The following is a 144,179-nucleotide window of genomic DNA, read 5'->3' as shown; positions in this document are numbered from 1 at the left end:
TAGTTTGGACATGCCTGATATAGATGTACATGCAGATAATCTGATTCTGATAATAAAAGTTTTATTTTGGCTTTAACCAACCCTTAGCTGAGTTCTGCACGTCTGATCATGTGGAAGGTATTTCTTATGGCGCTTTTCCACTACACCGTTCCAGCACGACTCGCCCCGACTCGCCTCGACTCGCCTCGGTTCTTTTTGCGTTTCCACGAGGGAAAGTACCTGGTACCTGATACTTTTTTAGTACCTGCTCTGGTGAGGTTCCAAGAGTCATGAGCTGTCCCACAGAAGAATCAAACCCGGCATTTTTAAATACCGGCAGCAGCGTTACAACCATAGTTACAGCCATACGGCTCAATTTTCTTGCTTTGTGTATGACAAAAAGCCAAACACAGCAGCAAGTACACCACTGCCTCAATGTCCTCCATTGTTTATGTGTTTTGTGTCGCGTATAAAACGAAGTCACAGCAGTTTCGCGGAGCCGTGCTATGACGACCCCGCCCCCGTTGAGTAGGTACTTTTTTGTAATGGAAAAGGAACCGTGCCGAGTCGAGGCGAGCCGAGGCGAGGCGAGGCGAGTCGTGCTGAAACTGTGTAGTGGAAAAGCGCCATTAGATATTGTCTGTTTATTTATTTATTCTCTCTCTTTTATATTCTTCTTTTTGTATTTTATTGAGATATAGACCCTCCCTAATTAACTGTGTCCTTAATAAAGTTTTGAATTTAATTGAATTAAATTAAGTTTATTGAGTTGTGACCTTTTTAATTCATTCATTTTGTATTGAGTTTAAAAGCAGCTGACCTGCTCCATTTAAACCCAACACTCACTGTTTATGTTATTTTCTGAAATTGAAACCGAATGTTGTTCATCAGAATTTTTTTTGTCTGGTTTGTAATCTGATTGTGTTTGGCACCATTGGGCCACCGTACATACTTTCCTGTCGTCAAATAGTACATTCTTTACATGTTCCTGCTGTAGTCTGAGTCTGAGTCACACAAGCTTAGCATTTCATTTAGTAGATTGAACCCTTTCTGTATTTTACCAACATTTAGAGCCAAACTACATTCATCACATTATTAAGAAATGATTATGGAGCCGAAGTGTTATCTGCAAATGTAATTGACAAATGGCTCGATAATGATTGATTGAAGCACTTAAGAAGTTGCAGTGGCCTCATAATAATAATGAAGTGAAAAGTGTATTCCCACAGAGTGACTGCAACATGTTGACACTGAATGTGTCACGTCCGCTGTTTGTTATAACAGGTGGAATTAGTCACCAAAGGAAGAGGAGGCACTGAAAAAACTTCCATCTCTTATCAGTGCTGGGTTGATGACTTTCTAGTGGTGGGATTTCCTCCAGTCTGAGTCAACAGCTTGTTAATGTGACTAATTACACTGATGCACGGTGAGGTCAATTTTCATTTTTATATGACCAACCCTGCAGCTCAATTTTACATCCAATCATACTTAACTTAGCATCACTGGAAATGCGTCACTTCCCCTGTTATTTCAATGTAACTACAAGTTTACAGGTCCTGCTGGTTTCCAATAAGGAATTTGGCTTATGTACAGGTTTTTATTTCTTATTAAATAATTACTGCACAGATCAACATGACCAGATGTTAGGAGGTCACAAATAAGGGAACTGAAACTTACAATAGGCACACATCAGCAAGGGCGTAATGTATGATGTATGATTAAATATGATGAAGGTTTAATAAGAAATTCATGTGAATCAGGAAGGCTAAATAAACAATAAAGGCTATGTGCTATTTTGTTTTAGTTGTACTGTTAATCAGAATCAGACGGTAAAAATAACTAATGTGTAATTACATAAGGTCATGTTTCTGCTTCATGGACCGGCCTCGGTTTACTGCTTAATCTATTGTTTCCATTGAACTTTGCCTGACTCAGTGTCTATTTTTGACCTTGTGAAGTTCTTTTTTTTTATCATTTGAAGAAATATATTGTCTTGAATTGTATATATATTGTGGAAGCCCCAAAGTTTCAAACTGGCTTAGCTGAAGGTTTTCTCCATAACAGTCCTTTTTTGGCAATTGAATTTACAACCATAATAGTGTAGAAATGACACGTAAAAAATGCTTTGTCATAACAAGCAAAATGACTGCGAAATTAGCGTATTATTCATACGTCATTTTGTGATAGCAGGCTGGAATAAGGGTGGGAATCTGGAGCCATGCCAGCAAGTCTATGAGGCTTTACAGCAGCGCTTTGAGCTCCATACTAATATATCAGCATGGTAATTAACATTAAACCCAATTTACAGCTGAGGCTGGTGGGAATGTTATTAGTTTTTGGTTTAAAAAAACAGAGTATTGTTGAGCAGATGGTGGCGCTAGAGGAAAAGAGGAATGACATTTAATCCTGAGACAAACTTTTTTGATAATTGATTTTTTTAAAGAAAACAATGTCCAAATTTCAGCTTCTAAAATGTGATTATTTTCAGTTTTTTTTTAAAAAAAGGTCTTCTCTGACAGTAAACTGAATATCAGATCTTTTGGACCCAGTAGGACAAGAGTTGCAGGAAGACAACAGGAGGGTTAATAGACTAAATAATCATTTAATCGATGATGAAAATAATAATTAGTTGCAGCCATACATTAGTTGTTGAGATACTATACTCAAAACCACAAATATCAGCCTCATGGTGGTGCTACAGGAAAACCCAGAGGAACACCAGGATTCATCTTCTGGGGAACATCTGGGAATGTCTGAACCAAGCTTTGTGCCAAGCCTCCCAAACATTGTTACGTTATTTCAGTTTGAACAACAGAAACCTGTTAATGGGCACTGCTGATACAACTTCCTGCATAGGAGTCCTGCTGTGCATGATCCTGGCTTCACTAAAGTCAAAACAGAACAATACAAGATCAGATAGGTCCCACACAAACCTGAGATCACAAACACATCTGACAAATGTGCCAATTATTGGTACCGGACAAACGCACAACACAACAAAAACCCCAAGGCCTCGCGCCTCCACAAGTGCCAAACAGCCACAGCAGGTGACATTTCAATGTGGATAATAAAAAGAGTCGATGTGGAAAAAGAGGAGGAGAATATTCCCGGTGGCCTGGAGAACAATGGAGTCGAAGGGAAGTGATAAGAGACAGGACATCCTAACACTGCTGCATCTCAGCCCTCCCACCGCCTGCCAACACGTCACCTTCTGTCAGTCAGCTTCACACACACACACACACACACACACAAACACACACACACACACACACACACACACACACACACACACACACAATAACACAATCAAACAGAAAGTCAGCGGACAAAAAGAAGGGACAATTAAATCACTGAGTGCAAAATCTCTGCACGAACTGATCCACTTTCACTTATTTCAAGGACACTCATACTGAATCATTTCCTGCAAAGACTCATTACGTAGTGAGTATTACTAGTACGCTGTATGGGACTGAAGTCTGCAGGACCTTTAGTCAAGGCAAGGTTCTGCTGCTAAACTATAACATGTTTTTGTAATGAAACAGCGATTTCGTACACAAAGAGGGAATTTGATGCTAAAAAGACTGTAAATGTGTCAGATATCACTTGATATGACTAACTCAGACTGCTGAAGCTTAAAAGAAGCTGATCATCTACTTTTAAATGACTGTGTGGAAACACTGGATTTTTTGTCCTCCATCACTTTACATAGGAAGTGCACTTGAAGAAGATCTTTTAACTGCTGCTGAACTGTTGTGTGTTTAATACGTTTTATTAGCTAATTGTGTGTCTGAAATATTTGTTTGGTTATGATCATTTTTAGTATCTATTTATTACTGTTTTTTAATGCAGAGCCAGGAGCTGGTGAGAAACAGTATTTCATTTAATTCTCTGTATGCAAATACTCAGTGAAATGGCAATAAAATGAATCTTGAAATCTTGAACAGTATGAACGTCTATGAACCTGACTGTTGTTTTAAGACACACTTGAAAAATTGTGAACTTGTCCTTTAAGCATCAGAGAAAATTGAAAGCAAAGGCTGTTTTGTTTTAATCATGATTGTGTTGAATTTCAACATAAAATGTCGTTTAAGGAGAGAAACATGATTGTACAGAACACGTGTTCAACATCAAACTCACCTTTTAGCTGAATCACTGTCTGCCCCTCGAGTTTTTCTTAATTATTACTAAGTTAAGTTGGAGTTTATGTTAAAATGAGGGTATGAAGATGAAATGAATTGAGTGAAATTAAAAGGGACATTTTCTGCTTTATGTTTATTTACATCCTGGTATGATGTCGGAGTCAAAGTTCCAAAATCTGGAACAACCAACAAACTGCCGTCCATTCCGGAATCATGGTTGCTAAGGTGGTTGCTAAGGTGTTTCCATCTAGGCTTCAACCTGCTCTGAACGCTTCGTTAGCAAGGACCATCCATTCCGGAATCTTGGTTGCTAAGGCGGTTGCTAAGGTGTTTCCACTCTCATATCTCAGATGTGATTCAGCTCCAACATGTACGGATGGATTTGAGAAGTTGAACATTTGGAATAAAGAAGGAGAAAAAGAAGTGAAATCCTGCTACTATAGTTAGTTTATGTAGAAGCTTCCTGAAGCCGACCAATCAGAGCAGAGTGGGCTCATCAGGAGGAGGAGGGGGGGGCCTTAAAGAGACAGGAGCTAAAACGGCCTGTTTCAGACAGAGGCTGAACTGAGCGGCTGCATAAAGGACCAATAGAAAAAAAAAGAAGTAGTTTTTAACTGGAAATCATGCAAAGATATTTCAGTAGAGCCCCAGAATATAAATATAGAGTTGGAGATGTGCTGAATATGTGTAATTTAAGAGCTACACTGAGTCAGGCTTCAGTGGCTTCATGAACTAATTCTTTTTCAGTTTATTTTATGATATTTTACTTAATTTCACACACAATTTCTTGACTCTACAGACAGTAAATCTCAGTGTTTCTGCACCAGGCCTGCAGGAGCTGGAAGTATGTTGGTGTAACTATAAACACTTGGCCATAGAGACCGAAGAGGAAGCATCTGGCCTTCTGAGGACATGCATGGAGCCATGAACACACGGCACACACACACATAATGTTTCTGGACTGTAATTAAGCGCGGTGCTCTTGTGTTATTGAGGCTGCAGGAACACAATTTTCATGACCTACTCACCTACTACGTGACATCATGTTTAATTCTCCTAACGAGGTTTCCAGAAGGAGTCCTGATTGTGTTTCGCTGCAGGAATGTTGTTTGTCAGCATGTTGACGTCCACATTGGACCAACACCTGCTACCTCTGTCCTCAATCCGAAAACGCTGTCACGTATTTTGGCACCGAAATATTTATCAACATTGCATTATATATATTTCTGCACAAGGGGATTATTTTCAGTGCTACACATCCGCACAAATATTTATAGTTCAGCTCAAATTTGTGGTTATTTAAGTCTTTATCTTGGCAGCGCAGCTCTTCCTCCACCCTGTTTGTGTTTATCTGCAGTGGCATCCACCCTCCCATCCTACCCTCCGACCCCCCCAACCCAGATACCAGTGCACTGATTCAGCCCCTGGCAAACTAACATATGAGACATGCACCAACTTCATGACTAAAACTGAAAGATTGAGATTAAGCATCCTCAATGTTAGCAGAGTAATTAGAGTAGGTGTGGTCCGGCTTTTATCGACACGCATCACTTTCTCTGTGGTAAACATGCATGCACACACACACACACACACACACAGACAAACACACAAACACACACACACGCAAACACACTAACCTTTGTCCCAGATCTTATTTTCAGACGACTTTACAGCAACAACCTGATAAAACAGTTTAGATATGATCTGATTTAAATTTCAAACAGGGAGGATGCTTCTTTTTAAAAGAGAGAAACTTGAGGAAAAATTGCATCCTTACGACATATTTGAAGATTTTAAAGTAACTCTGAGGGTTTTTATTTAGCATAAAGGTATACATTATCACCCAATTCTGTGTTAGACTTTTTTAGCCAACATTCCAACTTATTACCACAGGTTTTATACATATTTATGGAAATTATGGTCAACAGGCCTCATTTAAATGAAACTATACCTCATTTTTGAGTTAACACCTGTTGTCCTCCTGGGTTGAAATTGACCTGAGGACAACAGGAGGATTAAAACAGCCAACATAAACTCTTAATTTAGCGTCACTTTATGCATATCAGATGAACTGCAGCTGTGGTTTATGTAATTAGGCTACTTTACATTGAAAAATTACACTAATGCAAAAAATAAGCAGTTTAGTTTGGTACTTTTTCTCCTCAGGATTGTTTCATTGGTCTCTTATGAGTCCCACAGTGGCATATTAGTAATCAATGAAGTGCACTTTTATGAAACTGTGTAAAATTTAAGTTTTTTTCTTCTTTCAGGTTTTGATGTGACCTCGTTTTAAAGTCTGAGCAGGAAGCAGTCGACGGCCCAGCATGCTCTGCTCCGGCTCTCTCATCAGACTGCTGACTGTGCATTAGCTCGTATAGGATGTGTACGTCAGGTTGAGTCGGGCTAAATGTCTGACTGAGGGTCCACTTAAAGAACACACACAAAACGCAGAGCTGAAGGCACTTTTCATCGACGCAGTTTGAGCACAATGCAGCCGCTCAACATAGTCGCTTGTCCTGTGTGTGGAGTGCATCCTGTGTGTCTCTGAGTGTGTTTTTAAGCCCAAAAGAAAAATATGTCAGAATGTCAGTCAGAGAGAAAAACCACTCTGGAGGGGCGGAGAGTCTAAAAATGTGCCCTAGTTTCATGAGTAGCGTCTGAAGTCTAAATATAAACACTGAAATTTGCAACAATGGAATGAATATTCTGGTTATTTCCAAAAAAAACTCAGATTTATAATGAACGACTGCACTTATATGTCTCAGAATGATGTCTCTATGTTTACTGTAATTACTACAAATGTTTAATTCTTTCCAAAAAGCCTTCTGGAGAATGATTGAGACATTATAGAACCACTAAAGTAAAGCTGTTCTGTAGAATTACACAGCAGATCTGGTTTAATATCTGGAATATATATGAATCCTGATATTTGTGTGGATTTGAACCCTGGGTGTGACTTTAACATGTATTATTCTCTCCTGACTGTTGGTCAAACAGGATGCGCCAAAATCACAACATCTGTTTCTTTGTCTCCTAACATCTTTTAGATTTTTGCATTGGGTGGATTAGGGTAATGTGGGACAACTTTTTCTATTCAGTTATTCTAAAGCTATAACTATGCAAACTGTGTAAGTTATATTGTTTAACATTACACATGTGAACATACAGGCTGAGGCAACTAGTTGAAAGCAAAACAACATGTAGGCAGACGAAATGAAATGACCAAATATGGGTACGCACATTTCAGAATGTTTTATCAGATAAGGCTGCTTTGTGTAAATCAAAGTATTTCTAAGCCTGAAAAAATAGTGTCGCAGTTTATAAAATCTACTAATTCTAAAATGAATTGACACGAGGAATATTAATATATGTGCCATTTTCCTTTTGAGTACAATGGACTATCTAAAAATTGTCTTCTGATTTAACAAGGAAACATTTAAGGGATTTCATAATGATATTAAGTGTTGATATAATGTTTTGGATTCATATGTAGATATGGTGAACAAGTCAGAATTGCAAAAAGTGTCCCACATTACCCTAATCTACCCTATTCTACTTTAATTTGGGGTCAACTATAAACTGGAGACTCTTGTTCGTGTCTCTAATAGAGCCTGAGAGTGATTTTCTCTTCACCCTGAATCACAGGAAGACCCCACACATCTGGTGCGCTCGAGCTCCAACTGGTAAACACTCCAGTGCGCACACGTGCACGCGCGAGATGCTGCTGCTGCTGCTGTGCCTCTTGCAGACCTCTGATTGGCTGAGACAAGGATGCATTTTGGTGCTGATTGGCTGAAATTTTGCCCGTTTTGTTTTGATGGAGGTGCAACAGCAGCGTTGGTCCCATAAATGAGCAGTCTGAGAGTCTCACAGAGCTCAGAGCTTCAAGAGAAGACAGCTGAGGGAAGAAAACCACCCAGAAGACCCTTTATTTGTGAGATCAGGAGTACCAGTCTGACCATGCTTGCTGCGTGTCTGGAGTTCCTCGGCTTGGCGCTGTGCGTCACCGGCTCGCTGCTGGTGATGGTGGCCTGCGGGCTTCCCATGTGGAAGGTGACCGCCTTCATCGACTCCAACATCGTGGTGGCTCAGACCATCTGGGACGGTCTGTGGATGTCCTGCGTGGTTCAGAGCACGGGCCAGATGCAGTGCAAGATCCACGACTCGGTGCTGGCCCTTACGCAGGACCTGCAGACGGCTCGCGCCCTCACCATCGTCTCCGCCGTGCTCGGGGTCGTCGCGCTCACTGTGACCGTCGCCGGGGCGCAGTGCACCAACTGCATCAAGGAGGAGTCGGTGAAGGCTAAGGTGGTGAACGCAGGAGGGGTGCTGTACATCGTGAGCGGGCTGTTCGTGCTGGTCCCGCTCTGCTGGATGGCCAACAACATCATCGTGGACTTCCACAACCCGAACCTGCCTCCGTCCAAGAAGAGAGAGATCGGTGCAGCAATCTACATCGGCTGGGCGGCCACTGCGCTGCTGCTGCTCGGCGGGACCCTGCTGTGCTGCTCCTTCTCTCCGGGGGTGAGAGGCACCTATCCCATCAAATACGCCCCAACCAAGACGATCACATCCAACGGAGAGTTTGACAAGAAGCATTATGTATAAAGTGACTGTTGTTATAATTGTGGACTTTTTGTTTGAGGCATCAACAGCTTCAGTTTGAGATGATGTGAAGATGCTCTGAACATCAGTGACTCTTTGGCTCACTGTGGTGCTGCTCTGGAGACATTGTAAGCACACTGAGGCTCTAACTGTTGTACATGAAACTGTAAAATATGAGCTTCTTCTTCAGGGGGGAGTCTGCAGGGTCAACACACTGGACTTAATGTAATTTAGTTGATTTCAAATGTGTGTGCAGAAACAAAGTTTATTTAAGCTCCTGGTGGGTTTAAATCTGCTTTAAATGCTTCAAGTGAAGTTTGAGGCGTCTGAGTATCTGCACATTCAGAGATTCATACATAAAAACCTTTAAGAGATTCATTAGAAGTAGAAATCTGAAGAGTTTGTTCATATTGTAATCATGACTCTGTACGTGTGTGTGTGTATATGTGTGTGTGAGAAACGTTGCAGAGCTTCATTGTAAATAGATTTTGTTCTTTTCTTTTTCTTCTTTCTCTCCATAAGTGGACTAATTTTGCTTTATGAGATTTTGGTTCCCACAGTGAACGTGCAGCAGACAGTGAAGCCCATTCAGACCGATGTGCACTCATGTTGTGATCAAAGGAGGGAATTTGCATTTGAATTCATTGTACAGTGTTTTTGTACTTCATGTAATTATTTTTCTAGTCTTATAATATAAAATACTTTTCTAATAAAGTGAAAAAAACAACCGTTGAACTGCCTGTCCTTGTTATTTATGAATATAAAGACGACACTTATATACACACACATGCATAATCAGTATAAACATGTATGTTGAGCATCAATGTGATCGTCACGTTAATGAGAGCAAAGGTCAGCGAGCGGCTGACAAGCCTGCAACAAAGTGGCTGCAACAAAAAAGGGAACAAACCATGTCAGAGTTTATTGAAACATTTATAAATCAAATTAAATCAACTAATTATTTACAACATGGGGGGGGGGGGTGGATGTCAGAATAGTCGGTAGTGCCTTATGCATGATAGGTGGATGTGTGTTGGGGTGTTTTGGTGAATAAAAGCAAAGACGAAGAACAAAAGCAACATAACGACATTAAAAAAGGTGTCTGAGGAGGTATGATTAGTGCAAAAATTAACCTGTCTTGACCTAAAAAGTCTGTCTCAACTCATTGCTTTGAAAAATAACATGCTTTCCTGTCGATATCTTAAAGAAATTCAGTACACCTTGTCTAATTTTTAGCTTCTTCAGGTCTGGGGACCCTTTGAGGATCATATTAGGAAGGAAGTGTGTCACTCTGACCTAATTAGATTAGACTATACTGTATTGTGTTGCATTGTAGTGTGCTGTGATCTCCCAGCTTCATTTTCTTCCTCAACCGACTCAATTCCTGACACTCAATCCATTCCTGGACATTTCAGTCAGTGCAGGGGTTGACATGAATGTGCATCTTTTGTTAAATAAAAGTTATAAATCATTTTTAAAGAAAGGCGTCTGAGGGAAGGAGGGGAGAACTGGAGCAGCCACAGATTGAAGCTGATCTGCAGACCAGAGTTAAATAACCTGGAAACAGCTTTAGGTGTGCTAACGATCACCTGCGAATCAAATCAGACCACCAGCAAACACATAACAGTTGACACGGCAGAGGACATCAGAGCAGAAAACACAATATAATATGTTCTTACACGAGTGCTTGTTTGCAGGTCAACTGAAAGGAAACAGGCAAGAGCCAGAAAGTGACGTCAAAATAATCAAGACTGTGGTTCACACACCCTGATGGAGCGCTAAACGACTGGTGTGGACCCTGCGGTAAATGGCCAAGAGGCAGGAGCGGTGCAAGGCCGGTTTTAACAATGCAGCCGGCAGACTATCGTCATGATCAGCACAATCAGCAGGGTGCAAACTCCAGCGTCAGGAAGCTTGGCCTAGATCTGCACCAGCGGAGCAATCAGTGCCCCACTCGCTCACGTGGATCAACAACAAGAAGACGAGCGTGCACGAGGCAGAAAAACATCAGCCACAACAAAGAAGCTGGTGATTCACTGATTTCAAGGACTAACATCCTCAACAACAGGCTCATGTTTGAGGACTTGTTGTAGAAAATCTGGTTTAAATGACTCATAAATTATATATTTTCCTTCCTGTCAATAAATCTCATGTTTGGATCCAAAGCAACAATCTACTAACGAGTATTGTGTGTGTGTGTCAACGTGTGATATCTTATTCCTCCGTTGTTGTGCAAAAATGATTAGAAACCTGTCAGTGAGTCACACCGCTGCACTGGGTGACATGTTGCTCTTTTGGTGTTGGCCTGTAGGGGGCGGTGTTGGGCTCTTTATCTCCCTCTACCTCTACCTGTCTCCTCTTTTTGTGAGGAAGAAGCACCTGAGAGGAATGGTAATCATCTGAGAGAGGATTTAAGGAGTAGTGAGAGGAATCCTCATTCTCTCTGTAGCCCGACTGCCTGAAACACTTGTTTTTCCCCCAACATGTTTTCGAGTGTTGAGGTTTTGTTTTGTTAGTTTGTTATTTTAGTTTGGGATGGAGATTACATTTTGCTATCTTAAAAACGAAAAAATACCTTTAGACTCTTTTTAAAATGTAGTTAGTGTAGTGTGAAGTGTGTCAAACAGCAATATCAAGCTACATTGGCTCAATTGTTAAGTGTCTTTGGGATAAAATGGTGTAATCATGACACTAACAGGCATCCAGGAATTGAGAGATACTAAGCAGGTAAACTAAGGAGGTCTACCTGTAGTCTACCATACCGTCCACCTTAAAAACCTCAGGATGCATCTGATCCAGTACAGCAGACAGCAGACTCTTCATTTATAATGGTCTTGCTATCAAAGCTCCATCCATCCATTTTCTGATGCTTACCCAGAGTCGGGTCGTGGTGGCGTTAGGCCGAGCAAAGAAACCCAGACATCCTTCTCTCCAGCAACAATCATCAGCTCCTACTAGAGGATCCCAAAGTGTTTCTAGACCAGGAGAGATATTTAATCCCTCCAGTGTGTTTGGGGTCTCCTCCCAGTCAAACGTACCTGTAAAACCTCTAAAGGGAGGCGTCCAGGAGGGCTAGGGTTCCTCACCATAACCCCAAACCACCACAGATCAAAAGGAGCCAGCTGAACTACTCTGAACTACAGAACCGATCTTTAAGGCTGAGCTCAGAACTATCGAAGCTGCTCAGAGCCGATAACGACGATGCCTCATCACAGAGCAGGTCGGCTTTAAAAGCTCCTCATAAAAAACTCTGAACTGGGATTTGACTGGTTTCCAGTATAATGCATCTCACTACTGCATCACAGCTTTAAGTTAGACACTGGTTCCTCTGCTGTTCTTCATACTGACTGTTTCATGAATTTACCATCTTATGATCTTGTATATTTAACCCTTGAATACTGTTCAGGTTCAAATTTTACCTATTCTTACATTCAAAAGCAGTAAAAACACTTTTTTTTCTTTTAGCCTGAAATTTGATGTCTTCTGCCTTACCCAGAATGTACAAAAAAGTAAATATATATTTGATGCATATTCATCAAAAATATCAAGAATGTTCATTTTTCCCATTTAAATATAATTTATTGAAATAGTTCTCATGTTTTATGTAATATTGGACCATAATATAGTGTTTTATCATACAAACTAAAGAATAAATTCTCTGCTGTCTGAAAGCTTCATTAAGCATAAATCATGTTTATCTGTGACTGATGAGGTCTTTATGAATGATTTGTGGTTAGTTTGGTATAGAGAATAATTATGTGATGAAATACTGGCAGTTTAATGTTGTAGTTTGTTAAGTTGGAGCTAATTTAAACACTTTCATACTATATAATGCTGATAATTCATCTTATTGTCTAAGATAATCAAATGTTTTTGTATGTAAACTCTAAATATAAATAGTATAAAACTGAAGTATTGTGCTCATGTGCATTACTTGACTAAATGTACTTTGTTACTTTCAACCACAGCGGATGAAATAAAAAGCCATAATTTCTTATCATCAATAGGAATTGTGTTTTTATTATTATCATCTGCACACGATAAATTACAATAAAATATGTACATTGGAGGCACAAGAGGTCTGTGAAGAAAACACAACAGTGAAGCAGAAACGTTTCATTACAGCCTCTTACAGTCTTTGATAAATTCACAGATTAAACCTCAACCTGCTTTGACTTTCTCTAAAACATACAAGCTAATGTTCATGATTCAAGTATTAAACTCTGACATTCAGAAAACTAAATTAGTCAAACTGAAGTAGGCAACTCTGTCCACTCTGAAAGAAAAAAAAAGAAGAGATTTTTAATGCAGCATTTCTGGTGACTGAAGCAGAAATGGGTCAAGAAACATGAAGGCACCACGTTGCCCCCTGGTGGTGAAAACCGGCACAATCATTTTAATATTTCTTTAACACACAAACAACTGGCTTTCTTAAAGGGCCAGTTCACCCAAAATCACTGGAGATTTCTTTTTGATCAGGTTTGACAAAATAATCCATTTACAAGCTTTATTTATTTATTTTTTTTTAAAGGAGCTTTGAAGCTTGAATGTTGGCGCTGGACGTAAATTAGGAGGTGCAGAATTATACAATATGGACAAATAAACAGTAAGAGGACCTTGAGTTGGGATTATTTTGTCAAACGAAAGAATATTATTATTTATAGGAACGATTTGTTTTGTAGAAAGTTGTAACAAAACATATATTTTTGTGGACTATTCAACGTAAAGTTGGATATTTCTGAAAAGTTGCTTTTTTAATTTTTTGAGCACAAGGAAATAAATAAGAGTCTCATCTTTTGTACTGGAGCTGCTGCAGAGGATTCACTGGTCTAAAAAAACAAGAGGAAGTCACTTAATTACCTATTATCATCATTAGTGGAGCTGCAGCAGTAACATGAAAGCTATTTAAATACCTTAAAAACGCAAAGAGGCTTTGATTTGTACTCCTTTTTTTTTTTAATTCACTGTCTGAGGATTTAATTATTCCCAATGTCTTTCACATATAAACTTCCATAAATCCACTTAGAAACTACAGAAATAAGATACTTACCTGAGAATCATCACATTGCTTACCTCGTGTCTACACAGCGAGCGTGTTAGACGTGTTTTTAAAGTATACGTCAAACGCAACAGATATGCTTCTCATTTTAATCTACGCAGTGTAACGGTGAACTATAACTTCACACTTCAAGTCTTTTTCCCTTTTCTTTTAAACTCGTCACCTTCAGTCGTGTTAATTGGGCTCCGAGTGCTTCCAACACTCTGGTGACCTACGCTCAACACTGCACCTGAACGCCTCGCGGTGTAGACGCAGAAGGAGCAGTCGCTGCTGCTGCTGCTCACGCTACGTTCGCTGTACAGACACGAGGTTACGTTTTCTTCAGTATCACAATAATCCAGCGATAGTCGAGCTGATTCGGCAGATTTTAAATGAGACGGACGATGTCTGACTTTAAAAACTCCTGTTCTACTGATTTAATGGAGTTTATACATTCTCTAATTGTGTGTTTAATATTTTTGTTTGTTTTATTTGTACAATTTGGGGTATTTTCAGTAATTACTTTAGTTTTTTTCTCTACTTGATAGTTACAGATGTGTTTTTGGCCGTCTTAACTGTAGCTGTAGCAACTGTAACCAGGCAATTTCCTCTGAAGGATCAATAAAAATATCAATCTTTTACATTTTCTCTTGTTTTATCTTAAACGTATGTCTAAAATGTAGTATTTTATAACCATCATTATTAGGGCCCGAGCACTGACAAGTCAGTGAGGGACCTATTGCTTTTGCCGGAATTTTTATTATTATTCCTATTATTATTATTTTTCACGTTCTTATGCCGCCACTTTGAGCGCATTTTTGGCGGCTTGAACATGCATGAAAACTCATGAAATTCTGCACACACGTCACAGCTGGTGAAAATGTATTTAATTTAACGTGATTGGACGCAAGCGTGGTAAGGGGACTCGCTAGCGCCCCCTAACGTCGGGTCATGTGACCACAAATCCTCTCGGATCGGCATGAAATTTAAATATGTTACAGCTCACATCGGATCATTGGGAAATTAATTTTGTGGAATTTTTTTACCAAACAGGAAGTCGTCTACGCGGCGTGGCGTGCACCGATTTTCATTTTTTCGAACACCGCTTTGAGGACTTTATGATGTTCACAGAATCATGAAACCTGCCACGTAGGTTTCAAATCATGAGCTCTTTCATCTGATACCACATTTGCCCAATATTTTGCCCCAACAGCTCAGTAGCGCCCCCTAATGCCTTTTCCCACTTAGGATGTACTGACAAGCTCTAAAACACACCAAATTGGACACACTCGTCAAGACTCACTAATATTATTTTTTGGTATAACCGCAACCTTTTAAGTGCCAAAATGACTCTACAGCGCCCCCTAGAAAATTAAAAGTTGAAGCCCCGCCTTCTACATGCACATACATGAACGAAATTTAGGATTCATATATATCATGACCAGACGCACAAAAAAGCCTCTTGGACCCATACCCTAAATCCAACAGGAAGTCGGCCATCTTGGATCACAGGTGCATTTTTTCCGCCATTTTCCCCATTTCCAGGTCTCGCACTTTAACGAACTCCTCCTGCAGTTTTAACTCCACAGACTTCATATTGGAACTATATCATCCTCAGATCTTGATGATGTAAACTTGACAACAGATTTTACCTACGTTATACCAGGTGGGCGTGGCAGTCGTTTGTTTGTATAAACAAACAACTCCTTGTAACTCCTCAATACATTGTCGGATGTTTATACATGTATCACGTGAAATGTCACACTTGGTGACGCCGTTTCAATTTCAACATCATTGGGGGTGGGTGTGGCAAGGGGTCTCCATAGCGCCCCCTAACAGCAGGTCATGTGACCAAAGACTTTGTCTGATCTTACTGAAATTTACAGGACTCATAGCACTCATGGGTAAACGCCCAAATTATTTTTTTCAAAATTGTCGCTCTAACAGGAAGTGAGTTATTGTGCATTTCCTGCGTCACTTTTCCGTTTTTCCCTCTGCGTTTAGAGGACTTTCCCGTCTTCACAGAATCACCAGATTTGCCACATAGGCTCACACTCAGGAGCACTTTAATTTGAGACCATAACTGCCCTTGGGCGTGGCACAACAGCTCAATAGCGCCCCCTAATGCCTTTATCCATTTTGTACATTTTCACAAACTCCTACACTCACCAAATTGAACACATACGTCAACATTCACAAAGATTGACTACTGACAAAGTTTGGGATTTTTAAGTGAGAAGATGACTCCACAGCGCCCCCTGGAAGATTTCAAAGTTTAAGCCCCGCCTTCCACATTGACATAGAGAAATGAAATCGACAAGGCCTATGTATTATGTCCAGACGCACAAAAAAGCCTCTTGGACCCATACCCTAAATCCAACAGGAAGTCGGCCATCCAGGCAAAAATTTTCAATCTGGATGATTTTTATTATTATTATAGTTGTACGCCTTTTTGACAGCCTAAACATGCCCCAAAACTCACCAAAACTTGCAATAATGTCCGATCCGGAGAAAACTTTGATATTTTAAGTAGCGCGGAAATGGCCGACACAAAAATTGATTAATAGCGCCCCCTAGAAAATTTAAAAAATCAAGCCCCTCGACTCAGATTGACGTAAACAAACCAAATTCGGTAAACACATGTATCATGTCCAGACACACTAAAAAGCCTCTTGGACCCATACCCTATCTCCAACAGGAAGTCGGCCATCCAGGCAAAAATGCTCAATCTTGACGCTTTTTTGGCCCTTCACCCACATTCCTTTGTGCTGAGAAGTCACCCAGACTCATTTGTGGTCTTAGTTTGCCATCTAGTGGAGACATTAACCGCTGCACACAATGTTCAGTTAAAGGCAAAGGAGCAAAGACATCTACATGCCAGTTTTGACAGCCCTGCGACTGCCGCACGCACCGACGTGCACGTACGGCGTTACAGTTGGGGGGAAATCGGGGGGGTGCGAGGGCCCTTCGACACTGCTTGCAGTTTTAATTATAATTGTTGTTATAACTAGAGGTGAAAGTTATTTTTACTTCCTTTTGGGTGACCTGACCCTTTAAACTGTGAACATTACTGACTCTGTTAAGGCAGTTTTGGAGGCAGGTGTGAAACTGATAATTATTCCTGAATGCCCTTCTTCAGACAGCGGAGGTAATTAAACGTTTAAATTCGGCTGAATATTCTTTGAACTTCTCGTAGTGTGATTGCTGTCGTCTTTATCTTTATGGATGAGGTGATGTCATGTATTTTGGGATTATGTCCGTGTTGGCACTGATAGAAGCGTGTCTACTGCTGGTATTCCTTCAGTAGGTTTCCGGCGATAACCAGCCTCTGGATCTCACTGGTGCCTTCGTAGATCTCAGTGATGCGTGCATCGCGGTAATGCCTCTCAGCAGGCATGTCCGCCACGTAACCCATCCCACCCAGAACCTGGATCGCCTGATTTAAAACACAAGAAAATAAAAGTAAGAAAAAGCAATCAGGAGGTTTTAATCAGGATTTTTTTAAACTCTTATAGCCTGATTTACTAAAGGTCTGCGTGTGTAAAAACCAGGCGGGGAGTTCCGGTCCTCTGAAATGAGGCCAACGCGGAAGTAACTTAAAACTGCATTCTATCAAAAGGCCACCAGGGGGCGACCGTTTTGGTGGCAAAAGGACTTCCGTCTCTATACAAGTCAATGGAGAATTCACCAACTTCTCACTTGATTTCTAACCTCAGTAAACGTTTTCAAAATGTGTTTATGGTCTCAATCGCTACTTTAAAGCCTTCTTCAATGCAGTATGATCTTCATTTGTGAAATTTTGGCCTCCCTGAATTTATATTTGACCATAAAGCAGGGTATGCATTAGGGCGTGGCTACGTCGTGATTGACAGGTTGATTGGTTCACAGGTTCAGGAGGGCGCCTCATGACCCTCCTGATGCCCATATAAGTAGAATCCGTGTTTTTATTTTTCCCGGCATGCACCTGAAATTTTCAAGATGGCGCTGCTCAGATCCGAAACTATTGGCTTCCGAGCAGCAGTCCACAAACCAATGGGTGACGTCACGGATGTTACGTCCATTTTCTTATATACAGTCTGTGGTAAAAACGTGTGCAAACTTGACATCACCAGCTTTTAATGTGCAAGCTGATCTACTAATGCAGCGCACTGAGGTTTGCGTCTTTCAAATGTGCAAGATAATACGCGCTGTCCATTTAGTACGTTTGCCATAATGAACGTAATATGAGGTGTTTTAACCCCAGTGTGCAAAATACAGGGAGGAGAAAATGCAAATATGTTTTATTTAGCACACGCATTGTGATTTACCAAACCTGAAGGAATTTTTTCTGACGGTAACTGTGTCTATAAATAATACCTTTGAAGGGCAGGCATTAACCGGCTGTTACTGTGGGGACGAGGAGACGGAGGCACAATGACAGAATACACACAGGACAGAGTTTTTCCACCTGTTTTAATATCTTTGGAGTGGAATATTTTTGGTTTTACTAACAGCATCGACTTTGTCACTAATACTCTCCCATATGTGGGTTTTTCTGGTAATATTAGTTTTTGTTATAACTCAATATATTTGTTAACCTCTTCCACTAGAACCTGATCACATTTCATTTTGCGCTTACTGCTTTCTGCTCGTCCAAACTCTCCATAAAAGACACGCAAAACCCTCATTTAAATACTGCTGTCTCCACCTGTTGCACCTGTTTTCATTAATGCAGTTATTCTTAGTAGATCACCTGCAAAACGCACGCAAACAAAACACGCAATCTATTGCACTGTGCACGCAATTTAGTACCCACTATTTGGGATCTTAGTAAATCAGGCCCATATTGTTGTTGTTTTCTGACCTGATGTGAGCAGAAGGTGGCGGCTTCAGATGCTGATAGTTTGGCCATGGCTGCTTCCTGTGAGGAGGGAGGAGAGAGTTTAACATCACACAGCTTTAAATGATGTGAGACTTACTGCTTCAGAGGTTAACGTTACCTTAGAGAACGGCTTCTTGGCGTCTTTGAGAAGTGCAGCTTTCCAGGTGAGCAGACGAGCGCTCTCGAGTGCCACGGCCATGTCAGCAAGTTTGAACTAGAAGATGGAAGAAAACAATGTGTTGATTGGTTGATGGAAAGGAAATTAAATCAACTTTGATAATTAATCTTTCTTTAAAATCTGCTTTAACTGTATCCAGCAGTTACTGATCAACATTATTATTCATTAAGAGTCGTGTTTCTGTCCACCTGCTGAATGTAAAGTCCAATATTCTCTCTCTGTTAGCTCTGTTTTTACTCTCTACCAACTCCTGAGGGAAATATCATATTGCTCCACTATGTTCACCAGCTAGTCTACAGATAACTGTGTCTGTTAGCAGGTAGAGTACAGTGGGAACAATGCTATGAGAGTGCTGAGAGTGAACCAAAACAGTTGCAGCCGGACAGCTAAACAATCAGCTGAAACGCATTATAAAGCTTTATGATGAGTTTCAGCTCACTGACAGAGAAGACATGTTATAGAAATATATGTTATAGATACTTTAACACATCACACACTAAAGACTGCAGGATTCAGGAGTGAAGGAAACAGTTTAACCATCAGAACACTTTTGGAAACTTCAACAAAAACACTTTTCAGACATTCGAATTGGAAACTTTCAGAAATCAATATTATTGTGATCACTTAATGCAGCGGCTGGTCAGATTTGGTGCTGAGCAGGTAGTGTACAGTGGCTTTTTACAGCTTTTACTAAGAAAACGACGCTATGAGAGCACTGAGAATGAACCAAAACAGTAAAGTTGCAGCTAAACAATGAGCTGAAACTAGATAGATAGATAGATAGATAGATAGATAGATAGATAGATAGATAGATAGATAGATAGATAGATAGATAGATAGATAGATAGATAGATAGATAGATAGATAGATAGATTGATAGATTTTACTTTATTAATCCCCGAGGGGAAATGTAAAATGTCAAAGCAGCAATACATGGTACAAACATGGCACAAAGACAACAAACATAGAAATCACACAAAAATACCTAAGAATATAAAAACACACCCTCCCACCCTCAGCATTGCTAGAACCCAGTATAAAAGCGCAATGAGTATATAGATAAAAGTGCATGTAAAGGCACAATAAATACATATGTAAAAATGCATGTAAAGTAGTTAGAGTCAGGGTGCATTTATGTAAATGAGGCATTGTACAGTTGTATTGCAGCGGGTAGGAAGGATCTTTTGTAACGTTCTCTTGAGCAGCGGGGGAGTCTGAATCTGTTGCTGAATGAGCTCCTGAGATTTTCTAATGTGTTATGGAGGGGATGGGTGGTATTGTCCTGGATCTTGAGGAATTTTTGTTTTAATTCTGTCCTCAGTCACCTCCTCAAGAGTGCTTAAGTTCAGACCAACCACAGACTGGGCCCTTTTTATCAGTTTGTTCAGCCTATTGGCATGTTTTTTCTTAATACCCGCCCCCCCAGCACACCAAAGCAAAGAAGAGAGTGCTAGCCACAACAGTCTGATAAAACATGTTGAGCATCTTGCTGCAAACATTGAAGGACCTAAGCCTCCTCAGGAAATACAGCCGACTTAGGCCCTTCTTGTATACAGCCTCTGTGTTTGATGACCACTCCAGATTTTTGTTCAGTAGGACGCCCAGGTACTTGTACTGTTCCACAATTTCTACTCAACTATAAAGCTATATAAAGCAGAGTAGAGCTGCAGAGTCTCTGATAATTCTCTGTAGGTTCATCAAACACATCACACACCAACAGATCAGACTGTGATATTATGAAAAATATAGCTGCTTTAAGTAGAAGATCTGAACATTTTCTGCTTCCACTTTCTCAAACGTGAGGATTTGCTGCTTTCATCATTGTCACCTTTGACTCTGTGAGGAAGGTTTTCACTGTTTTCTGACATCTGATAAGCTTAATGAGACACTGCAGCAGTTTAATGAAAGTCAGGGTCAGGCTAATTAGTGGTGGTGTTACCTGAATGGCTTGCAGTTTGCCGATCGGGGCTCCGAATGCGGTGCGTTTGTGTGCGTAGTCTGCAGCACAGTCCAGAGCAGCCTGAGCGATACCGAGAGCCTGACCTGCGATACCGATCCGTCCGCTGTCCAGAGTTTGCTGCAAGAGACAAACAAACAAAACAACATGATTACTTATTTATAGATTTATACAGCTGTAATGAAGCTGGATGAGGCTGTGAACTTTCTAACGTGTGTGTGTGATTAAAAGCTTGTATTTAACCCTCCTGTTGTCCTTGTGTCAAGGAAGGAAAGGAGGGAGGAAAGAAGGAAGGAAAGGAGGGAGGGAGGATGGAAGAAGGAAGGAAAGGAGGGAGGAAGGAAGGGAGGGAGGAAGGAAGGATGGAAGGGAGGAGGGAAAGGAGGGAGGAAGGAAGGATGGAAGGGAGGAAGGAAGGATGGAAGGGAGGAAGGAAAAAGGAAGGAAAGGAGTGAGGAAGGAAGGATGGAAGGGAGGAATGAAGAAGGAAGGAAAGGAGGGAGGAAGGAAGGATGGAAGGGAGGAAGGAAGGATGGAAGGAGGGAAGGAAGGTAGGAAAGGAGGAAAGGAAAGAAGGAAGGGAGAGAGGGAGGGAGGAAGGAAGAAGGAAGGAAAGGAGTGAGGAAGGAAGGATGGAAGGGAGGAAGGAAGAAGGAAGGAAAGGAGGAAGGAAGAAAGGAGGGAAGGAAGAAGGAAGGAAGGAAGGTAGGAGGAAGGGAGGAAAGAAGGAAAAGAGGAAAGAAGGAAGGGAGGAAAGAAAAAGAGAAGGAGGGAGGACAGACGGAAGGAAGGAAAGAAGGACACAAAGGTTAATTGAGGATATTCTGAAAACGAGTTTGTAAATTACAGGAAAATCTGTGTTTATTTCTCTTCGTGTCTGCGGTTTATTTTTGTCAGATTCGATAACAATCAACTTCTCCTCCCAAAGAAAAATGACTCAGCTTTTCAGAATAAGTCGTTACTAAGCTGCTCCGACCGACTGCCGTTCAGGAAGCCTCAACTTCTCTTGAAATACTGAGTCAGTCAATTCAGGCCCTCTAATAAGTTTAATGTTACTGAATCCAAAAGAATCCAATGTAACAGAGTCAATCATGTTATTTTGTGTCCATGTGGTTTAGTTTAAATTTAAAGGGTTAAAATGTGAAAATAAACGTATGAATAACTTGCACACATTCTTTTTTTTTTTTTGTACTCTTTAAGTTGTTCAACAGGAAACAAACGTCTGAATCTCACTGAAACCTTTCAGAGTCACCTGGAAGAAGAATCTGAGATATTCAGGAAATCATTTACAGCGTTTCACCAGCTGAACAGCTTGTGAAGGTGAAACATGTGAAATATAAGCCTGAGTATGACATCAGGATCAACATAAAGCAGCTGCAGTGTTTTAAAAATGTTACCATGGCGATTTTGAATCCGGCTCCTCGGGGCCCCAGCATGTTTCCCAGCGGGACTCTGCAGTCCTCCATGATGATGTTAGCAGTGGACGAAGCTCTGATGCCCAACTTATCCTCCTTCTTCCCCAGAGAGAGTCCTGGGTGAGGCATCGGGATCAGGAAGGCGCTGATGCCCTGCAGACACGAGGGGGACAATAACTCTCTTTATCTGTGTGTGTGTGTGTGTGTGTGTGTGTGTGTGTGTGTGTGTGTGTGTGTGTGTGAGTGTGTATGTGAGAGTGTGTGTGTGTGTGTGACAGTGTGAGTGTGTGTGTGTGTGTGTGTCCTATGTCTGTCCTGTGTGTGTGTTCTGTGTGTGTGTGTGTGTGTGTGTGTGTGTGTGTGTCCTATGTGTGTGAGTGTGTCCTGTGTGTGACAGTGTGTGTGTGTGTGTGTGTGTGTGTGTGTGTGTGTGTGTGTGTGTGTGAGACAGTGTGTGTGTGTGTGTGTGTGTGAGACAGTGTGTGTGTGTGTGTGTGTGTGTGTCCTATGTATGCGTCCTATGTGTGTGTCCTGTTTTATGTCCTATGTGTGTGTCCTGTGTGTGTGTCCTATGTGTCCTATGTGGGGGTGTGTGTGTGTGTGTGTGTGTGTGTGTCCTATGTGTGTGTGTGTGTGTGTGTGTGTGTGTGTCCTATGTGTGTGTCCTGTGTGTGTCCTATGTGTGTGTGTGTGTGTGTGTGTGTGTGTGTGTGTGTGTGTGTGTGTGTGTGTGTGTGTGTACTATGTGTGTGTGATGGTGTGTCTCCTGTGTGTGTGTGTGTCTTATGTGTGTGTGTCCTATGTGTGTGTGTCTCCTGTGTCCTGTGTGTGTGTGTCCTGTGTGTTTGTGTGTGTGTCTCCTGTGTGTGTGTGTGTGTGTGTGTGTGTGTGTCCTGTGTGTGTGTGTGTGTGTGTGTGTGTGTGTGTGTGTGTGTGTCCTGTGTGTGTGTGTTTGTCGTACCTTGTGTTTGAGCTTCTTGTCCGTAGTAGCGAACACGATGGTTGCTGAAGCGTCCCAGCTGTTAGTGATCCAGGCTTTGGTCCCGTTCAGGACCCATTCGTCTCCCTCCTGACGGGCCGTCGTTGAGGCGGCGCCCGCATCGCTGCCGTTACCTGAACATCCACATTTACATCGTTATTACGTTATTACAGCAAGAAGAGTTAAATCTGATTCAGTTCGTTAGATTTGGGGGAAAAAGTGTCTGAATCAACATATTTTATTACTTAATGAGCCAAAACTGGATTTTCTGGAAATGTCTGCCTTGTTTTCTGTAACATGTTGAAGCAGAAATATGATGTACCTGTAACAATGAAGCCTTTTTTGTTTCTCGAAGTAAAAAAACAAGATAAACTTCCTCTTCAATTTGACTTCTTTTACCTGCACGATCATAGACGAGGTGATCTATTATATCTATATCTATCTATTTAACTCATGTTTTTTATTATTTACTCTCCTTTAATTTATCTGTTTATTGTGTTTTTGTCTTGCTTTAATCTATTTATTATCTATGAATCTATTATCTGGTGTTTTTATTCCTTAAATGTATCTATTTAAATATTTAGCTTTTCACACTGATGCATTACTGAACTTATTTTGAAATGTTGTATTTTAATTTAATTTATATATTATATATTTTATCTACTTTTACCAATACTATTTTACCATTATAATTATTTTATTTTCTATCTTATGTTAATGTTTTGGGGTTTATTTTAACGTTGTTGTATTTCACTTGATTTTATATACCTATATTGTATTTATTCTATTTGTTTGCCTACTTTTACTTTGTGTTATTTTTAGTATTTTACTATTATTACAATTTTGTATTTTCCATCTCATGTTTCATTCATGTTTTATTTTCCTTTCTTTGTTTTTTGTTTTTTTTAAACATTGTTTTATGCTCCTTTTAATTTCTTTAATGTATCTATTTAACTTGTTTTTTCCATCCGTCAGTGGCAGGTACATGCACGTGCACAGGATGAGTGTGCACGTGTGTGTGAGGCGTCACATTTTGTACCTGGCTCACTGAGAGCGAAGCAGCCGACTTTCTCTCCGGTGGTGAACGGTGTGACCCACTGCTGCTTCTGCGCCTCTGAGCCGAACTTCAGGATGGGTCCGATGTACAGAGACTAATGAACAGAACCAACAGAGAGGAGATTAACACAAACTAATCACAGCGTTTGATTGGTTATTATAACGAAGCGACCTCCTCCATGTTGCACTCACATTGTTAACAGAGACCACGACTCCGGTGCTCGCACATCCTCTGCTGATCTCCTCCATCGCCAGACTGTACGCCAGATAATCCATCCCAGCTCCTCCCAGCTCCTCAGGCACCTCCATGGCCATCACCCCCATCGCCCCCAGCTCCTGAATCTGAACACAGGAACAAGAAACAGGATTTAATGCTTTTATTTCCCCACATACACTTAATCACACAATTAATCGAAAAATTATAGAAAACCGACATTTAGAAACTCTAATCGACTTAGGCCAACTTTACACAACAACGCTCCCGGGTGAAACCGACAAAATATTTTATCAGATGTGCCTTTCGTTTAAACGGCGACTGCGTTTTGGGGGCTTAAAAACGCAAAAAAATGAACCCTCCCTCCAGAGTGGAAATCTTAAAAACGCTCCACCGTTGCGTTCCCGTCTGAAGGGTTGAAAACGCAAAAGTGTGCTCTGAGATGCTCACGCTGGCTTAAATGCATCAGAGTTCTTGCTGCGGTCGGAAGCTGTAACCTAGGTGACAGACGCTCTTCCATGTGACGTCATGTACCTTTTCTTCTGCTGATACCTGTCTGCTGCAGCAGGGCCGACAATGACAGAGGAGGGGGGAGAGAAGTGGAGTCCGAGACAACATGGTCAGTTTTTGTTCGCTTCTTAGCCATGTTTTGGTTTTGGTTTTCCATTTGGAGCTACTAGGGAGAGAAGTAGAGGGAAGGTTCTACACAATTGCGCGGACTTTGTGGTGTTGTGTGCATATAACATTGAATTGAATTCCACAAACTTTTGCGTCACCGTATGCACACAGATTTCCCCCAAAAACGCTCGTCTAAACGCGGAATAAAAAGTGAGAACGCAACGCCACTTTTGCGTTTTCTGTTCAGATCGTTTCCGTGTAAACGGTTGTCATGACAGCAAAGGTTGCATATCTTTAAGGAATTTGAAAACTTGTCTCCAGTGATCATTTTAACCCAAACCATGATCTTTTCATAGTTCTAATCAAGTGAACTAGACATTAACCACAGCGTCACACCTTAACCTTCGTGTCGTCCTCCCGGGTCAAATTGACCCTGACTGTTCCTTCTTTTCTCCCTTTCTTCCTTCCTTCTGTCCATCCTTCCTTCTTTCCTCCGTTCCTTCCTTCCTCCCTCCCTCCCTCCTTCTATCTTTCCTTCCTTCCATCCATCCTTCCTTCCTTTATTCATTCCTTCTTTCCTCCCTCCCTCCTTTCCTCCCTCCCTTCCTTCTTCCTCCCTTCCATCCTTCCTTTCCTTCCTCCCTTCCTTCTTTCCTCCCTTCCTTCCTCCCTCCTTTCCTCCTTTCCTTCCTTCTTCCGTCCCTCCTCCCTCTTTTCCTTCCTTCTTCCTCCCTTCCTTCCTTCCTTCCTTCCTTGACTCGAGGACAACAGGAGGGTTAAAACATCATTATTTTCACTCCCTAAAGATACTCATGTGTGAGGGCAGCAGTGTAAAATACAAAACTAAAGAAAATGTGAAAATACATAATTGTTCATCAAGGGTGGAGATAATTGTTAATTAATCTTAATCGAGGTTAAAAGTTAATTGTGATTTTGATTTTTGCCATAATCGCCCAGCCCTAACTCACATAAACCATCTCCCAGGCTGCAGAGTTAAAACGGGGTAAAATGAACGTCCTGACTGTGTGTTTACGCGCCTGTTTGGCAGGGAACGTGTGCTCTTTGTCGAGTTTGGCAGCGATGGGGGTGAGCTCTCTGTCGGCGAAGTCTCTGCAGGTCTGTCTCAGGATCTGATGAGTCTCTGGAAGCTCGGCGAGCTGCGTCAGACTCCGGCAGCCGGTCAGACACAAGCTGAGAGCTGAGAGAGGAAAAGGAGAGAAAGGTTCAGGTTATTAAAACGGGCAGTAAAATGGTGAAAAATGTTTCCAAAAAGCCAAAAGGTGATGTTTTACAATGTCCACAACACAAAGATTTCCAAATATAGGATTAAAAACATCAGAAAATACTGGGTTCAGTTTTGAGAGGAATAAACCTAGCTTCATTTTTCTTCTCTATTATTAGGTTATTATTATTCAGAGTGAGTAGTTTTTGAGTTTCTTTTAACATAAACAAAAGGTGGCAGATATGAGACATATTTCCTGTTGTTACAGGATACAGAGCAAACAGAGTAAACAGTGTGAGAATTGTTATTACAGGTTATTCGATCCTTTCATCGACCGGTTTGAGTCACGGATGAACAATGAGACTCAGCTGCAGCTGCTCAGACGCCCACAGAAATCACACATGACGTTATTATTAAGTGTTATTATTCATTAAGATTTGATCTGCTGTGATGTGAAACACTGACAGAGAGGAAACTGATGAGATTTTACTGATCAGATGTTACATGAAATATTTCTCATTCATTCCTGTTTTCTTCAGTGGTGGAAAGTAACTACGTATATTTACCTACGTATAAGTACTAAGCTTAAGTACAATTTTGAGGTACTTGTACTTTACTGTAGTATTTCCATCTGATGCTACTTTCTACATATCAGAGGGAAATATTGTACTTTCTACTCCACTACATTTATTTGACAGCTTTAGTTACTTTTCAGATGCAGATTTGACACAATGGATAATATAACAAGCTTTTAAAATACAACACATTGTTAAAGATGAAACCAAAAAGCAGTGTGTAGTCGGCTCACATTTCAGATGTCTATAAGTTGTTAACAGCTCCACCAAATAGTGATTTTTCCCTCTAAACTTCTCACATGTTTCATTTCAATAAATGTTCAAATGATCCAATATTTCAGCAAAAATCAAAGATTAGAGAAAAAGTCCAAAAACTGAAAACACATTTGTGTATCAGAACTTAGTTTTTTCTTCTTTTCTCTCCCATTAATCATCTCACCACCCCTCACATTTATCTGCTGACCCTTTGGAGGGGCCCCACCCCTAGGTTGGGAACCACTGGACTAAACTAGCTAACTGTATATAAAGTAGTGTAAACTAGCTACAACAGTAACATGCTGCTCTAACACTGATGCTTCACTATTAATATTCTAATGATGTCATATATAATAATATATCAGTGGGACCAAACCACTACTTTTACTGTAATACTGCATACTACATCACTCATAATACTGCAGTATTTTACTGTAATACTGCATACTACATCACTCATAAATCTGCAGTACTTTTACTGTAATACTGCATACTACATCTCTCATAATACTGCAGTACTTTTACTGTAATACTGCATACTACATCGCTCATAATACTGCAGTACTTTTACTGTAATACTGCATACTACATCACTCATAATACTGCAGTACCTTTACTGTAATACTGCATACTATATCACTGATTATACCGTAATATTGTTTTTAAAGCAGCTCAATGTTTAACTTTAACTTTCTGTTATTTAGGTGAAAGGTCATCTTCACCATCAGTCACCTTTAGCTCACACAGAGTATTACAAACGTATCAAAGACACAAGAATAGCTGTTAAACTATTTACCAACAAGCTGATATAAGTTTCCTCCCCTATAATCATCTTTAATCACCTGTTTTAATGTTTTAATCTTTATTTTATAACCTTATATAGCCGAGAAGCTAACAGCACTCATAGGTTTGCGTTACGTAGCATGCTAAGCTAACCAGGTATTTCCAGCTCTTATAGCAAATATAAAGATAACAGCTGGTTCAGACCTGTTTCTTAATATATACTGGACTTTCTCAGACTGTTTCCCTCCATAAACTCACCTCTCCTTGCTTTAAAAAGTGCAGCCATGGTTGATTAATGGTTGTTTTCTCTCAGCTTGATGTCCAATCCGACGAACAGCTCGGTGTTATGAAGCACACTGCTGCCTTTAGGTGCTGTAGGAATTATTAGTTGCAAAAATGTAAGCAATATGTGTTAATGTTTTACCTTCAAAAATTCAACATGTAGAGGTAGACGATATTTAAATCAGATATGAGCCACAAGGTAAGAGTGTATTTTTTTAAATCATGTAATTTTGTTATAGATTCAATATTGTCGTGCAAGCAACGAGCAAGGAAAGATTGTATAATTTCCGAGCATCGATAAAGTGATTTGTAAGGACCCCTGAAGGCAGCACGCAGTCCCAGTTTAACATGACGTGACGTAAACTCATTAAATGAATTTAGTTTTAATTTCTAACGTTATAAACACACATTTAAACGTTATGTCACATGTTATATTGTATTTTAAATGCTAAGACCCTTCAGACTGAGTTTACTGTAAATGTTATAAAATATTGTTATGGGAATACTTTTTATTGACAAATGTCTTTCTCTTCATGATTTGAGGAACTTTTATAAACTTATAAAATATCTTCAAAACCAAAAGATTATGTGCGCAATTAATTATTATACTATAATAATTATATACATGTCCTTTCTGCTATTTTATTTATTGTCTTTTATCTTTGTTTATTTCTTGATTGTGGTAAAATTGTTTTGAAGGTAACTGAATTGTGTATTTGTTTTGAATATTATCATTATTATTAATAATAATCATATTATTATTATTATTATTATTATTATTATTATTATTATATTTGAACATATTTAATTATGATTTTATTTTGTTTCTTTATTTGTTGTATTTTTTTTCTCTTGTCTTTGTCCTTTATATTTTATATTTTATTTCTGAAGACTTAACTGTTGTAATTGATTGCTTGTAATAATTTAGATTACAATTAACAATTGGATTAATAAAGTCTTATTTAAAAATGCACTCTGTCATTCAATTACATTTTCCAGGCAGCCAAAATATTATGCAACACATTTTTAACAAAACCCCAAATAGTTCAGACTCCAAAATGCAAAGGCAGCATAATACCATCCTTAGTCTACAGTACATATAGATATATATTAGTAAAGATTGTCAATTTATAAGTCACATAACAACCAACAATTGTATTATTAAAAACTGTGCTGTCAGCACCTTTGAGAGAAAAGGCTCCACAACTAATATTCAGCTATATTTCAAATATTCAACTGCAAAATAAGAAAATGTAAAAAGACCCAAATTATTTATTATTTAAACCTTTTCACTGAAATTATTTGAATGTTTTTTTTTCAACCTGCATATATTATTTATGTTGATTGTAACCAGCTCCCTACATTATAATTCAGTTACTTTGTTCTTGTACATTTACTTTAATTATATAAAATGCCACCATATATAATATCTGTCAGCACCCTTGAGAGAACATTTTACATAACTAATATTTAGCTATATTTCAACTATTAAATTGTAAAATAAGAAAACAGAAAAGCGTCAAATAATTTCTAAAACCTACTGACTGAACTTATTTGAGTGTTTTATACATATTATTTAATTGATGCTGATTGTAAACAGCACCCTACATTATCTTTATACCTAATATTTAGTTATTTAATGTATTAATTCAGTTAATTTGTTATTATACATAAACTACATTTATAATGATTGTTTAATTTAAAATGTACTGTATGATATCTGGAAACTAAGTGAGTTTGACCATATCATAAATGATGATTATTACCATGTATTTTTGCATATTTTAGGTTACTGTGTAGTTATTTTAGGCCAAATATATTGTATATATATTGTTATGGATATTTAAAAGTTGCATGTATTGAATGTACAACAGGCCCTTTGATTATTGTGCTAGTTGTTCAATAGGAGATAAAACACCATAAAAAACACCCAACACACCATCAATTTATACAGCGACATCATACAAACATTAGTGTTTTTTCTGCAGAATGAATAAAGGTGATCCAGCCAGGAAAGTTTTCAGGTTTTTCACAACATATTTATTCTTTTAGCACCATAAAAAGTCAGTTAAGGTTGTCCAGTAACGCTCTCATGCTGTCTTTCCTTTTTGGGATGGAGCGATGATATGATGGTGAAAGTTTAGGAAAGGATTTGGAGAGAAAAAAAAAAGGGGGGGGGGGGGCGTTTTGGAGAAATAAAAAGCTGTGAAGGGCTGCATGGCTATGACAGCGCCCGACGGCCAGCAGGGGGCATTCACTTGCTAGCAGCGGTGAAGGTGAAGCATCCTCTCTGGTGGAACTGCATGTCCCTGATACGACGCATGGACTGGATCTGGGGCTGGAAGGCGCAGAAGTCGTTGTAGTGTCTGTAGTCACCGCACTCAAACAGGTACTGGTAGCCTCTGTATCCGGGGTACTGGTAACCCACCCAACTGAGACACACATGGAGAGGAGGAGGAGGAGGAGAGTTAGTGGACTGGAGGATTAGTGGTTTAGACTGTACAAGGACTAAAAAAACACCTTTATTTTCTTTAAAGAGTTTCTAGTAGGAGACTCGTGGTCATGGTGGAGGTTCTAGAGGTCCTTAAGGTTGGTTTAAGTGGTCACTGAGGATGTTCTAGGGGTCCTTTAGATGTTACAGTTGCCCTCTAGGAGGTTCTGTAAATACTTTTGGATCTTTAGAGGCTCTAGCTGTCATTGAATAGTTTCTAGTGGCTCTTGAGGAGATGCTAAAGGTCCTTTAGGAGGTTCTAGTGGTCATTGTGGAAGCTAGGAGTCCTCAAAAAGGTTTCTAGTAGTCAGTGAGGTGGTTCTGTCTGTCCTTTAGAAGCTCTAGCTGTCATTAAAGAGGTTCTAGTGGCCCTTGATGAGGTTCTAGAAAACCTTCAGGAGGTACAAGTGGTCCTTTAGATGTTACAGTTGCCATTTAGGAGGTTCTGTAAGTGCTAAAGTCCTTTAGTGGTCACTGAGGAAGATCTAGGAGGTCCTTAAAGGGTTCTAGTAGTCAGTCAAAGAGCCTCTAAAGGACAGACACAACCACCTCGGTTGTGTCTGTCCTTTAAAGGCTCTTTCTGTCATTAAAGAGGTTTTAGTGGCCATTGGTGAGGTTCTAGAGGTCCTTAAGGAGGTATAAGTGTTCACTGAGGAAGCTAGAAGTCCTCAAAAAGTTTCTAGTGGTCAATGAGGAAGTTCTAGGGAGTCTAGAAGTCTTTGAGGTGGTTCGGTCTGTCCTTTAGAGGCTCTTGCTGTCATTAAAGAGGTTCTAGTGGCCCTTGAGGAGATGCTTGAGGTCTTTTAGGAGGTTCTCTAAGTGGTTTAAGACATTTAGTGGTATGTGAGGGGGTTCCTAGAGGTTCCTACTGTAATCAAGTAGGTCTTATTGGTCCTTGAAGGGGGTCTAGTGTTCCTAAAGGAGATTTAAGGTTTCTTTAGGTAGTTTTAACACCTGTACCATCATCAAACCATCAAATGAGGGAAGTCATGGCTGTGATCATTTTATAGAGAGGCTTGAAAATCCCGACTAAAAATACTTTGAGCCTTGTGAGAACTTGTCATCCTTCTTTATGAACGACTGCACTGTGGTGTGACTCCAGCGGCCGGCGGCTTCCTCTAAAGCTGCGTCTAAAACAATATTAGTAGTACAAAGCCTCCACTTCACTTCTATATGAATAATGTCCGGACAGATGTGCTCCGGGGCTCGTGTATTGATCCTCGGCCGAATCCTTTCATTTTTAAGTGTGTGTGTGTGTGTGTTTGTGTGTGTGTGTACTCACGATCCTCCTGGCACTCTCACGCTGCCCACTCTGTCGCAGAAGCCATGCGCCCAGAGGGTGGGCACATCATCCTCCTGGATCTCCATCTTGTTGCCCTTGAAGTCAGAGAGCTCATACAGGCAGATCTTGTGCTCCAGGCTGTCCTGCAGGGCCAGAAGATGAGGGAAGAGGAAAGTGTTAAAATTATGAGTTCATCTCTATGTTACTTCATACTTCTAGAGTGAAATATGTTGAATTTAGTCTCTTATTTGCTGGTTTTCTTTGGCTTATGTGATAATAAACTGAATATCTTTGGGCTTTGGACAAGACAAGACCTTTGAATTTGTATATTGATTATAATGGGCAAGTTTTTACCATTTTCTTGCAGTAAAATTGTAATAATCTGCAGCAGAGTTGCCCTAATTGCCTGTATTTTCAATCACAATCATAGCAGGAGAGGTTTTAGTCGTACCATGCGGATGGGCCTGAGGGACATGAGGCAGTCGCTGCGGTAGGAGTTGCTCCAGGTATCCCAGCGAGGATACTCTCCCTTCTCCAGGATGAACATCTCCCCACGGAAGTTAGTCTGCTCAAAGGCAACAAAGCTGGAGAGGGGGCGCCGCCAGGCACAGGAGGGGCACAAGAGGAGGAAAGAAGATGGGAGAGAAGAATTAGAGGAAAAAAATAGACGCCATAAGATAATATGAGAGAAATGGTTTGTGTGTAAAATGTTGCTGGTTTTAATGAAGTTTGTGTGTGTTTTCACTTACGGGCCGCACTCCACAATGATACTACGCACTTTGTCCATGCCACGGTCACACACGTTCATACACTCATTCTGGACCTCGATCATCCTGCCCTGGAAGTTCTCCTGGTCGAACATCATCAGCTGCAACAGAGGAGATTTCACCAGTTACACCAGTGGACTGAACAACAGCCATCATATCCTGCATACTGGTGTAATGCCTGCAGTAATGCCACTACAGTAACAAGCTTTAAAGACCTCAGAGTTATAATAATAATACTAATATAACCTGGTTTGGTTTTAAATGCAAACACTCAAGCACTTTGCCAATTAAGATTTTAGCTACATAACATATAACAATAATATAGAATATGATCAATTATTGTAGATTAGACTTTTGAACAGTTTGTAAAATACTTTAGGTCAACCTCAGCTGGCTAAAACATTAAAATGCAGCTTTAGTGCTTCAATAATGCAATAATATAGTAATAATATAACACTCTGCTACTCTTTTTCTTCTTAATTACATTAAACTGGTGTTGCTACTGTAGTTTTATTTTTAGTTAAAGATCCAAATACTTCTTCCACTGCTGTACAATAAACTGTTTTTACCATTTAACTGATTTGCTTCCACACATTTGAATACATGGAAATCAATTCTAAGCAATGCCATGCAAAAAAAAAACCCTGCATGAAAAACACATTGAAAGGCTCTGTTCACTCAAATTGCAAACACTGTCCACTTGTCTATTTTTTATGATCTCAATGCAAATATTTACAAACTCAACAGCTATTTTAAAAAGGTTTCAGCTGTTCAGAAAGCTTTAAATGTCATTTTTAAAAGCCACAAACTGAATTTCTTTCTCTTCTTATATACATTAAATATAACCAAACAGCTCAAAACATCAAGCAAATAAAGCTTAAACAGTATCCAGTAAAGTAGGTAGCTTCTCCTTTTTTTCTAATTTAGCTGAACTGACCCTTTAAATTAAGTATATTATCATCTGTAGCTGTCTGAAGCTGCTGCAGCGACTCACTCTGAAGGATCCCACGGCGGGCTCTCCGGTCTTGGTGGCCTTGCTGGAGGCAGCGGGGGCAGGGGTTCCCTTGTCCTTGGCATCAGTGCCCTGGCTGGAGGCGGACTTGGCGGTCTGAGACATGGTGAGGGGCTTCAGGAGAGTCTGGGTGAAAGATGAGAGAAGGAAGAAGAAGAAGTGTCAATAGAGGTGACAGCAAAGAGGAGAAAGAGAGAGTGAAGGAGAAGTGGATGCTATCACTATCACAGGGGTGTGTATGTTTTATTTTCGGTGTATTAATCTAAAAGTTATTTGGGATTTATGAATAAAACTTAAAGCTTTTATATGTGAGAGAGAGGCTCATTTTAGGCCCCGACATTGGCTTGGGTCTTTCCCCAGGCTGAGGGTGCTTTTCCTGGGTGTGGTGGGGCAGGGAGTGGGCCCTGGCTGTGGATGAGGTGTGGTTGTTTTCGCCCCTCTCTCTGTGTGTGCTCTGATGCTGGATGCTGTGCCTGTGTCTGTGTCTGCTGTGTCTGTGTCTGTGTCTGTGTCTGTGTGTGCTTACCTGCGTTAGTAAAGCTTGCAGTGCCGTGTGAGGGAGGCTGGCTCGTGCTGGTCCCTACCAACCCTCTACCAAAGCTTTTATACTCTGGCAAAGGCCAAACGTAGAGGCTCACAGCACAATAGAAAGCCTCTCGTCATCACAGTTGGCCCGGGCCAAAGCCGGCGGGTCATCGCATAGCCTGGAAACGCCGCCGGCCCCACTGGCCTGCCTGTAAGCGTTTTACTATCAAAGGAAACCACTGACCAAGGCATTTCCCCCGTGTGTTGGTGTGCTAGGGCTGTAAGCTATAGTCGCATGTAGAGAGGAGGAATGCAAAGGTCCAGAGGGCACAAAGAGGTAATCTCTGGTCTCTATCACCTACACAGACGAACACAAAGATAGATTTTCTTTAGCTTCTAACCTGCGATGATTAAACTAAGTCTCACTCTTTTTATATCGAATGAAATCTTCTTGTTTTTTTTTTTTGAAGAATCACAACAAGAATCCAGAAAACCAGTGATAAACACAGTTTTTAAGCTTATTTACTGCAATAAAAAATGTGTCAGTTTACATTAAGCACATTATAATTAACATTTAAATGAATATACAACACTTGATTAACCCAAACTACTGCTTAACATAAACAATAATGAGTTAAACATCATGGGAGATTAGTTTATTTGCTTTCTATTAAAGAGTTGGATGAATAGTTTGATGTCTGTGTATTAAAGCTCAAAGAGTTCAGAGGTTTGTTAGCCTAGCTTTAGCGTAAAGACTGGAAACAGGAGGAAACTGTTAGCCTACTGTAGCTTCGTGTTAAAAGTTTAAAAAAAAAAAAAAAAAAACATCTAGAAACCAGGATTAGAAATAAGTGGAAGCTCGGGGCAAAATATCCTCTAAATAATGTAAAATTGACATTAGAATTGGGGTAATAGGGTTTTTAAATGTCCTAATAAAAACAACAACAACAGCAACAAAAAACATGTAAATAAAGATTTTTAATGATTTGCAAAGTAGATTTTGCTCTGTACTTCTGGAAATTATCCAAAATGCCAATTAAACGTAATTTCATAAGAAACAAAAATTGATTTCATATTCTGCTAGAAACTTTTCTAAAAGGCTGAAAAGTCTTCGAAATACAGCTCATACTAGATGCTTAGTGAACACTAGTGGAGTTAATAGAGTTAACATGCTATCAGTAGTCATTCATAATATCTGTCCAACCTTTTTTATTTTCTCTCTGCACTGTGCTGTTAACTCCTCTTTGGTGTTTTGCTCTAAGTATTGAACTTCATTTCATTCAGTAAAGAAATTCATGCCAATTCACGTAATTCATGAACTGATAATCCTGTGAAGATTTGTTCATTTTAAACATGTGTAACTGGGATGTACAGGTGTAAAAAGTGTCCAAACTATTCCACACAGGGTCATAATATGGCTGCAGGTTTTTTATTCCAACCAAGCAGGAGCAAACCAGACATGACTCATTTAATCAGCTGATCTCAGTCTTCAGACAGCTGATTGGTCAAATCATGTGTTCTTGATTGGTTGGAGCAAAAACCTGCAGCCACATTATGAACCTTTGTGGAATAGTTTGGACATGCCTGATCCAGACGGAGCTGCTGTGTGGATATCTGATAAAGTGCCTCATGTGATGTCACTTGAGGCAGCGTCAGTTGGAGTTGAAGACTATAAGTTTGAAAAGTAAAGACATCTGGAGGAGCGGAGTCAGAGAGAAGGGAGGTTAGCTTCTCCTCCAAGCTCCTCAGCTCTGCTGGAGGCTAATGGATGTTTGGCAAAGAAGAAGAGTGTGTGGTTGTTATCCAACAAGTTTTACAGTTTTACAATTGATGTTTTTTCCTCACAAACACCAGTGTAGATACTTATCCATCCAAAGCTTTTCTGCAGCAAACACCTGTAAACCTCACTGTGATGACAAGACTTCAGGAAGTGCTCAGCTGTAGAAATACTAGAGCTGGCTATCGGTACTAGACGATACCTGCAATCGATCCTTTTTGCACCCAGAGCTAGAAACTATGAGTATTTGTATGGACTTGCTCACAGCCAATCAACAGCAAGCGTTCTTGGATTTAATGTGACATGTGATCGGTCCACTGCCACAGCAGCTACAACCCGTCTGTGGTGGTGAAGTCGTGGTGAATTTGAGTTAGCGCGCTTAGCAGTTCAGCAGCCAAGATGCCTCCTAAACGCTCTAAAGTGTGTCTACGCTACACGCCTGTTACACCAGATAAAAGAATGATGGGTATCTAATGAAATACTCAGTTGGTATCAGGATCACTTTAACCTTTGTGTTGTCCTCCCGGGTCAAATTGACCCCGTCTGTTTTGACTGTTCCTTCTTTCCTCCCTTCCTTCCTTCCATCTGTCCTTCCTCCCTCCCTCCTTCTCTCTTTCTTTCCTTCCTCTCTCATTCCTCCCTTCCTTCTTTCCTTCCTCTATCCCCCTTCTTCCTTCCTTCTGTTCTTCCTTCCCCCCTCCCTCCTTCTTTCCTTCCCTCCTTCCTTCCTTCCTTCCTTTCCTTCCTCACTCCCTCCTTCTCTCTTTCTTTCCTCCCCCTACCTTCCTCCCTTCCTTCTTTCCTCTGTCCTTCTTTCCTTCATTCCTCCCTTCCTCTTTTCCTTTCTCCCTCCCCCTACCTTCCTCCCTTTCTTCTTTCCTCTGTCCTTCTTTCCTTCATTCCTCCCTCCCTCCATCCCTCCCTCCTTCCTTCTTTCCTCCGCCCTCCCTTCCTTCCTTTCCTTCCTCCCTTCCTTCTTTCCTTTCCTCCCTCCTTCCTTACTTCTTTCTTCCATCCTACATTCCTTCCTTCCCTTCCTCCCTTCCGTATTTCCTTTCCTCCCTCCTTTCCTTCCTTCTTCCTCCCTTCCTACCTCTTTTCCTTCCTTCTTCCTCCCTTCCTTCCTCCCTCCTTCCTTTCCTTCCTTCTTCCTCCCTTCCTTCCTCCTTTCCTTCCTTCTTCCTCCCGTCCTTCCTCCCTCCCTCCTTTCCTTCCTTCTTCCTCCCTCCCTTCCTCCTTTGCTTCCTTCTCCCTCCCTTCCATCCTTCCTTCTTCCTCCCTTCCTTCCTTGACTCAAGGACAACAGGAGGGTTAAAGGTATTTAGATTGGTGCTGGTATCATAATTATAACCAGCCCTAAGAAATACAGAACATAACTCCCTTAAAAACTACCACTCCCAGTCTTTATGCTAAGCTAGACTAATCACCTCTCTACTTCAGCTCTATACTTAAAACACAAGAAAAGACACAAGACTCTTCTCCTGTTTCTCTTGGACAGAAAGTGAATAAGTGAATTTCCCAAAACACTGAACTATTCTTTTAAAGGTTTGCCAACATGATCTACCTTGAGAAACTGTAGACTGTAGACCAAGAAAAGCCGCAGTGGAACAGATATTTAATCACCAATTATTTTGATAATCTAATAATTGATTTAGACATTTTTTGGGGGAAGGAATGCCCAAAGTCTTCTGGTTTCAGATAATTGAATATTGAATATTTTCTGGTTTCTTTTTGTCCTCTGTGGCAGTAAACTGAATATAAGTGGGTTGTGAACCAAATAAGACATTTAACCCTCCTGTTGTCCTCCCGGGTCAAATTGACCCCATCTCTTTTGACTGTTGCTTCTTTCCTCTCTCTTTCTTAAATTTTTCCTTCGTTCTCCCCCTCCTTCCCTCTTTCTTTGCTCCCTCCTCCTTCCTTCCTTCATTCCTTCCTTCCTTCATCCTTCCCTTCCACCCTTCCTTCTCTCCTTACTTCCTTCCTCTTTTCCTCCCTCCCTCCTTACTCCTTTCCTTCCTTCCTTCCTTCCTTCCTTCCTTCCTTCCTCCCTTCCTCCTTTCCTTCCTTCCTTCCTTCCTTCCTTCCTTCCTTCTTTCCTCCTTTCCTTCCACCATTCCTTCTCTCCTTACTTCCTTCCTCTTTTCCTCCCTCCCTCCTTTCCTTCCTTCCTTCCTTCCTTCCTTCCTTCCTTCCTTCCTTCCTTCCTTCCTTCCTTCCTCCTTTCCTTCCTTCCTCTTTTCCTCCCCTCCCTCCTTACTCCTTTCCTTCCTTCCTTCCTTCCTTCCTTCCTCTTTTCCTCTCTCCCTCCTTACTCCTTTCCTTCCTTCCTTCCTTCCTTCCTTCCTTCCTTCCTTCCTTCCTTCCTTCCTCCTCCCTCCCTCCTTTCCTTCCTTCTTCCTCCCTTCCTTCCTTCCTTCCTTCCTTCCATCCTCATTTCCTTCCTTCTTCCTCCCTCCCTTCCTTCCTTCCTTCCTTCCTTCCTTCCTTCCTTCCTTCCTCTTCCTTTCCTTCCTCCTTTCCTCCCTTCCATCCTTCCTCTCTCCCTCCTTTCCTTCCTTCTTCCTCCCTCCCTTCCTTGACTTGAGGACAACAGGAGGGTTATCTTGGACTTTGGGAAACATCAACCTTTTTCACAATTTTTTGACATTTTATGGACCAAACAACAAATAGATTAATATAGAAAATAACCAACAGATTAACTAATAATGAAAATAATCATTAGTTGCAGCCCTTCATAAGCAATAATCAGTTGTATTGCTGAAGTTATTAGTTATATAGCTCTACATATTGATGCAGTGTGTGAACATCGTTGGACTCTGAAGGTGATTTAAATGTTGTCGATAACGATGATGATAATTCTCAGATTACAGGCAGATTATTTTAGGATTATATCACTTCAGATGTGATTATTCCCCCTATGGAAGCAGGATTAATCTGATTTGGATATGTGCAGATTAGGTGTGAGCTAATCCCGCTGTGTAATCTGCGTGTGCTTCCCGTTGCTTTCTGTGTTATCATCACGGCCGCCGAGTGTCACAAACCGACAGATACCGAAAAACTGTGATCGAAATGTGCGTTCTTATATAAAACATTTAAAGTTTTATGTGTTTTATGTTTTCAGATAGATCAGATCAAATAGTTCCTGATTTAAATCTAAAATTTGTCCAATTTTAGACTTTTAGTTTAGACAAATTTCTTCTCTATTTGAGAACTTTGACTTATTTTATTATATTGGCCAAATTCAATCTAAAAATTGCCCAATTTTAGACTTCCATTGTAGACAAAGTTCTTTAACATGTGAGAACTTTGACTTATTTTATTAAATTGGCCAAATTTAGTCAAACATTTGGCCAATTTTAGACTTATATTTTGGACAAAGTTCTTCAATATTTCAGAACTTTTACTTATTTTATTATATTGGCAACATTCTATCTAAATTTTGGCTAATTTTAGAATTTTATTTTAGACAAACTTCTTTAATATTTGAGAACTTTTACTTATTTTATTAAATTGGCCACATTTCATGTCAAATTTGACCAAATTTAGACTTTTATTTTGGACAAAGTTCTTTATATTTGAGAGCTTTGACTTATTTTATTAAAGCATAAGTCTGATGAAAACATTCAGTTTTTCAAATCACATGAAAACACCAAAGTCTCAATATCTGTCTGTGGGCTTTCAGCTTCAATCCCATTGGTTCCTACTGATGATGTCATTCTTTAAAAAACAGCTCATAAATATATAGTTTAATTTATTTCTAAAGAGGGTCAGTCATTTCCCAAAACAGCTGGTCACTGTAGATTTCGGCAAACGTTGGTCCAACAGAAGGAAATAATGCTTACTTTTTTGGGGGTTGGGACTATTTTCAGAGGCGGATGAATCCACATTTGGTGCTTTAGTGAGTATTTCTAACAGCAGAAGTGCGTGTGTGTGTGTGTGTGTGTGTGTGTGTGTGTGTGTGTGTGACTGAGTCTAAATAAACTACAGTGTGTGTGTTCATGGTGATGAAGGAACATGTCAGCCAATGCAGCTGACTGACAGACAGACAGAATAATAAGATATATCAGACTTTAGATACTTGTTAGTAGAATCAGTTTTTTTTTAACCCTCCTGTCATTCTCCCGGGTCAAATTGACCTCATCTCTTTTGACTGTTCCTTCTTTCCTTCCTTCCTCCCTCTTTCTTTAATTTTTCCTTCGATCTTCCCCTCCTTCCATACTTCTTTCCTCACTTACTTCCTTTCTTCCTTCCTTCCTTCCTTCCTTCCTTCTCTCCTTACTTCCTTCCTCTTTTCCTCCCTCCCTCCTTCCTTCCTTCCTTCCTTCCTCCTTTCCTTCCTCCCTCCCTCCTTACTCCTTTCCTTCCTTTCTTCCTTCCTTCCTCTTTTCCTCCCTCCCTCCCTCCCTCCTTAAAATAAAGTTTAATTTCAGTGTAAAATATTTGGTTTAACTTAACCTTCGTGTCGTCCTCCCGTCTGTTTTGACTGTTCCTTCTTTCCTTCCTTCCTTCCTTCCTTCCTTTCTTCCTTCCTTCCCTCTTCCTCCATCCCCCTTTCCTCCTTCCTTCTGTCCTTCCTCCCTCCCTCCTTATTTCCTTCCTTCCTTCCTTCTGTCTGTACTTCCTCCATCCCCCTTTCCTCCTTTCTTCTGTCCTTCCTCCCTCCCTCCTTCTTTCCTTCCTTCCTTCTTCCCTTCCTTCTTTCCTTCCTTCCTCCCTTCCTTCTTTCCTTTCCTCCCTTTCTTCCTCCCTCCTTTCCTCCCTCTTTTCGTTCCTTCTTCCTTCCCTTCCTTCCTTCTCCATCCCTTCCTTCCTTGACTCGAGGACAACAGGAGGGTTAAATTTTAAGACAAATTAAAGAGGAAGACGGCCATTGATTAGGAAATCTAATTATTGACCCCTCTGCCGCCTTTCGTCTTCTTCCACCATCACCAATATCTGCCGCATACATTAACTCCCCTGAGAGGAAGAAACCTACTGATTATTGATCACTTATGTCTTTCCGATGCCTTTCGATTTCCAGATGCTTTCCCTAAACCTTTTTTAAACATTAACAGTTCCTCTCTCTATTCCTCCCCAATCATTCCCCCCTGAGTATTAATCATTAGCTGTGTAAAGGCCTTTTTTCCTTTTAACTGTATTTCTGCTCCAGTTCATCGCTGCCAACAAGTTGAGCAAGAAACACATTGATTAGGTGACCCTTGACCTTTCCTCTACCTCTGCTCTCTGTTTAAATATTCTGTCAGTACGACTGTGACCGCAGCGGAAAACCACAGCAGGCCAATTATCACATCTCTGATCTGCACTCGCTTATAAGTGGAAATAATAATCAGCATATCAGATGTTTATTTCACTAAGGAAACAGTTCAGCTCTCATTCAAGCAGATTAGATATTACATATATCCTCTTTTATAGTTCAACTTCCACTAATACTAACTTACATTTCAATTATTATAAATCACTTATTTCTCCATCAATACGCTGCTGTTACACTACTGTTAATTTACACTTTTCATTCAGTTTACTTTTACACATTACTGTTAATTTACTGTTAAATTACTTTTAATTGGCTTTTGCATGTTTCCATTTCTTGCACTTTTGTTCATATTGTTGTTTAACTTCACAATCTACAGCCTCTTACATTATATTTAGTCATTTTTTAAAAAACTATAACTTACATATAAATTATTGTAAATCACTTATTTCTGCACAACTTCATATTTGAGGTTTGTCACCATTTTCTAAAAGAAGATGAAGAAAAATAAAGGACACACGATTATCTGTTTAATTTAAGTACAAATGCATTAGAGTTGCATTCAATTAATGACAGAACTAAACTAAAACTAAACTACTGTTACCTTTGACCCACATTACACTTTCCATTCACTTTACTTTTGCACATGACTGTTAATTTACTATTAAATTGCTTTTAATCTACTTTTCATGTTTCCATTGTTGTACTTTTGTCCATTCTGCAATTCTATACCTCACATATTACTTTTTTTACATTTGCATTTCTACACCTACACATCTATTATTATTACTATGTTATTATACAAATGTTTAGTTTTTCCTAACTGCATGTTGAGCAATTGTTCCAAAGCAGTTTCCCTGCAGGGATCATATTGTTTTTCTGATTCTGATTCTCATATATCTGGGTCAGTGATGTTTTTTTGTGTCCATGTATTTTAGTTTAAATTTAAAGGGTTAAAATGTGAAAATAAACGTATGAATAACTTGCACACATTCTTTTTTTGTGGACCCATCATCAAATTTCTGCTTTTAATCCATTTTGAGAGAATATATTAGAGGATTATGGCAAAAATGTCTAAGTGGTGTAACCATAAAAACTTGCTTAAAAACAGTAAATTCTCAATAAAACACCATATCAACTAGTTTGGCATGATCTTACATTATAACTTTTTATAGTAAATAAAGGTAATGGAATACAATTGTTCTAAATATTACATTTCATCTGGGGAATCATGGAGATCAGGAAACATTTACATGTTTTAAATGAAGTCATTATTAGTATAAGTCCACTTAAATACACTGTAGGTGATAAAATATGTAATATTTATGTAATGTATATGTAATATATATATATATAGTACTTTTTATGCTTAATTATTTATTTATATGTATGTATATATATACATATATGTGTGTGTATATATATATATAGTACTTCATCAATTATTATTTTTATGTTGTTGTTGTTCTATAGTTTCTGTGTCACATCAGATGTTATATACATTTGAATATATTTGTTGGTCACAAATTTTAAAAAAGCCAATTGAACAAATCATTTAAAGTATAATAGAAACTTTATGGGGAAAAGAAATAACTGATTAAGAAAGAAAATAACCAGCAGATTCAATTATAATGAAAATAATCAGTATTAGAGAACGTGGATTCATATGAACAGTGAAGTATCTTCCAGCTGTGACCCCCCCCCCCCCCCCCCCCCCCCCCTCAGTGTCCTCAGTATTTTCTCAGCTGGATCTTGACTGTGATGTTGGGCTGTGTGTCTCCGTGTCCACTGTCCACAGTGATAATGTGTGTGTCTGCACTTCTGTCCCTACACAGATTAACAGCGCTTTTGTCGGGGGGGACAAAGCGAAGCCCCTCCCTGCTGCTGAGCCGGGGCTTTCAGCATGGCCCTTTGCCAGGGGAGGCTTTAAAAGGGTGGGGGCGCGTGGCTCCTCTCACAGCAGGACAACCAAAGGCATCAAAGCAAGGTGAGTCCCAGTCCCTCACACAGCCAGCCAGCACAGCTCAGCCAGCCAGGGATAGAGGGGGCACAGCAGCCCCTTATATCCACACGCTGCCCGTCCCTAACCCCACATCACGGGAGCCAGCCGGGCTCCAGGGCCCCCAGGACGCTGCTGCACCCAGTGGCTGATAAACAGTGGTGATGGGGGGGGGGGGCGGTCCCAGCTGCCGCAGCAGCAGCAGCTGGGAGGAAATGGGCAGGAAAAAAAAGATAAAGCGATAGAGCGGGTGGGAGACCTCTGGCTTCTTTAACACGCTTCACTTTTTTTGTGGAGGGAAACTATAAATAGACGCTTTCGGTCGAGGATTTACGCTTTCAGGCTGATCAAAGTATCCAGGCCGGCATGTTTTTAAATTTGAAACTACTCCTCTGTTGCTGTTGAACAGGTTGTTTAACGTGCTAAACAGCTGTAATCATGTTTGGTTTATTTATAGAATAACTGTAAAGTTTTACGGCTGTGATGTAAAGTTTACCACAGATGCTCTCCTGCTGCTACTGGATGCTTTAAACTCTCTTGGATTCAGATAACTTCTCTTAATTTTTTTTTACTTTTTAACCCTTTTTTTCCTCTTTCCTTTCAGCCAAAATGACTCACCATTGCACCAAGTTTTCCGGCCACTGGAAGGTGAGTCTACGGATGGAGAAACAGATTCACACATCAGCTCTCAGACAGCAAGTTATCCCTCAAATGTGAAATATCTCACACAGCTCTTTGGGGGGAAAGCTGCCATCTAATTGGACTATAACACTAAAACTAAATTGGAGTTGTATCCTCTTAAATCACACATCTAATACTAACTTTTCACCCAATTTGTCACAATTAAAAGTCACATTTCACATCATTTTTATGCCTTTTAAAATGATTTTTTCTTCTTCAGATCATTGTCTTCGACGAGGAGTGCTTCCAGGGTCGCCGCCATGAGTTCACCTCCGAGTGCTGCAACGTGATGGAGTTCGGCTTCGAGACCGTGCGCTCCCTCAGGGTGGAGAGTGGAGCGTGAGTACACAGATATATCTCTATGAATACTTAAAAATACAGTCATAAAGCTGCTATTTTACAGACTGTTAGTAAAGAGAGTAGACTCAAGATGATGTTTTTAAAGAGTTGTGATCATTATTAACATCCTCTGGTGCTTTCTCTCCCCCCTGCAGCTGGGTTGGTTATGAGCACGCCTCCTACCAGGGACAGCAGTTTGTCCTGGAGAGAGGAGAGTACCCCCAGTGTGATGCTTTCGGCGGCAGCAACGCCTATCACATTGAGAGACTGACCTCCTTCAGACCTATTGCCTGTGCTGTAAGTGACAGATTAATAATTTCCTCCAGCTTTACTTCACTCACTTGTCTTTTATATGATCTTTCTGACTCATCCTAACATTTTAAACATGTTATTTGTTCCCCCCTGTTGCTTTTCCCCCCTCCTCCCTCCCTCCTGCAGAACCACAGAGAGTGTCGTATGACTATCTTTGAGCGTGAGAACTTCCTGGGCCGCAAGGGTGAGCTTAGCGACGATTATCCCTCCCTCCAGGCCATGGGCTGGTGCAACAATGAAGTTGGCTCTCTCAGGATCCAGTCTGGAGCGTGAGTGCTGCTGCTGCTACTTCCACATTTTTAAATTTCCTTTCCACCTTTTTTTTCCTTTTTTCTTTTCTTTCCAGTAGCTCAGAAATAATCCTTTCACAACAACACATCTTTTGCAACATCTCCTGTGTGTACTTCCCTCTCTCTCTCTCTCTCTCTCTCTCCCTCTCTTTTCTTCTCTCCGACTGACTGAAACTGTGATTTCCCAACAGATTTGTGTGCTACCAGTACCCTGGTTATCGTGGATACCAGTATATCATGGAGTGTGATCGTCACTGTGGGGAGTACAAACACTTCAGGGAGTTTGGCTCCCACTGCCAGACCCCTCAGATCCAGTCCATCCGCCGTATTCAGCAGTAACAACTTACCCCCCCCCCCCAAAGAAAACCCACCTCCTTTCCTTCCCACGTGACCCTTCACCTTTGACCCCTGCTGCCTCCCAGTGCTGAATAAACTGTCTTTCTTAAACCTAACTGACTTGGACCGGTTGTATCTGATTCTAGCGATAAGGAGAGATGGAACAGACGGGTTCTGCACTTTTACGCTCATGTTTTTGAGAACTATACGATCAAACTTCACATCATGGTGTATAGAAGCTGCATGGTGTCAACATTTTAACAATAAAGGTTGGATTTAAAAAATATAATTAATGGAGAACTGAGTTTATAAATGACTAACATATAATACATAATACAAACTCACTGAGAAAGAAAACATCTAATTTCTTTAATGCTGCTTTACTATGTTTTATTCACTTATATATTCAATATCTTTGGGTTGTTGGGACAAAGAAAAGGGTTGAATTAACAACACAACTTACATTTTTCGCAGTTTTTTTACTTAAAAAATAATAAGAGGTAATTGTTAATTGCAGGTGTATTTAAAGGTTCAGATCACATTTCACATCATGGTGTATAGAAGCTGCATGGTGTCAACATTTTAGAAATAAAGGTTGGATTTAAAATATATATAATTAATGAAAACTGAGTTTATAAATGACTAACATATAATATATAAAACACAAACAAACTCACTGAGAAGGAAAAACATATCTGATTTCTTTAATGCTATACTTTTTGTTTCTTTGGGTTGCATTAACAACACTTAACACTGCATCTTGGACTTTGGGAAATTTACATTTACAGAATCACAAGACAAAAAAAAATCCAACAATTACTCATTTGCCAAAACTGTTAGTGGAACAATTTAGTTGTGCTGCAGCAGAAAAGGAGAACAACTTTTACAATAATAGCATACTGTATATAATAACCATATGTACTGTTGCTGCAATACTGTAACTACATCACTCATAATAATGCAGTACCTTTACTGTAATACTGCATACTACATCACTCATAATACTGCAATACTGCATACTACTTCGCTCATAATACTGCAGTACTTTTACTGTAATACTGCATACTACATCGCTCATAATACTGCAGTACTTTTACTGTAATACTGCATACTACATCGCTCATAATACTGCAGTACTTTTACTATAATACTGCATACTACTTCACTCATAATACTGCAGTACTTTTACTGCAGTAGGATTTTGAATGCAGGACTTTTACTTGTAATGGTGTATTTTTATGTACTTTTACTTAATTAAAGGATCTGAATACTTTTTCCACCACTAAAGTAAAGTATAAATACTTAAAAACTCTCCTTCAGTAAAAGTATTTAGTTACATACCTCCACTGTTTCGGTCCTTTCCTTCATATTGTGCAGTGAATCAGCAGCATTACCCTCACTGGCCAGGAAACGGCACTGCGTTTCCACCAAAAACAACAAGCCAACACTTGAACTCCTCAGAGACGACCTGTAGAAAACCATTAAGTCTGCTTTCATTAATAGTTAAAGGCTGCAGCTCCGTGTCCATTCACATTCAGCGTGAAAAGCGACTTATTTAACACCTACGCAGAGTGGAGGAGGGGGGGGGGGCGGGTTTGTAATTGAAACCTTTTTGTATGCAAAGAAAAATCACTTACCCATTCAAATGTCTCCTTTCTCTCTAAAGTGCCCCCCCCCCCGGGGCATTTCCTGGATCCAGACTGGTCGATATGATTCCCAGTTAAGCTTTTAAATCAACTCAACGTAAGAGACAAAAAAAAAAAAAGGTTTCAAATCAAGAACCGGGAAATTCCTCATTATGATGAAACTGTGGTTACAGCGTTGTTGCTAAATTGGGTGTAAGGTGTGTCTCTTGCTTTCATTTCTGTTTTTTTAAAAAGACTATAAAAGTATATTAATAGTTGTAAAATCTTAAGAAATAGCTAACGTGGACGTGGTCGTTAATGCAACTACTGCTCCAAATGCTTTATCTGACATTTCTATTGTGTTTATCAATCATATTTATTGATTATTCGGTTCCAGGTGTTTTTTAAATTCCATTATTGTGCCTTATATTGTATTATTTATTTGTTTGTATTTTATTGTGTTGTGTGTGTGTGTGCGTGTGTGTGTTTGTGTGTGTGTGTGCGTGCAACAAGCAGCCCCAAGCAATTTCTGTTTTTGTTATGAGCAATTCCGTATAAATAGTTGAGTAATGTGAATTTATTGATTTAAGATACATAAGATATTCCTTTATTAGTCCCACGATGGAGGAATTTACATTATTGCAGCAGCAAAGTGGAGAGTATAGAAAGAGCGTCAATAAAATAAAATACATTTATTTATTTAATTCATGGACAATACGATAAATAAAACAAGACAATACAAGTACAAGACAATATAAATATATATAGAGTTAAAACAGATACATCCATGCATAAAGAACGATAGTAGTAAAAAACAATATGGGAAAATAATAGTAATAATAACATTATGTACAAGAGTAATATTGGTGTTGAGTGATAATATACATGAGTTTGATATTATTATTGCACAGATTTAAAGTGCATATTTATATACATATAAAATGTAATATATAGGTTACCTGTTATTTATATTAAATCTCCATCAAAATGTTGTGATTTAACAGTGTTTTCTGGTTCTAATAAGACATAGCCTATTAACTGTATTTTACGCTAAATGTCAACTGTTAACTTTAATGTATACTGTTTTTTTTATCATGTCATTTTCCCCCTCAGTGAGTTCATAATTATATTGCATGTATTGTCCTCCAACTCCAACTTCAACCCCAACTCCAACTTAAACTCCAACTCCAGCTCCAACTACAACCCCAACTCAAACCCCAGCTCCAACTACAACCCCAACTCCAACTACAACCCCAACTCAAACCCCACCTCCAGCTCCAACTACAACCCCAACTCAAGCAGCAACTCCAACCCCAACTCTAATTCCAACTACAACCCCAACTCCAGCTCCAACCACAACCCCATCTCCAACTACAACCCCAACTCTAATCCCAACTACAACTCCAGCTCCAGCCCCAACTACAACCCAAACCCAAACTCCAACCCCAGCCTCAACTCCAACTCCAGCCCTAACTCCAGCTCCACTGATCCACTCCGCCTTTTACCCGCCTCTCCCCCGCCGCAGTGGGAGGAAGTTGAACCACAAAGCAAGCAGTGCTCGCAGAAGAAAAAACACAGAAAAACTATATATCACGAAAAAGGGGGCGACTAAAAAAAAAAACATGTGCCATATTGGAGCTGGGGAACGAACAACAACCTAAAAAACCCGACAACAACAACAAACACGGAGCTGCTGCTTGATAGCTGGACAGTATCGCCCTGCCTCGGCTGGAGCACCGGAACACACAGCGGGGACTGACGCTCTGCTGTAGCCGAGTGAGAGGCGCCTCTACACGGATACGCTCGGTAGGCAGGAGTCGGTCGGAGGACGGAGGAGAACCAGGACGACGACCGACCGACCTGCTCGTCACTGTAACGGCGGCGGCTGCTCTCTTTTCCTCTTTATTATTTAACCTACAACACGGAGCCACATTATCTATATATTTTTATTTTAATGTGTGTATTTTTTATTTTATATTTTACATCAACATAGCAACAAGAAACGGTGGTGGACGTTATTATTATTATTATCACTAACCGCCGAAAAGTAGCCGTTGGAAGCCAGGCGTTCTATCCCTCCCCCCGGAGAGAAGAGACCGAGAAGAGCCAGAGAAGAGCCTGTCCCTCCCTCCTCTAGCCTCTATTATAAACACCCTACAACGCACAGAAGGGGAGCAAAATATGGATTATTTTATGCGGTTTTATCTATATTTTTGAGCCATTTTTTGGGACTATTTCTTCCTCCCTTCTTCCTCTTCTTCCGCCACTCAGCAGCCATTAGCTTATTATTTAAAAAAAAAAAACTCGACTAATACTCCTCCAAAAAAGAGGATCTGCTCAATTTAAATAACCTTAAACGTGTTATATCTTTCTATTTAACCTCTGCTGTTTAGTTAGGTCTGCCTGCTTTGCTTTCCTCCCTCCTGGTTAGCAGCAGGTTAGCGTGGTAGCTAACTTAGCAGCAACCCAAATATCGATATTTGCTCTACTAGTGTGTGTGTGTGTGAGAGAGGGATTTTTGGCACCTTTTTGTGCATGAATTGGACTTGGATTTTTTTGCTGCTTAACCCTACTTAAATATCCTTTTTTTTGGGCGTAATTGATGAGCTGATAAGGGACATTAAGGGCTCTTAAACGTTGCACAGGAAGCCCTCAAACAGCAGCAGCAGCATAAACAGCAGTGTGTGTGTGTTGGTTGGTTGGTGTGTGTGTGGATTTTTTTCTAGCATGCAAAACATGACTCCTGCTTTCTCGGTGACCTGTGCATGTGTGCTTTGATTATAACAGCTTATCTGGAGAGATTTTTTTGCATTATTTTGTTTTTTTGTATAGCAGTTTGGTTGGTTGGTGCACCAGCTGAGATATTAAGGACTTTGGAGAAGAAGAAGCAGAAGAAGCACCACCAGTAGGAGCAGCAACCCTGATGATCTCAACCTGTCGCCTACTTGTGTCCTCCTCCTCCCTAAATTTCCCCCTTTTTTTGGTCTCACTGATTATTTGTGAGGAGGGAGAAGAAGCAACAACTCCTGTTTTATTACTGTACAGCTGCTTTTCCCCCATTTTTTAAAAACAAAAGTCTGCAGCCATTTCACTATCATCACAGCGCAGTGTTTACATTTTTAAGAAGGAGGAAATCCCCCCCACCCCTTTACCCCTACCCTACCCCCCACCACCACCACCACCACCCTTGAATGAATCACATGCAGCAGGAGCAGCACTGGAGGAGACGAACCCCTGTTGTATTTTGGACATATTTCCAATATCAAGAAGAGGAGAGAGGAGAAGGAGATTTCCTACAGACGTGTAACTAGGATTTATTTTTCTTTTTTTTGTTATTTTTTGGAGGCCACAATATTATAACAACATAACAATAAGAAGGAGAGCAAGTGCATGCTTTTTGCACCTCACAGACGGAGAGGAAACCTGCAATTTTGGGTTTTTTTTGCACTACATGGGATTACAAGCACTCTGATCTTGCACCCCCCCCCCCTCATCCATCTCTCTTGCTTTTAAATGTCTTCCTTGAGGAGGATGGTAGTTTGACTCTGAGCTCAAACACACACACAGGGAGAGAGAGACACACAAGCAAGCAACTGAGACCCCCCCCCTCCACAATCCCTCCCCAAAATCAGTCGATGGTCAGCCCTGCTGTGCTCTCAGCTGCAGCCCCCCCCCTGTCATCACGCACCTTGGCACTTGATGTTGTTGGTGATCATATATCTGATGGAGGACATTGGTTTTTTTTAATTCCCTAAAAACAAAACCAAACCAACCTCTCCCCCCCTTCTTCCTCCACCTCCACTTCCACCACCACCAGCCTTCATCACCACTACCATCATCATCCTCCAACCCCCCCCCCCCCCCGGTTATTATTGTATTGATATTTGGTCGTCCCAGGGTCGAAAGATGGCGGACCTCGAAGCAGTACTCGCCGATGTCAGTTATTTGATGGCGATGGAGAAAAGCAAATCTACTCCAGCAGCCCGAGCGAGTAAGAAAATCATCCTGCCTGAGCCCAGGTAAGCTGATTTATTTCATTCTTCTTCTTCTAACCTGTTTATATTACGCTGTCAAATTGGGTTGAATCTTCTCTTTTTTTAAATGTGTGCATGCATGCTGATGCTGTGTGCTGTGTGCAGCCATATAAGGGAGGTGGGAGGCGTTGCTTCCTCCTTTTTTAAAGTTTATTTTAAACGTGACTTTGCTGAGATGCTAAGTGAAATATTGACTAGTGTGGATTTCGCTGCATAAACTTAAATGGCTACCATGATATATATCATCTGTAGAGCCATGCACTGACTTAATGCATGCCTGCAACTTTAAGGAGAAGTTAACCCAGTGTTAGCCTCGTCAGGATAAGAAGGTAGAAGTGTAGCTACCCATGACATGCACAATATATGTAATTGTTAAGGTGTTATTCTTTTAAAAAAAATAATCATTTGCTTCAATAAACAATCTGATTTGTAGTATTTTGACATAGCTTGTGCACTAACATGCTGCTCTGTCTCATCTGTGCTGCTGTATTTGATGCAGCTCTTGATTTAAAACTTGTGTGGATTTCTCTGCATAAAACTAAATGACTACCATGACATATATCATCTGGAGAGCCATGCACTGACTTAATGCATGCCTGCACCTTTAAGGAGAAGTTAGCCCAGTGTTAGCCTCGTCAGGATTAGAAGATAGAAGTGTATAGCTACCAATGACATGCATAATGTCTTTTTTTTTCATAAACAATCAGATTTTTAATATTTGACATAGCTTGTGCACTAAAATGCTGCTCAGTCTCATCTGTGCTGCTGTTTTTGATGCAGCTCTTGATGTGAAACCCTTCTCTATGCTGCAGTGTGTTTGCAAGCACCCTGAAAAATATTGACGTGTGTGGATTTGTCTGCATAAAACTAAATGTCTACCATGATATATATCATCTGTAGAGCCATGCACTGACTTAATGCATGCCTGCAACTTTAAGGAGAAGTTAACCCAGTGTTAGCCTCGTCAGGATAAGAAGGTAGAAGTGTATAGCTACCCATGACATGCATAATATGTCATTTTGTAGGTGTTATTATATCAAAAAATCAATCATTTGCTTTCATAAACAATCTGATTTTTAGTATTTTATATAGCTTGTGCACTAAAATGCTGCTCAGTCTCATCTGTGCTGCTGTATTTGATGCAGCTCTTGATGTGAAACTCTCCTCCTCCATGCTGTAGTGTGTTTGCAAGCAACCTGAAAAAGAAAAGTAGGCCTTTTACTTCACTTCACTGCATCCTCAGTTAAAATCAGATTGAAATAACACCTCCCCCCCTTCCACCTTAACAACATGTCATACACATCATTTTCCCCTCCTACGCAGTTTTCAAAGGGTTGAGCTTAAAAAAAACATGTTGTCTCCAGGGGGGCCAGGGTTTCTTTTTTATAAGACGTGTGAATGTATGCATGTAACATGCCATTTGATTGAAGAGGATGTGGTTAAAATAATTTGGTTTTTGAAGCTAGCTGCCTTTTTTTATAACACCAGGTTTGTAAAATAGCAGCAGAGCTTATTTGTGTTCTGGTTTTTTTAGTGAATGAAGTGCAGCATTTTTTTTTAAAGGGCAGGATCTTGGCACATCTGTCAGATTGAATTTGCGTTCATGCTTCCACTCATCACCTTTGCAACTCCCACTTTTTTAAAATTTTATTTTATTAAATGCAAACGGAAAACTATTATTGACACGCCTGCAGCCGGCTGGCTCGACTCAATGTTGTTGTTTGGTTGTTTTTTGTTTTTTTTGCAGTGTCATATGGGTGAGAGGACAGTAATATTTAAACCAGAGTACGCTGCTTTTTTCTTTTCCCTTCAGTTACTTACTGACTTGTCTTAGCACATCAGCAGAAAGCAGTGATCTGGACAGTCGAGTTACATGCAGTAATGAATCTGTAGCCTGTTGATTATTTCCAACTGAAATGATTTTAATTAAAGGATATTCTATAATTAAATGTGCCAGCTCAAATTCCATTCATATATTCCAGTTAGGAAGGTATTGAAACCACTCTTTATCCATAATGCTACATCCATCCTTCCATTTATCCTTCCCATTGCAAAAGCTTTGTAATAAATTCAAATCTTCACAGCAGCAGCTGAGAACAGATGATTATGTTTCTTAACTTGACAATGTCAAACTTACTCGCCAAATAACGTGATTATTATTTTATAACTTTTAACACAAGCCTCCTCCTCTCTGCCAGGCTGTTTTTGTGCCTCACATTAACTTTACACTGGTGCTAATCTGTTTGTGATCAAGTGGTGTTTTTTAAAAAGTTGATTAATTGTGGGTTTCCTTCCTTGTTAGACCGGCACTGGTTTCGGTTAGTGTCAGTTTGGTATTGAACAAACTTGCAGAAACATGAAACATTGAAGCCTGTCACAATAACTACTTTTGTTGGACGATTAAATTATATTATAGTCATTTTAAGATTATTTTTATGCCACTATTTGCAGTTAAAGTGGTGATATTGGTTTCAAATACCATGCTGACCTATTTGAGAGGTGCTAGGATGTCCTACTTTCACTTTTATCACTTATACAATACTTGAAGTCTACATACATGGCCCACACACACACACACACACACACACACACACACACACACACACACACACACACACACACACACACACACACCCTTAGCATATGTCTGATAGTGGGAGTGAAGAGTTTTAGGAGAATTTTTGAGTTTTTTTAAGAAATGTCAGGAACAATTGTTCTATGTTGGGTTTGAATGTGATGCTCACAAGAAAAGTTAAATATGATATAAATTGTTCATTCACATTTAAGTCGATTTCTGTTTGTCTTAAAAGAGAAAAAAACTAATTTAGGACCACCACAGCAGCTAAAAGCTTGAGGTTGTTGTATGATAAGTTGATAATTATCGTGACAGGCGTACTTGATGCTTCTTTGTGACTGACTGTGTGTTACAGTTAGCAATAATATTCTGTGGCAGTTGTCTAAGTCAGAATTGTGTTAATGTTGTGTAAAAACTCAATTGCTCTGTAGTAAATACACCCAGTAACTCTGACAGCTTGGTAGAAGAGACCAGCTGGGAGCTTTGACCAAAGTCTAGCTAGCCCTGTCATGTTAACTACTTTTGTTGGATGATATATTGTCCCAGAAATAATCGTGATAAATGATATTATTATTATTCAGTGTGATAAAAATGGTATAAAAGTGTCCACAAGAACTTTTTAATCCTATAATTTTGCCCTATATGTAAAAATATTGCGATATACAAAAGCATGTCATGATAAATACTTCCGTTGGATGATATATTGTCTCAGAAGTAATTGAAATGAACGATATTATCGTCATTTAAAGATAATTTTATACCACTGATGTGACATGAATAGCCTCTTAGCTGCTAATGTGAAGTGTGGCAATACTGAGGTCAAAGAAATGATCGATGTATCATACAATAAGTCCATATATAGACTAGGGTTGGTCCGATGCCATCCAATGCCATCGTCCATCAGCGATGCCTGACAGCCATCGCTGATGGACACCACATCGGCGATGTGCCACCCCCCGCCCGCAAATTAGACGTATTCTCCCGGAATCTGGAGTGAACGAGCGCGCACTAGAGTGACAGCGCGTTTGTGTGACTATAAATGCAGCGCATGCGAGAGCAAAGCTCTGTGTTGCCACTTATTAGATTGGCGATGTGCCGCCGCCGCCCCCCCCCCGTGCGCGGCAGTCTCCCGCATATTGATAGCGTCTCTATGACGGCTGCAAATTAGACGTATTCTCCCGGAATCTGAAGTGAACGAGCAAGAGCGCGCACTAGAGTGACAGCGCGTGTGTGTTTGTGTGACTATAAATGCAGCGCGTGCGAGAGCAAAGCTCTGTGTTGCCGCTTATTAGATCGATCGCAATAATTACGTTGTTGACTTATCGTACAATACAACTTATCATGTCTATGTATCGACTTATCGTATGATACATGGACATGACTGTGATCATTTCTTTGACCTCCGTATTGCCACACTTCACATTAGCAGCTAAGAGGCTTTTCATGTCATATCAGTTGTATAAAATGATCTTTAAATGACGATAATATTGTTTATCGCGATTATTTCTGAGTCAATATGTCGTCCAATAATAGTAGTTGCTGTCATGAAACTACTTTTCAACCTGTCACTATTATACCTGTCCAATAATAGTGACAGGTTGATGTATGTGACATTATTTTACATAATTATTAGTGTGAAATGTGTTACATGTGTTTTAAAAAGCTCCTGTGAACACTTTTAACACCTTTTTTTTAAAAATCACAATGAAACTGGGTGCGTGTTAAAAATCTACTGAAACCAACCTCAGAGTCCTTATTATAGCTGGTTAGAAACTGTGCAGTGTCTCAGAGGGCAGAGACCTGTGGCTTTATGCACAGTAAACACATTCAAAACTAGATGAGTTGAGATATGATAGTTCCTGTTGCGTTGGTCGTGTCTGATGTGAGGGGGAAGCCTACAGTGATGCTCTGCCAAGACTACGGCTTCTCTTTCTCTCTTTTACAACCACGAGCTGTAGAAGGAGGCTGCTCTTAGCTTTGTTAGCCTTTAGCAAAACAATCAAAACAAAACCTCCCACTCGGCTCCACTGTTGGATCAGGATGTGAAATGTGAAGTCTTGTAACTCACAGAACTCCAACACAGAGCTGGTTTTTTGTCAGTGTTTCAGAGCCGTTTTCTGTCACCAGGATGAAAGCTATTCATTACAAAGCTCCTTTTTCTTTGATTAAAGCTTTAAACAGCCGTCACGTTCTCTTCAAGTCACTTAATATTTGAATTATTCATAGAATAAACGGAGGTAAATGATGCAAAGGAGAGAAATGGAGTATATTCATATTCAAGTTTGCTTTTAATTAGTGTGAAAGTAAGACTTGTTGTGTTTTCGTCACCTTTGAATGAACCTTTTATATCTACATAGGGTGCAGCCCCTCTTCCACGGAGCCTGGCATGTTTCTATGAGTGATACCCATGACCTGAATTTTTTCCTAGCTATCAGTCGATGAGTCATGACACGTTTATAACCAGTCTAATGAACTGCGCTATATTACAAAGCGTCTGTCCTCCCTTCTGCTCTCTGCTGTAAACACACGTAACATCGGCTGTTAGTGAGCAGCTTCTCTCATGTCTCTGTGAGTCTGTGTTTTTATTTTCAGTAGAAACTTTCCGGCTCTCTGACAGGCTGATTTCCGTGTCTCTTAAGGCTGCTCAATTAATCAAAATTTGATCGTGATTACGATTTAGGGGCCAAACGATCTCAAAACTAATAAAATCGTGGGGAAACGATTTTTAATAAAAATGAGAAGCGCACAATAACAAAGGTTTTATTTTGAAAAGCTTAGACCGGATGCTGCCGCAGCTACGTTAATTTAGCAGACGCTGAAACACACGGTGAAATATTTTAACTGTAAATACAAGTGCACAGTTTCCAGCCTGCGTCAGACAATGCTGAGTTTACTGACTAATTATTAAAAACCAGGATGTGTTGTGTGAACTATCTTCATCTTACCTTGCTCAGCACTAATATCTCTGCACATGTTCTGCTGTGTGTTGCGTTAAGCGGCAGATTGGAGAGAAAATTCATTAAGCCTAATGGACAAGAAATGTTCAATATATGCAGCATGTTTCTAAAGTTTAAAAAAATTGTTTTAATAATCGTGATTTCAATTTTGACCCAAATAATCACGATTATGATTTTTTCCATAATCGAGCAGCCTAGTGTCTCTTCTCCGGATGGCAGACAAGTAGTTTCAGATCTATATTCGTAGTGGTGGTTGTAATCAGTCTCGTCCCTGCGTCTGTTTGCGTCACGGCTCGGTCGTACGCGGTGGAGGACCTGCTGGTGATCCTGAGCAGCAGCCTGAAGCTAGATGTCACATCAAATCAGGTATTGCGACATCTTCAGGTTGATGTAATGTAGTATGTAAACGTTGGTGTTGTTTATCGGCTGAGGTTCAGGAGGTAGAGCAGGTCGTCCACTAATCGAGCGATAGGCGGTTTGATTCCTGTCTCCTCCAGTCTGCATGTTGATGTGTTGTTGGGAAAGATACTTGGTCTCCTCCTGATGAGCATGTTGACGACTCATAAACTATGAATGTGTGTGACTAGCTGAATGTGACATGTAGTGTAAAAGCACTTTGAGTGGTCAGAAGACTAGAAAGGCTCTATATAAATATAAATACATTTACCATCTGATCCACCAGGTTTGTTCTCATTACGACGCTCTCTCTCTCTCTCTTCATTCACTCTCTAGCTCGCTCGACCACTGCTACAGCCACAGTGAACTAGTTGACTGAACAGGTGCTTCATTGATTTTTGGGTGAATTAATATAAAAAGTCATCAATGGGCTCTTCATGTCAACTGGAAAACCGCTTTAATAGATTGCAGATAAATCGTATTTCATCCCTTTTGTGGCAATTTATGGACCTTATCAACCACATTGACTTTTACTAGTTACTGTTCATTATGCACAAGAAGAAGAAGAAGCAGCACAGTTGTCTAGCCGGTGTGAGTTGACCTCTTTAGTTTGGTATCTAACCATGACAGAGGTAACGAGTACAAGCTTCTGATCAACCACGACCAAAAATAAGTGTTAGACTGACTTCCATTCTCTAAAAACTCGTCGGTTCCCACTGAAGAAGTAAATCTTTAAAAAAAACAGCTCACAAATGTATAGTTTCGTTTTGTTTTTGTTTTCTTTAAAACAGGAAGCAGTCATTTCCTAGAACAGCTGGTCACTATAGTTTTTAGCAAACCTTTCTCAAACCGGAAGAGTTGGTGCAGTTTGTCGTGGACTAGTTTCAGCAGCGGATTGATATGTAATTAATGCTCCGCTGTGCATTTCCAGCTAAGATGTTGTCTTCAGTAGCATCAGTGTGTTGTTAGTTTTGCTCTTTTTTTAATGAGATTTGTTCACAGTAAGAAGAATATTGATCACCATCAGCCTTGTTCTGTAAATTAAGCTCTTCAGCTAACTGGGGAATCTTCATTTTTAAGACTATTCCTTGATTATATTGCCAATAACCAGTAAAATAAGCTTCTTTTATTAACTCTATAAATCTATATTAACTTCTGCTGTACACAAACAATGTAATAAAACTCAGGTGATGGTAGATACTTTATTGATCAGTACTGAACATTTCAATGGCTCCAGACTTAAAGAGGACATATTCAGCTTTTTGTGATTTTTCTCTTATTTATATCCTGTTATGATGGTTAAAGTAATCATAATAACTTTATTTGTATAGCAACTTCTAATACAAGAAATTCTGCTTTACAACTAAAGAAAACGCATACACCAAGTGCTTCACATTAAGAGGATGTAAAACAAAACAAAACATTAATGTAATATAGAATAAATAGTGTATAAAATCAAGTAACAGCAGCGTTAAAAAACAACAAAAATACCCCAAAACATTAATGTAATATAAAATGGAAAATAAAAATAGTAATAATTTTAAAATAGTACATAGTAAAAGTAGCTAAAACATAGAGCAGATATAATATATAAAATCATGTAAAATACAATATTTAATGAGTGATAGAAAAGCTTATTAGAGGCAAAAGTGAAGAAATGCTGCCTGTAAGTCAAAAGTCGGGGCTTCAACCTAATTTGTATATCGCTACGAAGGTTTTTAAGTGTTTTATTTGCGTTAGCTGCTCTCTTGGGTTTGTGTTCTTTCTCCTTCACAGACGGCTTAATGTTGTCAGCGCTAAGTTTAGCTCGTGTGTTTGTAGCCATCGAGGATCTAATCAGGATCAGCTTGTTTGACACTTGAACTGTACGTCATGCTAATTGAGTTCACTGCCTCTCATTAGTTGTTCAGTCAAGAGTCCAGCAGCACCACATTAAAGTTAATCTGAGGATTGGCAACCATGGAGGCATTGACAATATACGGTTTCATTCCTGACCGAGACTACTGTCGGTCATTTGACTGATTAGCACATCATCACATCATCACATCATCACAACCATAAAGGTTCTGTATGAACAAGCCTTAATTTCTTTTCTTTTTTGTTAAATACATTTTTATTATATTTTAAAACAAAGGAAACATAGTGGTGTACATTAGGGAAAAGAAACCCCACTGCCTTCTTATATAATATATATAATTGTTATAAGAAATACAAGGATGTCCCTTTAAAATGTCCATGATGGCAGGTCAGAAAGTGTCCATGCTCAATATGTACAGTGTGTGTCCTTTTTTATACATATAATGCACAATACATACTTTTATACATATAATGCACAATACATATTTTTATACTTTTATACATATAATGCACAATACATATTTTTTATATAAGATGCACAATACATACTTTTATACATGTAATGCACAATACATACTTTTACACATTTAATGCACAATACATACTTTTATACATATAATGAGAAATACATACTTTTTATGCATTGTATGCACACTACATACTTTTACACATGTAATGCACAATACATACTTTTATACATTTAATGCACAATACATTTATACACATAATGAACAATACACAATACATACTCACTATTACATACTTATAATTAGGGCCTGACTGATACTGATATCGATATGCACAATGTAGAAAATACACATGATGGCCGATACCATACGAGGATGTACATGGATACACAGGTTCAACATGAAAAATACTGATTAATTATTCTTATATTATTGTTTTATTCCTCTTGTTTGATCTATTAATTACATCTTTAGTCTTATACTGTCTTTTTGCTCACATTATTACCCACTTATTAAAAGAGGGTCAGAGCTCTTCTGATACTTGAGGACTAATCTGAGCTCTGAAACAATCTCCATGCTCACAGTTTTAAATTCAACCTCATTCAGTCTTTCTACCTGTGATCAGTTACATAACAGGCCTGACTTTGGGAGGTTTTGTTATCTGGCTTCCTCAGATTGTCCCTGTGTGAGCACACTCACTCTGCTGCTTTTTGTGCATGTGATTTATAAAGTGATTTTTATATATTAGATATTAGCTTAATTATTTATTGCTCAGTATGATGCAGCAGCCGCAGAGATAAAAGCCTCGGCTAATGGAGCAGTAAAAGCTCTATAACACCGCCGCCGAGTAAATCAGCCAGCAGCGAAGACTGTCAGTAATATGAAAATGTAGCTAAAACATGTCAGTTAGGTTGTCATTGTGATCATTTTTATTATTCCATGTATTATTATTACAGTAATGTGCTCGATATAACCAGATAAAACATGATGCTGCCTTGTCATTCATTGTAAATGTGCTCGAGCGCTTCAGAGCAATAACTTTTGGATTAGATTGTTAACGATCTGATAATAATGTGGCTAACCGAGGAGAGGAGGGGAAAAAGGGAGCGTATGGATAAATGATAGAAAAAAGCTTTTATTTCATTCCTCGAAACGTCTGCAGAGACTTTGTGCAAACGGACAAAACTTTTATAGTTTTGGCAGCGGCGGGGTTGTGCATGTGTGAAGCTTTTTCAGCCGCGTGCTTGTGGGGGGGCAAGTTTAAATGTGGCACTTTGGAGATAGCGTGGTGCTGCCACATTCTCCACGGGCCAAGGCTGTGTCCTCTGGCAGAGGGGTGAGACTTTGACAGCAACACTGGAAGCGGGGGGGGGGGGGGGGGGGGGTTGGACGAGCCGTCGTTTATAGAGAGAAATCCGTAGAAGAGACGAGACGTGACGAACACGCTCGGGAGGCGGAGATACGAGTCTCAGAAGACGCATCGTATCACTACAGCTGGGCCCAGTCAGACCCGTTAAATCAAAGGCAGAGCCGGCGCCAGTAGATAATCTGCTCAACTCTACGTCTTATCAGCTGGAGTCAATTTTGAGAGTTTATCCAAACAAGAAAATGAAACTGTGGGTTTTCATCTGGTGATAAAATGCATCACAAGCTGGTGTCTGTGTGTGTTAGAGAGAGAAGCACTCTGAGCTGTTTAAACATTTAATATGTTAAAACATGAGTTGTGTCTTTTTGCTGTTTGTGAAATCAGAGGAACGAGTCTGACGGTTCAGGAACATTTTCACCTTTTCATTGACTCCACACGTCATTTCAAACCTCCAAATGTTCAGATGAGCCCGACTGATATCAGCTGATATTGACGCATCGCAGATAAATCAGTGTCTGTGAATACGTTGTCCCATATGTGCTGATGGCTTACTATAGTTCCTAATGAAGTTTACTGTTTTTTGTTCATTGTTAAACTATAAAATATCACACCTTCAATACATATCTTTGTCACAAGTGTTTGATAATCACATTTGAGTGATCTTTATGTATATATTCTGTACATATAATATTGTCGGCCAATATATCGGCATTGGCTCCAAAAATCCAGTATCGGTCAGGTTCTAGTTTATATAGCAGTCTAGTGACAGCAAACACTAGCGTATAATAGACAAGGGTCAAATCCCTATTTTACACTTCATCAGTATTTTAATGACCTAATCAGGATTTCTGCAGAATTCAAACGTTTATCTAATGAATTTATGAAATTATAACCTAAAAGTCTCAGATTACATACTTCTGTTAGTATGCTGTCTACACTATATACTTAATTCCATAGTGCGCATATTTCAACAGGTTAGTGTCTCAAATCAAAATTGACTGTTGCGCACTTACTGGAAATAACAATAACTAGTTAGTGAACCCAATAAACCTACTGATGGTTTATATGTGACAGCAGTATAGTGGAGCTTAGTTTGTATGATTTATATTTGTAGTTCACTGTAGTTACAACATCCTCTGCTGTCATTTCCTGTTTGAACACTGTTCCCTCCCCTTCTGCTACGGAGCCAAGATGAGTTGAGGGCGAGAAGTGTCCATAGTTCCACACTCAGCTTTTAGACTGTTCTGAGTGAAACCATCCAGATACTCATAGCGCTGCATGTTGCCATACTTGACCTCACAATAATAAGAAGTGAAAGTACAGAAGAAGAGATTTGAGACGCAGCTTAAGAAACTTTTACTTTGAGTACTTTTCTTTCACTTCTTTCAGTTGTACTTCAGTATGATTTCAATAAAGTAACAGTACTCTTACTTGAGTTTTCCTTTTTTCAACATGAGGGAGATCAACAGATGATGTCTGAATCTTTACTGCTCTCTATACATGAGCTACAGTAACATCCAGAGTTGGTTTTATGAGGTCATTTTCCCTTCTGGCTCCAAAAGAGACACTGGATAATCATAAATTACAATAAATAACTGAACTGTACTTGTATGATGGATTGTCTTTGATGGGTCAGACTACCTGGGAACCTTGTAGAAGTTCAGCAGATGCAGGTCACAAGTTTTATTTTATATTGTAAAAGCTCATTTTTCATGCACTGTGTGGAGTCTTTCACTAAAAGGTGCATCTTGGACACTGTCAGAAAGTAATATATCAATACGCTCAGTTTCCAGTTAATAGTTGCACTTCGCCAAAGCTAATGAAGTCCCATCCAACAGCTCTGCAATAAATCCTCCGTTGATGAAGGCTCCAATGTTCAGTTTTTATTCATCTGTGTTAAATCAAATTTATCGTTCATTCTGGACGCGGTTGAATAGTACTGCATTATAATAAGTGGTGTTTTTATTACCACCACATGTCCAGTCACCATTAAAAAAAAGTTTGGACTCGTGCTCCCGTTGCTTTGAATGAGACAGTGAGTTCAAACCTTTGACCCGTACTGTATATCAACTCTTATTAGTTTTAGTGGCAGTAACTCTTAAATAATCACATAATGGTTAACTGATGTACCACAGTGAGAAGCTCCAAAGCTGAGAGGACAACAGCTGAACATCCTTCAAGCTGCAGTTTAATGACCTGCACATGTATCTACAGATAGATAGAGGGATAGATAGATAGATAACTAAATTGATCCCTGGAGAGAAATTCAATTGTCACAGCAGCCAGCTCTGGTAAAACAATATAAAAAACAACAGAGATACAGAGAAATACAGTAAAAAACAGCAAATTCAGTTAAAAGAAACAGCAAATACAGTAAAAAAAACAACATAAATACAGTAAAAAAACCCAACAAATATAGTGAAACACAATGACAGAGAAACACAAGGTTTCAGTATGTTAAAGTAAGAGTATGAATAACTAACCAATTAAGTTTCAATAATACCAAATAGATAGATATGATCAAAACAGAGTGACTTTTTTAACATAATGAATACAATAATATAATATGATATGTTCAAGTATTCCATGCATGTGCTGCTGATGGACTTTACTACCAGCTTTGATGAGATGTCTTTACATGACAGTAAAAGTGATTAATTGCATATTCTGAGTTATATATTGGATAGTTAAGAAGAAGCAATAATACAGATTAAACCTCAGATGATTTTCATCCTTGTATCGTTCACGTTTCGGTTGTTATTCGGAGCGTCGCTGTGCTCAGCAGGGAAATGAAGGCGTGTTGAGTTCACTGATGTCTTGAACCTGCTTCACCTCCCCGCTCGGCCTCCGTCACATCTGGATCTGGTTTAAGGTTGGAAGCTGTAGTCCGGTTCAGGTGGTTGATGATAGCTGGCCTCCACGGATCCAAGTCCTCCTTAATACCTGCATCCAGAACTGCTCTGGACACGTACAGAAAATATGTGTTGAAAAGGAAATGTTAGACATTAAGAAGAAGAATCAACTAAATTAAACTAAACTACAAACATCAGGATGCAGACACCTGCAGCAAAGGTTCCTGGCCGGATACGAACCAGTAACTCTGTGATTATGTGGCATGTAACTAATTTGCACATTATTAATATTTTTGGACCGGTATCCAGTGAATACTTCTTTCAGCAGCTCAGCGATTATTGCTTCTAATTTTTGGACCACGGTCGATTTCTCCAAAGTTTTGCTTCTGACATCCAGCTTTATAACTCCACACTTCAGGAGAGGGATGACTGACTTTTTTCTTCTTTCTGGACTTACTGACTGTACGATCTGACTTCATATGGGCTACTGGATGCCTTAATGTCCTTTGGGATTAAAAATATCTACCCATCTATCTACATATCTATCTACCCATCTATCCATCTATCTATCTATCTATCTATCTATCTATCTATCTATCTATCTATCTATCTATCTATCTATCTATCTATCTATCTATCTATCTATCTATCTATCTATCTATCTACCTACCTACCTACCTATCTATCTATCTATCTATCTATCTATCTATCTATCTATCTATCTATCTATCTATCTATCTATCTATCTATCTATCTATCTATCTATCTATCTATCCATCTATCTATCCATCTATCCATCTATAATAACACATCTAACCAATCACATTGTGTGTTGTTGATGACGTCACATCCAGAACACTGGCTAGCTGCTGATACGGACCAATCAGCTGATACGGACCAATCAGCTCTCTGAAATGACTTCTCTGCTTCTTTCTAACTTGGTGCCAGCAGGTGCAGCAGTTCTTCAAATGGCAGTAGTGTTTCCGATTAATTATACAGACTGTGGCAGCCCACCATAGTGTAATTGTTGCCACCACAGCTTCATAGTAAGCGAAACATGTCTGTACACTCTATACAATGTTCAGTAAAGCATCTCTGCCCTAGAGAACTAGCTGAATTTAGATAATCCCTTCTACTTTCTTTGTTTCAAAGCTGAAATATGGACATTAGTCTTTTGTTTATGGTTAATTTGGAACATTTATTAACTGGTAAACTGTCTTACCTGTGCTTTGTGGATGTGTCATCACCATCCCAACCAATAGTTCAACCATCATGCCCCCCGATCCCCCTAGAGGGTCAGACTGACCACCATAATCTCTCAAAATCTTTATGGGAAACACTGAATTGTCTGACGGACAACCTGAAAATCGTCCTGAAGCAGGTCTGTGGTTCAGTTTGAGCTCCTGAACCGAGCAGAGAAACTCACCGAGTTCTTCTCTCCTTGAGTTTTATTGAGTAAAAGGATCATCAGATCATCATCGCTTGATGTTGATTCCATCCTTCTTTTCCTGAGGCGCGGTTTTGATTCTTTTATCCTTATAATTTAGTCGCCAAATCACGTCACGCTAATGTGAATAGTCGGCCACATCGAAATTCGCCTCTGAATTATTCGCAATTTCGTGCCATTTATTTGCGTTGCGGTTGATGTGCAAAGGCGTTAAGTGTCACATTACCATAATTAAAACAAAAAATAGTGTTTACTTATAGACAAACTACAAAAGAAAAGAGTAACTACTTTCTATAGAAGTGCAGCATCATATTTAAATTGTTATAAGATAAGATAATTTATTGATCCCACAGTGGGGAAAATTCATTGCTACAGCAGCTCAAAAAGATAGTGATATAAGAAAAAAACCAAAAAAGAAATATATACAACAATAAAATTTAAAACTAAATAAAAATACCCTAAAATGCAATTATAACATACATATATAACATTTAAAACTAAATAAAAGGGCTCTAAAGTGCAATAATAGTGCAGCATTATACAGTCTGACTGCAGTTGGAATGAAGGACCTGCAGAAGGAAGCTCTCCTTCTTACACTTGCAGAATATGAAGAAGTTCAGTCATAGATAACTCATAGAACAAATGTAGCTAACGTGAGATACGAGCCACACCTTCATCACCTGCAGCATCTCCCAAAAAGCTTCAGTCACAGTTACATAACAGACAAATGTTTATCTGAGCAAACAGAAAGTCACCAGACACCAGGATCCTGCTTTAGATAACAGATGTTAATAACTGATGTCATGTCATGTCAAATGATACGATGATGACAGATTTTCGGAGGGGTCGACAAACATTAGAAACATCGACTTATTGTTATGCACTTGATGGTTTTTTTGTTGTGTAGTTGAATCTCTGCAGCTGTGTTTACTGGAGGAACAGCACCAGCTCCAATGTTTCATCCTGAACATCATCTTATGTTAAATAACGTTACGCTCAAGTTTAAAATTAGCCAAACATCATTTACTGTTACTGTACAAACACAAATATTCACAATGATGAGATAGATAAAATGCAAAACTACAGAAAACATAAGCACAAATTCACTAAAAGACATCCACTCAGAATCATTAGTACTTACAGTATGATCTTCTGCCTTTTATCTTGTCTCATTAAACTAATAAAGTCAGACATTAATCTTCTCACAGGATCATTCTCATGATACATAAACTGTAAATCCAGCAAGAAATTTAACCTATAAGTTGCTCTTACAGAAAGTGTAATGTTTGTAATGTTCACTCTCTTAGTTTACTTTGTTAATATTTGCTATTTAGCTTAAAAGATAACAATCAAACTCTATTACAACAGCTTTCATTCAGGTTCATGTTGTTCAAAGTGCTAAACAGCTGATTGACAAGCTGATAATAAGACAGGGTTTGGACAAGTGTTGACCGAGGAGGACAAAGAAAAGGAACAAAAACGACAAGAGAACAAATGCTGGAGAGAAAGTAATGATGTTAAAAAGTTAAAAGAAACAAACAAACAAACAAAAAGGTTTAGGATTTATTAAAATAAAGAAAGAGAAAATAAAAAATAAGAGTTTATTAAAAGTTAGAGTAAAAAGACAAAAGAAAACAGACTAAATTGATAAGAAGATACAAAATATAGAGTGGTAATAATAAAATAAAGTAGAATTAAATCTCAAAAACGCAAATTACAGTCGAGGCAGATGTGAATGAAGTATCGAACAATAACAAATATTGACCTGATGATGCCAGATGGAAAGTTATTCAACGTTAATGATTCATCTGAACAAAATATAATATAAATCTATCAAATGGTTTATTTAAAGCTAGAGTATGTAGTGTTGTAAAACTAGCAAGAGAGCTAGCAAGATTTGAAAATATCACCTCCTCCTGCCTTCTCTGAGTTCCACCCCGCTGCTCCCCCTCCCGTCAGTGAGTCCGTCCAAGCCACGCCCACCAACTCTGTAGTTCTGCAGAGAAATGTGCTGTTTTTTTCCGGCAACAGCGACAGGTGAAGACTGTGCTCGCGCGAAGTAGGCAGGGAGAGAGGGGGGCAGATGCAGAACTAGACATGAAGGCACCTGATTGTTTTTTTCTTTTCGGTGCGAAGAGCATGGATTGGTCGGAGTTTTATCAGTCCTGTGGCTGCCACAGAAGTCTGATTTTTTCCGTTCCTTTTTCTAAATACATAATGTATTGATACCTATGATAATAGAAGGACCATTTCACCCAGTATAACAAAAAGGGCTTCTGAACAACATAAAATACCCTACCTTTAATATGCCTTAAAAAAACAACCAAAACTCTAAAAACTAAACCACTGCATCACTTGCAATGATTTAACATAATAATAATAATAATACTAATAATGGTAATAATAATAAATGTAAGTATCTGATGTCATTTCCAGGTGTCAGTAGTTCGGTTTCGCATCATGGAAACAAACAGCTGTTCTTTATTCATCCTATTTTAACATCTGTATGATTTATAATTCTCAACCTTCATTTGAACTGCAAACAAACTTGGTTACGTCTCATTTATCGTGCGTTTAATATCAATTCTGATGTCATTTAATATCATTTAGTTCGTCCTCGGTGGGTGTAGAGTTTCCACAGCGTTTGACGGAGGAGTGACTCACTTTAACGGCGCTAATGGACCCATATGACCTCCTCACCAAGACTTTCAAAGACTTTAACATGTACACTATTTTCCAAAGTCACACTTTAGTCATCGCCGGCTTCTGCTCGTCACCTCCGTCAGTCACCATCAGTCACCATCACAACATTTCTCCTTTACTTCACTCACTCTGGTTTCTGTCCATTTTATGTAAAAACATGAACCTCCAGTGAGCTGAGAGCAGTTTTCAGTAGTTTTCGGGGTTAAGGAGAGTTGAAGTCGGTCCTGTCTTCAGCTGCTGTGGTGCTTTGTTGGAAACAGGACATCAGATCTTCATGGCGGCGCTGGAAGCTTTTTAAACTTTGCTTTTAGTTGATAGATTCAAAGATTCAAGAGTAAAAGCACAGTGGCAACAAAGGCAAAGACAGACTGAATGCTGCTGCTGTTGTTTCCTAAGTGTGGTGTAGATTTGTTCTTAAATTGATAATAAAACTATATGTAGAAAATGATAAATAAGCTCCAAATCAAACGGCCACTGAAGCACTTAAGGATTGAATCTCATGCAGAGATAATAAGTGCATTATCCAGAAGGGTGTGAAGTTTCTTTTGGTTTATTTTACCTTTTTTTTTTGGCAAGCAAACAAAGAACAATGACATCTAGTCCTGGTAAAGACCCATAAACCCTCACTCATGCCCGCTGTCCTATACCTGCATACTTATATCAACAAATTCACCTTGTATACCCCAAAACTATTAACCAGCACCCAAAGAACTGAAATGATACTAATATTATAATCAAACTAATTCTACTATATTTCCGCACAAACAAAACATACACATTTAATTATTAAATTTAACAAGAACAACAGGTAGCTCCAACACATAGATAAGAGTTTGATTTAGAGGATTTAAAAGTTATTTGTAAAGGCAGCAGGTTTTATTTTTGTAATTACATCATCTAACAAGAGTGAATGTGGATGCTGTTGTGACTAGATCAGTTAGCTGAATATACGTACTATTTTGTTTTTGGTTGTTTTTAATTCCTAGTTTAGTTTACAATTTGTTTATACAATTAAGTTTATTGTTTAACTGTAAAATACCACACATGTTTAATTACCAAAAAATGAGAGTTTATGTATCTATTTTGTGTGTATATTTATCTTTTATTATATTATAATTGTCAGCCCATATATATTGATTTTGGTATTTTCTACTTGCTGATATTGGTGTTGGCATTGGCTCCAAAAATCCAATATGGTTCAGTCTGTAGTTATGAAAACATGAGGCGATATATCAGATTAATATTGCTGCTGCTGATGATCTGATTGGTGTGTTGCTTTTCCTAAGAGCTTTCTCTCACTCATAAATAAGTCAAAGCGCGGGAGCGTGCAGGCTTTTAAAATGATAAAAGTGTCTGAATGTAAAGAAGATGTAATTCAGACTGGTTCCTGTCCTCTGCTGGATGAATAGCAAACCATCGCATGTCTTTGGAAACTGCTCAATTTGTCTTGTAGGCGTCTCCGTTTTCACACTCTGAGACTCTGAGCCAGTATCCAGAAAAACAGGTTCCTGAGTCCTAACTAGTTTTTCCTGGTAAACACAGTAATTACATGTCTGCCTGCTTAAATAAGCTGCTGCTCGGGTCATGTTTGTATTAGCAGGTTTACACGCAGCCTTTTCTAAAGAAACACTGACACGAACAATGCTGCTTATTGCTCTGTCACAGTCTAATAATAGTAGTAATAATAATAATAATGATGACGATAATGGTCCCTCAAATGTGGTAATTAAACACTTGACAATTATATGTTCAATTATTGTACAATTATTGTATAACATGACATCATAGCACTTAAACAGTAAACTACACTGAGAATTTAATCATTAGAAATAACTAAATAAAAAAAAAGGACCAACAAAAAGTGTGTGTATATATAAAATTTGCATTAAGAAAAAATATACAGAAAATGCTGCCTATAGAACTTTTTGTTGAATAAAAAACAATTTTATGTAGAAAAAAAGGCAAAAATAGACGAGTCATATTTAGAGATAAAAGTAATTCAAGGAAAATTAAAACTCAAATAAAATCTGATAACTTATCTGAAAATAGAGGTTGTAAATCCATAATATAAATGCTTATAATATTAATGTTGGCCTGAAGTCCATTGACCATAAACCCTTCATTGGCTGACATGTCTGGATGCACATAATTGGTTATTTTTTATGTAATCTTTTCACCTTTTTGAATTTTTTCTGCTTTTTAACTCTCCTAGTTAAATGCTATTCATAACATGTTTAATTCAATCCTTTAAAACCGAAATGTAAGATCAAATTGAGTCTTATAAACTTGATTTAGATCAGAAACTTTGACATTTTAATTATGATTCCCACAGACCAGTAAAGACTTCCTGGAAACGATGATTGATTCTGACACATTTGCGCACTTCCTGTAGCGCGACGGTGGTCATTGACACGTTTTATTTTTTAACAGCTGATGAAAGCGTTGAACCTTCACACATGTGACATGTGAAGTATTTTCAGTAATTTTTTACTGTGTGTACTTTGACCTTTTTACTACTGTAAAAGTAGAAAGTTGCGCCACTGTGAGACGCTTACAACACGTTTGTTTGTGGGTTTTTGTTTCGCCCACCTGGAGCTCAGCACTGCAGAGGCAGTTTCATTATGACTGTTGGTATCTCTATTAGTGTGTATATATGTTACGGTTTATATATGTTCTGTCAATTATAGGAACCTGAACAGTTTTGTAGTAAACGTGGAAACCAAGCAGCCAATAAAACCAAAGCAAAAAGCCAAAGCAGTGTTGTAATATCTTCTAATTATTGTCTAAAATAGACCAAAATATAAAGAAAAGTTGACGTTAATTAACCTAAAACCTCTGTTCTCCTGTGTGGTATTTAAAGGATGAGTTCACAGTTTTTTAAGTGTGTCTTAAACCAACAGTAAGGAGCCTAAATAAACAGTGAAACCTGTTGTTTCTTGCTGTAATCATTCCTCCTGTTCATACTGACCATTAGGAGATGTAAATGATGGAGGACAAAATCCAGTTTAAGGGTCATTGTTCGGTACGATTTCGGCACATTAGAAAACAAAGGAAAGGTAGAAAATAATATATTGGTCTTGTGTTTTAAACAAAATGTAAAAATTCAACAATTACTCACTGGTCAAAACTGTTAGTTTAGTTGTGCTGCAACAGCTTTTATAATAATATCATACATACTGTAGCATAGCATATATCTGTGCTACAGTGGTGTGCTGCCAGAACAGGGGTGTCAAACATACGGCCCGCCATAAGGCCAGAACCGGCCCACCAAGCGGTCCAATCTGGGCCTAATGGGTAACTTTGCAGAGTAATTGCAGAAAAGTAACTCAAATATTTCAATAAAACCCTTCAAGGCTTCTTCCGTAGATGTCCAACTTTAGATAACTGACTGATTCAGATGTGAAGGACTTATTTTTCTTGGTGGGATTGGACATATTTGATCAGTATCTCTTATCAGGGTAGATAACCTTAGATGGTTCATTATAGTAAAGTTATAATATGTATATAGTATTATACATATAGGGCTGGGTATTGGTACTCAAAATCTGTACCAAGTAGTATCTTAACTTCTCCTGTTGATAGCTGCAATCGATCCTTTTTGTACCCAGAGCTAGAAAATATGACTATTACTACTAGTCTACTGATTTTGAGCATTTTGTATTTAATAAATAATAAATAAGGGACTTTTTTCTTGCTGCTGTTACTAAGTGCTGCTCATGTGGGAATGTTGGGTCTCTTTTAAATTAAATGATAGAGTACAGTCTAGACCTATTCTGTGTCAGTATCACTTTAAGAATACTTGGATTGGTACTGGTAGCATTATTTTTTTAAATGATACCCAGCCCTAATTATATATCATTTATAGGTTATTATGCAATGGTTTTACTGGTCTGGCACCACTTGAGGTCAAATTGTAAGTTTAAGTTTATTAAACTATTTTGACAGTAATTTCTTGGGTCATGTTGCGTATTCTACTGCATGCACCAAACTGTAACATCTGTATTGTGATAGTTTGAGACAAATACATCTACTGTTACACTCCTAAACCACTGTGAAGCTAATATGAAGCTTCAGCGTCCAAATGATTCAAATCTTCATCTTCTATGTTTCAACGTTACAGTGTTTTTAGTACCAAAGTCTTTTTGTTACTATACTTCAACCACAGCTCAACAGGGAAACACTAAGAGGGAATTTGATGCAAAAAAATGTGTCAGATATCACTTGATATGACTAACTCAGACTGCTGAAGCTCAATAGAAGCTGATCAGCTACTTTTAAATGACTGTGTGGACACACTGTGGAAACAGTCCTCCATCACTTTACAGAAGTAACATCAGCAACTTTATCATTTAAGTGATCATTTTAACCCAAAATATCATCTCTCCCTCACACTAACCTTATAGTTTTTGTGCCTAAACCTAACCAGACTTAAAACAACAACAACATAAAACATAATTTTGAGTCCCGTCTGTGAGGCACCAAATATATTCCCAATTGATATACATTAGTTTGAAAGCCGTGCTGAATTGTCACGAAAAAATGGAAAATTCGTGTCCTTGCTCACGTAACTATGGATACAATTACGTGACTATTTCATGAACTACCGTGAAACTGTTGGTGGATTTTGTCCTCCATCACTTGCCTTACTTTATAGACGTTACATTAGCAACTTTATCATTTAAGTGATCATTTTAACACAAACTATCATCTCTCCCTCACACTAACCTAATAGTTTTTGTGCCTAAACTTAACCAGACTTAAAACAACAACATAAAACATAATTATGAGTCCTGTCTGTGAGGCACGAAATTTATTCCCAATTGATATACATTAGTTCCAAAGCCGTGCTGAGTTGTCACGAAAAAAACGGAAAATTCGTGCCCTTGCTCACGTAACTATGGATACAATTACCTGACTATTTCCTGAATTACCGTGAAACTGTTGGTGGATATGAGTCCTGTCTGTGAGGCATGAAATATATTCCCAATTGAGATACATTAGTTCGAAAGTGTCATGAAAAAAATTGAAAATCCGTGTCCTTGCACACGTAACTATGGATTAAATTTCGTGACTATTTCATGAACTACCGTGAAACTGTTGGTCCATCACTTTACATTGAAAGCACATTTGAAGGAGATCTTTTAATAGTCAGTATGAACAGGAGGAATGATTCTCTGCTCATACACCTGACTCATGTCCCTTTTTTAAAATGGTTTTTCGGGACACATGTATGTAATTGGGTCAGATAATGTTGGAAGGGTCTTCCTCCGTCGGGGTGCAGCTGTGTCATCAGAGCTTTAGCTGTCGGGGGTTTTAATAAAGGTCACCTCGGAGGCAGCACAAGACTGTAAACTAGTGCTGGTGCAGCTTTTTTCTGGCTTATTATTGTGAGGCGGGTTATTGTGTTATGGAGGTGAGCACGATGTCTTCTATTAACGCTAACAGCTGCTTAATGCTGAGACAGATGTTACGGAGGCAGAATGATGTAACAGTGATGATAAGTGGGTCTGGACTTCTTGGTTCAGAGACACTGACCCTGCTGCCCTACTGTGGCTGTTTGTTTTTTGGTGCATTGCCCTTTTATTTTACCTTCTTCCCTCCCTGGATGTGCTTCAGTCTGTTTTTCAGTTGTATAAATCTTTAGATTATGACTAATAAGATTTAAGAAAGTAACCCTGCTTCTATGAATTTGAGTCAGGTAAAGAAACACTATCTATCTATCTATACATCTAGATATGGATCAATGACATGATGCAACCCAGTGTCAATTAGTGTAACCAGTATTTCTTTCATAAAAATCTTTATTATTTACAGGAAAATAAATGTGAACTAAAATGTGGAATAAATATAATCCACTTTCAACAACATAACACTGTTTTATAAAATGTTTTACATAATTTGTCACAACTTATTTAGAAAAAATGGTTGTTTTTAGAATACGTCATGCTTAATATTGACAAAATGCTTTTAAATTTTAATGTAGAAATACCCCAAACATTTTTCTTTTCATTTGATGTTTTAAAAATGAGGTAATTATTAGTATAAGTCCACTTAAATACACTGTAGGTGGATAAAATATGTAATATGTATCATTCTTTTGTGGTCACACCATTTGACATTTTCAGGAGCAATCAGTCTTACTTTTGGTAAAAAAAAATGGTGCAAATGTCATTTCAAATTATATAAAACCAACAAAAATACTAAATGTACATTTTAACAAACCTGATGCTGCTTTTAAAGATATTTTAAGATATTTTTAAAGATATTTTTGAATTGCTCATCTTACCAACCTTTATTTGACACTAACCTGTATATTAGAAGAGGACTCTCCACATCTCTGAGCTGATATAACGGTCTTGATGACAAAATAATTTGGATAAAGTCAAAGAACGTCTGTTATATTGAACACTGTGGGCTGGAAACAGAAGGATAAGTGTCAGACAGGAAGGCACATGTGCTGATTTGAACGTATTGGCTCATATTTATTAATTAATGAAAGGATTTTTATTTATTGGGCGTCCACTTGAGTGCCTGGAATCAGATTATTTTAAGCCACAAGGCACCCATGGATGAGGTCATCAGTGTAATCAGCTGTACATGTAATTAACAGACTGGAAAAATTGGGTCTAGTGTTTTAGTTACTCTCCAAAAAAAACTGGTTCAAGTCTACAATAGCTGTGTTGGTGATGGAGTCATTTTAAGGTGGAACATGTGCTTGTGATTTATTATCAACAGACTGGAGCTGAGGTCGTGCTCCAGGTCGGACACAGTGTGTTAACTATCAGTAGCAGGATGAAATGTCTGCTTTTATACTGGAGCATTTCATGGTTAAGTGTTGTAGCTGTGATATGAGAGAGTTTAGATCTGTTGTTCAAAGCTACAGTTATCACTTTATTAATATTATTATGGTTATTGGTCGGCTTGTGATGCTCATGAAGTTTCTGATGATGATGCAGATTGTTAATAGTGAAGACAACATATAGAAAGTTGAGAAAAGGCTCAGAAATGTTGTCGTTATTACCGATACTTCACTTAATTTGGGGGCACATGGAGCCCAAATCTCATGACTAATTTGTAAATTGAAATGTATTTTATTTTGGTGTGTTAATAATGAGGCAACATCCACCTGTTTTTATTCAATAATACTTAAATAACACTCAATAAACGCGGTCAGATCTCTAATTATCGCAACAGAATTGGTTGAAGTGGAAAAGTTGGTGTGTCGATAACAGAAGAATCTAAAATATGTCAACTACAACAACAACTTTAGTTTTGTGTGTATTTTATTATACGGTATACTTTATTTTACTTTGCTAAGTAGATTAGCATTCACTATAAACATCAGACAGTTGTTTCAGCCTGTCTGTGTATACTGTATCAGTCCCTCTTAAATAAATCTTACTAATAATAATAATAATAATAATAGTAACAAACTTAATGAATAAACAATGACATACGTGAATCTTGTGACTAACAGAAACTAACAGAAACGTCATATTTCCATCGTTTCAATGTCGCTTTTTTAATCATGCCATCTTATTGCGTCCTCTTCTTCATCTTCTGTTAATGTTTTAATGGCACCGACTTGAGAATAAGCGCCACCTGCTGTTTTATCTCGGCAACTGCAGTTCCTAATATTCGACGTACCAGATGAAAACGTGCATTAGTTCAATATTTTGTGGAAAATTCGGTTAAAATTTGTGTGGAAACAAACAATACAAGATAACATAACGAACACATGTGAGTCTTTTATATTTAAACTTCTCCTCCTTTTAAATTATGATTTAATCTCAGTTGTTTTCTACATCCATGTAAAGCTGCAGATGAAATTCAGCATTCGTCTATTCATTCGTTAAAGAAAACACCCAAACAAAAACAGCCTGTATCTCATAAAATCTCATCGTCACAGCGTTGATCCCCCCCTAGATAATAAAACTTTATTTATATCGGAGTTTGCCGGCAGTCATCACGTCAGTCAAACTGTAATCTCACAGCAGGAGACTCCTTTTGTTTGGTGCTCGGCTCTCCGGTCATCTGCTCCCGTAAGCTACGAGCTGCTGTTTGTTTCTAACTGAGTGGAGAGCTGAGACGCTTCATTACAAACAAGCTGAGATACTGTATGTATAGAGAGAAGAGATGCTGTTTGTTTCTAACTGAGAGGAGAGCTGAGACGCTTCACTAAAACAAGCTGAGATACTATATGTAGAGAGAGAAGAGATGCTGTTTGTTTCTAATGGAGAGGAGAGCTGAGACGCTGTATTACAAACAAGTTGAGATACTGTATGTAGAGGGAGAAGAGATGCTGTTTGTTTCAAATGGAGAGGAGAGCTGAGGCGCTTCATTACAAACAAGCTGAAATATGTAGAGAGAGAAGAGATGCTGTTTGTTTCTAACGGAGATGAGAGCTGAGACGCTTCATTACAAACAAGCTGAGATATGTAGAGAGAGAAGAGATGCTTCTTGTTAGTGTTTAAAATGTTGGGTTTTAATGCTTTAAGTAGCTCAAACCTTTGACCATCTAACTCCATTGTGTGTTGAGCTTGTGATAGAAATCTAAAATGTGCATATAACCTGAACGGCTCGAATACAAACTCTGCAAAAGTAAGACTGAATGCTCCTGAAAATGTCAAATGGTGTAACCACAAAAGAATGATACATATTACATATTTTATCACCTACAGTGTATTTAAGTGGACTTATACTAATAATGACTTCATTTAAAACATGTAAATGTTTCCTGATCTCCATGATTCCCCAGATGAAATGTAATATTTAGAACAATTGTATTCCATTACCTTTATTTAATATAAAAAGTTATAATGTAAGATCATGCCAAACTAGTTGATATGGGGTTTTATTGAGAATTTAGTGTTTTTAAGCAAGTTGAATTATTTGGTACAAAGTTTTTATGGTTACACCACTTAGACATTTTTGCCATAATCCTCTAATATATTCTCTCAAAATGGATTAAAAGCAGAAATTTGATGCTGGGTCCACAAAAAAAGAATGTGTGCAAGTTATTCATACGTTTATTTTCACATTTTAACCCTTTAAATTTGACTAAACCACATGGACACAAAATAACATCATTGACCCAGTCTGCTGTCTGCTTCCTCGAGTAAAAAAAAACCCCTCTTTATCTCCTTTTTTGTACGTGAAGATGAACAGATTGTGTTGGATGTAGGAAACTGAAACAGTGAATTAAGTTATTACAGACCTCAGGCTACACAGAGGAGATGCACCTGTGTTTTTTTTCAGGCCGCAGCCGTCTGAACATGTTACAGACGTCCTCTCATACTAACCTCACCAGACATTCACTCGTCTCTTACTAACCTCACCAGACATACACAAGCTTTATCGTAAACTTACACACACACACACACACACACACACACACACACAAAGAGACATACACCTGTTCTTCTTATGTGGCCAGAAACTACGCTGCTGTGCTGCTTTTACAGTAACTATCACCAACGGTCTGAAGTGAAGTGGTGACTTACGACAAATAGTCCCCGAGTCAGCTGGTAATGATTCAGTAGGGGCACACACACACACACACACACACACACACACAGAAAGTTCTCCCACTTTAAAAAGAGGAAGTGTTTACTTCCTAGGTTCATGTTCCTGTAGCTGCGGCGGCTGCAAACGCTGCATCCACCACTTCTTTCCAACTCTTCCAGAAAACGAGTCTCCAGTTTACAGTCAGCAGCACCCACAGCAGCACCCAGCTTTTAAAAATACACATACGGGAAGGTTTATGTTAAAGTTTTTTGGTAGCAAGTTGCTCCAAATGTAGCTGAGAATTAGAGGATTATAGTTTAAGTGTAGCTTGTAATGCCAGAAAAATAAAACCTGTAACCTATAATAACATTATGTTTTTGTCTCCAGAAAAAGAGGAAGAAGGTAAACGCAGCTTTTATTAGTGTCAGCTCTGTAAAGCAGCTCTTTGTTGCTGTTTAAAACTACATTTACTGTTCATACACTTGACTTCTCAATCTATTATGAACACCTAGTTCAACGTAAAGCTGCCCTGTCAAATAATCCTTTCCCTCATCAAGGTTATAATGGTCAGTTTTTTTAGTTTTTTTTTTAGATGTGTGTTTTTTAAAATCGAGGCTGCAGTTTGCTGAGCTCGACGTTTTAATCTACATGAAAGCAGGATTTATGGGAACGCTTTAGCTTCAACTTAGTGCCTCTAATAAACCTGAACATGTGTCTGTTTATTTATTGGTTTATTTAAACAGGGACAGTTCACATTAATAAGAATTTGCTGTTAATGCACCATAGTTGTAGTTTTTGGACGGATGTTACAAAATCACGCTTAAAATATGGATGTATGTGTGATTACGTGCAGTTTCCTTCCTGTATTTAATAAAAATCATGCAGAAATGTACATATTGAATGAGCTATTTGTAGAAAAAGTCACTTATCCTACATTGTTAGAGGGTTTTAACTACCAAAATGCTTCTTTTCTAATTGATACCTGTCACATTTTTTTATTAATTACATTACAAAAAAACAACATAGGCATCAATTATATTTCTACATAAATCAGATAGAGTAATACAAACTTCAAGATAATCATTATTGCACACTAATGAAGCTTATTACAATGACACATACAGTTTATAAGTTATTATTATGACTTATATGATGCATTAAAGTGTATAAAGGACAATTCGCTCATTATATTTACCTGTATAAAGAAAGAAACATCTGTCACATCTGTAAATGCTCAGTAATGCACAGTGAGCGACTGTGAATGAGATCATAATGATACAGCTTTATTGATTGTTTATCTACTCATTTTTACATTTGAGAGCTGTAAAGACACCTAACAAACAGTTTAGTCAGACTTTGTGACCCACAGTATATGAAAATAGGAATATAATGCACTTTTTAAAACATTTTTGTGCAGCTAATACACATTTTTATATATGCTAAATTCTTTATATTCTATAAAATGTTCTCCTGGATTATAAAAATAGTGATTGTGAATGTCTTTTAAATCTAACTGAAGGATTAATCAAACAGAGACTAATTATAAGTCAGTATATGAACAGTATGTAAAGGGTTAAGAAGCTGGTACCAGCACAGTTTTTTCAAAATTTGCTTAAAATATGATTACATTAATTGTTGCAGCTCTAATAGGTGCTTAAATATCTCCATTTACTTCTATAGAGTCTATCACTTCAATAATATCTATAAAATTACTCCCCAAAAATTGTGATAATTACCATCAGACTTCTTCATGACAGTGCTGCTGTATTTAAAATGTAAAAGGAGGCTCTGGTGCTCCTTCTGTTCATTTTCAGTGTACATGTGTGTAGGTGTAGTACAGGTGAAGCCGGGCCACTTCCCTCTTGTGTATACGGGATGCTGGTTGTAGTGGTAATGTCCCTGAGGAGGAGGAGGAGGAGGGGGGGTGCTAATTGATTCATCCTCCCCTCTCTTTCTCATTAACACCCGTTCCCAGGGTAGCTTGTAACTCTCCAGGCTCCTCCGCAGCCTCCCGTGTGTCCTTCTTCCCTCCCTGCCAGTTTGACTCTGTTGGGAGGAGGTGGGGGGGGGGTGGACAGGTGGCAGGGAGAGTCCCAAACCGAGGCCGGGATCACACACGGGAGGTGGAGCAGTGGTTAAGACTTAGCCATAGTCAGGGTTGTAAAAATTGCACCATAATCTGTTTTTACCCTTAATTTTAATTTATTTTTTAATGATGATGATCTGAAACATTCGTGAAGTCATCTCTGTTTCCACCTCTTTTATCAACTCCATCACTATAATCAAGCTTTTAAAAGAAACTTAAGACACTCATTTCGTAGCTAAATCAGCTAAACTACGAGGTCATGCACCTGAAACTAAAGACAAGACTATATGATATCTCATTAATATGCACACTGACACCAACCCTTACATACTGTTCATATTCTCCCCTCACTGTTTGTTCCCCTCATAAAAAGTGTCTCTATACCAAATGTTGAAGCACAGATGTGTTTAGAAAGCATCAAAAGTCGATCTGACTGATCAATAAATGTGATTAAACCTTGATTCATGTTTCAGAGAGCAGAGAAAGTGTGTTTTTTAGTTTTTACACCACTAAACAGCTCCTATCACACAATATCATGTCCTATTTTACCTAAGACATGAAAATATAACATAGCAATAATGATTTAAATGTATTTTATATGTAAAGTGAAAATGAGCAGAACTTTATGGAACTGTGGGGTTTATTGTATAACCATTAGAGCCATCAGTCTTCACTGCTATATCATAAAAAGAAATCCTCCTAACTACTATCTTATTAAAACTATTAATTATTCATTTCACTAAAACACATGTCAATAGATATGGAGATAATCTGACCCAGAACAGCCTCAATGGACAAACATTTGTAGCATCTATACAAAAGTAGAACACTTGAAAATATTTTCATGTTTGTGCGTTTTGGGCCACTTTAGGAAAAGTCATCAAATTTCAGAACAGCTGTCTAATCTAACCCAAACAGTATATAAGGGGTTAAAGTGATTTATGGGTCAGCATCAGTGTAATCTGTCAAAATGTTGGCCAACATTCAGATTTTTCCGTTATTGTTCGTAAAACATTGGGATAACGTGAAGGACAGGACGAACGCATCTGAGAACCAGTTATCGGCTGTGTCCAAAATCACTCCCTCATTCCCTACTGCCTAAGCACTACATAGGGAGTCCAATATAGTGCATAGTGGACTATATAGGGAGCTTATCAGCAGGAAGAAGAAAGCACTCTCGGACACCACTCAGGTGCCGTTAATTATGTCAACGCAATGCATGATGGTAAATATTGCTTGGTTAGTGACCATCGGTTGTACAATACTTTTCACAATGCATTGTGGGATACTTTGAGTCTACACTATATAGGGTATAATAATTCCCACTACACATTCGGACAGCATTACAATATAGCATAGTCACTATGTAGGGAGTGATTTCGGACACATCCATTGTTGCATGTGTCTGTAAATGATCGTGTATAATAACGTATATTTATCCACATCTCCTACTTTGATATTTTATTGTGTTTTATCTTTTATAGGTGACGTTTTAAGATAAACCAACAGTGGGTTTTTACCTCACCTACATGCGTTTTATTTTTAATTTGACCATTTTTCTCCTCCTTTTATTTTACAAATGTCCAAATAAACCAATTAACCCACATCTCTCCATCTTCTTCTTCTTCTCCACAGTATTCGCAGTGTGATGCAGAAGTACCTCGAGGAAAGAGACGAACTGACATTTGACAAAATCTTCAACCAGAAGATCGGTGAGTTTCACTTTGTTTGATTAAAAGTTACACATAAACGCTGCAGACGCTCACAGATGCTCGTTTTTTTCCTTGTCTGTCTCATACTGCGAATGTTCAGTGTTTGACCTCTTCAGGAGGTGAAGTTGAGTCAGATCGTCTTATTTTGCTTTTACAAACGTACCAACCACAGTTTGCCTTAATCAGCTGATGTTTTAGTTCACTTTTCGGACTGTAGATGTTGTTGTTGAAGCTGTGATGTGACTGATACTGGCTTTCTGAAGCTCTATACTGATATCTGTACTGTCTATACTGGTATCTGTACTAGCTATACTGGTATCTATACTATCTATACTGGTGTCTATACTATCTATACTGGTATCTATACTATCTATACTGGTATCTATATTATCTATACTAGTGTCTATACTATCTATCCTGGTATCTATACTATCTATACTGGTATCTATACTAGTGTCTATACTATCTATACTGGTGTCTATACTATATACTGGTGTCTATACTATCTATACTAGTATATACTATCTATACTGGTATCTATATTATCTATAGTAGTGTCTATACTATCTATACTGGTATCTATACTATCTATACTGGTGTCTACTATCTATACTGGTGTCTATACTATCTATACTGGTATATACTATCTATACTGGTATCTATATTATCTATACTAGTGTCTATACTATCTATCCTGGTATCTATACTATCTATACTGGTATCTATACTGTCTATACTAGTGTTTATACTATCTATACTGGTGTCTATACTATATACTGGTGTCTATACTATCTATACTAGTATATACTATCTATACTGGTATCTATACTATCTATACTGGTGTCTATACTATCTATACTGGTGTCTATACTGGTGTCTATACTATCTATACTGGTGTCTATACTATCTATACTGGTATCTATACTATCTATACTGGTGTCTATACTATCTATACTGGTGTCTATACTATCCATACTGGAAAGTTTGAGTCATAGTCTTTTCTATAAACACATATTTGACTGAGTTTTTCTTTTAAAGCATTGTGATGAAGGTATTTTACAGTTGAAACTCTGTCTGACACATGATGTCAGGAGTCAGTTTCTAAATGACTTCAAACATTTTCTCTGACCTGGAACTTCTTGTTTCTTATCAGCTGACACATATACTTCATATATCCGTTGATAAGTCGACCAATGGGATGGTTTTATTGTTCCAGCTCCAGTTTAAAGCTCTGAGTTGATTTGTGTTGTTGGAGTTGCGGTTGCTGACATGTTGGATGTTGGTTGTTTTTTAAATGAATGGGTGTAATTATGTTCATATATCACAGAGATGTTATTAGGAGTGGAACAAGAGTAATGTCTGTACACTTCCTCCAAAGCCAAAGTTCAAATATTAATCCAAATAGATAAGTTTTATCTTTGTCAAGTCCTTCAAAAGTCTAAAATCCAATAATCTGAATTTTAGGCCTTTTTAAAATGTCTAAAGTAGGAAATTGACAGGCCTTAAAAATTGGGTGGATGAAGAAGTTAATGTGTTAAAAATGTCTTTTTTCGCTGTAATAAAAATAACAGAATGAAGCAGTCTCAGAATTAAAGTTACTTTCATCTGAAATGTTGAATAAGTAGGTACGAGATCTGGCTCCAGAACAGTGCATTTAGTGCTTAGTCGAAAATGACGAATCTAAAGTCCACTGCTGAAACTTTGGGCACAAACATGAAGCCACTGTTAAACGCAATCAATCAATCAAAGTTTATTTATACAGCAGCTTTCATTCAGGTTAATATAGTTCAAAGTGCTTCACAGCTGATTGACAAGTTGATAATAAGACAGAACAAGTAACGACAAAAAGAAAAGGGATAAAAACAAATTACAAAGAAAATTACAAAAATTACAAAGAAAAATTTGAGACTGATACACAGGAGACAAAATAAGATAATAAAAAAAGAAAACATATTTAGGATTTATAATAAAAATCTAAACTTAAATAAAGTTTAATTAAAAAAACGAGAGAATAAGAGGAAAAGCTATTAAAAGTTCAAGTTTAATAAAAGCTTGGTAAAAAAAAACATTAAAGACAAAAGAAACATCGGAAGCGTCAACAAAGTCCGACTGATTCAACACGAACTACGTAAAAACTCCTACAGACATCGTCTGGATCTCAGTACGGAAGTAAGATTCATAAAATTGTAAAAAAGAAAGAAAAAAATGTATCTTGTAATAACCTGCAGAAACCCTGTCAGTGTAAATGTTTAATGATGGTTAATGTTGACGCATTTTATTATCATATTTTTATGACTGTGACTCTACTCGTGCTACTGTTACACTCAGTTTTAACATTGAATATGTATTTTTTTCCTCTCAGAGACAAAGTGTTTGCGGTTAGATAAGCTCTCTCCCTTTACTCTTGACTTTATACTGGAGTAATATACCCAGTAATCTTTTTATAGCTGCTTCCACTTCAGCTCTAGGTCAATAAAATATGAATATTCCCTAAAACAATCTGAGCCAACAAACCCTTTTTTCATGTCGGATGTTTTTCTCTCCTTGTGTAAAAACACTCATGCTTCAGCTTCTCACTTTTGCCAGTTTTAATGACAAACACTGCCAATCGGATTATATCAGATAGCCGTTTGTCAAAAGGCCAAAAATGGAGGAATTCCAGGCCAAAGGTTGTTTGTGAAGCTCTGTGTGAGAAAACAGAAAAGTCAGTGTGAGCAAGCTTTTGTATGTCAACAAAAAAGAAGCAGAGAGACGAGTCGTTTCTAGTCAGATGTATCGAGCTGAGTCATGTTCAGTTCAGCTGCTGGAATCTCCCAGTTTAACTTTTATTTATACTGAGAGTCACATCTCTGAATCGCAGCCATTTTTAAAAAAAGAAATGAGAGATCTGGAAAAGGCCGTAAATTACAACTGTCTCTACCTTTTGAGTTTTAGGTATTTTCTTTTACTTTATTAGAACTTGAATCCGAATGGAGAGAAAAACAAACACCTTTCATTGTGTTAAACAGCTTTTATTCAACTTTTATTTATTCAGCTGATCAGTTTCAACCTTAAATGTCTTCATTGGGCTTCAAAGAGTGAACAAACACCAATGACACATTTATTAAACTTGGTGGTGGACGTCTACCAATCCTGATCAATGACTGAATGAACTATAGCTGTGTGTGAAATGGGGCTGGGTATCGTTTAAGGGTGGGAATCACCAGAGGCTCCTCGATACCATATTATCATGATACTTGTGTCACGATACGATATTGTATTATTATGTTCCCAAAGGAAAACTTCCTCCTGCTGACTCTCCAATATGCTGTCCTCACTAGAAAACAAACTAGAGCCATCTAGTGGACTGAAACAGCAATTGATTTAATTATTCTAGTACCAAAAACTTAAATTTTCATTTGTAATTCATATAATAAAAGCTCGATACTTAGTGTGTAAAAATGCCGATATAAGTACCAATTAGGGATGTCCCGATCCGATATTTGGATCGGATCGGCCGCCGATATTAGCAGAAAATGCATATCAATATCGGATCGGCCTGCACGGGAAAATCCCGATCCGGACTCCCGATCCAGTTTGTTTTCAAAACTCCGGTCCGTGTTTTCCAGCGCACCGATGTAGGTAATCCATTCCAGTTTTTTCAGCTTTTCCCCCCAAATCCGGTCCGCGTTTTTCAGCACACCTAGCGACCTGTCCAGCATCCCACTATTTATTTTCTACTCAGCTTTTTTGTGTGTTTTGCTTTTTTAATACAGTTTACAATATTGTTTGCACTGATGGCTTTTTAAGCCTTGGTTTACACTCTTGTTGTTCAAGAGCAGAGCACTGATGCCAATTCAGTTTGTGTGGTTAATTGACTATTTATTATTTTGTCTATTTTGTGTTTATTTAACCCTGTTAAGAATAAACAGGTCAGCTTCTCATTACCAACCATTGTGGATTATTCAAACTAACCTAATTAAGTTGGCTAGTTGTTCTTAAGAGTAAAACCCTTTTCAACATGAGTATAACAACAAAATAAGTAAATATCTTTAATCTTTAATACATGCTTGGATCGGCCAGTATCGGTATCGGCCTATGCTAAAAGCTACAATATCGGTATCGGATCGGAAGTGCAAAAAGCTGGATCGGGACATCCCTAGTACCAATCCAAGTTCCTTTAAAGTTATACTGATACCAACTTCAGTACTTCATTAGATACCCATCATTCTTTTATCCGGTGTAACTGACGTGTAGTGTAGACACACTTTAGAGCGTTTAGGTGGCATCTTGGCTGCTGAACTGTTAAGCGCGTTAAACTCAAATTCACCAGGACTTCACCACCACAGACGGGTTGTAGCTGCTGTGGCAGTGGGCCAATCACATTTTTCTTGCTTTGGGTGCAAAAAGGATCGATTGCAGGTATCAATTGACGGGAGACGTTTCGATACTACTTGGTATAGATTTATTTCGGTCAATACTTTAAAAAGTATTGAGTACCGATACCAGGCGCATGTCTTAAATCACTCCCTTATTCACTCATTAACTGCTCCCTTGATAATAAACACTAAATAACTCACCGTCGTCATTTTCTGTTGTCAAGTCGCGTGACAGTAGTTTTCACATCTTTAAAATGTGGAGCATTGCAATGTTTGATTGTTATTAGCAGAAAGTCATGAATATGCCATGGACTTTACTTTGTTTTTGTCCCATTGTGGAATATTTGAGGGTAAAATATAGTGGAGATATTTACACACTTTGCATTTAGACTATCATATGAAATGGTGGAGGGTAAATATAGAGCAGAAAGTGGTGAAAAAAATGATCAATCAAACGCATATTTCTAAACAGTATTCAATTTCATGAATTCTAATGTATCTGTACAATTGAGGCCTGTATATGTGGCCCTCTCTATCTCATGCTGTTTGAAAATTACTAATATTTAATTGTAGTGTATTGTAATTGGATCAGTTTAAATGCCTAAAAAAAGAAACATTACTTGTTTTTGCAATGATATTCCACATTTCATAAAAGGTGTGTTATCAAACTCCTCATTTCACCTCACTTCATTTGTTAAGGTCAAAACTGGTCATTGTTGTTAAATTTACATTTAAAGCCATGTTTTAATGAAGGCTATTTAACCCAATCCAAAGTCTTTTCTGCTCCTGCTCCACACACGAGAGGATCTTTACAGTTTTAGTTATTTTTTTACTTTGTTAGAAATGTTTTAAACTTGAATTTTCTATGAGAAAATGCTGCAAAAGTTGACTGTAGTGTGGTTTCATTAATGTCATTCTTCACCTTTATCTAACACATCGACTCTTGTGGTAAGAGGTGAGATGTTTACTCTGTTGTTATCGGATCTTTCCGTTACTGCTTCTCCGTCCTGCAGTCCACATCCACAGTGAAAAAGCCAAAAATCACAAACTCACTTCCTCTTTCTCCAACATGTTTACACCAAATGACGTAAAATCAAACACTTAGAAATTCATATTTTTTACAATGCTTCTCAGCTTCAGAACGCACATATTTTCTTAATTTAAAGCTCTGAATGTTGAAAATCAGGATATCAGAGATCGGTATCGAGAGTTCCTACACATCTTTAAAGGTAGGGTTGGTAATCCTGTTCAGAAGCACTTTTTGTTATACTGGGTGAAAAGGTCCTTCTATTATCAGAGGTATCAATACATTATGTCTTTAGAAAACGGAACGGAAAAAATCAGACCCCTGTGGCAGCCACAGGCCTGATAAAACTCCGACCAATCCATGCTCTTCGCACCGAAAAGCAAAAACCAATCAGGTGCCTTCATGTCTAGTTCTGCATCCGCCCCCTCTCTCCCTGCCTACTTCGCGCGTGCAGTCTTCACCTGTTGCTGTTGCCGGTTTGTGGGGGCGTGGCTTGGACGGACTCACTGACGGGAGGGGGAGCAGCGGGGTGGAACTTAGAGGAGGCAGGAGGAGGTGCTATTTTCAAATCTTGCTAGCTTTCCAACATTACCAACCCTACCCTTAAAGCTTCATTATGTTGGATTTTCAGAATAAAGGTCATACAATGTCTTAAATTGGATTTTTAGCATTAAAGGTCTTAAAAAGTCTATGGGTTTTTCTGAATTAAAGTCATGAAATGTCTGAAAGTCTTATATTGGATTTTCAGAATTAAAGTTATGAAATGTCTTAAAAAGTTAAGTTTTTAAAGTATGGTAGATGTTAAATGTTGAGGTGATGCCTGGTTTTACTCTGTGTGCGAGAACAATTCCAAGTAATTTATAATAAAAAAATTCCTATTAAAATACTTACATTAAAGTGGGACACAGATAATCACATTTTAATATCAAATTTATTTTCTATCATAAAGCTTAGCCTGAATCTGCTCAGTCTCAGAAAGCACATTTACTTAATTTAAAGCTCTGAATGTTGCAAATCAGCACATCAGAAGATCAGCATCAAGTTTTCCTGCAGATCCTTAAAAAGTCTTATATTGGATTTTCAGAATAAAGGTCATAAAACGTCTCGCTTTTAGGTACAGTTGGTTTTAAATTTCCAGCTGATGCCTAGTTGAGAAATATATCTGACTATGTGAGTTAGTGTTCTCCAAATTAACAATTCCTAGCAAATTGTAATAAAAAAAAAAATCTAAATTTCAAATTGCATAAAAAAAAATCCTGTAACAGTGGGACACAGTTTATCGTATTTGCCATTAATTGAATTATTTAATATGATTTTTACACATTTTTATAAGGAAATACAACAAGATCCCTGTTTATATGTATATTTATTTATATTTAAACTTATGAAATTCGCCTGAATGTGCATTTATTTTACTGTGGAAAGGGTTTTACATTTCTTCTGTCATGGTCGATTATGATTATGATAATTTCCTTTACATGTGTGTTTGAGTTGCACACTACAAGCTCTTTAAAGACCTTATAATAGATTTCACACAGTGTGCAGCAGCCCTGACTTTGCTCCCTGTAAGAATAGTATGCAGTCGTCTGTAGACGCGTATCTTCCGTCACTTTTGTGTCTGCTGTGGTCTCGAGGCGGCTTTGTTTGTGTTTTCAGTGTCTGCGTTTTCCGACGCGGTGGCTCGACACCCGCTCAGCGTGACGCTTCCTTCTTCGTCCTGCCCCTCCAGTGGGCTCGCAGCGCCTCTGTGCCGGCTCCTCTGAGTGTTTCCACTCTGAGCAGGCAGGCAGCGTGCCAGCTAGTTGTGGCGTACCAGGGGGACCGCAGCCGCCCTGCAGGCTTCTCAGAGGTTTACTTACTGTTCACGGTCTCAGCTCCCCCCCACCCCACCCCATGAGAGTAGGCTGCGTTAATTCTCCATTCCTCCTTCACTTCTTCTGTCAGACTCACTGCTCTCTGTTATTTCTCTCTGTTTTATATGTTCAGTATCATCGCCTCATGCTAAAACTACTCTGGTGTGTGTGTGTGTGTGTGTGTGTGTGTGTAAAAATGCTCATTAGACACCAGTATGAAATGAAACACATCCAGCCATTTTTCACAACACTCCTCCTCAGGTGAAATTCTTCCTTTCTGATCATTAACCACGACGCTGCTAAATCAGATTATGACAAAACAACAGGAGAGGCTCTGTGCACTTTATTTTGAAAAATTACACAGACTAACTCAAAAGTATTTTGTATAGTTGATTAATCGTTATATATCTGTGGAATCTTTTTGACTGTTAAGATGGATTTTGGGGCATTTTTTCATTATTCTCAGACATTTTGTAGAAAAAACTACATAAATTAAAAACAAATATAGTAGTAGCAATAGTAGTATTAGTAGTAGTAGTAGTAGTAATAAACCTTAATTTAAACTTGAGAGATCATTGAGGGCGGCCCTCATTTACACTGATATCGAGACAGTAACAGGAGACAGAAAAAACCCCCAACAATAGCAAAAATATAAAAATAAAATCAAAGAGAAAAAGATTACATTTTTAAAATAATAATAATAATAATAAATGGATAAAATACAATTATACAAAGCAATTACAAGTAGATGGTTAGAGTATTTAAGATACATAAAAATAATATAAAACTGAAGCATAAATATTATTCTATACATTCATTTTATAATGGATTTAGTTATGTGCATCCACCTCGGTACTTTAGGATCTATATAACCATGCATTTATATGATAAAATATGTATATATGTGTATATTTTCAGTGTATTATTATATGTGTATTATCTATATATTATTATAAATATGTTGTGTATGTTATTTATGCAGGTATCTATTTAAAAGACTAATTTAAGACACTTTTTTGGGGTTTTCACTGTTTCTAAAGGAAATGAAATCAAGCACATATAAGATTATTTACTTTATTTATTCACATGTATATTTGATTGCATATATTTAAAAATGAGTGAAATATCTAAATTAAACTTAACATTTTAGACTAGGGCTAATCGAATCATCCGATAATTATTTCTTTAATAATTTAATGCATGAAATGTTAAAAATGCCACATCACAGTGCTTTTATAGCCCTCTTTGATGCCCTCTATTTGCTTGTTTCGTGCACCCGACCGTCCTGAAGCTTGAAATCTGTGATGGATGATGTTTTTTTTCACCGAGGCCTCACCGTCACCTGGCCCCCCTCATCTATCTCCCTGCTCATCAGACGATCCGTCTCCATTTGAGCCCGATCCTCGTCCCCCTGCTCATTACCGCAGCTTTCAGGTCTCATTAGAGAGTCTTCCTAAAAAAAACCTAAAAAACACTTGTTACCAGGCCGGTCGATGTGCCGCTGCCTCTGGGACATTTACATTCCTGGCTAATCAACAGGCATTCGTCTCCCCCGGCTTAATCCCTGTGATATAATAGTTAATGTGGGCTTCTCTGCCACGCACTGTTGCACTCATAAAGCTAAGAAGTCCTCATGCTCTTTCTTTTTTTTTTTTTTACCGCTCGCCAATGATCTCCCGTCTTCGTCATTTGATGTAGAAGCCTCAGTAATGGTTTGAGAGTCGAGGTTAACTCAACATCGGTCTGATGATTGAAAAAGAAAAGAAAAAAAAAGCCAATTTCAGGGTTGTTATTTCGGTGAATTGACGTTAAACAGTCTTCATAGCTGCGTCACTCACATCCGCACTTAAACCCAAATCAGGTGTACGAGCCAAATCTCTGACCTGAAGTCATATGAGCATATTTTTTTGTATATTCTTTTTACCTTTTAGATTTGTTCTGCTTTCTAACTACCTTATTGTGTTGCTCAAGCTTTATCCTTTCAAGTGAAGTCCCTTGACATGAAACAGCTTCTTAATTTTAAAGATTTAGACAGGTGCTTATTGATTTTTGTTCTCTACAGATCTATTTTACCGATCTCAACCTTATCACTGATCCATTTTGATCAATACTCTGCTTATAATTATGAAAAATGCTGCGTTGTCCGTGTCAAAAAATAAGCAGTGGACATGGAGCTGCATATAAAGACTTCAATAGGAGGTATCTTTATGAAAAAAAGAAATCTTTCCAAAACCAAAACCAAAAAGCAAAGGTTTAAAAAATGAAACTGTGTGTTTTTCTGCTTTAATGTAAGCTACGAACGTTAAAATATCTCTACAGAAGTAACTACAATGATATTTTCCAAAAATGGTAATGTCAAAATTATAGTGCTAGGTATCGGTACTCTATATCTTTTAAGGTAATAAATCTATTCCAAGTAGTATAGTAACGATACCTGCAATCGATCCTTTTTGCACCCAGAGATAGAAAATATGACTATTTGTATGGACTTGCTCACAGCCAATTAAACATAAGCGTTCTTGGATTTAATGTGACATGTGATTGGTCCACTGCCACAGCAGCTACAACCCGTCTGTGGATGTGAAGTTGTGGTGAATTTGAGTTAGCGCGCTTAGCAGTTCAGCAGCCAAGATGCCACCTAAAGGCTCTAAAGTGTGTCTACACTACACGCCTGTTAGACCAGATAAAAGAATGATGGGTATCTAATGAAGTACTCAGGTGGTATCAGTATTACTTTAAGGGTACTTGGATTAAATACAATTTTCACACTAATACTTGACTATAATGCTACGACCAACTAGCTGACCCAAAATACAAGAACAGCTACTGCCACGTGGATCCGTAAGTGAAGGCACTGACTTTTTGCTAATGTAACTATAAGCCATGATATATTTTTAGCAAGTGAATATATAAGGATTGACTTTCATTTTTCCACCTCAGTGTGTGTTTCCAGGTGTTCTTTGTGTTAAAAAATGTAATATATAAAGCTTTTGGTGTCTCCAGAGTGAGTCGCAGTAGACGAGTCAGGCTCCAAAATTAACACCTGCGAGCGCCAATTGCAAATAAATCGAATGCAACCATTCGAAGCAGACGGCCTCACACCTACAACCCGGTTCTGCTTGAAGTTTCTTCTCGTTAAAAAAAGGAGAATTTTTCCCCTGCCGCTGTCGCCAAGTGCTGCTCATGAGGGAATATTATATGTCCGTATGATAAAGAGTATTTTTCAACACCTGCTTTGTGTGAAAAGTGTCCTGAGATAACTTCTGTTGTGATTCAGTGCTATAAAACTGCATCGTTTAACTAAAATAATTAGCATACTTTTAGTTTCGTTTTTAGTGTTTAATGTCGCAAACAGCTTCATATATTAACCAGGATCAGGACTGTTTAAATAAAGACCAGTTGAAGCTCAGAGTTGCAGCTTACAGTCAGCGCCATCTTGTCCGTTTGGAGCCAGGAGCTTTTAAATAAGAAGTGCGGCGTGTTTCCTTTCACACTCTAAAAACACGCCACACTACCTCGGACTGAAGCTTACGATAGTTTAACAAGCTGTGTAGACTTGTGCTAAGATTATGTACCGAATACTAACACTGCAGGTATCGTTATCAACCGAAAAAGAGCAGAAGAGCTAACTGTCAATCATCGCCCACACTTCAGACATCCAAGCTACCATTTATCGCAACATCTTAATAAAAAAACTGAATGACTGAGAATGAATTGACTTCGTATATCATGAGAAAAGTGGGAATCTATATAAATAAAGTTGAATTTAATTAAATTTAGGGCTGGGTGAAAAAACTGACTAGGTGGTCACCAGTACATAATTTGGAATAACAGCGTAGGTCCAGGTTTATTATGTTATTATGTTTATTATTACCCTCACTGTCTGCTGTTCCTATCTATTCATATCAAGCAGCTTAATACTACTTCTTGGTATCTTCTACACAATTACTGTTTTTGCTCTAAGAAACAGTTGTGTTACACGTTGTTAAGAGACGTGGCGATACGACATGAAGACGAAAAAGAAAAGTCACACAGATCGGTGTTGAATGACGCAGGAACCGGCCACATCAACTAAAGTGTGAAACCACTGATGTCCTCTAGACGCCGGCTCCGATAGACTCTCATTCAGGAAGTGTTAAACTTCTCTCACAAAATATTAGGTCAATTGATTTTTTTTTGATGAGTCATTCTGGTCTCAATGTCTAAATTCAGACCCTGTAATACGTGTGCTGGTGGTCATTTTGGAAATGATTGCTCCATTAATAAGATAGAAAGACAAATTGCATGTTTGACAGTTAGCTCCTTGACTCAATAGTTCGGTAAGTTTAATGTTACTTGATAATACTGCGATATTAGTATTATGTAGCTAATGTAAGTACAAGTTTGCACAGCTTTGTTAAACTACAGTTAGTTTCAGTTCGAGGTAGTCGGGTCTGTTTTTAGAGTGTGAAAGGAAACTCCTTATTTGGAAGCTCCTGGCTCCAAACGGGCAAGATGGTGCCGACCGTAAGCCGCAACTCTGGGCTTCAAACTGGCTCCAATACATCTATATCTGTCTTTATATGCAGTCCTGATCCTGGCTAATGTATGAAGTTCAAAATGTCCACTAACATTAAACACGTATTCAGATAATACAATGCAATGCAGTTTTCTGGCTGGTAAAAAAATCCAAGTTTATCTTCCAAAAAGTTAATTTTAAATGTTTATTCTGGCTACAGAACTATTGTCTCAATATTAGAGTTGATAACCATACCAGCAGTGTTAGTATTAGGTAGCTAATGATAGCACAAGTCTAAACAGCTCAGTGTTCCCTGTAAACTATTGTTAGCTTGGGTCCGAGTGTGACAGGAAACATCCAGAACTCCTGGCTCCAAACTGACAAGATGGTGCCGACCGTACGCTGCAACTCTGGGGTTCAAACTGGCTCCAAAGCAAACCAACAGGTGATGCCACATCTCACTATACACTCCTGATCCTGGCTAATAAAGGAAGCTGTTTGTCACACTAAACACTAAGAAACTTGAGGTAATTATTTTTAGTCAAATAATACACAAAGTTTATCTTCCAAAAAGTTAATTTTAAAAGTTAATTTTGGAGCCAGTGTTTAGAAATGACTGAATGAGAAGAGTGTTGATGGTAAATCCTCCAGTTATCATTGTTAACCCTTTACACACTGTTCATATTCTGACTCATGATTAGTCTCTACACCAATACACATTCATAAATTCCCCATCGGTCATTAATAAATGTTTGATTAAAAGACATTTACAATCACTATTTTATAGTCCAGGGGAACATTTTGTAGAATATAGAGAATACAACATGTTTGAATGCTGATTCTTTAAATTTTGTAATAAACACAGGTCAAACACAGCAATCAGCTGATGTTTTTTGTGTGGAAAATTAACCGAAATGATGCATTTTATTTCCATTTTTGTATATTTTGGGTTACATTAGTTAAAGTCCACCTGGCAGAAATGTGTATTTGGTGTTTGTACAGCTCTCAAATATGAAAAAGGGTTAAATTTGACCCTGAACAGTATGTAAGGGTTAATCTTTTATATGTGCCATGCAGGAATGAGTCAAATAATACACAATGCAGATTGATAAGAGGAGCTTGAGAGGTTAATTTCGGAGCCAGTGTTTAGAAATGACTGAATGAGAAGATTATTAATGGTAAGTCATCCAGTTATCGTTGTAAATCTTGTATATGAGCCATGCAGGAATGAAAAGCTTGGCGAGTGCAGCAACAGTGACTAAAAAGGGGGGAGGCGGAGTTAACAAAGGGGTCAATTACACTTACAGGCCACCTGCATATCAGCCACCCACACTGAACTCCTATAACAACCCACATGTCAAGTCTCATGTTTTATTGCCTTTGATTATCATCAATGATATGAAGACATCAAAGAGTTTCGGCTTCAATCTTTTTTTTTTTTTTCTCGCGTCTGTCATGTTACGACTGAGCCACCTTGGTCAGCGCAGGAAGATACGCATCAGCTTGAAAAACTTGTGTCCTCCCGTCATGCATCGCTGCTGCTTTATATACGCCGCAATTAGCAGAACAAACACAGAGAGAGAGAGAGAGATGTGAGAGAAGATGTGACGATGTACTTGCTCCGAGTTTTTGTTGCATCAGGCGGCCGACAGCTCGGTGAAACTGGAGAGAGAGAGACGGAGAGAGAGACTGTGTGCTGCTGCTACTGCTGCGTGCATTTGTGTGAATTTGAATGTCAAATGGTGCGGCTTTGCATGTTTCAGTAACAAGAGAGATAGCTGTCGGGTCACACTCAAAACTTATCAGTAAGTGACCGGAGAGGAGGCCGTGTAGCGGTTCAGAGCAGAGCAAACAGCAACCGCAAGCCCAAACATGCTCCTGCAACATCTAATAATCATCTAAATCTAAATAGATACAAACTAGCTCGTTTTATTAAGTGCATTTGCCTCTTAAACTCATTTTGACGCTACTAATCTGCACATTTTCAGAGGTAAATCTGTAGTTTTAGAGCATATTTCTGTTACTTGGTGCTTCTCCATTTGCTTAAAAATGACTGAAATGAGACCTTTTCCTTTCACAACAGGACACAGACAGAGAGAGAGAGACTCATTCATGCTTTAATAATTCGTTGCCTCTATTATTGCGATGCCCTTCACCTCATTTAAAATGCTGCAGGCAGGTTTTGGGATTCAGACAGAATTGACACCTTTCTTATTTGACTGACACGGACTGCTTTTGTCAGCTCCAGTTCTTCCATTTGAAAATCCTTTTTATTTTACAGCGTGATGATGAGCTCCTTTTATTTCTTCCACACCCTAATTACTGATTGGGTGACAGTCAAAATGTTTTACAACTATGTGTGCACCTAATAGTTACTTTCTTTATTGATTAATTTGCAGATTATTGTCTTGATTAATTGTATTGTCTATAAAATGTCAGAAAATATTTAAAAATTGGGACAAAACCACCAAAAATAACAAAGTAAAACATGAAATTATCACATTTTAGAGACTGCAACCAGAATTTTTGTGGCAATCTTCCTTTAAAAAATAAACATAATGATCAAAATAGTCGACAATTATCAAATCAAATGTCAAATTTCTTTATAATAAATCACTTTTTAGTATTTTTTTAAGAAGAAAAAGTAAAACTTCTGTGATTCCAGCTCTTAAAATGTGAATCTTTCTTTTCGTCCTCTGTGACAGTAAACTGAATATATTAAACCTGAGACATTTGAAGAAGTCATTTTAGATTTTGGGCAGCTTTAATCCAACATTTATCATTTAAACAGAACAAAAGGATTGATCCATTACTCTAGAAAGTAGCTGACAGAGTAATCAATAATGAAATCAACATTGGTTGCAGGGTTTTAGCCGCTCTGCTGTGAGTTTGATTATAGAGAGAGAGAGAGAGAGAGAGAGAGAGAGAGAGAGAGAGAGAGAGAGAGAGAGAGAGAGAGAGAGAGAGAGAGAGAGAGAGAGAGAGAACGTTATGAATCTCAAAAGGGAAATTAAAGATATTTCTTTCTACTCTGCATGTTTTCGTGTCCTTGAGCTCAAAGATTCGTGTTGACTGTCATGACAACGGAGTCGAGGAAGGAGAAGAAAACGTCTCCTCGAGGGCAGAAATACACAATCAGTCTGTAGCTTCTGTTAAACTATTAAATGTCTTCTTTAAATACTGATGTTAAAGTTAATTAAAAAGACACATAGAGATATTTATTTATTACTCTCAAAGGGAAGATTAAAGTCGTAATAATAATAATAATAGTAATAAACTTTATTACTAAAGCAGACTGTGGTTACATAATACATTAAACAGCATTTAAACAAAACTAAATTAACATTATTATACACAAAACACAATAAAATCAATGGTTAAGCATAGATAGATGATTAAATATAAAATTAACAAAATTACTATTAAAAAAACCCAAAAAGCATATATACAATATTACAAAAAATGCTTAAATAAATCAAAATATTACACAAAAACAGTGTCAACGGTAAAAGTAACTAAAATAATTAAAGACTAAAATATATTCAGTAACTTAATAAGCTTATTTAGATATAAAATACATTGCACCTTTCCAAACTGTTACAAGCTGCTTCACATAACAGAATATACAACATTTAAGCAAATTAAAATGAACATACACAGAATATCGTACACAATAAACACAGTGATCAAGCATAAATAGATGAAATAAATATAAAATTAACACATTAAAATATTTTTTAAAAAACAACATATACACACAATATTACAAAAATGCCAGTATGTGTGTTACAGAGGCCAATTATCATAATTAAAATACAAAAACAGCATAATATAATGTATATAACAGGTAAAAATAACTTAATAATTAAAGACTTAAATATATACAGTAATATAATCAGCTCACTTAAATATAAAATGTATATAAATAATAATAAAAATAGATTAGAGATATTGTGCAGTGATGATAAGATGTTACAGATCTGATGGATAATTAAATAAATGTTATTAAATCACTAAATACACATAAATTAAACATTTAAAAGAATGTTTTACAGCCAAGACATGTTTATTTATTTAATAGTTAATTCATTAATTAATTAAAGTAAATGTGAGAGGTCGCCCTTCACTGTCTGTGACTTCCCGAGGCGTTTCACAGTCAGCTGCCTTCTTCTTTTTTAAGGTCTTTGTTGTTTCTCAGATTAAAGGAGACGATGTTGAGAGGATCCACCTGTCTGATAGATAGTCCAGACTAGTCCAGATCAGGGTCAGGATGGATTATGTAATTGTGTAAACTCTAAATAAAGCAGGTGTAACGACCACGACTCCACCTGGAATATATTTTAATGTAACTGTTACACTGTTTTAGTTGTTTAGTTTCTCTGTTTCTGCTGGATGAGTGAATAAACAGAGCCTGACAGATACGATATATAAGGGAGTATAAAGAGTCTTATATAGACTTATCAGCCAATATTCTTATATACATTTATAAACACTCATTTTTCTCAATGATCCCCTAAAATATCAAACACTTGTGACAGTTTAACAATACACTTCATTGTCCAAAATGACATCAACAGTAAATTTCACTGTGAATTATAATAATTAGAAATAGAAAAAGACTAAATTGAACTAAAATGTATACATATTAAACTTAAAGTAAGAAAAACAATCATATATATATATATATATATATATACACAAAATGCTAACTTAAAATATTGGCGCATATCTACCAACATATTAGTAGTATAATCACCTTATATATCTTGGATTGGCCAATAACGGCCGATTGAAATATCTGTTGAATAAACAACTTTGCTAACAAATTCAACATATCACCTTTACAAGCTGATAATATGTCATTGTTGTGTTGCTTTGCTGCCCCTTAGTGGCTTAAAAAAATGAGTTATTGCTCAGCTATTGCTTGTTTAAAGATTTTATTTGTATTAGTTTGATTTTAAGGTGTTTTTTAATTGAAAGATGCTGGAAAGCGGCTCCAAGTTTCATAAAGATTCAGTAACAGCAACTAAAATGTTTAACTTTGTCCCAAAATATCAATTAACTTGACTTAGAATGTGTTAATTAAGGTAAAACCAGGATAATCCACTGCGACCTCTGAGTCATGCGTTATATGTCGATAATTGCACAGCTTGTCGTTGATTATTTGGACTTGTGTGACTTTTTGTAATAAGTTGACCTTTTTTGTTGTAAACCAGCAACCTTTCACTTTTTCCTTTTTTCCCCTTCCCTCTTGTTATTTTGTAATCGCTCTGCGGCATCGAGCTGATTTACATGAACACACGGCTCAGATTTTAATACGATGAGTGAGTCAGCAGGTCGACGACAGAAACCCAATCTGCTAATAAACGACGTGAAATGTGAAACTGTGGACTAACGGAGGATTAGACCAATCATTGACCAGATTAATGGATCCACTCTGGTTTTTTATTTTATTTGAATTGCATCATCATCCTCTTCCTCCTCATCATCATCACCTCCCTGCCACACAGCTCCTCCTCCCCCTCTTCTTCTTCTTCCTCCTGTTTTCATTCTTTTCCTTCATCTCTTTCTCTCTCTCTCTTTCTCTCTTCTTTTCTCTCACTCTCGCCTTGGCATTCTTCCTCTCCATCTGTCAGACTTCTGGAATGGATGATGGAGAGTTGTGCGTTGCCTAGCAACTGCGGTTGCCATGGGAACCCGACCAGAAACTGCTGCATTCGCTTTGTCGACGGGAGAGAAATGAAATTGATCAAAAGGGAGGAATAAAATAGGTGATGAGAAAAGGAGAGTTAGAGGAGGAGGGAGGGATGAATGGAGAGGACGGGCATTTTTTAAATAAGAGATAAATGGAAACAGTCGAGACAATCTTTCTCTTTATACTCTTTTTTTAATTGATGTTTTACCCCCATCCCCATCTTTTCCCAGAATGCCGTGTTTCTCCTAGAGGCCAGGATGTGTGTATGTCAACAGACTGTCCACGCCTCCGTTCTTTATCCATCCATCATGATTCACACCATCCTCACATCAAAGGAATCTCACTCCAGCTGGTCCCAGTTAGACCAGTAACGCAGCCACGATACAATACAAAAAATATATATAATACATTTTTTTCATATGTTGTAAAAATCAACAACTACTGCAGGCAGATAATTCTCACTGAGTCACTGAGTGCTGTTGCTCCTTCAAAATAAAGCGGCGTGAACAGTTTTCAGTTACTAAATATCGACAATACATATGTTCATACATCTACAAATATAATAAAATATATTTAACATATATGTACATAAATATATATAACTAAATGAATAAACAAATAGGCAAAGGATGAAAAATATAATTATCCATGCAATTATCCTTTAAGTGACATAATCTCGTTCTCCCTCATTAAAAAACAAAAAATAAACAGAATATCTGAATATTTTTCATTTCTAAAGTTTTCCTGATGGACAGCAGACGTCTCCTCCTTTACTGTAAAGTCTGTTCTCAGTGTTTCTACCATGCATGTATATATAAGAGCTGATAGGGCGACGCCACTCAGCTTATCAGCCGATTTTTCTCCCAGTGGTCACTCGCGGTATTGCAGCTAAAAACTCTCCCTAAAAGCACCACTGTAAAAGAGATGTCTGTAAAACTGTTGCCAGGACGCCTCGAACTGCAGACGAGCTCAATTATGACTCTTTCTATTACTAATCTGTGATCCATGGAGGTTTTATATTTATAAAACTTTCCTCGAGCCCAGAAAAGTGATTTTTTTTCAAAATCGGTGACGTCATCACAATGTAAAGTCTGTGGGCCGAGCAGGAGAAACACTACTGAGCATGTGCAGTGGGCAAAATAACACTAAAGCAAACCTGGAAAATAGAGACCTTATTTTGGTGTATTTGCCAGCCGAGTAATTCTTATCAGACTGAATTGGCACCGTTTTTGGGCCAGTATCCAACTCAGGGGGCGTTTACAGCGATTCCACTCTTTCGTAAAAGTCCGTCTGTCTGCAGGTTTTTGTTCCAACCAATCAAGAGCGCTCATGATTCGACCAATCTGGTGTCTGAAGACTGAGATCAGTTGTGCTCCTGTTTGTTAGGAATGAAAACCTGCAGCCACATTATGGTCCTGTATGGTATAGTTTAGGCACCTCTGTGCTACATTCAGCTCATAACACATTTATCGCATGTTAAAAACACCCAGCAGACATCCTGCCCCCGTCTGCACCTGCACTCCCACGCCACGGTCCTAAGACTGTCGGAGGAGCGTGTGGAGGCGTTGTTTCTGCTGACCTGGCATGTGAGGTCCGCAGCCTCGTCATTGCACTACTGGAGTACGGCTTCAGCTGCAGAGAAAACAGCTCTTAATGCAGCTGGGAGGCATAAAGGAGAGCACTCAGTTAAAGCACCCTAAACAACAATTAATCAGACAAACAGGTGGAAGAGCAGGAGGGGATTAATAGATAATTAGAATAATTAATCAAAAGTAAAATAACTTTATCTCTTTTTGAATCAAACATCCCAAGAGATGAGTGGAAAGTGTTCTCGCAACTGCATTTATGACCTTATGTTTTATTTAAGCAGTTGGTAAACCACATCCTATGGTGCTACTTCAGTCCACTTTAACAACAAATATTACTGGAACCACTTAAGAAAATTGCAGACAAACATTTAATATCCAGGAATTCACATTATAAACACTAACACTGAGTATCCAGGTGACAAATTGACCATAATTTCACACATTAAGCAAACACAGTCCAGCCATATATTAGAGCACAAAGCTTATTGTGAACTAATTTCATGTTTGGATCCAAACTAACAATGAACTGATCTACTAGTCTACAAGTATTGTGTGTGTGTGTGTGTGTGTATTCAAATCCTGATCTTATTCCTCCGTTGTTGTCCAAAAACTAGATTGGTCACTCATTTTTTGGAGGAAAAAAGCCTAAATTTAATATGAATAGGTACTAGTTTAGTCCTTTATGACACTAAACTGACAAACTTTGGGTCGTGGACATTTTAGGTTGCATCTTTGACTTTGGTAAACACATTTTGTGACATTTTAAAGACCAAAATAAGACAGATTAATCAGCAGCAGGCCTGCCATGATAACTACTTCCTTTGGACGATATATTGTCTCAATAATTATCACGATAAACAATATTATCGTTATTTAAAGATCGTTTTATACCACTGATGTGATATGAATAGCCTCTTAGCTGCTAATGTGAAGTGTGGCAATACTGAAGTCATTTTTTGGAGGAAAAAAGCCTCAATTTAATATGAATAGGTACTAGTTTAGTCCTTTATGACACTAAACTGACAAACTTTGGGTCGTGGACATTTTAGGTTGCATCTTTGACTTTGGTAAACACATTTTGTGACATTTTAAAGACCAAAATAAGACAGATTAATCAGCAGCAGGCCTGCCATGATAACTACTTCCTTTGGACGATATATTGTCTCAATAATTATCACGATAAACAATATTATCGTCATTTAAAGATCGTTTTATACCACTGATGTGACATGAATAGCCTCTTAGCTGCTAATGTGAAGTGTGGCAATACTGAGGCCAAAAAAATGAACGTTATTGTACGATAAGTCGATATTTATTGTGACAGGCCTATTTGCTGTCATGTTAGTTTGTTTAGAAACGGCTCCAAAGACTAATAACAGTGATCATGTTTTCAGTCTCTGGAGAGTAGTTCTCTTTAAGGCAGACGCTACTGAGCATGTGCAGAAACCTGGATCTCGTTGTTGTGCTTCATATAAAAACTTCTGGAGTTTGTCACTAGGTTGTTAACTTGGAAAACTTGAGTATAAAGCTCCAACAAGCTGCTCTCCGCTGTTATTAATCTCCACCATGAAGGAGTGTGTCAGCCGTGTCACCACCAAGCTGTGTTCAGTCTTTAAACTCAGCAGTATCAAACCTGTGTGAATCTTCTTTTTTTATAATATATGTATATATATATATATATATATATATAACTTTGTTGCTGTGGTTAGAAAGATTCATGTTTCACACTCAGACACAGACACACAGACAGACTCTCAGATTCTCACCTCCGGAGGGGATGAACGCGTCGTATAAGGGTTTGGTTTGATGGTAAATGTGAAGCAGTGTTAGTCCCAGAGGAAAGGGAGGAGGTAACGAACCAACACTATACAGTCTACTGCGTATATAATACTGATATGATACTGTAATACAGCAGAAACATATGACAAAGACTCATTTATTAATTTATATTTATCACCAGGTTGTGTTTAGACATTGTTCTGGATGGTGATATGTGAAAACTTAACAACCATTTACTAATTTAATTGAATATAATGGGAACTACTCTGCCTTATTGTCCATGTGACCACCTGAGAAGTCGTCCCTGGAAACGGTTCGGAGACGAGGAGTCACTTTCAAAAAATACTCGGCTATTGGACGAAACATCTGTCAATCAGCGTCTAACTTTCCGAGGCAGCTGGATTTTTCCGAAATCACACGAGTATTCTTGTAGGACACTGAACCACAAGCAGATAACTTGAAGCCTGACAAGCTGGATTCTTATGTGATGTGATCTTTCGAATCCAGCTGCCTCGCCACTTAAATGTCACAGCAGGAAGCAGTACGATGAAATCTATCTGCATGTCCTCGTGAAATATTCGGCATCTCTCCGAGCTAGCTGCTGACCCGATTATCAGGCTTTCAAACTAAAACGCAGGCACTTCAGGTGCTGGTGAGGCATGAAACGTATTTCAGGAAGTCCAGTTTTATAAACAGATCTAATCAGATGCCCAAACTCTCAGAAGTTCTCACAGCGGAAACTATTTTACTTCGCGATCATTTTGTCGTGAACTACTGAAATGGTTTGTTGGTGTTAATCTACCAGTAATGTGTGATTGTATGTGATTGGCCAACGCAGCGTCTTGTTGGATGATGTCGGGCCTGGTTCAACAATATTACATGTTCTCTGAATTGGTCCCATTCAAATAAAAGAGGGGGCCGTGTTTACTCACGTAGAAATCAAGTAAGTTGGTCTTACTGCGACCGAACTTTCAGCTAGTCATCAGTCTCTATCTGGACAGAACGCTCACAGAGTTTAGTAAATAGATGTTTTTATAACATTGAGTTACGACCGACAAAATATCTACAAACTTGTCGGTTTTAGGATGAATAACAGTAGATGGACCGCTAGCCGGCTGTTATAGCTTCTCAGAGATCAGCGCTGTCAACGTTTAAATCTCACTTAATGCCAAAATATTTTCTTGGATATATTTTATATCCATAAACCAATAAACTGATCAAACTAATCCCACTAAAATAAACTAAGTTCACTTTATTATTTTACAGTTTAAAATGTGACTGGGCCTCATACTGCTGGTACTACACTGTTATATTACTATACTACTACAGTACTTTACTGTTATATTACTATACTACTACAGTACTTTACTATACTGTTATATTACTATACTACTATAGTACTACAGTACTACACCTCATACTGCTGGTAATATACTGTTATATTACTATACTACTACAGTTCTTTACCGTTATATTACTATACTACCACAGTACTTTACTATACTGTTATATTACTATACTACTACAGTACTTTACTGTTATATTACTATACTACAGAACTACACCTCATACTGCTGGTACTTTACTGTTATATTATTATACTACTACAGTACTTTACTGTTATATTATTATACTACTATAGTACTTTACTATACTGTTAAATTACTATTCTACTACAGTACTATACTTTACTGTTATATTACTCTACTACTACAGTACTATACTTTTCTGTTATATTACTCTACTACTACAGTACTTTACTATACTGTTATATTATTATACTACTACAGTACTATACTTTACTGTTATATTACTCTACTACTACAGTACTTTACTATACTGTTATATTATTATACTACTACAGTACTATACTTTACTGTTATATTACTCTACTACTACAGTACTTTACTATGCTGTTATATTATTATACTACTACAGTACTATACTTTACTGTTATATTACTATACTACTACAGTACTTTACCTCACAGCGCTGTAGCTGCAGTCCTGACTCACTGTTTCTCTTCTCTACTACACAGACAGATGTCGGCGTTTCGCTTTGTTGCCCATTTCACCACTTTTTTTCTTCCTCTGACCCAAACTCAACCCCCCCCCCCTCAATTCTCTAGAATTTGGCAACCACCATGTGTGTGTGAGAGGGCGTTAGTGTGCAAATGTGAGCTTTCAATTCACCAAGATTCTCTCAAACAGAGACCACATTTATCCATCCTCTGTTATCCTGAATATTAACAATATACCACATTTCATCAGGGGTCATATAAACAGGATATTCTAAATTAGGCTTTATTCCAAATATAGTATTTACTGATTATGCTCATATTATTCTGGGTTTTTTGGAGCATTCTTTGGACGTGTATACAGGACATTAGTCGGGTGTTTTTTTTTTTTGGCGCAGTTTGCGACACACACACACACACACACACACACACACACACACACACACACACACACAGAGAGCCTCTTGTCTGTTGTCTGTCAGCTCTGTTCGTTGTAAACAAGCCGACGAGGCTGGGATGGAGATGCATGACGGGCCTGTTGTGTAACGCACCCCTGCGCAGGCAAATTGACATATGCTGGAGCAGGAAGGCAGACAGAGGAGAGAGGAGTGATGTTCAGGGCCGGCTGGGAAAACAGAGCGCACCTTTTTCACCAGGCGTAATGCCGTGTAATCAGCTTAGTCGGAATATTGTCTTTTTTGGAATAAGGGCAAAAACTGGAATATTTTGTGCTTGTAAACACAGTCAGTGATGTTTATTTAGTGTCCATGTGGTTTAGTCAAATTTTAAAGGGGTTAAAATGTGAAAATAAACGTATGAACTTGCACACATTCTTTTTTTGTGGACCCAGCATCAAATTTTTGTTTTTAATCCATTTTGAGAGAATATATTAGAGGATTATGGCAAAAATGTCTAAGTGGTGTAACCATAAAAACTTTGTACCGAATATTTCAACTTGCTTAAAAACAGTAAATTCTCAATAAAACACCATATCAACTAGTTTGGTATGATCTTACATTTTTAATATTAAATAAAGGTAATGGAATACAATTGTTCTAAATATTACATTTCATCTGGGGAATCATGGAGATCAGGAAACATTTACATGTTTTAAATGAAGTAATTATTATTATAAGTCCACTTAAATACACTGTAGGTGGATAACATATGTAATATTTATCATTCTTATGTGGTTACACCATTCGACATTTTCAGGAGCATTCAGTCTTACTTTTGGTAAAAAATGGTGCAAATGTCATTTCAAATGATATAAAACCAACAAAAATACTAAATGTACATTTTAACAAACCTGATGCTGCTTTAAAGATAGTTTTTACATATTTTTGAATTGCTCATCTTGCCAACACTTATCTATCACTGACTCAAACACAGTCAGTGAGTCTATCTCTTCTTCTGTAATTACACTTTAATATTTTCAGTGCACTGAGAACTATGGAAACATGCAGCACTATGAGAACACGGATGGTTTCGCTCAAAACAGTTAAAAAGTTGACAAACAGGAAATGGCGTCCGAGGATGTTGTAACTACGCTGAACATCACTACGTTATATAAATGTAAATCATACGAACTAAGCTCCACTATACTGCTGTTACATATAAACCATCAGTAGGTTTATTGGGTTCATTGGGTTCATTTAGCAGTCTGTAATGATTTGAGATCGAGATGGGTTGTGAATAGGAAGGTTGCTGGTGTGTTTGGTGCAGTATACACACACACACACACACACACACACACACACACACACACACACACACACACACACACACACAGTTATTACATTACATTTAACCTCTCTGCTGGACGTTCAGCCAGCAGGCTTGCAGCTACTCTCCATATGCTCTTTATTGTCGCGTCCTGTGTGTCCAGTGAGCTCAATTAAATCTTAATCAACATGTATAAATCACACTTCCTGCTCTCCAGACAGCGCCCGCCTCTCTCAGCTTGTTGTCTTTTTCATCTTCTTCTTCTTCTTCTCTCGAGGTGTTAATTCAGAGCGGAGTTGCTTGTTGTGTACAGTTCAGCTTTGTTGAGCCTGTGCAAACAGTCGGAGGCGCTCCAGGACGAGACATCCGCTCTGTCATTTGTTTTAAGTTTTGTAAACAGTCGAGCGGTGATGAAAGACTTGTACCTGCCAAAAGTGAAAAAGGCTCACGGCTCATTTTGTGTCTTTTTTTCTTTTTGTAAATAAGCTCCAATAAGTCGGCTGGTAACACGATCTCACAGCAGTAAAGGAAGTGTGTGAAAGTAGGATGGTGTTAAGGGCTTTAAAGTCTTAAAAAAGTGCTGAATTCTTTGCTCAAAAGTCTTGAATTTTTCCTCCAAACTTACAATAAGACATAAAAATATTGTGCTTGGAACAATAATGTGTTTTTACATTTCACAAACAACTATAATTACCATATTAAAGATCCTTAAAATTACATTTCCTCCTTCTGCCTCAATGAAAAACACAAAATCTATAAATATGTCCGTGCAAAAGTATCATCCATTATGTTTCCCCCTCTATAATCATCATAATAAGGCCATAAAAAAGACTATTTTCAGTGTTTGTGCTTCAAGTTCACAAAGTTGAATACTGGACTCCCAATTAGCTGTGATGTCTCAAATATTACTCGTATGTACAGGTGGTAACGTGGGATTTATGGTGAGCTCAGAGAGACTTTGAAAATAAACTGCACAGAGAAGAGAACAAGAAGAAGAAACACATGATTTTAGAGCAGATTGAGACTTTAAATATTCTCTCTTATTTACTTTGTGTTGAAAAAAAAACAGGCGACAGCAATTAAATTATACTTTTCATTTAGTGGATTTTTTGTCTATTTAACAGCGAACCTGTTCTTTTTATTTTTCGCTCAGTCTGTTTTTCTGTGCAGCGAACATCCAGTCCAGCGAATCTGCCAAACGATGACACGTCTGAATAAACACACCTGAGACATGCAGAGATATGCATCAAAGAAATGTTACTTTATTTGTATAAAGGGAGGAAATGTTAACAAAGCTGCTCTGCATTTTATAGATTTATTGATACTAGTGTTATATTTTATTAGTTTATTTTATTAATAAACATTAGTGTTGATACGCTGGTGACTGTGAGTCGGCAGTCTTTAAATAATGAAACACATTTAAAAACAGACGTGTCAGTTACAATAAATCCCACAATAAAAGCCAAGCCTGTAATCATCATCAGACAGCAGAGCAAACTACGGCTGAACAAAGAAGAGACAAACAAACAGATGTTAAAGCCATAGACTGTATATAAGAAATGGACGTAACATCCGTGACATCACCCATTGGTTTGTGGACTGCTGCTCGGATGCCAATAGTATCGGATCTGAGCAGCGCCATCTTGAAAATTTCAGGTGCATGCCGGGAAAAATAAAAACATGGATTCTACTTATATGGGCATCAGGAGGAGCAAGAGGACGGAGCGAGGGAGGTTGTGAGGGCTGGATCTACCACAGTCTACACCGGCAACCTGGTGATGCTAACCAAGTTAGCTGTTACGACTAACTATAACCACAAAACTCCGGAGAAAACTGTTGGTGTGAAACAAGTTCACGGCTATTTCCTGCAGTCTATCTGTCCGCGCTCCTGAACCTGTGAATCAATCAACCTGTCAATCACGACGTAGCCACGCCCTAATGCATACCCTACTTTATCGTCAAATATAAAATCAGGGAGGCCAAAATTTCACAAATGAACATCATACTGCATTGAAGAAGGCTTTAAACTAGCGATTGAGACCATAAACACATTTTGAAAACGTTTACTGAGGTTAGAAATCAAGTGAGAAGTTGGTGAATTCTCCATTGACTTGTATAGAGATGGAGGTCCTTTTGACAACAAAACGGTCGCCCCCTGGTGGCCTTTTGATAGAATGCAGTTTTAAGATACTTACGCGTTGGCCTCATTTCAGGGGACCGGAACTCCCCACCCGGTTAAAGCTGAAGAAACTCACTTTATGAAATCAGGTTTGATAATAAAAGCTATTTTTGTTTGTTTTTTGCAACTAAAATTGAGGCTCTACAGTCTGTTATCACCGTCAGACAGCACAGCGGTCTACGGTCGAGCAAGGCTACCAACAAACAGATGTTAAAGCTAAAAAAACTCACTTTATGATATCACATTTCAAAATAAGAGTGCTTTTTTGCAGCTATGAAATGAGGCTCTGCATTCTATAATTATATTTCAAAATAAAAGCATTTTCTTTAGTGTTTTATAGCTAATAATGAGATTGTACAGTCTGTTAACACCATCAGAGAGCAGAGCAAACTAAAGCATCAAACAGACAGAAATGTAAAAGCTAAAAAAAACTCACTTTATGAAAGCACATTTCAAAATATATATATATATATATATATATATATATATATATATATTTTATTTTTTTTTTGCAGCTTAAATTGAGGCTCTGCAGTCTGTAATCACTGTCAGACAGCGGAGCAAACTACGGTCAAAGCAACAAACAAACAAACAAATGAATGTACAACCTAAAAAAAACTCACTTTATGACATGAGCTCAATAAGAGCGATTTTTTTTCTTCTTTTTGCAGCTAAAAATTGAGGCTCTCCAGTCTGTAATCAGTCAGACAACAGAGCAAGAAGATCAGCAGAATACTTAACATTGTTTGCTAATCCTGATGTTCTATGGGAATCACACACACACATAAACACACACTCTCTGGCGCTCTTCCACCAGTAAAGGTCAGTGTATGTATAATGCAACACAGTCGAGTCATCTTGTCTCACATGACCCTTCAATGAGAAACTTTTTAATAATGCCACTTTTTTTCTATTCTTTTTTTTTCTTTTTAAACTTTGTTTAACTTTGAGCTCAGATTGAACAGCAGCTTGCTTCTCTCTGACTGTTTGGACAGCAGTGAAGGAGCAGAAGCCTTATAAATGTAGTTATTTTACAGTAGAGCGGAAACATACACTTATTTATTTATCTGGGTTTTTAATTTATTTCTTATTTAACGTGACCTGACGTTGACCCAGGCGGCCGCTGTTGACCTGATGAAACACGGTCAAGTGTGTACTTCCTCAAAGATAACAGTAATGGGAACAGAGAGAAGGCAGCAGCACAGTTAAAATGTGTCCGCCAGGATGTCAAAGCAACTTTTATTTAGTAAGGAGGCATAAAAAACAACATAAAAAGACATTTAAAGTGTCAAATTGGAAGCTAAAGTAGAATAAAACAGCAGAATATAAAGTTATAGTTACAGTTTCACATGTTAACCCTTTAAATTCAGATTTAATAAAAAGTAAGTGAGTCTTAAAAGAAAGTGAGAGTTTGTTTAGATATGTGGAGCATTAAAAAAAAGACACATAACGCAGGTGTGAGTGTCTGTTTTTAAAGGGGAAGTCCGTCACTTCAGTGTGTGTGTTTCCAGCTGTTCAAATTCAAATGTGACAAATAAATAAAGTATAGTTAACGTTTTAAAAGAAAGAGAAACCTTTAGGAGTGGAGTCAGAAAGAAGAGAAGTTAGTAGACGTCTGAAGCTCCAGCTGTGCTATATTAGCTGCTACTAGGCTGAAATGCATTGTGGGAAATGTAGGCACACAAAGAGCAACATGTGAAATATAAAAAAGATGATATCTGATTCTGCTGCATCATTGTTTATCCTGTTTTTCTTTTTAAACTGTTCATTATGACTCCAACAAACTAATATATTATTGTTCACATTCTTGTTTAATCATAGGAAACTAAAAAGAAACTAAAATATGTTTCCAGCTGTCAAAAAAACTGTAATCCAAAATATATATACCAGAACACAGCAGGATCGATACTATTTTATAAAGTAATTACTGTAAAAATGAACAAATACAGTAAAACACAGCTGTAATAATATCAAATATGTTGTCTTATATCTGTGTATAACTACATTACAGTGTGTTTTAAGCTATTTATTAAAAGTTTAAATACTGATTCATACTGGAAGGAGTCTGAAGACGTCACTGTGGGCTCTAGGAATTAATAATAATAATAATAATAATAATAATAATAATAATAATACTATAAAAAAGAAGTGCTTAAATAATGTAGTAAAACTTATATAAATGGTTTAAAACACATTGTAATGTAGTAAAAGCATATTAATGTTTATTATTGTTGACACTCAGAACTGGAGGCTAAACAGTCTTATTATATCTGCTTATAACTACATTACTGTGTTATAAGTCATTGTTTAACAGTTTATATACTGATTATAAACAAGTGTTATCTAATGTTTAACTCCTGCTATATTTTATTAATTAATTAGTGAGTTTTTTCATCTATAAAATGTCATTAAATGGTTTTATTATGTTCAAACACAAATATTCACATTGAAGAAGAGGAAGCATTTTGTTTTCTTACTCAAAACAGTGATTAAAATAGTTGGTGATTAATTTCCTGTTGATTGATGAACAGACTAATCAATACAGCTTTAATTGGTTTCAGCTTTAAATTGAACATAGTTGCATTTTTCTGTTTTTTAAGGAAACTTTAACACATTTAAACTTCATATTTTCTCATGAATCTCAAGTTTTAAGCAACATTTAAGTGGTTGTGATCCAGTCTGACCCCGACCTGCTGATTGGCTGTGAGCTGACCACGATGATGATGATGATGATGATGTAGGACGCTCACAGTCGTCAGAAAGAGCCAACTCTGTATTTTTAGCCAGTTCAGGTGATCGTACTAATGAGACGGAGCACAGAGGAACTCGCTTCTGATTCTGACCTCTGTGTGTGTGTGTGTGTGTGTGTGTGTGTGTGTGTGTGTGTGTGTGTGTGTGTGTGTGTGTGTGTGTGTCTCTGTGTGTGTGTGTGTGTGTGTCTCTGTGTGTGTGTGTGTGTGTGTCTCTGTGTCTCTGTGTCTGTGTGTGTGTTTTGTTGAATTAGCTGGGCAGTGTTGAAGTGTTCAGCGATTAAGGTTAATCCTCGAGTCTTGGTGATGTAAGAAGTGTCGCCCCCCCCCCCCCTCGCTCTAATACCTCTCACACGTTTAGTCCTCGTCTGTGTGTGTGTGAGCAGCGCCCCTTCTGCAAACAAGGATGCCCGTGTGCTGCCGTGTGTGTGTGTGTGTGCGCGTGCGCGCGCATGCGTGCGTGTGTGCCAATGATTGTTTTTTTTTAAACATTTGAATTTAGTGTTAAGCGAGCGTTGGTGTCAGAGCGAGCGCTGAGGCAGGAGGGGGAAATGATGCATCACGTCTGGAACAGAGATAAAGCAGAGAGGAAGAAGTGAGGGAGGCTGATAGTCGGCGTGAAGTCGACCCAAACAAACGACTCCGAGCTGCGAGCGCCACAAACCGAATCAGTGGAGACACTAAATTAAAACTAGATACACTTTATAAAGGCTGAGAAGCTCATTTAGTGTTTGTTACTGAGTGTCTGCAGATGATTTCTGTTAATAATCTTCATTTTAAACTCTTTTAATACAAGTCTGTTCCCAGCAGAGACAAACTTAATGTCCAATTTTTAATTTCCTCCTTTTTTTATGAGTCATTTTTTAATCTTATTACAATAAGACGTCTCCCTGTTGTCTCATCAGTTCCTCTTTTAAATTACAACACAAACGTTCCTTCATGTCTTGATAAATTTAGGATAATGAACATTTCCAACTGTACAAGTTTGGTTTTGGTTCATTAAACTCAAATACACACATTAGAATCCCAAATTCACCAAATATCTGTCATAATATCAATCAATCAATGAGTTTTTTGGTCTATAAATCAGGAAAGGGTTAAAAATGTATGTTATAATATCTTAAATCATGTTGAATTTCTTACTGTGTTCAATTTACTGTCCGATAAGTTAAAAAAAATCAGCTTCACGTCTAATTTCCTTCTTTTTTTATGAGTCATTTCTTTAATCTTATTACAATAAGACGTCTCCCTGTTGTCTCGTCTGTTCCTGTTTTAAATTACAACACAAACGTTCCTTCACGTCTTGATAAATGTAAGATAATAAACATTTCCCACAGAAGATCCAACAGTGCAACAGGTCACATTCACCAAATATCTATCAAACTATCAATCATTAATGAGTTTTTTGGTCTATGAATATCCGAAAACGTCTTTAATCATGTTGAATTTCTCATTTGGTCAAGAAATTCTTCAATTTACAGATCGATATGTTTAAAAAATCAGCTTTTTATCACAGTTTAGAAACTATAAAGTGAATTTTATGTGTACAACCTTAAATGATTAATTGATTGTCAGAATCATTTCAGATAATCTTTCTTTGCAGTGTTTTTTGTAAAGCTGCTGTTCAGATAATCAACACTTCCTGTTTAAATTTATCAAATTAAAAGTCTTTAAACATTCTGAAGTCATTGATCTGAACTGGTATCATACTTCACACTAACTATATACACTAATTATCATAGTTTACTGGTTGTGCAGTTAATAAATAATAACTTAATGTACATTTCTCACTTTTTACCAACAAGAAACAAGTTAAAATATTCAACTTGTTGGCTGTAAATCAAACTATCTGCCACCAAAAGAACAATATTTATTAGTCACACAATGGATCAGTGCTGTTAAAATGTTCATTACACTGCATTTTAAAGCTAAAACAATCAGTTTATGAGTCCAATGATTGATGATCTGTAGCTATTTTATTATTCATCTAGTCGTCATTTAAAAATCAGGAATATTTCAAACAGAAATAGTTAAAAATTCTGCTTATTCTTCAGTTTCAGCTTCTCAGATTACATGTTTTGTTCTTTTCGTTGTCACATGAGTTGTAGATAGTTAATGATGAGTTAAATAAGTTATTATAACAGTAAACTGAGTAACTTCGGACGGGTGAAGACGTCACCTTGTTCTCTCTATAGTTGTGATTAGTTACTATTTAGTGATAAACGATTAATAGAAAGTAGAGTTTAGTCTTATTTAGTCTCTGATGTTTGTCGGTCATCTCGCCGCGTTTAAACGTGACGTCTGGCAGGAAGGACGCAGCGACTCCACTGATGATCTGTGTCACAGTCCAAATATCTGGTTAGTCCACTATTTAGGTTAATACCTGTTAAAGCTGATCAGTAAAAAGCAGACGGAGACACGAGCGAACACACACAGCCTGATAGATTCATATAGATATTACTGTGTTTACTCCTGTGCATCTTATTAGGGCCCGAGCGGCGACTGCAAGTCGCCTGGCGAAAGCCCTATTGAAATTCGTTCATGCCCCAACGTGCAAGTGACCCCAAAGTGCAAGTGACCCCAAAGTAATCAAGTATTCAAGTGGTATGGAAGACCCCCGGGGAAAAATGCTATATTGAAATTGTAATATTTATTAGGGCCCGAGCGGCGACTGCAAGTCGCCTGGCGAAAGCCCTATTGAAATTGTAATGTTTATTATTATTATTAATATTATTAGGGCCCGAGCGGCGACTGCAAGTCGCCTGGCGAAAGCCCTATTGAAATTCGTTCATGCCCCAACGTGCAAGTGACCCCAAAGAAATCAAGTAATCAAGTAATCATGTGGTATGGAAGACCCCCGGGGAAAAATGCTATATTGAAATTGTAATGTTTATTAGGGCCCGAGCGGCGACTGCAAGTCGCCTGGCGAAAGCCCTATTGAAATTCGTTCATGCCCCAACGTGGAAGTGACCCCAAAGTGCAAGTGACCCCAAAGTAATCAAGTAATCATGTGGTATGGAAGACCCCCGGGGAAAAATGCTATATTGAAATTGTAATGTTTATTAGGGCCCGAGCGGCGACTGCCCTATTGAAATTGTAATGTTTATTATTATTATTATTATTATTATTATTATTAGGGCCCGAGCGGCGACTACAAGTCGCCTGGCGAAAGCCCTATTGAAATTGTAATGTTTATTAGGGCCCGAGCGGCGACTGCAAGTCGCCTGGCGAAAGCCCTATTGAAATTGTAATGTTTATTATTATTATTATTATTATTATTATTATTATTATTATTATTATTATTATTATTCCGACATTTCGTGCCCCAATTTCGCCCCTTTCCCAAATGCGAAAATGCTTATACTTTTGCACGGACGTCCGGCCTCATCCGAAATTCGATATTTTTGGGTGGTCGCACATGGTCGACGCAGAATGGCGGAATAGCGCCCCCTACAAAGTCCAAAAATGCCCATAGGGAATTTTGCTAACTTTGTCCTATGCTCACAAAATTCGGTACACATATGTATTATACCCACATATGCAAAAAAGCCTCTTGACCTCATGACCTCAACCCAACAGGAAGTCGGCCATTTTGGTTTTGATTTTTCCCGCCTAAAATTAACTCCTCCCACAGCGTTTGCCCGATCAAGTTCAAATTAGGTACGCAACATCTCCAGACCTAGCTGAGCTTAAGTTGTGCTCTGCGCATCCGTAGGTCAAAGGGCGTGTCTGCCAGGGCTCAACTAACTTTGGCGTGCTCGCCATGTACATACGAGTGGCTCTCACGCCGACATACTTCATCCAATCAGCTTCAAACTTGCTGGACATGATGATGGCTCCGCCCTGAATGTCCCGATATATTAACTTCCCACGTAACTCATAGCGCCCCCCGGTGGTAACAGGAAGTTAACTAAGATTCATTAAAATTACATACTTTGCCCCATCAACTTCATTCAGAACCAGTTGGTGAAGCTACATTATGAAGACTGTGAAGCTACGAGTAATGGCGTCCGTGTGGCGACGCGGCGACCATCAATTCCTCGCCATGAAAATACGTTTGGCTTTTTGATGGCTTTATTGAACTCGTATCATCATGAAAATTGGTACACAGGTCCAGGGTGCCGACCTCAACGTCTCCATTCGCTCATAGGCGATCTCACTCGTCTCGCCCCCTAGTGGAAACAGGAAGTGCCATATTTTACATCATCATTGTGCGATTTCCACAAAACTTCACATGTGTAATCACTGTCCCACCCTGAACGCAACCGCTTGTGTTTTGTTACACTCTACTGCCACCTAGTGGATGAACCATCAACCTCTCATAACTCCTTCATGCTTTGTCCAATTCACTCCAAACTTCACATGACTGATGAGTGGCCGCCCTGAACACACCAGACCATATGTGTAACTACCTGTGACTGCCCCCTACTGGATGAACGAAACATTGCATTTTTGGCCTCCTTCCAGGTTTTTTCTAACTTTCTGCTTCACGCCACAGCCCCGCCATGCCTCAGGTGGCATGGGTGAGCGAGGGCCCGCCATCACCGCTTGCGGCTTTAATTATTTTTATTTTTTTATCCTTCTGTAAAACACTTTGTAACATTAAGAAAAGTTCTGTATAAATTAATAAATTTTTCTTTTTTTAGTATAATCTTTGTTTTTTGATCACATGACTCTAGGAACTACTGTACATCCCATCTTTTACACCACTGATACACACACACACTTGGTAGCCACGGAGGCAATTACCATGGCAACAGCATCCCACCCCCCCCCCCCCCCTTAGATAATGTTGCATGTCGTGAGATTTTTGATCCATTGTTGGTTTGTTTGAGAGCGACGCGGCAGTAGCAGCAGCAGCAGTGTGTCATTTTCAGCCAATAATGTCTGCTACCATTTTCTGTAATTATGGTGTGTGTGTGTGTGTGTGTGTGTGTGTGTGTGTGTGTGTGTGTGTATGTGTATGTGTATGTGTGTGTGTGTGTGTGACTCACAGAATCAGCAGCTGTAGCGACTCTAATGAGAACAAGACAACCACAATCTGTCATTAAAGCTAATACAGTAAATGGAGCTGTTACAGTGGTGTAGCTCTCAGTGTGTGTGTGTGTGTGTTGGACATTATACAGTACGAGCAAATATATTATTCTTCCTCTTTGAATTCGTTGCATTATTGATAAAATTCACTTCACACGTCTTTCATTGACACGGGCGACTCGTCGTCATGGCAACGACTACGCCTTTAACTAACGTTTAGTTTCAATTAATTAGTCGTTCGGTCTATAACATAGGTTAAAAAAAGTCAATCAGTGTTTCTCAAAGTCCTCAAATGTTCAGTTTACAGTCACAGAAGACTAAAAAGAACAAAATCTTTTGTTTTCATCACAGAAATGTCAAAGATTGTCTCTCAGCAGCTTCTCAGATGTGAATATTTGTTAGTTTTCCAGTTTTCCGTGACAGTAAACTCAACATCTCTGTGTTTTTTTTACATCTGAATATGTTCACTTGGTATTTCAGAGCATTTTTCACTGTTTTACACACTGATTTAAAGCTGCATTTTCTCAGTCGATGTTGATCACTGTTTCCTAAAACCCAAGAAGACGTCTTCAAATGTCTCAAATATAGTCAGTTTACTGTCACAGAGGAAAATATTCACATTTAAGAAGCTGGACTTTTATTCTGTAGATAAAAGACTCTGAACGACTAATTGACTGTCAAAACAAAAGACTCAAAATGACTAATGGACTGTCAAAATAAAAGACTCAAAACGACTAATGGACTGTCAAAATAAAATACTCAAAACGACTAATGGACTGTCAAAATAAAAGACTCAAAACTGCTAATTGATTCTCAAAATAAAAGACCCAAAACAACTAATGGACTGTCAAAATAAAATACTCAAAACGACTAATGGGCTGTCAAAATAAAAGACTCTGAAACGACTAATTGGTTATCAAAATAAAAGACTCAAAACGACTAATAGACTTTCAAAATAAAACACTAAAATTTTTTGTTTGAACCAAACTTTTGAAACCAATCGATCCAAACGTTGTTGAGATATTTCGGTACGACTCGAAACCCTGAAACTCAACACGGAGCGTTTTTATTGGATAATAAAATCACTGAGTCTGTCTCCTCTCTGTCCTCCAGGCTTCCTGCTGTTTAAAGACTTCTGTATGAACGAGATCGACGAGGCCGTGCCACAGCTCAAGTTCTACAAGTAAGTCCAAAGTGTCCCTGTGTGTGTGTGTGTGTGTGTGTGTGTGTGTGTGTGTGTGTGTGTGTGTGTGTGTGTGTGTGTGTGTGTGTGTGTGTGTGTGTGTGTGGGATTAGATGGCATCATGGTAGATTAGACTCTGTAATCCAGCTCATTCTGATTCAGGCCTCCCAGGAAGCACTTTTTGTTTTTTTGTTTTGTTGTCTAATCTGCTGACCTTGTGTGTCTGTGTTTGTTTGTGTGTGTGTGTGTGTGTGTGTGTGTGTGTGTGTGTGTGTTTTCAGATTAAGGACTACGAGAAGCTGGACTCAGAGGAGGAGAGGTTGAGCCGCAGCCGGCAGATTTACGACGGATACATCATGAAGGAGCTGCTGTCCTGTTCACATGTGAGAGACACACACACACACACACACACACACACACACACACACACACACACACCGTCATGTGACCCCTCTCTGACATCATCATCTCCTCACCTGAAACATTAAATCCTCTCTGAACACGTTTATCCTCCATCATCACTCTGTTTTCACCTCCTTCATCCTCATCGGCACCATTTCAGGAAACTCAGCTGCCGTCACATTTTACTACTTAAAGTCCAGACTGAATAATAGATCATTAATAAGTATATAATAATAACTATATAATAACTCATTAATATGAACACTGGTCAGCAGCTGGACAGGAGAGAGAATAACTCAGAGTGAAGATGGATCACCTTCAGTGTCCAAAATGAAGGACGGCCTTAAAAATTTGGAAAATATTCGTTTAACGTGTGTGTGTGTGGTTACAGTAAAGACATGAATAATATAAATACCTGTAGAGGACTGAGGACTCCTTACATCCATCCACTATAAACACACACTGATGCACTCTTCTCCTTCTCCTCCTTCTTCTCCTCCTTCTCCTCCTCCCTCTCCTTCTTCTCATCCTCCTCCTTCTCTTCTTCTTCTCCTCCTCCTTCTCCTCCTTCTTCTGCTTTTCCTCCTCCTTCTTCTTTTTCTTCTCATTCTCCTTCTTCTACTCCTCCTCCTCCATCTCCTCCTTCTTCTCCTCCTCCTTCTCCTCCTCCCTCCTTTCTTCTCCTCGTCCTCGTCCTCCTCCTTCTTCTTCTCCTCCTCCTCCTTTTTCCTCCTCCTCCTTCTCCTCATTCTCCTCCTTATTCTCCTCCTTCTTCTTCTTCAGACCTTAAATGAAGTTTAATGACTCTTCTTCTTTTATTTGCTCCTCAGCCGTTTCTAAGAAAGCAGTGGAGCACGTACAGAGTCACCTGCAGAAGAAACAAGTTCCTCCTACTCCTCTTCCAGGTAAAACACACAGAACACACAGAACAGAGAACTTACAGAACGTAAAACACACAGAACAAACAGCACAGAGAACCCGCAGAACATACAACACACAGAACATACAGAACATACAACACACAGCATAGAACATATAGAACCTACAACACACAGCAGAGAACACACAGAACATACAACACACAGCAGAAAACATATAGAACATACAAACACACAGCAGAGAACACACAGAACATACAACACACAGCAGAAAACATATAGAACATACAACACACAGAACATACAACACACAGCAGATAACACACAGCAGAGAACACACAGAACATACAACACACAGCAGAGAACATACAGAACATACAACACACACAGAACATACAACACACAGAACATACAACACACAGCAGAGAACATACAGAACATACAACACACAGCAGAGAACATACAGAACATACAACACACAGAACTTACAACACACAGAACATACAACACACAGAACATACAACACACAGCAGATAACACACAGCAGAGAACACACAGAACATACAACACACAGCAGAGAGCATACAGAACATACAACACACAGAACATAGAACACACAGCAGAGAACACACAGAACATACAACACACAGCAGAGAACATACAGAACATACAACACACACAGAACATACAACACACAGCACATACAACACACAGAACATACAACACACAGCAGAGAACATACAACACACACAGCAGAGAACACACAGAACATACAACACACAGCAGAGAACACACAGAACATACAACACACACCAGAGGACACACAGAACAGACGGCTATGGTTCACTAGAACAGAACACACAGAACACAGAACATAAAATAAAGTAGTGTCAACAGCTCAGTAATAAAATGATTTACGACTCGACACTGACGACTGAAAATAAAGCAGTTTTTCCTCATTTTCACACATTCTTAAAACAGCCGCAAAACACATCTGAGGCTGTAAATAACACACACACTCACACACACACACACACACACAATAGCCTGTTTTGTTGGCTGTATTTTTAAAGTGTGCTGCAGTGCTGATTCTAGTAGATTTATAGTAAGTCTGAGCTCATGAGGCAGGACAAAATAAGTTAATTCATATCATTCAATATCACAATATTAATTAAGTCACAGTCTGTCTGTATAGTGCTCTCAAATATTGCATGAGTTACCTGTCAACTATCTTCCTCCCTCCATCCCTATTTACTATATAGTGCTCTACATTTATTTTCCACTATTGTATTAAAGTGTGTGAATGCTGAGTGTGTAAATATCTCCATTATATAACATTAGAGCCTCAAATGTTCTATGTACTTTACTTTCTGCTGCCAGTCCCAGCGTCACATGACTTCCTAAAATGTTGTCGACTCCATTAACATACATGAGGGAGGGCAAAATATTAGGAATACCATTTCAATATAATGCAACCTAATACACCTCCATCATCCTTTATATGACCTCAGTAATAAACATAATGTATAACTTATAGCAGAGCTGTTGTGTTGGATTGAATTAGATCATACAGGTGAATCTCAGACATAACTGGTCATGGTAAAGTTGCATTTTGGGTAATGTAGGCATGTAAGTTCTGAGTGTGGAATAAAACCTTTGACAGTATTTCAGTGATAAATCTGAGGAGGTTGTTTTGAAGGTTTGTAGTGACAGTTTCCTTCAGAGGAAGCATTCACCTCCTGTCTTTAACTCTGTCTAACTCAACAAACCCTGCAGCAGCCAAACGCGTCATAATAACGGCCGATGACATCATCATTTAGCCTCTAATAAATGTAATAAAGCCGATAATGTGATAAGTTATTACGTTATTGGATATGAAGTTTCACACTTACATAGCACTTAGTCTCACTATTGGCCTTTTCAAATATAGGATTATAAAACCCCTACACACACACACTCACAGACTCTCTCTCTCTTCCATATTTTTGCCATATTTTAAGCCGATAACATAATAATTTATTACACAAATCGGCTTTATTACATTTAAAACGGGCAAACTTATGATGCAATTACTGCTACAGACCCAGCTGTACCTGTTTTATAAAGCTGACTGTGCACTTTTACAGCAGAGTCATGTTTAACCCTCCTGTTGTCCTCGAGTCAAGGAAGGAAGGAAGAAGGAAGGAAGGAAAGGAGGGAGGAAGGGAGGAAAGAGGAAGGAAGGAAAGAAAAGAAGGAAGGGAGGAAGCAAGGAAGGAAGGGAGGAAGAAGGAAGCAAAGGAGGGAGGAAGGAAGGAAGGGAGGAAGAAGGAAGGAAAGGAGGGAGGAAGGAAGGAAAAAGGAAGGAAAGGAGGGAGGAAGGAAAGGAGGGAGGAGGAAGGAAGGAAGGAAGGCAGGAAAGAAAAGAAGGAAGGTAGGAAGAAGGAAGGAAGGGAGGAATAAGGAAGGAAAGGAGGGAGGAAGGAAGGAAAGGAGGGAGGGAGGAAGCAAGGAAGGAAAGGAGGGAGGAAGGAAGGAAGGAAAGGAAGGCAGGAAAGAAAAGAAGGAAGGAAGGATGGAGGAAGGAAGGTAAGAAAGAAGGAAGGAGAGAGGGAGGGAGAAAGGAAAAGAGCGAGGGAGAAAGGAAGCAAAGAAGGACAGGAAAGAAGGAGGGAGGAGGAAAGAAAGAGAGAAGGAGAAAGGGAAGAAGGACAGACGGAAGGAAAGAAGGAACAGTCAAAACAGACGGGGGCAATTTGACCCGGGAGGACACGAAGATTAATAACATAAAATAAATTTTAAAAAATCTTTATTTCTATGAAGTGATGAGCTTTTAAATCGATATCAGGTGATGCATCCTGTCAACAGTCTGTCAGTGTTTCTCTCGCCCTGCTTGACATTTGCAGCATCCAACTTTTTAACCACATTATTTGTAAACTCCACGCTCTCAGATTCAAACTGTAGATTTTTATTACACATTTTAACGTTAAGCATCACTCTCCCCCCCCTCTCCCTAAAAAGGCCACCCAGGAAAATAAAATAAAAAACAACCCAGCTTTCAGCTCAGCCTAATCTAATCAACAATTTCCTCTTTTAGCCGACAGCGTTGCCTCTATTCTGGATATGAGATGATTTGTTGAGCTCAGCTGGAAACAACATAAAGGCGTCTTTTTGTCGACACGATCGGGAAGAGAAACTTTGACACCGTTAACAATGCACACACACACACATGAGTTTACATTCACATACATCTGCAAAGAATTTATATCACGTAGTTATGGAGCAGACTGGAGAGAGAGAGCGAGAGAGAGAAAGTGTTCCTGAGCTGCTGTTTATGTGTCCGTCCCTCCTGCAGCCATACATCGTGGAGATCTGTGACAGCTTGAGAGGGAAGATCTTCCACAAGTTCATCGAGAGGTGAGATGAGGACGAGAGGTGACGGAGTTCAACCAGCATTAGCGCCAACATGATCTCCATACAAATCAATTCACCCTCTCTTTCTCTCTTTTTTCTCTTTCTATTTGTTTTTTTCTTCTTCTCAGCGACAAATTTACTCGTTTTTGCCAGTGGAAGAACGTAGAGCTCAACATACATGTGAGTATCAGGTGTAATGTTGTGTAGTTTAAGCTTCTCGTGTGACCTACTTTCATATTTAAAACTTTCTCTTTCAGTTTTACTTTATATCAGTGAACTATTAGTGTCTTATATGTTGGCTTGTTGCTCTAATCACAGTCATTGTTTGGGTCAAAAAACATCAAACGTGCAAAGTGCAATCAAAAGAAAATGAATCACATTGGGATAAAATCATAAAGCACGGCAGCGTTGCACAGAGAATAAATGAGACGGTGAAGATTGTAATGTAGTTTAAACTCTCAGGTGAGTTATTTCATATTTAAAACTCTCTTTAAGACCCTGTTTGAATCAAACTGGGATAAAATCATCAAACACAGCAGCGTTGCACAGAGAATAATCTAGTTTCAGTCAATATTGAGCAGGAAATATCCTAAAAACAACCTTTTTTTCTAAATAATTTGTGACAAATGATGTAAAACGTTGCCAAAGTTACATTTACTCCACATTTTGGTTCACACTTATTTTATATTTATATACTAAAATTATACCAAAAGTAAGACTGAATGCTCCTAAAAATGTCAAAAGGTGTAACCACAAAAGAATGATATTTAGCAGAAATGAATGAATTTAGCAGAAATATCCTAAAAACAACCATTTTTTCTAAATAAGTTTTGACAAATGATGTAAAATGTTTTATAAAACATGGTGTTGTGTTGGTTAAAGTGGATTATATTTATTCCACATGTATTTTCCTTTATACATAGCGCTTGTTACACCAATAGGACACTGGGTTGGAATAATCTAGTTTCTATTTTTTTTTTTCAGTCGATACCTTTTAAAGTGATAGAGCACCGATACCCAGCCTTTATTATAATGTAGTTTCATCTCTCAGGTGATTTGCATGTAATAATTCATTAAATCAACTTTTTCACATTTTCATATGTCAACATATATTCATCTAATAACTCATTTAAAACTTTGTCTCTTTAAGACACTGTTGAAAATTTTCTTTTGTTGGATTTAAGTTCAACAAGGTTTTATTTTATACCAGTGAACTGTTAGTGTTAACTTACCTGCAGGCTTGATGCTCTCATCAGTCATTTATGAAACATACAAAGTGAAAACAAAAGAAACTGAATCAAATTGGGATTACACAGAGAATAAATGAGTAATGAAAGACAGTGAAGATTTTAATGAACTTCTCAGGTGATCTATGATTTGCATGTAATAATTCATCAAGTCACATTTTCATATGTCAACATGTATTCATCTAATACCTCATAATATAAATATATAGTATAAAATCATGTTGCACAAAGAATAAAAGAGCCTTTGATTGGCATGTAATAAGTTCATTAAATCAACTTTATTAAACTTTTTTATCTTCAGGACTGTGTTGAACATTTTCTCTTAACTTAAAAACGGTAAGATTTTATAGCAGTAAACAAAAAGCATCTTACCTGCAGGCTTTGGTCAAAAATACAAAGTGCAATCAAAAGAAAAAGAATGAAAATTGGGATAAAATCATCAAACAGCAGCGTTGCACTGAGAATAAATGAATAATGTAAGACAGTGAAGATTTGCATGTAATAATTCATTAAATCAACCTTGTCATATTTTCATATGTCAACATTTATTCATCTAATACCTCATTTGAAACTTTGTCTTTAGGTTTCATTTAATTATCATTAATAAGGATTTTATTTTATAGCAGTAAATTATTAGTGTCTTACCTGCAGGACTGCTGCTCTCATCACAGTAAGAAGTCATTTATGGGTAAAAAACCATAAATGATATAAGATGTGAAGTGCTTTACAGGAAGATGAATCACAATCATATAAAAACAAACATATAATCATGTTGATCAATAAGAAAATGAAGTAAATTGGGATAAAACCATAAAGCAGTGTTGCACAGAGAATAAATGAGTAATAAAAGACAGAGTGAGACCGGTCATGTTTTTATGATGACTGTGTAAAGGTTAAAGAAAAGACAGACGGTCCTCAGACCGGTTTTAAAGATATCAGTTAAAGGGAATGTCAAATAATAGTCCACAGTTTAGAGCTGGAAATTAAAAGCTCCGTCACGTCAGCAGATATACAGGATGCAGCGATTTAAAGGACAAGTTCACAGTTTCAACAGTCAGGAGCCCAAATGAACATGAAGTGTGTTTTTCTTGCTGTAATCATTCCTCCTGTTCATACTGACCATTAGAAGATCCCTTCATAATGTTTACAATGGAAGTGATGGAGGACTAAATCCACAGTCCTTCTTCTGTGGAAACATGGATTTAAAAGTTGATTGAAGCTAATATGAAGCTTCAGCCGTCCAAGAAGGAAGGAAGAAAGACAGACAGACAGAATGAAAAAAAGAAAAAGGAGGAGAAAGAACCATAAAGATGGAGGAAAGAAAGAAAGAGAAAAAAGAAAGAAGTAAGGAGTAAATGAGTCAAGTCTTCATCTTCTATGTTTGAACGTTACACTGTTTTTAGTAGCAAAGTCTTTTTATTACTATACTTCCACCACAGCTCAACAGGGAAACACTAAGAGGGAATTTGATGCTATAAAGACTGTAAATGTGTCAGATATCACTTGATATGACTAACTCAGACTGCTGAAGCTCAATAGAAGCTGATCAGCTACATTTAAATGACTCATTTTACACTGAAAGCACATTTGAAGGAGATTGTTTAATAGTCAGTATGAACAAGAGGAATGAATAGAGAGGAAAACATGTCACTGCTCATAAAGACACCTGACTGCTGGTTGAACACATGAACTCGTCCCTTTAACCCTCCTGTTGTCCTCGAGTCAAGGAAGAAGGAAGTAAAGGATGAAGGAAGGGAGGAAGAAGGAAGGAAAGGACAAAGAAGGAAGAAGGAAGGAAAGGAGGAAGAAGGAAGGAATGAGGGAGGAAGAAGGAAGGAAAGGAGAGAGGAAGGAGGGAGAGAAGAAAGAAGGAAAGGAAAGAAGGGAGGAAGGAAAGGAAAGAAGTGATTACAGAGGAAATAAGGAAAGAAGGAAGGAGGGAGGGAGGGAGAAAGGAAAAAAGGAAGGGAGGAAGGTAAGGGGGAGGAAATGAAGAGAGAAGGAGGGAGGGAGGAAAAAAGGAAGGAAGGAAGGACAGAGGAAAGAAGGAAGGGAGGAAGGTAATGGGGACGAAAGGAAGAGAGAAGGAGGGAGGACAGAAGGAAGGAAGAAAGGGGGATGGAGGAAGGAAAGAAAGAGAGGAGGAGAGAGGAAGGAAGGAAAGAAGGAACAGTCAAAACAGACGTGGTCAATTTGACCCGGGAGGACGACACAAAGGTTAAAAGATCTGAAAGAGACGACGGTCACTTTGACACATTTGTTATTTGATTGTCGCCTTTTTAGTTCGAGTCCATTTCCCGCTTCACACCGACTCCTTACAAATGAGGTGTAAAGGTGATGTCATCGGGGCTGACAGGCGGCTCATTCATTGGTCGGTTGCTGTGTCATCAGCACGGAGGATTCAGAAACACACTTTACAGCAACGTATGAGTTTTATTTACTGACTCTGACGTCACAAACAGGCTGTGGGCGTTAATATGAGTCCAGATACAACCTGAACATTATATATCAGGAATAATAAAGCCTCTTTTTACAATAATATTACACTTTAGCATTTATTTACTGCTATTAAATATTATCTTTGATCAATCATTAGTCAAACATGTAATATTAAAAGGATGATACAAGGGTCAGTGATAAATAAGGGTTGGCAAGATGAGCAAATATCAGAAATATGTTAACCCTGCTGTTGTCCTCCCGGGTCAAATTGACCATCTCTTTTGACTGTTCCTTCTTTCCTTCCTTCCTTCTTTCCTCCCTCTTTCTTAAATTTTTCCTTCATCTTCCTCTCCTTCCCTCTTTCTTTGCTCCCTCCTCCTTCCATACTTCTTTCTTCACTTCCTTCCTTCCTTACTTCCTTTCCTTCCTTCTCTCCTTACTTCCTTCCTCTTTTCCTCCCTCCCTCCCTCCTTACTCCTTTCCTTCCTTCCTTCTTTCCTTCCGTCCTTCCTTCCTTCAACCTTTCCTTCCTCCGTTCCTTCTTTCCTTACTTCCTTCCTCTTTTCCTCCCTCCCTCCCTCCCTCCTTACTCCTTTCCTTCCTCATTTCTTCCTTCCTTCCTCCCTTCCTTCCTCCCTTCCTTCCTTCCTTCCTTCCTTGACCTGAGGACAACAGGAGGATTAAAACTAGTTTTAAAAGCAGCATCAGGTTTGTTAAAATGTACATTTAGTATTATTGTTGGTTTTATATCATTTGAAATGACATTTGCACCATTTTTTTACCAAAAGTAAGACTGAATGCTCCTGAAAATGTCAAATGGTGTAACCACAAAAGAATGATTAATATTACATATTTTATCCTCCTACAGTGTATTTAAGTGGACTTATACTAATAATGACTTCATTTAAATAATATAAATGAAAAGAAACATTTCTTGGAGTATTTCTACATTTAAATTCGAAAGCATTTTATCAATATTGAGCAGAATTATCCTAAAAACAATCATTTTTTCTAAATAATTTGTGGCAAATGATGTAAAATTTGTTATAAAACATAGTGTTGCATTGCTTAAAGTGGATTATATTTATTCCACATTTATTTTCCTTTATACATAATACCGGTAACACCAATAGGACACTTGGTTGCATCATCACAGCATTGACCGATATATATTTAAAGTGATGTTTTCTGACTCTTCTTCTCTCCGTCTCCAGCTGACCATGAACGACTTCAGCGTGCATCGGATCATCGGCAGAGGAGGCTTCGGCGAAGTGTACGGCTGCAGGAAGGCCGACACGGGGAAAATGTAAGAACAACAACAACAGAGCCGGAGAGAGAGACGGAGCTCTTTAATCTTTGTGTCGTCCTCCCGGGTCAAATTGACCCCTTCTGTTTTGACTGTTCCTTCTTCCCTCCCTTCCTTCCTTCTGTCCGTCCTCCTTCCTTCTCTCTTTCCTCCCTTCCTTACTTCTATCCTCTGTCCTTCTTTTCTTCCTTCCTCCCTTCCTCTTTTCCTTTCTACCTCCATCCCTCCCTTCCTTCTTTCCTCCGTCCTTCCTTTCCTTCCTTCTTTCCTTCCTCCCTTCCTTCTTTCCTTTCCTCCCTTCCTTCCTCCCTCCCTTCCTTATTTATTTCTTCCTTCCTTCCCTCCTTTCCTTCCTTCTTCCTTCCTCCCCACCTTCCTTCTTCCTCCCTACCTTCCTTCCTTCTTCCTCCATCCCTCCCTTCCTTCCTTCTTCCTTCCCTCCTTTCCTTCCTCCCTCCCTTCCTTCCTTCCTCCCTCCCTTCCTTCCTTCCTTCCTTCCTCCATCCCTCCTTTCCTTCTTCCTCCCTCCCCCCCTCCTTCCTTCTTCCTTCCCTCATTTTCTTCCTTCCTCCCTCCCTTCTTTGCTTCCTCCCTCCCTCCCTCCCTCCTTTCCTTCTTTCTTCCTCCCTCCCTTCCTTCCTTTTTCCTTCCCTCCTTTCCTTCCTCCCTCCCTTCCTTCCTTCCTCCCTCCCTCCCTCCTTTCCTTCTTTCTTCCTCCTTCCCTTCTTACCTTGACTCGAGGACTGGTTGACTGACTCGAGGTTGATCTTTACTCTAAAGACTTTAACCTTTTGTGTTTTCTTGTCAGGTACGCCATGAAATGTTTGGACAAGAAGAGGATTAAGATGAAGCAAGGCGAGACTCTGGCGTTGAACGAGAGAATCATGCTGTCGTTAGTGAGCACGGGGGTGAGTTAACGTTTAACCTGCTTATAATAAACAGGTTCAACCAAACACAGTAAACATTTACACACACAAGCTGCTGCTGCTGCTGGGCTAACTAAATAACTAACACAGCTTCATTAGCATGATGATATATGAGCTGTTAACAGAGAGATAGCTGAGCTCACACTTTATTAAAATATACAGGTTTAGTTTCACGTTAGATAAATTATACACTTTACCTTTAAAGTTATATAGCTAATAGATTAAAAAGTGACTTCTTCAAACATACTTTTATATCTGAGAGCTTTATTAGGTTTTATCTGATCGTATTAATGCCTGGGCCTCTGATTTTTATTCATTTTTATTCATTTTACTGATCGTCTTTTTGCAGATGACGCTGTAATTTATTTTATCAACTGCTCCGATTACTTTAATCTGATAGATTTGATAGCATTTCTTGATTTTTATCATTGATTGCATATGTTTGCTCTTCAATAATACAGTTTTAGTTTCACATTTCAGTTTGTTTCAGTGACTTCTTCAAACATACTTTTATCTGAGAGCTTTTTTAACATTTTATCAGATTTTATTGATGCCTGGACTTCTGATTTTCATCGATTTTTATATATTTACTGATCACCTTTTTGCTGACGACACTGTAGTTTATTTTATTGACTGCTTAGATCGCTGAAGTCTTAAAGATTTTATAGAATTTAAGTTTTATCATTAATCACCTGTTTGCTCTTCAATAATACCCTTAAAGTTATAAAACATTTTGCTAATAGATTGAAAAGTATTTTAATTAACAAAAGTTTTCACAGTTTGTTTCAATAACTTCTTCATATATACTTTTATCTGAGAGCTTTTTAACATTTTATCAGATTTTATTGATGCCTGGACTTCTGATTTTCATCTATTTTTATATATTTTCCTGATCGCCTTTTTGCTGACGACACTGTATTGTATTTTATCAACTGCTCCCATCGCTGAAGTCTTAAAGATTTTATAGAATTTGTTAAGTTTTATCATTAATCACCTGTTTGCACTTCAATAATACAGTTTTAGGTTCACATGTCAGATAAATAACACACTTTACCTTAAAGTTATACAACATTTTGCTAATATATTGAACAATCTTTTAATTAACAAAAGTTTCATAGTTTGTTTCAATGATTCCTTCAAACATACTTTTATATCTGAGAGCTTTATTAAGGTTTTATTTGACTTTATTGATGCCTAGACTTCTGATTTTTATAGATTTTTTACAGGTTTTTATAGGTTTTATGAATTTTACCCATCACCTTTTTGCAGACGACACTGTAATTTATTTTATCTAATATTTATTTATATTAGTTGATTTCTATTGATCACCTGTTTGCACTGTACTCTTAATGTGACTGTTGTATTTTAATTTAGCGCCTCGTGTGAAGCACTTTGTAACATACGTTTAGAAGCGAGAGAGAGCTCTATAAATACAGATTATTAATATTATCTGTAAACCACAGTGAGACAATGTGAAAGTAAATCGAGCTGCAGGAAGCTGCTCAAAATATTATTAGTGCAGTTTGAATGATGAGTGGTCAGTTCAGGTCTGTTAATGTAATAAACTACATCACAAGTGTTTCTACTATTTAGACTTGAAACAATAATTTGATTGTTTTTGTCTTTTTTTAAATGTTTTAATTAAAAATGTTGCCTTTAGATTCTCAGATGTGATGATTTAATGTTTTTTCTTTGTCAGACATGATAATAAACTGTGTGTATTTTAGATTTTAGACTGATGTTGAGACAAAATAAGACTTGTTTATTACTATTTTCAGACTTTTTTTTTTGCAAATTGATTCATCGAGACTGTAAATGGCAAAATAATCCATAATGAAAATGATCTTTTTTGTCATGAATTAGAAAATTATAGCAGCGTTTTCTTTGTTCTAGACATTTCATTGACAAAATAATCAACAGATTAATTGATAATGAGAATAATTGTTAGTTGTTTTGATTATTTTTATTGGACATATGTTTCTAAGCAACTAATTTACACTTTAAATTACCCTCTTTAGCACTTAAATTATAAACTTTATTCACGCAGAAGCTTTTATACACAGAAAGTTTATTATGGTTATTATCACTGAGGTCTCAACTAGATGTGAAAAGAGAACGTTTTTATGGTGTAACGTTATTGTGAAGCTGAATAGTATTTATTAAGAACTTAACACACAAACTGAATGAAGATTTTATACAGAAGTTTCCTTTTTTTGTATTTTAAATTCACTCTTTGTGTTTTTAACCGTCTCTGCAGGACTGCCCGTTCATCGTGTGTATGACGTACGCCTTCCACACCCCCGATAAACTCTGCTTCATCCTGGACCTGATGAACGGTAAGGTTACCCCCCCCAACCTGCCACTCAGATTAAACTCCAGCTCCCGTCAGTCCACTCTGAGACTCTGAGACACACAGATTGAATTACTCATCCAGTTTCCAGCCAGTCAGGAGAGCGAGGAGGAGCTGATGGGAAGCCTCGCACCGTGGCGACCTGCTCGCACCCAAAACCCTGAGTCACCCTTTTTTGTTTTAAAGTCATCAGGGTGCAGTGTTCAGCTCCTGCTATAAATACAGGAGCTCCAGTCAATACATATTAAGACAGAGACAGGTGGGGGGGGGCAGAGTCATACATCGATCTTCATTTTCTCCCCCAAGAAGATTGCCACAACTTATTGATGGATATTGATTGAGGCGTGAGGTGTTATGAGGTCAATCTGACTCACTCTGCATTGTTTGTGTCTGTCTGTCCGTCTGTCTGTCTGTCTGTGTGTGTGTGTGTGTGTGTGTGTGTGTGTGTGTGTGTGTGTGTGTGTGTGTGTGTGTGTCTGTGTCTGTCTGTCTGGCTGGCTGGCTGGCTGGCTGGCTGTCTGTGTGTGTGTGTGTGTGTGTGTGTGTGTGTGTGTGTGTGTGTGTGTGTGTGTGTGTCTGTCTCTGTGTGTGTGTGTCTGTCTCTGTGTGTGTGTGTGTCTGTGTGTGTGTGTGTGTGTGTGTGTGTCTGTGTATTTCAGGAGGAGACCTGCACTACCACTTGTCTCAGCACGGTGTCTTCAGTGAGAAAGAGATGCGTTTCTACGCGGCTGAAATCATCCTCGGCCTCGAGCACATGCACAACCGCTTCGTGGTCTACAGAGACCTCAAGGTACCTTTTTATTGATTTTTATTCATTTATTTTTTTACTTTATCGACAAAATAATTTGGCAAACAAGGACTGACGTAGAGGACAAAGTGACATAGCAGACATAGAGAATAACAGACGTAACATAAGACAGTCAGATGGTGTATTTAAGGATATTTTAACAAGTCTGTACTATATTATTATAATAATAATGAAATACATATATTTTTATAGATAGATAGATTCCTTATTGTCATTGTATGAAATACAACGAAATTCTAAACCCAAGGCAGAGAACGGAGCTCATTTAAAAAAGTAATAAATAGTAAAATAATAAGGCAAGATAAAATACATGCATACTACACACACAACCATACGCATACATACTCAGTCATAATATCATAATATCATAATAATCATATCATAGTCCACAGTTTCTTTAGGCAAAGCAAACAGCTTTATTTATATAGATCATTTCATACCCAGGGGCAACTCAATGTGCTTTACATCAAAACAAACTTTTAACAGTAAGAATTGGAAGCAAAAATAAAAAAAATAATAAATAGTCCAGAAACATTCAGAGAATCAGTTTACAGTTTGGTCCATAAATATTTGGACAGTGACCCAGTTTTTGTAATTTTGGCTCTTTACATCACCACAATGGATTTGAAATGAAACAACCAAAGATATGATTGAAAGGGTCAGATAAAAAAAGATGGTTTAAAAATGTAAAAATGTTAAGAATTACAAGCATTTATATACACAGTCCACTTATTATGTCAGGGGCTCAAATTAAATAATCCTAAATAAAAATGAATCCTTTGCAGGCAGTGATGCTTTACCAGGACTTTACTTCAACTGTGTTTTTGCAGTTTAGTTTTAGTTAGTTTAACAGGTGATTGACTAGTTTTAGTTTTAGTTTTCCAGGTGTTAGAAGAAGTCAAACTGAGCAGGACGGTAAGAAGGGAGAAAAACGAAACTGATTTTATTTGCAGTTCAGTTTAATTTTAGTCATTTTTTCACTGCTAGTTTTAGTTTTAGTTAACTATACTAACCCTCGTCCAAACTCTCCATTAAGACACAAAACCCTCATTTAAACACAGCTGTCTGCACCTGTTGTTATTTACACTTTTTCTTAGTGGATCACCTGAAAAACACACGCTAACTAAACGTGCACACGCTATTTAATACTCCTTATTTGAGATCTTAACAAATCAGATCCTATGTTACTTTTTTATGTGAATTACAATAAATCCCAGTTTATTACCTTTACAGTAAAGTATTGATGGTAATATTGTGAAGTGAAGGATGTTTTAACCCTCCTGTTGTCCTCGAGTCAAGGAAGGAAGGAAGGAAGGAAGAAAGGGAGGAAACGAAGGAAGGGAGGGAGGAAGAAGGAAGGAAAGGAGGGAGGAAGGAAGGAAGGGAGGAAGAAAGAAGGGAGGGAGGAAGAAGGACGGAAAGGAGAGAGGAAGGGGAGGAAGAAGGAAGGAAAGGAGGGAGGAAGGAAGGAAGGGAGGAAGGAAGGAAGGAAGGAAAGAGGGAGGGAGGAAAGAGAGAAGGAGGGAGGGAGGGAGGAAGGACAGACAGAAGGAAAGAAGGAACAGTCAAAACAGACAGGGTCAATTTGACCCGGGAGGACGACACAAAGGTTAAAGCAGGAGAAGATGACGTGTGACACAGATTCAAACCCACTCTGCTCACATTAACCCACTGAACCAGCTCCACCAGGCTTCACCTCCTGCTGCTGCTGCTGCTTCACACAAAAGTCACAAATTTGTATCGGCGGTGTGGGGGGGGGGGGGACCAGGCCGGTCACTCGTGTTTTTTAAGCCGACCTGTTTTTCCTCTGATTCCTCTGTTTGGACTGGTTGCCATAATAATAGATATATTTTGCTGGAAGTCAGGGAACAGTTTTAGGGCTTCAATAAACAGTGCAGCACAATGCAAGATAATACAGTGAGGCTGAGTGTTGGACGGAGGAGAGAGGTGGGAGGTAGAGGGGGGTGGGGGGGGTGGGGCTGGGGCTAGAGACGGGGGTGAGTCATGGTTTTGCCAAACAGCGGAGGATAACCAGGACAGGAGGTTTCTTTTATTGTCTCTATCCAAAAAATTCTCTCCCTTGTGAGCGGAAATTGAAACTTAAGTCATGAATTAGCGAAGCTCTCCAACATTGTTTCCTACTCTTGATTATCTTATCTCTCCTATTGTGTATCAGTAGCGCCCTCTTCATCCCTCTCTCTCTGTGTATGTGTGTGTGTGTGTGTGTGTGTGTGTGTGTGTGTGTGTGTGTGTGTGTGTGTGTGTGTGTGTGTGTGTGTGTGTGTGTGTGTGTGTGTGTGTGTGTGTGTGTGTCCGTGTGTCCCTCTCTCAGCCAGCTAATATCCTGTTGGATGAACATGGACATGTTCGTATCTCTGATCTCGGTCTGGCCTGCGACTTCTCCAAGAAGAAACCCCACGCTAGTGTGTAAGTGTGCCCGATACACACACACACACATATATACACATACACACACACATATATACACATATACATACATACACACGCACACACACATATACACACACACACACACAAAATATAAATACAAACATACACACACATATATACTTACATACACGCACATACACATATACACACACACATACGCTCACACGCTTACACACACTACTACCACTAACACACAAACATACATAAACACACATATACTCACACACACACACTAGCAATAATAGAGTGTTCTGCTACTTTTAGCTCAGTCAGCTGTGTGACAACTGAAGAAGTTTTGTGTTGTGTTTATTTTGGTAAATTTCATCACCTTTAACCCTGAAGTCACATGATGTTGTTCCTCACTCACAGTCAGGTTGTTGCTCCGTTAGTCAGAACTCACATCCTCTTAAAATAAAGCTCCTTACACTTTAAAAAAGGCCTGAAAAGGAGATTGTTTGCCTCCACTACAGCTGGTTAAAGGCCTTATTTTAGACCTAGTTTTAATTGATGTAAATGTTTTTAACTTCACTATAATCTCACATGTTTACTTGTATTCATTCATCATTTTATTTTGATTTAATTTATTTATTTTTCTATTATTTTTCTTTTCTTTTACCTCATGTTTTGCATGTTGTTTATTGTTTCTGGGCACCATTGTAAATGAGTCCTCCTCAATGGTCTTTCAAGGTAAAATAATAAATAATAATAATAAATAAAATGATGAATTAATACAAGTAAAACAAATGAAATTACAGTGAAGTTAAAAACATTTACAATAAATTAAAATAAGGTCTAAAATAAGGCCTTTAACCAGCTGTAGTGGATGTAAATAATCTAATGTTAAGGCGTTTTTTAAAGCAGATTGTTTAAAGTGTAAGATGCATTATTATAAGAGAATGACAGTTTTTCTAATGGAGTGTAGTGTGTAGAGCAAATACCAACATCATGTGACTTCAGGGTTAAAAATAAATGAAATCTAGTGTGTCAGTATCTGTAGAGAAGCTTTATATATCAATAAAAACTAATGCTGATCACCTGCATGTATGAACATGTGAATCAGCTGCAAAATAAAATAAAAAGATGAATTTATTTCCAGTTTTGTATATTCAGCATCACATTAGGAAAAGTCTAGCAACAGAAATGTGATTTTTACAGCTTTCCTTTGACCCTGAACATTATGTAAGAGTTAAAATAACAGTTAAATAATTAGAGGAGAATGATTCTGATATTACAAAGAATATAAAGTGTGAGTGTTAGCAGGTTTTCTCACAAGGCTTCATGTTTATTACAGCTGCTGTAATTAGTCTGAGATGCTGGAGGAGGGTTAATGTGTTCCTCCTCCTCCTCCTCCTCCTGTATGATATCAGCCTCAGTATAATGTGTGTGTGTGTGTCACAGTGGGACTCATGGCTACATGGCTCCAGAGGTTCTCCAGAAGGGAACAGCGTACGACAGCAGCGCTGACTGGTTCTCTTTAGGCTGCATGCTGTTCAAACTGCTGCGAGGGTAAACACCAGTTCTCCTCCTCCTCCTCTACTCCTCCTTCTCTACTCCTTATCTCCACCTCCTCCTCCTCTACTCATCCTCCTCTATTCCTTATCTCCTCCTTCTCCTCCTTATCTCCTCCTTCTCCTCCTCCTCTACTCCTTATCTCCTCCTCCTCCTTCATCTCCTTCTCCTCCTCCTCTACTCCTTATCTCCTCCTCCTCTACTCCGTATCTCCTCCTCCTCTACTCCTTATCTCTTCCTCTTCCTTCTCCTTATCTCCTCCTTCTCCTCCTCCTTCATCTCCTTCTCCTCCTCCTCTACTCCTTATCTCCTCCTCCTCCTTATCTCCTCCTCCTTTTCCTCTACTCCTCCTCCTCCTCCTCAACTCCTTATTTCCTCCTCCTCCTTCACCTCCTTATCTCTTCCTCCTCTTTCTCAACTCCTTATCTCCTCCTTCTCTTCCTCCTCGTCCTCCTCAACTCCTTATCTTCCTTCTTCTTCTTCTCCTTCTCCTCAACTCCTTATCTGCTCCTCCTCTTCATCAACTCCTTATCTCCTCCGCAACTCCTTATCTCCTTTTCCTTGTCCTTCTCCTCCTCGTTGTTGTTGTTGATGTTCTTCTTCTTCTCCTCTTTCTCCTCCTCCTCCTCAACTCCTTATCTCCTCCTCCTCAACTCCTTATCTCCTTCTTCTTCTCCTCCTCCTCCTTGTCCTTCTTCTTTCTCCTTCTTCTCAATCTCCTCGTTATTGTTGTTGTTGTTGTTGTTGTTGTTCTTCTTCTTCTTCTTCTTCTCCTCTTCCTCCTCCTTCTTCTCCTCCTCCTTGTTGTTGTTGTTCTTCTCTTTCTTCTCCTCCTCCTACTTCCTTCTTCTCCTCTCTGTGTCCTCACTTCCTCTCCTTTTTCCTGCTGAAACCTCTTTGAATCTGCTCTCTGCTCCTCTTCAACATCTCACTCACTGTGTGTGTGTGTGTGTGTGTGTGTGTGTGTGTGTGTGTGTGTGTGTGTGTGTGTGTGTGTGTGTGTGTGTGTGTGTGTGTGTGTGTCTGTGTGTGTGTTTGTTTGATCTGAAGTGTGTAAATGCCAGAGGTCTGAGCCCAGTAGGTGAGGAATCAGGTAAAAGGGGGTTTGAGAGTGTGTGTGTGTGTGTGCGTGTGTGTGTGTGACTTGTGTTTCCATTGATGTTTGGATCAGTGTGTTTGAACACTTTAAAGAGGAGTGTGTCGGTCTTTTGGTGAAAGGTTGAGAGACGGACGGACGTGTTTTTAATCTTTCTCTCCTCTGAGTTAAAGTTTTTATTTTAATCCGTCATAAATAATATTACATCATTTATTCTTCATTAAAGTAAATCTTCAGCTCAAACTCTAATAAAGTCAGATTTTATCTATGAACTCAAACGTTACTCAGACAGGATGATAAATTACATTTATTAAGTCGTATTTTGTCCTGTGGGATTAAAATAACAGAATCCATCTGTTTAATTTATTTATTTATACTTTTTTAACATTTAACTACATATTTTTGATCATGTATGACCTGTTTTTTTTTTAAGATCAACATCAGATCTGTTTCTTGTTAAGATGAACAGATGTTAGAAGAGGAAGAATGTGAGAATCAGCATCACCAATAATCAATAAAAGTTCAATATCTTGATTATGTTTCAACTGGTTTAGACTTTTTTTCAGACTGATATTGATATTTCAGAGGTTTTGAAACTCAATAATGATATATGAGTCTGTGTTTTAACTCAACACATGACTTTAATAAATACTTGTTGATAAAGTTTTGATTAGAAAAAGTGTGCAGGAACTTTTTACAGTGGAGAAACAAACTCATTATTACTCTCTGCTGGACAAACTAATAATAATAATGATAATACTTATCAGCATCATAATTATAATAATAATAATAATAACTTCATTAGCGTCACACTTTTCAAAACAATAGCTACAATAGTAATGTCATTAAAAAGTAATAAGTATTTGTCATGTATCTTATGTTAGTTACAGCTGCAGTTATCAGGTTATTAATCAACTGACATAAATATAATGTGTTTTAATAATCAGTTCATTGTTTAAGGTGGACAAACTAGATAATAATCATTATGATAATTACAATAATAATAATAATAATAATGATAATGTGATGCACTTTATGAATTATATATAATATCCAACAATATGAACCAGATAATCATCATTCTCTACTGATTGGTTCAATAATCTCATCTTTAGTTTGTTTTCTCTTTTCAAAACTTTCCAGAGATGTTTAATAAAGTGAAGATCACCACTCCACTCCACACGCTTCTCTGATTTAAAACGAGCCTCTCGACTCTTTTAAATCATCGCTTTCTCCTCTGAGAGTCCAAACTTCTGATTTATTGAAGGTTTCTGATGTCGTTTGGCTTCAGTTGAACAATTAGAGACGGCTGGAAGATTTGGATGCAGTGTGTCATTAACTCTCCTCATCCTTTCTCTCTCTCTCTCTCTCTCTCTCTCTCTCTCTCTCTCTCTCTCTCTCTCTCTCTCTCTCACTCTCTCTCCTCCTCTCCTCTTCTCCTCTCCTCCTCTTCTCCTCTCCCACTCTCCTCCTCCTCTCCTCTCCTCTCTCCTCTCCTCCTCTCCCACTCTCCTTTCCTCTCCTCTCTTCTCCTCTCTCTCTTTCTCTTCTCTTCTCTTTTCTTCCTCTCTCTCTTTCTCTCCTCCTCCTCTCCTCCTCCTCTCCTCTCTGTCTCGCTCTCCTCTCCTCCTCCTCTCCTCTCTGTCTCGCTCTCCTCTCCTCACTTTCTCTCCTCCTCCTCTTCTCTTTTCTTCCTCTCCTCCCCTTCACCTCTCCTCTCTTCCTCTCCTCCTCCTCCTCTCCTCTCCTCTCGTCTCTCTCTCCTCCTCTCACACTAAGCCGATCTCTCTCTCTCTTCCTCTCCTCTCCTCTCCTCTCCTCCTCTCCTCCTCCTCTTTCTCTCTCGCTCTCTCTCTCTCCTCCTGTCCTCTCTTCTCCTCCTCTCCTCTCTTCTCCTCCTCTCCTCTCCTCTCTTCCTCCTCTCCTCCTCTAAGCCGATCTCTCTCTCCTCCTCCCCTCTCTCTCTATATCCCTCTCCTCTCCCCTTTTCCCCTCTCTCTCTCTCCTCTCCTCCTCCTCTCCTCCTCTCTCTCTCTCTCTCTCTCCTCTCCTCTTCTCCTGTCTTCCTCCTCTCCTTTCCTCTCTCTCCCTCTCTCTTTCTCTCTCTCTCTCCTTTCGTCCTCTCTCTCTCTCTCTCTCCCCTCATCTCCTTCTCTCTCTCCTCTCCTCTCTCTCCTCTCCTCCTCCTCTCCTCCTCTCTCTCTCCTCTCTACTCCTCTCTCTTCCTCCTTTCTCCTCCACCTCTCCTCTCTATCTCCTCCTCCTCTTTTCTCCTCTCTTCCTCTTGTCCTCTCATCCTCCTTTCCTCCTAATCTTCTCCTCTCATCCTCCTTTCTCTCTCTCTCCTCTCCTCCTCCTCTCCTCTCCTCTCCCCCCCCTCTCTCTCTCCTCCTCCTCCCCTCCTCCTCTCCTCTCCTCCTCTCACACTTAGCCGATCTCTCTCTCCTCTCCTCTACTCTCCCCTCTCTCTCTCCTCCTCCTCTCTTCTCCTCCTCCTCTCCTCCTCTCCCACTAAACCAATCTATCTTTTCTCCTCCTCTAAGCCGATCTCTCTCTCTCTGCATCCTGAATAAAGATGTCGCTCCACTTTTTGATTTATCTGTGTTTTCACTCGGCTCGCTCTTATTGGATCAAAACACGTCTGTGTAAATTCCTCCTGTGTGAATTCTTCCAATTAAGCTGTTCTGCAGCTGCACTCGTTTTTTTTTTCTTTCTGTCTCTCTGCGTTTCGAGAGAGGAACAATTTAATCCCAAATTGCCTCTCTAAAGCTCCTCTGCTGACTTGATGAGAAAGAGAAAAAAACAACCTTAAATTGAAGTGAAAATAGTCTCAGTTCTTCTCAGTGAACGTCAGGGACTCACATGCTCATATTAAAAGAGGAGAAATGAAGAGACAGTAGTAAAAACACACATTTCTGCTTTATAGCTGTAATAAAATGTAGATGTGCAGAAACAGTAATTTAAGAAGAGATCAAATTAGTTTACACTGAAAATGATCAATGTATCAGTCAGTATACTGAGAAAATGGGTTCCCGTAATAGGGTAAGATTATGTTTTTTCTGTGATTTTTATACAGTTGATGTTGGATATCGATGTTAAATGTGGTCAAAGTTCCCGTCAGATTGATATCAATCAATCAATCAATCAATCCATCCATCAATCCATCAATCCATCAGACTTTATTGTGCAGCTTTTATACAGGTTAATGCATGTAAAGTGCTGATAATAAGACAGAACAAGTGACAACATAAAGAAAAGGAATAAAAACAGAACAATTTGAGATGAATGCACATGAGAGAAAGTGAGAAAACATTTTTACATTTTTTTAAAAAAGTTAAAATGTAAAATATTAAAAGTTAGGTCAAAACTAGGTTAAAAAAAGATTAAAAACACAAAAGAAAGAGACGAATAAAATCGATAAAAATATTTAAAAATATATAGAATGATTTTAATAATAAAATAAAATATATATAATAATAAAGTAGAATAACATTTTAAAATATCAAAAGAAATAAATTAAAAATACAATTTAAAAAATCACCATCATCCACAAACTGCATTAAATAACTGTGCAGCGTTGTCTATGAAACACTGCTTTAAAGCTCAGTCAGCACACTGTGTGTGTGTGTGTGTGTGTGTGTGTGTGTGTGTGTGTGTGTGTGTGTGTCTGTGTGTGTGTGTGTGTGTGTGTGTTAATTAGAGTGCAACAGTATCTGGGTCATCTCAGATTAACATTTCTTCATTTAAAGTTGTTGTAATATTTATAACCAGCTGCAGTTTTAACACACACCAAAAAGAAAAAGAAAGAAAGAAAGAAAAGAAAGAAAGAAAGGAAGGAAAGAAAGAAAGGAAACAGACGAAGGGTTCAGTGTGGTTTGATTGGCAGCGAGTGTCTTGATTTATTCTGGGTTTGCTTGTTTTTCACACCTGCTCTCACATCTACTTCCTCCTCCTCTTTTTCCTCTTCCTCCTCCTCCTCCCTCCTCCCTCCTCCTCTTCTGTCCTTATTTTACCCCCAATAATCTCCAGTCACAGTGTCAGCATCGTTCTCCCCCCTCTCTCTCTCTCTCTCTCTCTCTCTCACACTCTGTCTCTCTCACTCTCTCTTTCCTATCCTCTCTCGCTCTCTTCTCTCTCTCTTCTCTCTCTCTCTCTCTTCTCTCTCTCTCCTCTCTCTATCTCCCTCTCTCTCTCTCTCCCTCTCTCCCCTCTCTCCTCTCCTCTCTCCTCTCCCTCGTTCTCTCCTCTTAAACTCAAAGTGCTTTATTAGTATGACAGTTTGAATAGTGTTTCTAAAGCTGTAGGAAGAATAACAGTAATGTTACAAAAAGAAAAAGAAGAAAACAATAAAATAATAACCTCCCTCTCTCCCTCTCTCTCTCTCTCTCTCTCTCTCCCTCTCCTTTTCTTCCCTCCATCCAGGCACAGTCCCTTCAGACAGCACAAGACCAAAGACAAACATGAGATTGACCGCATGACGCTCACCATGGTAAGACTTCATCATCTTCATCTCCTGCACCCTGCGTGTGTCGTATGGCAGATACACACACACACACACACACACACACACACACATACACACACACAGACAACACATGACCAGAAGCCTGTGTGTGTGTAAATAACGTGTGAAGCACGTATGAGTCTTTATTTAAGCCGAGCACACACAGGTTCAGCCCATGTTTACTGTACATATAATACCTAAAGCACACGCACACACACACACATGTTTATACCCCTGTGTGTACGCTGCTGTGTGTGTGAGCACACACAGAGGAGACCCTGAGGAGCGATACGAGTCAAACTTTACCTGCGTGTGTGGAAAGGAGATAGAAGGAGAAAGTGATGCATTTATAAAAGTAGATGATCAGTTTCTATTGAGCTTCAGCAGTCAGAGTAAGTCATAGAAGATGAAGATTTGACTCATTTGGACGACTGAAGCTTCATATTAGCTTCAAATCAACTTTCTTTCTTTCTGTTTCTTTCTTTCTTTCCACTCATTTTGGACGACTGAAGCTTCATATTAGCTTCAGATCAACTTTTAAATCCATTTTTTCCACAGATGGAGGACTGTGGATTTAGTCCTCCATCACTTCCATTGTAAACATTATGAAGGGATCTTCTAATGGTCAGTATGAACAGGAAGAATCGTTACAGCAAGAAAAACACACTTAATGTTCATTTGACTTGGTTTAACAACACATACTGTTCATATTCTGACTCATAATTCACATTCATAAATTCCCCCATCAATCATTAATACATGTTTGATTGATCCTTCATGAAGCTGTCAGAGTGTATTCTGTTTATTTAGAATATGAAGAATATAACATGTTAGATTTTTTTTGGGTAGACTTCAGGTCACATTAGGAAAAGTCCAGCTAAAATAAATGTGTATATGGTGTTTTTACAGTTCTCTTATGTAAAAAAAAAAAAAAAAAAAAAAAAAAAAGGGTTAAATTGGACCCTTTTAGTACAGGTATTAATTATAAAGGAATAATAAAGATGGGACGGAATATGAACAGTATGTAAGAGTTAATTAACCTAAAAGTTTCAACACATTTTAGGTTTATATGAGAGAATAATTAGAAGATATAACAACACTCATTGAATTTAACAGTAAGTACACAATGATGTGTTTATTGGGGAGGTGGCGTATACAGTTGAACCTTTTTGATGTAACGGGTCAAATTCAGCAAACGCTCAGGATGAATGGAGTCCTTTGAGCCCACCCAGTGACACATCTGTGTCCCCCCCCCCCCACATCCGAGCCAGAGTCGAGTTCACAATGACAAACCGAAAGTGAGTTTCCACCACGGCCTCGCTGCTCGCCAGCAGCAGTGGTTGTCTATCAGGGCGGGAACACGTCCAACATATCTGTCTGTTTGTGTGTTTTGTCAGGACTCGAAGCAAATGAGACACACACGCACACAAACACACACACAGACACTTATAGGCAGTATTTGGCCGAGCAGGACCTCTAAACATAGAAAGTATGATCGTTCATATCACAATAAATCCAGATTAGGATTTTGAATCTGGCTACTTAATGTAGTTTATCCCTCTTTTTAATCCTCATCTACGTTTGAGTGTGTGTGTGAGAGAGAGAGAGGGGTAAAAATGCTGTGATTCAGGCTAAATATATCTCTATATGTCTTAGTGTTTATTAAACATGATGAATGGACTCATTACATAAACACAAAGGAAGCAGACAGCAGGCTGAGAGGACAGGAAGAGAGCGGATCCTGCTCTCTGAAACGTCTTGCAGCAGACAAAAAAAAAAAGGAATTAAATATAAAATGAAATAATAATAAAAGGGCGAGAGGCCGAGTCGTGCTGGTACAGTAACGGGTGCAGCTCGTGTCGATGTGTTCCCTCATCACTTCTTTTCTTCTTCTTCTTCTCTCAGAATGTGGAGCTGCCGGACTCGTTCACCGCCGAGCTCAAAGATCTGCTGGAGGGTTTGCTGCAGAGAGACGTCTCTAAGAGGCTGGGCTGTCAGGGCAGAGGGTACGACACACACACACACATATACACACACACACATACACATACACACACACACATATATATATATATATACACACACACACACATACAGATGAAGCCCCTTGAAAGTTCCCATTCAAGCTGAAAGCCAGCTGAATGGCAGCTGACTCCCAGCCGGCTGCCAGCCGACTCAGCAACCCCCTCCTTCTCCTGGGCGTGTCTATCTTTTCCTGTAAACCCACCTATTCATTGTAATACAGGGTATGACCAGGTGATGGCGCTTCTGTCACAGAATAGCCCACATATTCTATGAATTTTTACTGGTCATCCGAACCAGTAAACTTACTGTGAAAGCATACAAGCGTAAGTTTCTCAGTTAGACACATTACAATATAGGACCGGAGCGGTGGCGTAACGGGCAGCGTGTCCGTCATTAGTGCGGGAGACCTGGGTTCGAGTCTTTTCAGTAACAGTTACTTATTGACAATGTTTTCAGCGGAAAAACTCTGCTGCATTTTCATAACTTTGTTAAGTAAATGCATACAACCCGAAAATAACTGAATTTACAACCTTCAGATTGTTATATGATGGAAATCAAATCTTGACCGATAATTCTATGGTTCTCTGCTATGTGCCATGAGTTTAATATGTGTTTAATGATGTTCTCTTGGTTAACAGGAAGTGTGTTTGCCTGTAGAGTATTTTAAAAGTGTGTTTATTGTTTAGCAGTGAAGAAAGGAAAATGAATGGGATGTTTGTGCTAGAAAGAGAAACAAAGTGTGCGTGACAGGATTTGGCAAGAGTTCATACTGCAAAAAATCGGAACACATTTTCAAATCAAAAAATTAAATAGCCTACTGACTGATTATTTTGTTATTTGTTTTGAATCTAACACAAAAAAGAAAGAAAAATTGCTTTTCATATTTCAATTTTAGGCTCAGATCAATTATACGAAATGGAAAAACGTAAACGACTGTATTTGATTTTAGGCAAGGCAAGACAAGGCAACGCAGCTTTATTTATATGAAAATAAACATTTGACAGTGAGAAATTAGAAACAAACGTAAAAACAAGGAATTTAAAGGATGATTAACCTTTCATTTGATGCTGGTTTGAATATTCTCACACAAATTATGCCAGAGTGCTAAAGCTGAGAATGAGTAGTTGAGCGTCTGCTAATTTGTGAATTGTAGAATTGTTGAAAAATGTGCAAGCCAACCCCGGTCTATTCAGTGCATGCTGTAAGTCAGGTAAGCCCATCCACTTTATTAGCATTATCATTGCTTAACTTTTTGTTTGGGCTTAATGGGCTATTTGGTTCCATTGCCACACAAATCACGCAAGAGTGTTCATGGCCGTTGCAACTACAGTACTTTCTGAGAAGGGGTGCGGATTTGGCGGGGTGATGATGGGTTTGGGGGGATGGTTGGGAGCCTGTTCCATTGTCTTTCAAAGCGAATGCCCCCTCCCCCCACACCTGTGCATGTCTCATGGCAAACTGTGAATCCTTTGAATTTTTCCTCCCACGGCTCTATTACGCCTGCTCTCATTATGATCAAATTATTTTAACAATTATGTTTTATAACATATTGCCAATAAAATAAAAGTATTGAACAGACTCACTGGAGCTGAAGTTAATGTTAGCAGCACGGACAGAGACGTGTTTTCTCAAGCGAGTTCAAAGTTTTATCTATTTTACTTTCTTTTGACAATGACACGCTGGATGATGATTTCGGAGGTAATCCGACAGGAGAAGGATTGTGTAAACCAGTCGGTCTCAACAGGGCTTACGATTGGCTACGAGAAAGTGACGTTTCGGGGGGTGCCTCGAGTGGGAGATCCCCCTCCATTCATAACCCGTTGTGCGCCAACGTCATTCATTTCATTTCATTTTGACTTTTGACTTTGTAATTACCGGATAACGGAAACCCAGTATCAGTGTCAGAATATAATAGCAGCAATAAGAAAAGAATAAAGAACAATAAATAATAAATACAAAAAAACAAACAAAAAACTATAAGAACAATAGTAGTAAGAAATATGTAGTAAAATAGTCGTGACATTATTTACATTATTTACACCGTCCATTGAAATACTATGTATTACTGTAAATAGCGCGTCCTGTTTTGAATCACTAGACGGGGTATGTCACATGGGCTATTTCTTGGTTTGACAGTGACAATGATTTGTCAGAGGTCCTGTAAAATGTACGGTATCTTCAATTGCATCCTTCTAATGAATTAACTCAGTTTATGTCCATGGACATTATAATGAAAAGGCTAAAGGCTTAATATTAGTTTGCATCCAGCGTGCTGCGTGGACTTCATTACATCTGCTGCACCGCTGCTACCACAATTATGAAATGCTAAGTTTATTGTCGGTGACTGCTACCTTCA

At 38.4% G+C, this 144,179-nt stretch overlaps 6 protein-coding genes across 8 annotated transcripts in view; 4 read left to right on the top strand and 2 right to left on the bottom strand.

The window, feature by feature from the left end:
• Positions 1-8,011: 8,011 nt before the first annotated feature.
• On the top strand, positions 8,012-9,450 carry cldn5b (claudin 5b). The gene has a single exon (XM_062434604.1). The coding sequence runs from the start codon at positions 8,079-8,081 to the stop codon at positions 8,724-8,726; it is 648 nt and encodes a 215-aa protein (XP_062290588.1). The 5' UTR covers positions 8,012-8,078; the 3' UTR covers positions 8,727-9,450.
• Positions 9,451-16,755: 7,305 nt separating this feature from the next.
• Positions 16,756-28,232, bottom strand: acads (acyl-CoA dehydrogenase short chain). The gene is made up of 10 exons (XM_062434674.1): positions 28,133-28,232; positions 26,077-26,237; positions 24,400-24,549; positions 24,191-24,302; positions 23,134-23,285; positions 22,155-22,325; positions 20,740-20,877; positions 18,741-18,836; positions 18,605-18,661; positions 16,756-17,197 (listed from the first exon to the last, which is right to left on the bottom strand). The coding sequence occupies exons 1-10, from the start codon at positions 28,158-28,160 to the stop codon at positions 17,045-17,047; spliced, it is 1,218 nt and encodes a 405-aa protein (XP_062290658.1). The 5' UTR covers positions 28,161-28,232; the 3' UTR covers positions 16,756-17,044.
• Positions 28,233-30,410: 2,178 nt separating this feature from the next.
• On the bottom strand, positions 30,411-33,813 carry crybb1 (crystallin, beta B1). The gene is made up of 5 exons (XM_062434474.1): positions 33,691-33,813; positions 32,679-32,797; positions 32,381-32,513; positions 31,930-32,072; positions 30,411-30,588 (listed from the first exon to the last, which is right to left on the bottom strand). Exons 1-5 carry the CDS (start codon positions 33,811-33,813, stop codon positions 30,411-30,413), a joined length of 696 nt encoding a protein of 231 aa, XP_062290458.1.
• Positions 33,814-43,869: 10,056 nt separating this feature from the next.
• cryba4 (crystallin, beta A4) lies at positions 43,870-45,221 on the top strand. Its single transcript, XM_062434714.1, has 5 exons — positions 43,870-43,908; positions 44,162-44,280; positions 44,436-44,577; positions 44,719-44,861; positions 45,074-45,221. The coding sequence occupies exons 1-5, from the start codon at positions 43,870-43,872 to the stop codon at positions 45,219-45,221; spliced, it is 591 nt and encodes a 196-aa protein (XP_062290698.1).
• Positions 45,222-48,353: 3,132 nt separating this feature from the next.
• On the top strand, positions 48,354-116,928 carry LOC133995215 (beta-adrenergic receptor kinase 2-like). Its single transcript, XM_062434548.1, has 4 exons — positions 48,354-50,862; positions 80,726-80,802; positions 116,420-116,493; positions 116,771-116,928. Exons 1-3 carry the CDS (start codon positions 50,750-50,752, stop codon positions 116,491-116,493), a joined length of 264 nt encoding a protein of 87 aa, XP_062290532.1. The 5' UTR covers positions 48,354-50,749; the 3' UTR covers positions 116,771-116,928.
• Positions 116,929-117,652: 724 nt separating this feature from the next.
• The window catches only part of LOC133995197 (beta-adrenergic receptor kinase 2), a 47,848-nt gene continuing 21,321 nt past the window's right edge, over positions 117,653-144,179 (top strand). Inside the window, exons 1-11 of one of the 3 annotated variants that reach the window (XM_062434522.1) lie at positions 117,653-117,784; positions 121,093-121,165; positions 121,291-121,342; positions 126,063-126,154; positions 126,963-127,062; positions 129,338-129,416; positions 130,090-130,220; positions 132,571-132,665; positions 134,088-134,195; positions 139,717-139,783; positions 141,704-141,804. In XM_062434522.1, coding sequence (XP_062290506.1) covers positions 117,682-117,784; positions 121,093-121,165; positions 121,291-121,342; positions 126,063-126,154; positions 126,963-127,062; positions 129,338-129,416; positions 130,090-130,220; positions 132,571-132,665; positions 134,088-134,195; positions 139,717-139,783; positions 141,704-141,804 — 1,001 coding nt within the window. In that variant the 5' untranslated portion in view covers positions 117,653-117,681. Of the gene's footprint in view, positions 117,785-120,681; positions 121,166-121,290; positions 121,343-126,062; positions 126,155-126,962; positions 127,063-129,337; positions 129,417-130,089; positions 130,221-132,570; positions 132,666-134,087; positions 134,196-139,716; positions 139,784-141,703; positions 141,805-144,179 lie in introns of those variants that run through there. The other 2 variants (XM_062434520.1, XM_062434521.1) reach the window with 2 other exon arrangements.

The sequence above is a fragment of the Scomber scombrus genome, chromosome 15 (genome assembly GCF_963691925.1).
Source record: "Scomber scombrus chromosome 15, fScoSco1.1, whole genome shotgun sequence".
NCBI lineage: Eukaryota > Metazoa > Chordata > Actinopteri > Scombriformes > Scombridae > Scomber > Scomber scombrus.
Note: the sequence above shows the minus strand (reverse complement) of the source record. Positions and strands in the feature narration are given on the sequence as shown.

Coding starts and splice junctions, on each gene's coding strand:
- cldn5b (XM_062434604.1), top strand. CDS start 8,079: ATGCTTGCTGCGTGTCTGGAGTTCCTCGGCTTGGCGCTGTGCGTCACC.
- acads (XM_062434674.1), bottom strand. CDS start 28,160: ATGGCTGCACTTTTTAAAGCAAGGAGAG. Junction 23,286..24,190: donor CTTCGCTCTCAGTGAGCCAG/GTACAAAATGTG, acceptor GTGGATGTTCAG/GTAACGGCAGCGATGCGGGC. Junction 22,326..23,133: donor ACAAGAAGCTCAAACACAAG/GTACGACAAACA, acceptor TCGTGTCTGCAG/GGCATCAGCGCCTTCCTGAT.
- crybb1 (XM_062434474.1), bottom strand. CDS start 33,813: ATGTCTCAGACCGCCAAGTCCGCCTCCAGCCAGGGCACTGATGCCAAG. Junction 32,514..32,678: donor ATCATTGTGGAGTGCGGCCC/GTAAGTGAAAAC, acceptor CCCCCTCTCCAG/CTTTGTTGCCTTTGAGCAGA. Junction 32,073..32,380: donor CCCTCAGGCCCATCCGCATG/GTACGACTAAAA, acceptor CTGGCCCTGCAG/GACAGCCTGGAGCACAAGAT.
- cryba4 (XM_062434714.1), top strand. CDS start 43,870: ATGACTCACCATTGCACCAAGTTTTCCGGCCACTGGAAG. Junction 44,281..44,435: donor CTCAGGGTGGAGAGTGGAGC/GTGAGTACACAG, acceptor TCCCCCCTGCAG/CTGGGTTGGTTATGAGCACG. Junction 44,578..44,718: donor TCAGACCTATTGCCTGTGCT/GTAAGTGACAGA, acceptor TCCCTCCTGCAG/AACCACAGAGAGTGTCGTAT.
- LOC133995215 (XM_062434548.1), top strand. CDS start 50,750: ATGGCGGACCTCGAAGCAGTACTCGCCGATGTCAGTTATTTGATGGCG. Junction 50,863..80,725: donor ATCATCCTGCCTGAGCCCAG/GTAAGCTGATTT, acceptor TCTTCTCCACAG/TATTCGCAGTGTGATGCAGA. Junction 80,803..116,419: donor AATCTTCAACCAGAAGATCG/GTGAGTTTCACT, acceptor TCTGTCCTCCAG/GCTTCCTGCTGTTTAAAGAC.